General features: G+C 39.9%; 1 protein-coding gene and 1 non-coding gene across 3 annotated transcripts; one reads left to right on the top strand and one right to left on the bottom strand.

Moving 5' to 3' along the window:
* Positions 1-56211: 56211 nt before the first annotated feature.
* On the top strand, positions 56212-127500 carry LOC124619454 (palmitoyltransferase ZDHHC23-B). Of its 2 annotated transcripts, none has more exons than XM_047145850.1 (5): positions 56212-56695; positions 80534-80819; positions 101207-101418; positions 115057-115233; positions 126764-127500. In XM_047145850.1, the coding sequence occupies exons 1-5, from the start codon at positions 56583-56585 to the stop codon at positions 126915-126917; spliced, it is 942 nt and encodes a 313-aa protein (XP_047001806.1). In that variant the 5' UTR covers positions 56212-56582; the 3' UTR covers positions 126918-127500. The 2 variants fall into 2 exon arrangements, with proteins under 2 accessions (XP_047001806.1, XP_047001805.1); XM_047145849.1 differs by having other exon boundaries at positions 56214-56695; positions 101207-101463.
* On the bottom strand, positions 68612-68686 carry Trnas-cga. Its single transcript has one exon. It is a non-coding gene; the product is annotated as a tRNA-Ser (tRNA).
* Positions 127501-144179: the final 16679 nt, after the last annotated feature.

Raw genomic sequence — 144179 nt, 5'->3', positions numbered from 1 at the left:
CACAGAAGTATGTGTCATCGATGTTCAGCACATCTCTTGTCCACAAAGTGATAAGTTTGTCTGATGAATCACGTCCTGCAGATACATAGACTCATACAAACAATTATCCATCTCAAACCTTCACTGAGCCTACCAGATAACTGAATTTTTGTGGTATGTGAAGGACACTTTTAACTTCATGTTTCTTCAATAAACATGCTATTTCCAGAGAAAACGTGCCAGCGCCTGGCAAGATGACTGTTCTCTGTTCTTCACATCCTTCTAGCCCTAAACACTTTCTGAAACGTTTGGGTGTAAAGCACAGTGAAACTCTTGTTTGGAATACCCATTTTATAGGAATATGATGTTGAAATGATGTAACTCACTGGATATGCTGCCTGAATCAAATACGGATCATACACTGCATTTGTCTCTGACCATGATGTACAGTTAGTCCTAGATTACAAAAGTAATTAATGTCAAATGCAAGGAAAAGGAATCTGTTAGGATAAATGTAGAAGTTGACTGATTAGGTATTACAGGAAATACTTTGGTGTCTAATGGAAAGTGATAAAAATCCACTGTCAAGGCCTGAAATCAATAATTCAGGTAATAAAATTAGATCTGTGTGGGCAGTAGTTAAAAGAGAAATTGGAAAACCAATTGAGGAATGAAGTACTTTATTATTAAAGAAAAAAGTCAAATAATAAAGCATAGCAGTCAGACACACCCACTGCATTTGGTAGTCACTTCCTTCAAGTAACACAGAAGATTGGCATGGAGAGTGCAAGGGATAATGCAACAGAGTATATGCAAGAAGCAATGCCTCATACATATAACTAATTACAATTTCTGCATGCTTTGGCAAAAGAATTAAGAATATACTTAACTCCCTCAAAAACTATAATCTCTCACAAAGTTCACAATATCTTAAGAAAATTATTAAAATCCCGTTCTTTACAACTGTGAAAAGTGTTCAGTTACATATGCAAAACATCACTATTACAAGTGGTATTTTCAGACAGACTAAAATATTCCCACCACCAGACCTCTTTCCAAGAAAGTTACTAAGAAATATATTTATATTTACTGACCAGTGTCATTATATGCTTTGTTTTTGAAGATACTGGAAAAATTATGTAAGCAACATTCAAAGCATAATTTCTGAAAATAAGATACTTAGGCAGTCTCAACCTGAATTTAAAAAATGTTCTTCGCCAGAATATGCTATTTTTCAAATTAAAAACCAGTTTATACAAAATTAACCTGAAAATAATGCCAACTGATCGACTACATAAAATTTCTTCTATTTATTCGAAGGCAGAGTTTTTTTAATAGCACTTTCACTGCGAATTATTGGCAGCTGTTGACACTCGTTTTCAGGAATAACAACAAATTGCTCCAATTTTCTTAAAAATCTTTGTGTCATTATTTTCTAGTACAAATTTCTATACTTGCATCCTTCGCAAAGGCACTAAAATGGGGTGTTATTTTTTATTTGTTTATTCAGTCCTGTCTTGGAACTGAGCCGAAACACAGTGTAATTTATTTATTTATTCTGGCTTTACTCCATCTCCATAAATGTGCTTCTACTCTCTAGCGGACTTCTTATCCTTTGAAGTCTCTTCAGTGCTAGAGGCTAAAAGAAACCTGAAGTACTTCTCAATATTACCTATTGACCAACAATATTTTTTTTCTTTCAACACCAATCTATTTAATCTTCGGTATACACTGAGTTTATTGTATCACAAATGTTGGGATACAAATATGTTGTTCAGTGAGAATACTGTTCGACAAGCAGACGACCGAAAATGTAAGACAGAATGACAGTTTTAAAATTTACTTTGTTCTTCTATGATGTCACAACTGTTATTGTGAGTACTCTTATTGCATGTGTGCAACACACCTCTAAGCTGCAGCTTCTGAGAAAAAGAAGCCCATAGCAGGTGGACATGCTAAACGGATCTTTCTTGCAGATATGCTACACCCATGTACCTCTAATTACCTGCACATAATAATTAACAATTTCCCTGACAATATGCTTCCCAAAACTTAACTACCATTAAAAACATTCTTTAAATATCATGCTCATCTTTCATCATTTAGAATGACCAAGTGTGTAGCCCATCATTTCCCCTAAATCGTGTGTTACACCTCACTGGGGAACTACTATTCACCAGGTAGTGTATTTACTAAACAGCAATAACGCCTAGTCACTTCTTTACTCAAAATTTATCTAACCCCCTATTTCCCGGCTTAGTCTAAAAGATTTTAATTAATTCCAGCATTTGTTAATAATTAACTTAAGAAATTCAGTACCATAAAACACAACTGTTGAACGCTTAACAGTTAGCAATACCATTTTATTTAACACTGTGTATTTATAAAAATTACCTTCTGTGCAATGGTTCCATCTTTGTCAACTTGAAATTTTTTCTTGTATTTTTTGTTGGAAGTTTTGTGACTATAACCTTCATTTTAACAAAATTTTCATCAGTTAGCTGTACATTTTGACTCTGTATACTCTATGTAGCTTTCATCTAGCAGCACTTTATTTTTTGTATTGACAATTCCAATAGTTTTACATTCCTCTTCAACCAGGTACTTTGTTACTGTGTTCTCTCCGCATTATCAGCATTTCTATTCATGATCTCCCTGGGCACTTCTACATTCTTTACATCACAGCATTGCCAAATATGGGCATATGTTGACTTGGCATTCGATGTGCCCACTTCAACCATATGATCGCTGGGTCCCATTCCATCCTGAGCTACAGGCCACCATCTCTATGTAGGCTATTATTGGCGATTCTTATTTCAATGTTTTTTTTTAACACTGAGTGAGGTGGTGCAGTAGTTAGCACACTGGACTCGCATTCAGGAGGATGATGGTTCGAACCTGTGTCTAGCCATCCTGATTTAGATTTTCATTGATTTCCCTAAACTGCTTCAGGGAAATGTTGGGATGGTTCCTTTGAAAAGTCACTGCCGACTTCCTTCCCCAGCCTTTCCTAATCCAAGAGGACCAATGACTTTTCTGCTTGGTCCCTTCCCCCTCCTCCAAATCAACCTACCAACCATGCTTCTTTAATTAAACAATCCCAGAAGCTGTTTGGGTGAGCCACAATGGATGTTTCATCAAATTTTATCCAGTGTCCGTTTTCTAGGACATGGTCAGCTAAAGCATATTTCTCGGAGTAGCGTAGGTGATAAAAACTCTCATGCTGCTTCCGGCATTGTTCCTCAGTATGTACTGTTTTTGCGACTTCAGACTGTCTGCACTCACAAGGTATCTTGTAAACCTCAGGTGTTCCAAGACCTGCTGAATCTGTAACTTGTCTGAGGAATTGAAGGGTTTTCCATAGAGGCCTGAAGATTGATGTGATCTTATGTTGTTTCAGAAGGTGGCTTATCTTGCCTGACATGGAGCCAAAGAATGCCAAGAAAGCAACTGTCTTTCCTGGTCCTCGTCAGTGATCTTGTTTTGAGTCTTGCTTTAAACCACTTCATTTATTTGATGGACTTTATAGCTGTTGTTCCTGAAGACCTTGCGTAGGTGGCTCTGCTCATTGAGCAGGTTATCAGCATGTGATATCATTCTTGCATGATGCACCAATGTTTGTAAAACAGTGCACTTATGTGAGGGGTGATGGTGGCTGATGGCATACAAGTATAGATTGGTGTGGGTGGGTTTCCTACAGACGCTGGGGCCAAGGCATCCATTTCGTTTGTGGCGGAAGAGAACTCTGGAATTTACTTTTGTGCGAAAATTTACTTGCTACAGGTATTATAATTTTTAAGAATGTCAAAGTCAGTTCTCTAACAGGTCATTTATGTTTACTACACAGAAAACCACACAAAAGTATGCGCTTTTGACTGGCAAAAAGTAAAACACTGCAGGCCTCACTTAATACAATAAAATGAACAAGTAGTGTTTAAACAACACCTAAATTGTTGCAAAAATAAATGTTACATAACTTGAGTTAAAATTTTCAATTGGTTAGACCTTAAATTTGGTTTAAGCATACAGGTCTCAGAGACTGCACCTTGTAGCGTACATTACAGGAAAGTCACCTCATGAGTCAAGGGTACAATAAAATGTCTCTGAATGAGTTAGTTACATCATTGTCATCAGCAATCAGTGAACTCTGCTGTGAATAATACAGTTTTGTGAGACATTACATGAATAACAATTTAGTAATTTTGTGTTCTTCTGGTATATTCATTATATGTAGAATATAAAACAGAAAAATTGTTTCATCATCATCATTTAAGACTGATTATGCCTTTCAGCGTTCAGTCTGGAGCATAGTCCCCCTTATAAAATTCATCCATGATCCCCTATTCAGCGCAAACATTGGTGCCTCTTCTGATGTTAAGCCCATTATCTCAAAATCATCCTTAACTGAATCCAGGTACCTTCTCCTTGGTCTACCCCGACTCCTCCTACCCTCTACTGCTGAACCCATGAGTCTCTTGGGTAACCTTGCTTCTCCCATGCATGTAACACGACCCCACCATCTAAGCCTTTTCGCCCTGACTGCTACATCTATAGAGTTCATTCCCAGTTTTCTTTGATTTCCTCATTGTGGACACCCTCCTGCCATTGTTCCCATCTACTAGTACCTGCAATCATCCTAGCTACTTTCATATCCGTAACCTCAACCATATTGATAAGGTAACCTGAATCCACCCAGCTTTCACTCCCATACAACAAAGTTGGTCGAAACATTGAACGGTGCACAGATAACTTAGTCTTGGTACTGACTTCCTTCTTGCAGAAGAGAGTAGGTCGTAGCTGAGCGCTCACTGCATTAGCTTTGCTACACCTCGCTTCCAGTTCTTTCACTGTTGCCATCCTGTGAGAATATGCGTCATAAGTACTTGAAACTGTCCACCTGTTCTAACTTTGTTCCTCCTATTTGGCACTCAATCCGTTTATATCTCTTTTGTTTTGGAGATGCAAATCTTCATACCATGATCCTTACATTTATGATCTAGCTCTGAAATATTACTTTGCAAATTTTCAATCGAATCTGGCATCACAATTAAGTCATCTGCATATGCGAGACTGCTTATTTTGTGTTCACATATCTTAATCTCACCCAGACAGCCTATTGTTTTCAACATACGATCCATAAATAATATGAACAACAGTGGAGACAGATTGCAGCCTTGTCTTACCCCTGAAACTACTTTGAACTGTGAACTCAATTTACTGTCAACTCTAACTGCTGCCTGACTATCTATGTAAAGACCTTTATTTGCTTCCACAAGTTTGCCTCCTATTCCATAATCTCGTAGAACAGACAATAACTTCCTCCTAGGAACCCGGTCATATGCTTTTTCTAGATCTATAAAGCATAGATACAATTCCCTGTTCCACTTGTAACACTTCTCCATTATTTGCCATAAGCTAAAGATCTGGTCCTGACAACCTCTAAGAGGCCTAAACCCACACTGATTTTCAACCAATTTGTCGTCAACTAATGCTCACACTTTCCTTTCAACAATACCTGAGAAGATTTTACCCACAACGCTGATTAAAGAGATACCTATGTAGTTGTTACAATCTTTTCTGTTTCCATGTTTAAAGATTGGTATGATTACTGCTTTCGTCCAGTCTGATGGAAACTGTCCCGACTCCCACGCCATTTCAATTATCCTGTGTAGCTATTTAAGACCTGACATTCCACTGTATTTGATGAGTTCCGGCTTAATTTCATCCACCCAGCCGCTTTATTGCACTGCAATCTATTTTCCATTTTCTCCACTTCCTCAAATGTGATCCTATTTCCATCATAATTCCTATCCCATTGTACATCGAATCCTGAAACATTGAGCAACTCCTCAAAATATTCCCTCCATCTGCCCAAGGCATCAACAGGATTCACCAGCAGTTTTCCTGACCTGTCCAAAATACTTGTCATTTCCTTCTTACCTCCCTTTCGAAGACTGCTAATTACACTCCAGAATGGTTTTCCAGCAGCTTGGCCCAAAGTTTCCAACCTGTTTCCAAAGTCTTCCCAAGATTTCTTCTTGGATGCTGCAGTAATCTGTTTGGCTTTGTTTCTTTCTTCAACATAACTTTCTCTGTCTACCTGAGTTCTAGTATGTAGCCAGTTTTGATATGCCTTATTTTTCTTTTTACAGGCTGCCTTAACTGTGTCATTCCACCAAGCTGTTTGCTTCATCCTACCTTTACACATTTCTGTTCCAAGACATTCTTTAGCCACTTCTAGTACTGTGTCCCTGTACCTTGTCCATTCCTTTCCGAATTACTGTAATTGACTACATTCAACTAACTGGTACCTTTCTGAGATCGCTGTTATGTACTTGTGCCTGATTTCCTTATCCTGAAGTTTCTCCACTCTTATCCTCCTACATATGGACCTGACCTCCTGCACTTTCGGCCTCACAGTACCAATTTCACTGCAGATTAAATAGTGATCAGCGTCATCAAAGAATCCCCTGAATACACGTGTGTCCCTCACAGCCTTCCTGAATTCTTGATCTGTTATTATGTAGTCAATGACAGATCTGGTTCCCCTGCCATCCCAAGTATACCGGTGAATGTTCTTATGTTTAAAAAATGAGTTTGTGATTACTAAGCCCATACTGGCACAGAAATCCAAGAGTTGTTTCCCATTCCTGTTGGTCTCCATATCCTCTCCAAATTTACCCATAACCTTTTCATACCCTTCTGTTCGATTTCCAATCCTGGCATTAAAATCACCCATGAGCAGAACACTGTCCTTGTCCTTTACTCTAACAACTACATCACTGAGTGCATCATAAAAACTATCCATCTTATCTTGATCTGTCCCTTCACAATGCGAATCTACTGACACAAACCTAATTTTATTGCTAGACACTGTCAAATCTATCCACATCAGTCGTTCGTTTACATACCTTAATGCAACTACATTGGGTTCCATTTCTTTCCTGATGTAAAGCCCTACACCAATTTGTGCTATTCCTGCTTTGACTCCTGACAGGTAGACCTTGTATTCTCCCACTTCCTCTTCTTTCTCACCCCTTACCCAAATGTCACTAACAGCTAAAACGTCCAACCCCATCTTACTTGCAGCCTCTGCCATCTCTACCTTCTTCCCAGAGTAGCCCCCATTGATATTAATAGCTCCCCATCTCGTTACCATTTGTTTGCCGAGTCGTATCTTAGGAGTCCCTGGTTTGTCAATTAGAGGTGGGACTCTGTCACCTGCAAAGGTCTGAGGCATTTTGCTCTGATTGTTGCCAGCATCATATTTAAAGTACCAGGGAAGCAGGTTGCTAGCCTTACTTGCAATGGGTCCTATTGAGTTTTACCCCTAATGATTGAGGGACTAACCAGAGGATTTGGTAGTCTTTGCCATCTGAGCATAAAGGTGACCACTACTCAGAATATGTCCGAGAAGCCCAGTATTATTCCAAAGTAACTGGTATCCCGACTGTCAGGACCACTTACTTGGCCACTTATATGGTGCCTGTGGTTCATGAACTAGGACATGACAACAGGAACCCACACCATGAACCATGGTGTGATTAAGGAGTACAATTGTAGCAAGTGAGTCTGTTCTACAACGCTATGTTTCCAAGTGGAAGGGGTGATAGGAGACAAACAAAAGGTTCTATGACTGACTGAGTATTGAATGCTAGACGCTTTTGGATTTACAATGTAATACAGAATATTCTAAATTCTTAAGTGTTTATATTGACTAGAATCTCAACAGGAAATACACATTGCAGTTTTTCTTAAACATCTAACCTCTGCAACTTTTGAGATGTGGATAACAACAGATTTTGTTGATGCAAATGTCAGGAAGTTAACTGAAACTTCGTATTTTTATTCGGTGGTGTCTTACCTCATCACATTCTGGTGTAACTTGTCACTGAGACAGGAAGTGTTTCCTACACAGAAATATGAAGTAAGGATAACATTTAGCATACTCTAGAACCTGTTTCAGGGAGCTCTTTAAACAGTTTGGCATACTGATAACAGCCTCGCAGTACATTTTCTCCCTTAAGGTGTGTCCACATGAAGTCTTTTCTCTACTCAACTATGCATATTTGCTTACATTTCCAATGGTGCATTCAAGTATGCATATTTGTACATGTGTAAATTCTTCAAATTGGAGGGCATACATCATAGCATATTGCTCCCCAGGTTTGTTGGGTATTCTTGCACTGTTTAGTAATTTTCAGGCAGCTAGGCTCCATGGCTTTTTCTTTTTGAACTGTATTGAGGCTAGGTTTGAAGATCAATCATATGCAGTATTGTCTCTTGACTGCTTAGAAAGCATGCTGAAATTTATAGATGATAACAGACAAACAGAAGTCATATGGAATATCACTTCTAAAGATTACTCAATTAAAAAATTGAGTTGTGATGCCCTGAGTGTAAGATATTAGGTAAAAAGTCTCTAGTCATATTACTGGAAAGAATAAGTCCATAAAGAGGGAAACAGAGAAGAAGAAGCCTACAAATGTATGAAAAACGTATATGAAAATTTTGGATGTATATTCCTGTTTTGGCGATGTAATAGGACAGCAGAGGAGCATTACATCTGAACAAAAGAGAAGATGTAATAGGTGAGCCCTTCAACAAACTACTGGAAATTGGAGTGAAGGACACTAATGACAAAAAATCGAATTTGGCAGGACTGAGCATTTTAATCCATATACCAATCTTTTTTGAATGAAGTTGCATAAATAGCTTTTCATAAAATTATGTATTGAAAATCATTTAATTTTCTCATGACAACTAAGAACCTCCCTTAAGTAATTATCAGTTTCAGGAATAAATTGCTCAAACTGGCATATACATCACTACTTGCCAGTTAACGAAGTGTTATTGCCAGCTGTATCACTGCAGTTTCCCAAGCAAAAAATCTGAAATCATACTGTGACCTAATTTTGAAATCTGTAGACAACATGCCACTGCCATTTAACATGTCTCACACCTGTGTTATTTAGGTACTGTTTTATTCATAGTTGCCTTAGTAGTTTCTTTTTCTGTCACCATTCATTACAATAAGCACAGCACAAATTGCTGAGCAAATAAATGGATACATAGCAGATGGCTCACACAATGATACAAAGTGTGGACATCAAAACACAAGTGTGTATATACATTCCATATATAAGTGTGTATATACATTCTATATATATATATATATATATATATATATATATATATATATATATATATATATATATAATACAAGAAGAAGACACAACTTACATTATAATTCCCACACTCTTTCTGTGGTGCAGAAAAAATTGAGATATTCAGCCATAATAACCTCCAACCACCTGTCTAGCGATGTAGGGAACGTAATAGATAATAAAGGTAATTTCATACACAAACTGAACTCACATCTTCTTGATGACTCCTCCTAATCCATGAAAGAACTTCCGAATTCATAATAATAACTAAAATGTGAGTGTGAGGTGAGGAGGGGAGGTGAGGAAAGGGAGCTGTTTGAGAATGAGAGAGAGAGATGTTGAACATAGTTAATAATAAATCACTGTATGTAAAAAAAACTTAAGAAAATAATGTAATCATCGGTATGTTGCCATATTTTTCACTGTAAAAGAGTACTATAACAATAAAACTCACATGTTTCACATCATTACAAGAGATTTCAGCTACAATCAATTGAACATACAACCAAACTGGATTTTAATTGAACTGAACACCTGGCCACTAAGCCACAATAAGAGCCATGTCCAGTCACATTAGCATTAGTGTATCATTTCACGATAATACAGGATTTGTCAACTTAACACATGGAAAACCTAAATCATATACAGATATATGAATATAACCACGTTTTTAATAAGAAGGAAACAGGAAAAAATATTCTCTGCCTCAAATTTATATACATGACATGAATAAACATGTATAAATGTTCGATCCTTTTCACCTCTCATAATAAAGATTGACTAATATACAATGTTTTATGTCACCAACATTTATAGGTAGATTATGGCTTAATGTGTCATCAATGATGAGGTCATTAGCCACAACCACCTGTCCACAGGCAAAACAAAAATGTCTCATGTATCCTGATACTATTACACTCTGAGGCTGTGAAAGTTAGACATGTGGGATCTAATTTTCTATTGGTGCTTTATTCAAGATATTCTAAACTGAAAGATTTCTTGCAGGTGTAAATGTAATTATACAGATTTTAGCTCAAGAGTTCACAGAACATTATCAAAACGAAGACAGTCCCACAAACATTTGATATGAAAATGAGTGTCTCACTGAAATGATTAAGGAATGTCAGACACACTAACAAAAATTTTCTTCAAAGAGGATGAAGTTTTGTTCGAATTTTAAATGAATACCAGTAAGTAAAAATACATTTGAATTCCTTTTGAACTACATTTCTTGCTATGTAAGGAACTGAGATACACATACCTGTCATAATATCACAGCTTGCCTTAAGTTTTTGATAACATTGAGATACCTTGCATGTGGCAACCTTTTCATTATCATTGAATAATGCATGTAAATTGTAGAACCACTCGGCCTACTACCATCACACTACCATCACACAATATTTGAAATGTAAGTGTGAGAGAGCGTATTTACTGTGCATCACATATCTGTGTGTGCAGGCTTGAAGTTTATCGTGAGACGACTATAGACGTGGCTGTCAATTGGCGCTGACAAGTGTTTGCCGGTCGCGCCGTGGAAGCCATAGTGAAAGAACAAAGAATGTTATGTATTCAGTCCTGTTCTGCAACTTTGACGATTGTAGTGACAAAAGAATAATGGAGTCAGTAAAGACTTTTAATTAAGGTTCGTTTTGGACTTGGAAAGGATAAGACGTGTATCCGATTCATATTCAAAAAGGACATGGTTACTAAACCAGCTCTCTCATAAATGTTATTTAGTTTGTTTCTGGCAGTCATATATCTATGTTCTGCAGAAAATTCTGTTTGGTTTCGAGTCAAATACATCGTTAATCGACGAGTACGGTGACACTAAAGTCTGTATATGTGATCATCATATTACAAAGATAAGAAAATTAATTTTTTGCCTCACATGCCATTAGAACGTGGCGACCTGTGTGAAAGTACAGAAGAAAACAGGAATTTTGAGACGAAAACGAGATAAGCAGATATTATGTGTTGCCACAGCAACCGAGTCTAACAAGACAAAAGAACCAGTCCATGGAATTGGATTCTGCCTATAAATTCAAATGCTGAAAATTAGTAAATGCAAAAATAGGGAAGATGTAAGAAAGTAATAACGTTAAAAGAACAGAGAGAAGATCCCGACGTATTAGACTAAGAATTACTGTAGTTATTACACTCTGAGTTGAATTGTTTTTAATGATTACTATGTCTAAAGCTAGTAAGAATATGGGTAATTCGGGGCAAATGGAAAAAAAACCAAGAACCACCTATGGCAAGAACAATTCGACTAAGAAGATCTGGTGTGGGGATTACACAGCTCTCACACATCGTGGGTATGCAGATGCAGAAACCAACTTCTGATGCAACCAGCACCAGTTGCTGTTCATCAGCGCTGACCTATTTCCACGTTTGCTCACTGACGCCTACGCAGAAACCAATAACTGACGCCACCAGCACCAGCTGCTGTTCACCGGTGCTGGTTACACATCTGCTCGCCAATGCAGCCTACACTCTACATCGGGTGAGTGTAAAAGAGAACTTTATTGTTTAGTACAAACTAGTAAGAACTGTTAAGTGAACAATATTACTGTAGTTATTACACTCAGAGTTGAATTGTTTTTAATGATTACTAGGTCTAAAGCTAGTAAGAATATGGGTAATTCGGGGCAAATGGAAAAAAACCCAAGAACTACCTATGGCTATGAGAATCAGTAGAGAAATTCCAGACTGGGTGAGCTACTAAACCTAATCAAAGCTCAAAATACTAAATTAGATGCACAGAGTGCAGATTCAGAGGCTTTGAGAAAGGAACTAAATGATAAACTAGAAACTCAGAGTTTACAATTAAATGAACTTTCTAATGCTCAGAATGAAACTCTAAAGAAAGAACTAGGCTCAGTAAATTCTCAATAAAATTTGCTAAATGTCAAAATAGAATCGCAAAGCAAAGAATTTGGTAGTTTATGCGAAAGCATGGGGGCTTTTAAGACTGAATTTGATGATTTAAATAAGAAAGTAGAGGATTTGAAATTAGAATTAAAGAATGAAGTAACAAACTCTTTAAACTCTTGGGACATAGAATAACTTTGCCTAATGTGGTGTTATCTAGTTAGGTGGTGACTGTTTTGCAGTGGGGAGACTTTCAAATTAAATTTAACGAAAGGTACTGGTCTGCACTTGCTCAAGTTAGGTTAATGTCAGATCCATGGGATCTGGGCAGAGACATATATCCCCCAGAGATGTAAGCATGCTGAGTTAATGGGCAGAGTGACGACCGTCGGATCACGAGTTGTTTTCGGTGTTCCTTCCAAAATAGTTTTCCTGCACCGAATTCGCTTCAAATATTAAACTATTCTGTCATCTATTCATGAATTCTTGAACTGTCCTATAATCTGATTGCCTAGGAAAAGTGGACATGACGATAACCTAAGAACTGGCTTAAGAGAATCATGGATAAAAGACGATCTCTAGACGAAATAAACTGAATGGAATATTATATTTGTGGAAAACATGATATTAAGTGACTAATTTAAATAATTACTATCTATAGTGGATAGACTTTCTATTTTGCATAGAATGTTTCATACCTTTTATGAGATGTGATGTAGATGGGAGGTTTTGTATCAGTTTTGAAAGGGGTGGGTATTGTGGATAACAGCATGGTTTACAAGAACACATAAATTATGATTAACAGAAAACACACACCACACCTTTCAAACAAACCTTGCAGACAAGTGTGCCTGATTCTTCACCATTTGCTGTTTCCATAGGGTTGCTAAAATTTCCTTCGGGGACCTCAAGGGTGAAGGTGGGAATGTCTGTTCTGCAGGAGACGATTTAACACCTCCTCCGACTTCTCACTCAATTACCTGCGAGGTAGGGATCCTGGGGAAGAGGGGTGGGAAGGGTTTCTTGTCTTTGGGGCTATCTTCTTTCTCTTCTTCGATCTTAGCAACCATTCCTATTTATTTCCTTTCTTACTTCTCATTTGAGGACCTATCTATTTTTTCCCTTTTTCCATATTCATCTACTTCTATCACAGAAGTCCTTCCTAGTTTCTGTGGTTTCCTTGCATACACACAAAGATACACTTAAACACAAACATTATAATTACTAATTAGAAACCTGATGCAATGTGAGAACCGCCAAGTGTTGTAGGGGGAAAGATATGTGTACATCAGGAAATATGCACACATCGTTTTTTTTATTATGACAGTTCTACATCGCTTATTTATATAAAAACTGTAACATCCATATATACATATAAGAACTACAAATTATGATGATTCTACAATGAGTGTACATAAGAAGGCCACGTGAGTCATGAAAGAGGATATTGAAAGAGAACATAAGCCAAAGAATTGTAGTATAGTGGGACTCTATATATACATATATGAACTATGAACTATGATGATTCTACAATGAGTGTACAAAAGAAGGAGGCATGAGTAATGAAAGAGAATCGCTAAGCCAAAGAATTGTAGGATAGTGGGACTCATAAAATCTAAGTAAACATATCATCTACTGAATAGTACCTCAGTACATGGTATCTATTACAGGTATGGAAGTTGATGAGTAGGGGAGAACTCCAGGGAGTCGATGATGTATAAAGAAGTGAGTGCAAAGTGTAGAATACATTTGTAGCTTTACCAGAAAATATTTAATTATATTATACATAGGAATGTATACTGGAGGTAATGAACCATGAGGCCCACTCAGGAAGGATAAGGGGGGCGTACCCGGCATTTACTGAATATAAAGGGCAGGTGTACCAACGTGGAGATAGGACGACATGTGCCCTAAGGAATAGGGATGTTGTATAAATGGGCGTACCTGCCAGAACGGCATAAGGAAGTGCGCTCATATAGTCAACTCACAAGTTAGGTATAGGTACTGATTCTAGCAGGAGGGGACAGTATTGTGACAGAAGTCTCATGTTTTATAGGATTATTCTGGTAACTTTGAATTCTATGTAACACTAGCATTATCATGTTTTAAGTAAGTTTATGAGTGTCAAAATGGAACACTTTTATTTTGCCCAGAGTTCATCCAAACTACAGTCTATAAATAATGAGACTATTATGTACTAAAGAAGTAGTACAAAAATTAGAATAAGGAATAAAGTACTCAAGTACTATGAACACCTGAAGTTTGCAATAGGAGTTAATGGAAGAGTCCTCACAATTCCTAAGTAATAATAATGTGGACTGAAATCAAAAATAAATGCTTATGTTCTAAAAAACAAAGTAGACTAAGGAATCAGTAGAAAGACAACGATCGGAAGCTTGTTCTACAGAGTACAAAGATTTATGAGTATATATATATTGTAACCTCCCCACAAAATTTAAAATTGAAATTAAAAATAATTATTATGGATAGTGATTCTAATTTTTGTGTGACCTCAGAACAAAATTGGTTCCCATTTGTAATCTCTGTGCACAAATGCATTCACATTTAATGTACCCACAAAATTCTTTTCTCATTTAATGTAAGCACGAAACAGAAAAATTCCTAAGCCTCATAATAAAAAAATAAATTCAGTAACCTAGCAAAATTTGGACGACAGCAGTACTGCATCGTGGCCCTGTAAGATCATTTTGAATAAAAAGCAAAAATTCTTACCTCAATAAAAACGACGAATATATCTGCTCTTACTTAACATTTTTCCGGCACAGCTCTGTGCAATGCTGGCCTATACATTTGTGATTTGTGAAAGGAAGCAGCTGATTTTTTTCAAGTGAACACTTTTTTTAAAAAAATTGCTTTATATTACCAAAATTGTTATTAGGACATTTTTAAAACATTTGGATGACAGTTCAGATACGTTACTAGATATGCGCGACGCTGCTTCTTTACCTTATACAATTATACGCCATCTCCCGACCAGAGCAGACTGCAGACAAGTGCAGACAACCTCAGACAAGTGACTAGCAACAACTAACTGCTACAGTTACACAGTTCGTACTGCAGTCAACACTGCTCTCTGGTCAGCGATTCTCGTATCACAGACAGCGCATACCTCTTACATAACCCTCCACTGGGGGGGGGGGCAAAAATTTGGCAGTGATGGTGAGTCAATTGGACTTGCCATGAGCAACAAATTTTTCTTAATTAACTAAGTTTACAGTCACAGAATATATACATATATATAAGTGTATAACATGAAATAAAATATAGTGCACATCCACTGAGTACGGAACATATCAAGCAATGACAAAATGTATACGAAATGAGTACAAAACATATTAACAAATGACATAAAGTGAGCACTGTAGTACAGAACATATCAGGTAATGACAAAATGTATACGCAATGAGTACAAAACATATTAACAAATGACATAAAGTGCACACGCACTGTAGTATTTTTGTTTACCATTTTACAAGAACTAGGATAGGAAAGGGAAGGACTGCATCATGGTTGCAGCACAGTAGGTTGCACGTAGCTGCACTGAAAGTCCATATCTTTCTACAGAAGCACAACACCAAGTGAGACAATCTGAAGTTCTCTTCCCTGAAGAATTAATCAGTGTAGCCAAGTCACTGAAATGTCGTATTAATATACAATGTTATCATTTTGGTAGTACATTAGGTACACCAAACAGTGGGACCATAATAACATCTCCATCGCTCAAGGTGGTGGACAGCATGTCATATCAACACCACGTTCTTGTAAGGTACACCAATGAAGAATTAGTGCAAAAACCAAATATAGTGCTCCATGATCATGAGGATAGACAGGACAAACGGATATTGCAGTAATTCCTGGTAATTAGGTCAGAAGGTGAAGGACATTAAGTCTTATGCCAGTCATCATTGAGAATTAGACTAGTCTATCAACTGATTTGAGTAACTGGTGGCACTCATCGCCTAGTTACTGAAATTTCTGTACTATGTACGAAGTATTACAGAATAATGTTCATAAGTCATCTGATTATAGTGAACATTGGCACTCATTGCCCAGTTACAAACCATTTTATGCATTATTCAAAAGTGATCATTCAACAATAGTTAATTAATGGCATACTATTTACATAATTCATCTAGTTATAGTAATCATTGGCACTCATTGGCCAGTTACAAACCATCAGAAGTCATCCTTCAAAAGAGGAGTTAAAGAGTGTAGCATCAAGCTACTAGTATTCATATATATAGCATGTAAGTGACATAATACAAATATAAGAAACAGTGGCATTCATTGGCCAGTTACTAAACATATAGCAAGTATTGAATATTACAAAACATTTTTCATCATTCAAGTGACAGACGACATATTTAAAATAATTATTGGCACTCATTGGCCAGTTACAAAACATCGGAAGTCATCCTTCAAAACAGGAGTTAAAGAGTGTAGCATCAAGCTACTAGTATTCGTATATATAGCATGTAAGTGACATAATACAAATATAAGAAACAGTGGCATTCATTGGCCAGTTACTGAACATATAGCAAGTATTGAACATTACAAAACATTTTTCATCATTCAAGTGACATACGACATATTTAAAATAATTATTGGCATTCATTGGCCAGTTACAAAACATCAGAAGTCATCCTTCAAAACAGGAGTTAAAGAGTGTAGCATCAAGCTGCTAGTATTCATACATATAGCATGTAAGTGACATAATACCAATATAAGAAACAGTGGCATTCATTGGCCAGTTACTAAACACATAGCAAGTATTGAATATTACAAAACATTTTTCATCATTCAAGTGTCATACGACATATTTAAAATATAACACACTGCAACTATTACTCAAGGTCTGTGATTAGAAAAACATCATTCAGTAGTACTCAGAACTCTCTTAAACTGGTAGCATTACTTGGGACTGTTAATACATTTTTATTTATTTATTTATACTAGCAATGCATTGCCTTGGGATCGATAATTAATTGCTGGGGCATAACAATATTTACTCTTGACTTATTGCTGCAAATGAGGATAGGTAACGTCATTCGTCATGAGTCAGCTGTAGCAAGGTTATGAAACAAATAAAGTATATGTGATCACATTCATGAATGACACACACAAATGGGTAAAAAAAATGCAAGTACTAGAACAGGTTTAATGACCAACTGCTTATAGCACATTAATTTCATGAATAGCTTCTCCTGGAAGAAAATACAAATTGGACTATTAAACTGAAAGAAGAAACGCATATTATGCTGAAAAGTAGTGAATGTCAAATTAACTGGTAATGAAATGTGTATTAAATATATATGTTCTCTAGCTGTCCTTTCCAAAACCTACAATCATCATACCATGTGACATAAGACATACTGTCAAAACGAACTGCAACAAATACTTAAATAACTACATAGCATAAATACATAAACTTCATCATTATGCTCATCTGCAAAGAAAAACTTAAAAGTGGTACGTTTAGTGGCCATATAAAGTTTATCACTATCAACACCTGTAAACAAAATCTTCATTATTCATATCACCATAACTCCATTATTATCATCACCTGTAAAGAAAAACTTCATTATTCATATTACTATATTCTTCATCACTATTCATCATCATTCATTATCATCTGCAAAAAGACACTTCATCATACAACTATTCATAGTATAGAGTTCCTTATTTCTAGCATATTTCATTACTGAAACTAAGATGTGTAGTTCTGTCTGGCAGCCTGCATCAATCGCCTCGTATTCTGAAAGAAAAAATTAGTTAAGACCGCTATCATATGATGTGTATAGTATATTCTTGTTAATGCTTGTTAATTCTGATCCATTTACTCTTCGTGACGAGGTATTGCATCTTCTTTTGTTCATTGCTAAGGTAAAATTCCCATTTCATAGTAATCCACTGTGGTTTGTTTAATTTATTTCTTTTACATGTTATTGCTTTCTGAAAATGATGAACAATGATTAATGTCTTGCATTTAAATCATATAACCATTATATAAAAACTGGCTTCTAGTGATATAATTGAGCATACAGCATAGCATGACAGAAAACGTAATATGTCAAAAACATAGACAGTGTGCAGGTGCAAAAAATGTACACAGAGTATCACAATGTAGCAGCAAAAAAAATGTAAAATAGTCAAGATGTTGAGATATCATAAGGGAAAATGTCAAAGTCAACTGGTGTTTGTTATATCTTAAATATTTCATAGTGCATACAAACACAACAGGAAAATAATCATACATACATGAAGAATGGAAAATGTGCACGGTCTTATGTGTAATGACAAGAAATGCCTTTCTTTGTTCAGCTTGTATGTTGTGTAGTTGATAGAGGCGAGAGATGAAGACTTTAATGGAGAAAGAATTTGATAAAATTAATATGTCACTAGATAGAATTGCATAATTGGTCATAAAATATGTAAGCTTATCTGGAAAAATGTGCACGGTCTGATGTGTAACGACAAGAAAAGCGACCTGCTAACCTTACCTTGCCAGGCACTTGCCAAGAAAAAAATACGATAATCATGAGTAAGTAGTCACATAAATATAATTGCATCATTGGTCATACAAAAATCAGGAAATGGCATTACAGTGTGATAAATCATAAAGTATATTCATTTAATAAAGGGTTTAATATTGGAGACATGGTGATTGCCTTTACTTTTTCTGGTTCTCAAAGTTTCGACGTGTACTACATTGGGGTGAGGAATGCTGCGAATTCGATATGGACCTGCGTATAGAAGCTCAAATTTACTACACCTATTCTTTCCTCTGTTGGGTAAATAATGTGTGCGTACTAATATCTTCTGTCCAATGTGAAAGTCACGGCGTGTACAAACCTGTTTTTGCTGTCTTCTCTGGCGCTCTGCGGCACGTTTGATGTTGTTCAGCGCAATGCCAAGTATTTCATGGTGTTGTAGTCGACGAGATGTAGGAAAGGTTACTAATTCTTTAATTTTGTTAGGTGGTTCAACATTTTTCAGTATAACAGTCGGAGATAGATAGTAGATTCATTTGGTATGGAATTAATTACATCCTGGAATGAGAGTATGTGTTTGTCCCAATCAATATGTTTTTTATGGCAGTATATTCTACACAGTTTACCAATTTCTTTCATTAATCGTTCACAAGGGTTCGAAGAAGCATGGTATCTGGATATATAGATTGGAGAAATGTTTCTAGCTCGTAACATACGTGTCCATATAGCAGATCGAAACTGTGGTCCATTGTCGGAAATTACTTTCAATACATGCCCTACATGGAATAGGAAGTGTTTTACAAATGCTTTCGAAACAGTTTTAGCAGTAGCTTTGCGTAACGGAGTGAAGGTAACAAATTTTGAAGTGAGTTCAACAGCGACAAAGATGTAGCAAAAACCTCTATTACTTCTGGGAATCAGACCAAAAATATCTACAGCAGCCATGTGTCTCAATTTAACAGGTACAATGGGATGTAACGGAGGAATATGTGAAGTCGTATCTGACTTAGCTTTCTGGCAGATTTTACATGCCACTAAAACCCGTCGAATACGTTTCTCCATGTTGGTAATATAACAGTTCTGTCTCAGTATAAGAAAACATTTTCTGGCTCCGTAATGCGCGTAACTTAAATGAGTATACCAAATGAATTTGTTAACAAGCTCGTCAGGAATACATAATAACCAATTGTTGCTGTCAGGGTGAGAGCGGCGAAACAGAATATTATTCTGTACAATGTAATGGTTTCTAATGGTAACATTATTCCTATCTTGCCAAAGGTGTTTAATTTCTTTCCATACGTTGTCTTTACTCTGCTCTTGTGCTATGTCTTGTAATGACGACGAAATGAAATTTTCAAATGCAACTTGTTGAATGTAGATGACGCTGAAATTTGCTTTGCAGAAGTTGGTTGCGATGTCTTGCTGATTGATGCTGAGAGAATGGGATAGTGCGTCTGCTACAATATTTTTTGTGCCGGGAATGTGAACAATTGTAAAATTAAATTCCTGTAAATAAAGTTTCCATCTGCTTAATCTGTCGTGTGTAAATTTAGCGGAAAATGAAAACTGTATAGCTCTATGATCTGTGTAAACGGTAGTGTGTCTTCCATAAAGAAAATGCCGAAATCTCGTAAATGCCCAAACAACACATAGTGTTTCAAGTTCTGTAACAGAATAATTGCGTTCAGCGGGTGACAGAATGCGACTTGCAGAGGCGATGTTTTTAATTACTGTAGTGCCATCTTCTTCAATTTCCTGAAAAATGTGTACGCCTAAAGCGATGTTAGAACTGTCGCTGGCAATGGAAAAATTTCTAGTAAGATCTGATGTGATAAAAGTGGTGCATTCAACAAAGCTTCTTTCAGGTTCATAAATTCAGAATGTGCTTGCCTATTCCAGGACCAAATAGTGTTTTTACCCGTCAATTGACATAATCTAGGGGTATCTAAATCAGAGTAATGAATAAATTTGCAAAAAAAGTTAATTAAACCCAAAAAGCTGCGTAGTTGTTTCTTCGTCGTAGGAACAGTTATGTCACGTAAAGCTTGAAGTTTTTTCGGGACAGGCGCAATGCCTTCTGCTGAAATTACATGTCCAAGAAATTTTATAGAAGTTTTGCCAAAGTGCGATTTACTGAGATTAACTGTGAGTCCTTGTGCACGAAAAGTTTGCAACAGTTGTTCAAGAATCAGATTGTGTTCAGACCAGTTAGCTTCTGCAATAAGAATGTCGTCTACGTACGTTGTGATTCTGTCTTTAAGTTCTGTCGGAAGTATACTATTCAAACCGCGAATAAATGCTGCTGAAGAAATACTTAAACCGAATAGTAATTTACAAAATTGATAACAGTCACCAAAACAAAGAAAAGCCATGTACTTTCTGCAGTTCGGATGGAGTTGAATTTGCCAAAATCCCGATTTCAAATCTAATGTGGAATAAATAGCAGTACCATGAAATTTCTGTAGAAGGTCTTCTAGTGTTTGTGGGCGATCTGTTTCATTAATAATAATGTCGTTGATGTGACGCGAATCAAGTACGAGACGAAGTGAACCATCCTTTTTCTTAACAATATGGAGTGGATTTATGTACGGACTAACTGCCGGTTCAACAATACCTTGGTCAAGCATAGCTTGCAATTCTTTCTTAACTTGTTCTCTGTGAATTTACGGAATGGGATAATGTTTGGCTTTAAATGTGTCGTGCTGTTTAACCTGAAATTCATACATAAAACCGGACATAGTACCAGGAACGTTGTCGAAAACTGGAGCTTGCTGTAAAAGAATTTTGCGTAGTTGCGTGCGTTCGTCGTCTGTATTTGCACTGCTCTGTTTAACTTTATCTGAAATCATTTGCATAGCGTCATAGTCAGCTTCGTCTGGAGTATTATAGTTGTGTACGTACGTGTCTGTGAACAATGTGGAATGACAGTCTATGTCACGTGATCCGGAAATGACCTCTGTACGATTAATTGTTTGTTCTGCAGATAAAGAGTGCTGAAATTCTAAAGCCAGTTGTACATTTTCATCCTTTAACATTAAATAGGAGTTTTGAAAGTCAATAATTGCGTCGTGTTGTACCAGAAAATTCGTACCTAAAACAACGTCTGTTGTCAATAAGGGAACAATCCAAAAATTTGAGTGAAATGTATGACCTGCAATACAAAATGATAAATGTGTCTGTAATTTTACATCTACTCCTTTACCAGATACTGCTCCTTTTACTTTAGTTTTGTCTAATGGTAACGTAGGATAGGTATTCTCTTTGTTACATTCGTTGAAAGTTTCCTCATTTATAACTGACATAGGTGATCCAGAATCGATTACTGCTGAAAATTTCGATGATCCAATCTTTACTTCAATGACAGGGTGTGAAATGGTTTTTTGAATAACCGGTCTTTCCTGCAAAAGTGTGTCTCGGATGTCGTCAAAAGTAATAACATTTTCCTGAACAAGATTCCGTGTGTCAAAAGCATTGCTTGCGTTGCTGATGCAACCTGTACTGTATCTAGTCAAATTCAATCTGACATGCTATTATTTTCGGGAGGATGCTGTGGCATTTCCACTATTTGTACTGTTCTGTTATTTCTTCCTGACGTATTACGTTCGGGATGATATCTACTGTCTGGTTCATTCATGATAATTTGTTGTTGCGGAGGATTTTGCTGCTGGTAAGGCCGACTGTTATTAAACGTACGCTGAAAATTGTGCTCATTAGAGATGGGCAAGCTGAAACACTTAACTGTTCCGAAACAAATGAAACAGTACAATGTAATGTTTCGATACGCTGTTTCGAAACAGTGAAACAGTTTGTGTTTAGTAATCTAATAAACGTACACATTTAATCATCTTGAATGTCTACTGTATAGGTACGTCCATATAAACACAAATGAGGTGCGAGAGCGCTAATCATTTCGCAGAAAGTATGAAACTATCACCTGGGCGTCTTGGCAGTTTCGTGTTTCCTGCAGCAAATGCGCTGCTTTCGTGTTGTGTGACTTTCATACTTTTCAATTGGCTGAGGACAGCCATAGCTGAAGGCAGAAGAACCACCACGAACGGAACTGGAGGTAGGAGCAAACTGCAGAAACAACGGATATGCTACTGGGATTCCCACATTCCGTTAATATGGGTAATATACCCATCCTGCTAATTTCCATGCACACAAAGGGAATCATTGTGGATAATAGGCACAGTGACTAAAGACTCACAAATAACGCCAAATAATTCGAATAAATAACAAAATATAACAGAAAAAAATTTTGTCTTTCAAGGTGTTTCGAACCTTTACTATAAAGTCACCATGCTTCCCAGCCCTTCCCGTTCACCATTACACTATCAGTGATATGTCAAACAGATTGCTTGCAACTATACCTAGATCAAATTTATGTATATGTCTAATAACTGTCATTCTAAGCCTTTTTTTTTATTCAAAATGTTGTAGGCTTACTTGCGTTTCTTAATACGATTACTGTACATGAAAAGAGAAGCGTATGTTATAAAAAAAGTGTAATTTAATCGAATGATTTTCACATATTTATTATTTTGAATGGGAATAGTATGCATTGTTTCATTGTTTGGTTAGTGTTTATAAAGCAGATGTTACGCCATTTCGTAATAGGACAGTCAGCTAGAAACGAAGCTTTATTTTCGGATATCTTAAGCTTCATTCTATTGCTTGTCAAAAAGAATTCGACACTCTTGAAAGTGTTTCATGAAGTGTTATGTTGTGTTTCAGCGTCTGTGCCGAGCCCGAATCTCGTACGACACAGAGCGGAATGAAACATCACTGTTTCGATACAATTAGTCCGTTCCAAGCGCAGGTGGTCTGAAACAGCCTTATTTTGAAACAACGATACAGTTTCTGTGTCTGGCTCGAGATCGAATCTGGTGCGGTTATCCGAAACAGGGGCGGAATGAAACACCACTGCTTCGAAACAGTGAACCACAGCCGTTCCGAAACACTGAAACAGTTCCACGTATCGATACACTGTATCGAAACATAGAAACAGTGGCCAAGTCTAGTGCTCATTACTTTTACGTTTGTCATGATAGTCATTTCTATACGGTGCATTGCGATAGGAATTGAAGTGGTGTGTTTTCTGTACGTACTGATTCCTTTGTTGCTGAGCGTTACTATTTGTTGGAGCTGACGCTATACGTGTAGGCGGCGAAACATTAAAGCTTGGTTGTCCTTGCAGACTGCATTGTTGGTTAGGTATGCTAACCGGGCTGGCTTTCATGCTGTTGCGGTGAAAAACGTCTGTTGTTACTAAAATGTGCTTCCTGTTGCTGATAATTTTGTCGATACTGATAATTAAAATTTTGTCTGTTATTCAAATTCTGGTGGTTGTCGTTCCTGAAGCGTCTATTAGCTTTGCTATTGAAATAGCGTGACTGATCGTAATTTCTGTATGCCTGTTGACCTTGGTTATTACACGAACAATTTTTGTTTATGAAGGAATAATCTGATTGCTGAACTTCCAAAAGCTGTAACAGATCTCTAAATGCCGAAATATTTTCTTTCTGCTGACCCGTTAAAAGTGATACTCTTAATGATCGTGGCAATTTAGAAATACATAATTGAATAAGTGCAGATTCACTGTATGGTTCACTTAAGTACTGGTTTTGTTGCACCATGTGCAAAAAACTGCATGACAGTGGAAAAATTTGAGTTCTCATAATTCGGTAAACTAATTAACTGATCCTTGATTCCGCGCTGTGTCGTCTTCGACCAATACGCTGACAGAAAAGTATTCTGAAATTCTTCTACCGAATAGCACTGTCTCGCGATCGGTCTCATACGAGTTGCCGGTTCGCCTTCCAAAAAACTGCAAATAAATTCAAGTTTGTGTGTTATGGGCCAAGTCGGTGGAAAAGCTAAGCTAAATTGTATGCAGTCCAGTGGGTGAATCTGTGTTCTGTCATTTTTAAATACTTTGAATTCTCTCACAGATAGAAAATGCTTGTAATCAAAATTATCGTCTCTGTATGTCTGAACAGGTTCAGGATTGTATGAGAATCTATTTGTCTGTGACTGTTCGGAATGTAACTCATGTACTCTCTGTAAATTACCTAAATTATACTGGCGGTGTGAGTCTGATAAATGTTGGCAAAGTGGCGTATGCTGTGATGTGTTAAAGGCTGAAACATTTTTCATCTCTGTCACTTCTTGCTGTAAAGTTGACAATTTTCTACGTAATGTATTATTGGACAAACCTATCTCACTGATTGTCTGCTGTAAATTTTGGAATTCGGGTGTTTGATTAAACGAAAGCGGTGAAGTATCGTCCGATTTGGTGTCATTATTATTTTCGATGACATCAATACGACTGGCCAATTCATCATATTTTTCAGTCAGTATTTTTACCTGATCATCATTTTTGGACTCGCAAGCATTAATTTGTTCTTGTATTGTACGAGTGGTTTTGTTCAACTTTTTAATGTCTGCTTTGATGGCATCGGGATCCTGAATTAGTTCTAATTGTTCAAGTCTGTTGGTCACTGTCTGAAAGTCTATTGTGAGTGTGTCTGTTTTTGCTTTAAGATCGGAGATTTCATCATGCAATTCGGTGTTCAACTGTTTGATAGTATTAATTTCGTCTGATACTGTAGCAATATTGTTGTGCACGTATGTTTTTGCTTTCGTAAACAATTTACGTTTATCTTCCTGTCTCTGTGCAGTAATTGTTTCCATGACTTGTCGCTTTACTTTATTCTGTTCTTGTATAAATTTACGGTAACGCGTTTCACTGTTTTTTAGGTGGTGATTAAAACGTTCGTCAATTTGGCTGTTCTGTTGGTCAAATTTCGCGTCTACTTTTGCATCCAGTGTGCGCGAAAGTTCTGCTGACATTAATTTAAACTCGTCGCGTAACTGTGTTGCGTTTTCAGAGCATTGTTTAGCGACTGCACTAATTTCGTCTCTAAGTATTTTAGTTGTGGCTGCATGTGTATTACTTAATTCTTGAGCCACAGATCTAGTTTCTTCACTATTGTTCCTAGCACAAGCCTTAATTTCCTCACGTAATTGTTCTTTAGTATCACGACATTGAGCGGCAATGGCTGTAATCTGCTCACTAAGCTGTTTGGAATTGTTGTCTAGTTTTTCATTAATTTGTTGTTTGAGATTTTCACTAAGTTGTTTGTGATTGTTGTCTTGCTTATCATTCGACTGTTTAAGACTTTCATTAATTTGTTGGACATTTTCATTATTTAATTTATCTAGTAATAATGCCATAACTTGATCCAAGCCAAAATTAACGACTCTATTTTCTATGCTGTGTAATGGTGTATGTGCATTTGTCACCTTTTCTGTAACCATTTGGTCATTCTGTAATTCACAAAAAGGTTTGCCAATCGGATGTGCACTGTTGGTCACTATCTCGGAATCAAATAAATCTGATGTATTTTGACTACATTGTTCATCTTTGCGAAAAAAATTTATCTGGTCACTATTCAAATTTTGCAAACCGGGTGTGTCAAACTGCGCAGCGGCTATTGTATCGGAACATGCCGCGTCATCAATTGTTAAATTTATGGTGGACATAGTTGAATTTGTTTGTTCATCATTAGCATTAAAACCATTACTAGTGATCGGTACGCACTGATTATCTGTAAATGGAGGATTATCATTATTACACTGAGTGTCGCAAGTATTATCGGTCAAATTATTCGAGTCGGCTATATCACCCATTACACATCGCGATGTACTGTTAACAGTTTTTCGCGGCATTTTCCACAAATCAAAATTAAGCACAAAAATGAAACAAAGACAAAGCAAAAATGGAACAAACACAATTACAACAAAGAGCAATAAATTGCCGATGATCTGTGAAAGAAAAAGTGACAAATTAGTAAATGCGTTGCGCCAGATACAAACTACATTTAAGTAAATAAGAGCAGATATATGACTACTTCTCAGAGATTCACAAAGAAATACGATCCTGGCCAGATGTCGCCAAGTGTAACCTCCCCACAAAATTTAAAATTGAAATTAAAAATAATTATTATGGATAGCGATTCTAATTTTTGTGTGACCTCAGAACAAAATTGGTTCCCATTTATAATCTCCGTGCACAAATGCATTCACATTTAATGTACCCACAAAATTCTTTTCTCATTTAATGTAAGCACGAAACAGAAAAATTCCTAAGCCTCATAATAAAAAAATAAATTCAGTAACCTAGTAAAATTTGGACGACAGCAGTGCTGCATCGTGGCCCTGTAAGATCATTCTGAATAAAAAGCAAAAATTCTTACCTCAATAAAAACGACGAATATATCTGCTCTTACTTAACATTTTTCCGGCACAGCTCCGTGCAATGCTGGCCTGTACATTTGTGATTTGTGAAAGAAAGCAACTGATTTTTTTTAAATTAATGCTTTTTTTGAAAAAAATTACTTTATATTACCAAAATTATTATTAGGACACTTTTAAAACATTTGGATGACAGTTCAGATACATTACTAGATATGCGCGACGCTGCTTCTTTACCTTATACAATAATACTCCATCTCCAGATTCCCGACCAGAGCAGACTGCAGACAACCTCAGACAAGCGACTAGCAACAACTAACTGCTACAGTTACACAGTTCGTACTGCAGTCAATACTGCTCTCTGGTCAGCGATTCTCATATCGCAGACAGCGCATACCTCTTAATATGTATATTAGATGAATACTTTTAAAATGTGAATTGTTATTATGTATGACATTAATGTACATATTGATTATGTATAAAATTCGCGTGTTCGATCTGAGGAGGGGGATATGTAGTGTTTCGAGAATTTCCACGTAAATTCTAGAACCATTCGGCCAACTACCGACCCGAACACACGATATTTGAAATGTAAGTGCGAGAGAGCCTATTTACTGCACATCACCTGTCTGTGTGTGCAGGACTGAAGTTTATCGTGAGACGACTATAGACGTGGCAGTTGAACAGTCCGGCAAGTGTCTGCCGGTCGCGCCATGGAAGCCATAGTGAAAGAACAAGGAATGTTTATATATTCAGTGCTGTTCTGTAACTTTGACAATTGTAGTGACAAAAGAACAATGGAGTTGGAAAGGTTCGTTTTGGACTTGGAGAGGATAAGACGTGTGTTCAGATTCAGAATGAGAATGGACTTTGGTTTTAAGCCAACCTTTTCTTATGTGTAAATGAACTCTGTTTTTAACCTTTGGACGCCTGAAGAGACTTACTTGATACTGTTTGTTTATGTGGAGAATGAGTTTTGTGAAAGTTTGATGTTCAAATATACGTTGTGAAGTTAAGCAATAGAAACCGTGTACGTCTGCTTATTTTCATAGGTAGAAAGAGTCTTGAGAAATTCCTGTTCCTAGCAGATATACTTCGGAGAAGAAAAGAAAAGGAGGTGGCAGCAGCAAGCTAACCAGCAAGGACAGGACTGTCGGCTGACCATCTCAGGTGAGTCTATCGTCAAAGAAGTGGGATTTTGCATAGATTCTTCGCCACTTTAAGACGTCCAAAGCGTTAGATTATTCGAAAAGTAAGTAAAAATGCAATTGAATTCCTTGTGAACTGTATTTCTTGCTATGCAGAGAACTGAGATACACATAAATGTCATAATATCACAGCTTCCCTTAAGTTTTTGATAACACTGAGATACCTTGCATGTGGAGACCTTTTTATTATCATTGCAGTGTGCATACTGTACTTCCAAAGGCACAATTTCTAAATTTTTATGCGAAATTCTGGTTGTTATTTAAAATTCCCTAAATGTAAATTGGAAGTAAGGCTTTTATCTCAACAGTTCTATTTTGTTTTTATTTTCAGAGGTAGTTCTGATAGGGCACAGGTGCTATAAATATAACGTTCCATTCGTTTAACTTTGTATTACAGTATAGAATGTGTCATCACTCAGTGATTATGCCAGCAAGAACACTATTATATTTACAAGCTACTTCAGTTAACTCAAGAGTATCTTTGTATCTCTGGTGGTACTGTAGCCACCGTGTAGCTCCATTCTATTAATGATAGACTCGCTCGTATTCTTAATGTTCTACTTTATTTTGAAGCAATGAACCAGACATTAACATAGAACATCTAAGACAAAATAAACACAAAGCAAAGAGTAAATGATTATGTGCACACTAGAGTCTTTGCCGCTGCCCCTGTACTGTGCACACGCAACTATTCGTCTGCGTGCTCCCACACAGCCCCCTCCCTGAAGAGCGGAGCTCCAGGAATGTGCGGAAACTTGTACCGGACCCTTCGCCCGGCTCTTGTGCGAATTTCCGGCTGTACTTCCTCCATCGTCGTATCCTCTCGCGGCTTCATCTGGCTCGCTGTCCTACCATCCGTTGCACCCTGCAGGGGCCCCTCGTCTTGCTGCAGGCCCGCCTCCTCTTCTTGTCTTACATCTTCTAGCAGTAAGTGAGCCGGCTTCACCCAGTCTATTGACACAGTAACACTCTTACCGCGAACAAGGATAGTCATGGCCTGGTCCTTACGGTGTAGTACTTTATAAGGTCCCGTATATGGCGGCTGCAACGGAGTTCTGACTGCGTCGGTTCGCAACATTACATGCGAGCATTTGCTCAATTGTCGATCTACGAACGACGGCCTAACGCCATGCCGTGTCACTGGTTGTGGCCGAAGCTCGGCCAGTTGAGCCCTTACTCTCGTTAACAAGTACGTTAGGTCCGTCTTTCCTGTACTCTTTTGAAAAAACTCTCTGGGTAGGCGTAAGGTTTCCCCGCATACTAATTCCGCTGTAGATACTCCGAGGTCGGGTTTGAAAACAGTGCTTAAGCATAGTAACACTAGTGGCAATGCTGCTGACCAATTCTCGCAATGGCACATTAACGCGGCCTTAAGTGTTCGGTGCCACCGCTCTACCACGCCGTTGCTTTCCAGATGATAACTTGTGGTACGGTGACGGTGGAACTCGCACATGTTTGCCAGCTCCGGGAACAAGGAGGATTCGAACTGACGTCCTTGGTCCGTCGTGACATGTACCAGACATCCGAACCGTGCTATCCACGTCGTCAAGAACGCCCGACTGTCTCTGTCTGAAATGGGGATTGCTTCTGCCCATCTCGTAAATCTGTCAATTGCTGTCAATAGATACCGATAGCCTTCGGACATTGGCAACAGTCCAACAACATCCAGATGCACATATTCGAAACGACCAGTTGGCCCATCAACTTTACCCACTGGCTTCTTCACATGGCGTCCCACTTTAAATCGCTGACAATCCAGACACGTCTGCGCCCACTGCCGACAGTCTCTCTTAATTCCTGGCCGCACGAAACGCTCTGTCATTAATTTTACACTCGCTCAGGATCCCGGATGAGCCAAACCACGTAACCCTTCGAATACTTCCCGGTGAAAACACTGCGGCACAAAAGGTCTCGGCCGTCCCTGTGAGGTATCGCACCATAACTGTATTGTCTCACCCTCTAGATACAGTTTTTTTTACTTCAACCCTGTGGGCGTACTCTGCCGAAAACTTGCAGTTGTGCATCATCCTTCTGCTCTCTCGCCATTGTAGCATAGTTCACTGAATATTTTATTGCCGCAACTCGTGAGAAGTAATCTGCCACCATATTCTCTGCCCCGTTAATATGTCGTAAATCAGTAGTGATCTGGCTTATAAATTCCAGTTGCCTGAATTGTTTAGGTGACAAAGTATCCGTACGCTTGCAGAATGCGAAAGTGAGCGGTTTGTGATCTGTAAACAATGTAAATGGTCTGGCTTCCACGTAAGACCGGAAATAACTTATGGTTTCGTAAGCAGCCAGCAGCTCTCTATCATACGCACTCCAGTTCCGGTGTGGGTCTGTGAGTTTCTTGGAGAAGAATCCTAAAGGCTGCCAGTGACCAGCAGTCCACTGATGCAACGCTGCCCAATCGCCACCTGACTTGCGTCAACAACAATAGCTAGCTTCGCATCTTTCTTTGGGTGAGGTAGTAAAAACTTGCTTTAGGATTTCCTTGATCCGCTCGAACGCGCACTGCATGCTTGCTGTCCATTGTAGCTTCTGATTTTTCCCGGTGTTCGTGCCCGCCAAAGCCTCCGTGAGTGGTGCTTGTAAAGCCGCAGTTCCAGGCAGATGTCTGCGGGTAAAAATTTAAAACACCTAGGAACCTCCGCAACTGTTGCAAATCTAACCGGCGAAGCATCTGGTGTATAACCTCGACCTTCTCCTCCAAAGGACGGATGCCAGCTGCTGAGACTGTGTGATCCAGGTAAGCCACCCGATCTTTACGCAAACTGCTTTTGGTGTCATTTACCACTACACCATAAGTACGTAGCCTCTCGAAAACTGTCCGTAGGTGCTATTCATGGAGGGCTGCTGTCGCTGGGAACACCAGTATATCGTCTAAATAGGCGAAAGCGAAATCTAGCCCTCGCAGCACCTCATCGATGAAACGATGCCATGTCTGTGTAGCGTTTTTTAAACCAAATGGCGTGCGTAAAAACTCGAAAAGACCGAAAGGTGTAGTGACTGCTGTCTTCGGTATGTCACTGTCAGCCACCGGTATTTGGTGGTATGCTTTTTTACAGTCGACTACACTGAAACGTTCAACTCCAGACAATTTATTTGTAAAGTCGCGAATGTTGGGAACTGGATACCGATCAGTTATCGTACGGGCATTCAACAACCTATAATCACCACAAGGTCTCCAACTTCCTTCTTCCGCACTAAATGTAAAGGCGAGGCCCATGCACTATGAGATCTTCGTATCACTCCCATTTCCAACATCTCTCAGAACTCAGCTTTTGTGTCTGCAAATCTGTCTGGGGCCAACCTTCTCGGTCTGAGAGAGACTGGAGGCCCGGGCACGGTGTTTATGAGGTGAACTGTATGATGGGCCACTCTGGCTATCGGCTGCGCTGACGGTTCTCTAATTCGGCATACTTCTCTCACTCCAACCGAACCGTGTACCTTCTCTGTGATTAATCCTACATGACCATGCACCACCTCTTTGCCCCTTCTAAGCTGCGATAACCAAATGTCCACCGCAATACCTAATGCATATAGAAAATCTGCTCCGAATATGCACTCTGCCACATCTGCAATGACAAAAGTCCAGTGACAAATAATACTAGGTCCTAAATTCACTTCTTCGACACAACTGCCATACGTCATTATGGGCTGTTTATTTGCAGCCTTGAGGCAAAATGATGTCCTGTCACTGAGGGAAGTACATTTCCCCTTTGGCCACGTGCTGACATCAGACCCCGTGTCTATCAAATAATAACACGAAGCCGTCATATTCCGAACATAAAGTCGCCGAGATACCGTTAATAAAGAAACATCTGTACCGTGACTGGACGGAAGAATGCACTTTGAGGCTCGATTCCCGAATCTTTGATGATACCAACACAACTGCTCCTGCCGGGCATCCCCGCTGTTCTTATGTGTCGGCCGGACCTCCGAACCGGTAGCTCTAAATGCCTCTATCTGCCTCTGCCGCCCGTCTAGCTGCTCCTTGAGTTTTTGAAGTTGTGTACCAGTAATAGCGCGCCGCTGCTTATTAATCGCCGCCGCTTCGTATTCTTCCGTCGTCGCCTCCACCTTTGCTATCCTGAGAGGATGTGTTGGATCAACCGTCGCATGAACCCTGTCGGCGAGTTAGAGTAGTGCTTGTATATCGAATCCGTCATTCGCTGCCACAGCTGCTCTTACTGCAGACGGAAGCTGTGCTGCCCAAACGGAATGAAGTGTAGTGTTCGAAAATTCATTTTCCGTCACGATTCCACGCAAATGCCTCCAATATTCGGAGGGAGTTCTGTCACCTCTACGTTCACCTCGCAACACCTGGCAGATTCTTTGATCTAGCGGTTTAGTAAGCCAGCTTTTTAAAAATCCCTTCGATGTTATATATTGCTGAGTTTCCGGTGGCCGTCTAATTATCTCTTAAACCAATATCGCTGCCCTGGCACCCAGACTGATTGCCGCTATCATGAACTTTTCCCGGTCGTCAGTTACCTGATAATGCATGAATGCCAGTTCTGACATGGAGAATCAAATTTCCGGTTATCTGCCAGGAACTGCGGCGGGCGTACTTTCATGCGTAGTCCCAGCGATTCTCTCGTATATGTGTTCCGGCCGCGGATTTTGTCCTGGTAATATCAATGTCCCGCTCCGCTGAATCCATTCTGTGGTGTCGAACGTCGTTCCATAACTCCCGAACCTGACCGCGCAGTGAACCCTGCCGGTGTACTGATCGTGCTGTAGAGCTTCTGCCATTTGGTATATGTTGTAGTATACCTCCGTTGTCCTTCTCCTCTGCCTCTTGGCGTACGTGTTCTTTTGACTTTGGGGTCACCACTTTGAAGCCACTACGTAGCTCCATTCTATTAATGATAGACTCGTTCGTATTCTTAATGTTTAACTTTATTCTGAAGCAATGAGCCAGACATTAACATAGAACATCTAAGACAAAACAAACACAAAGCAAAGAGTAAATGATTATATGCACACTAGAGCCTTTGCCGCTGCCCCTGTACTGTGCAAACGCAACTATTCGTCTGCGTGCTCCCACAGTACAAATAAATTTGGATTTCCATCTCTTCATAATATTTTCACTCAATAAATTTTATCCCGAAATTAATATATCTTTACAATATTAACTGTTCTGGAGTAACAGGAAACTCAGAATGTTTGTATTTTCAGTTACAATACTTTTGGAATATGTTGGTTTACTTCAAATGACGCTGTGTCACTTTATTACAGACAAGTGACTATAAGGAATTCCTGAACACTTGTATGAGATTCTATCATTCTGTCATCATATTTAAGAAGAATGTGTCACTTTACGAAGCATTCATCTGCGTACTGAACTGAAAACAAAGCCCATTTTGTTGCCACACAAACGACCAAAGATGTGTGATGTCAAACAAATAAAAGCAGAATGATAGTGTTTGTTAACTTTGAAAATGACAAGTTACACCATGGTATGGAGTTCAAGTAAAATTCGGCAAATCATTTCTATTTGGTATGGGTCTCATATGCCTGTGAAACATTCAAAGACAGGACCCACAAGCGTTTCATAACAAGTCATCACTGTAGAGCTCCTCTTAAACAGTTCTTAAAGCACACTGCTTTACAGAGCTAGCATTAGTTTTCTTTCATTTTGGATCTCCCACAAGCGTTTCATAACAAGTCATCACTGTAGAGCTCCTCTTAAACAGTTCTTAAAGCACACTGCTTTACAGAGCTAGCATTAGTTTTCTTTCATTTTGGATCTTCCATTTTTCCGAAAATTGCACTTTCTAATCTCTTAGTCTCTGTTCCATACTAATCTCACATTAGCGTCAATGCTGTGCATCGTTTTTCTTATACAATTTGTATCGCCAAACTTTTGACACAGTTCAATTCTGTCACAGGTGTAAACCTCCTCAGAATCAAAGAAACATGACGATTAAAATTAAACTCGCCACAAAAATTTTGCCGCAAACGATGCTCTGATGGCAACAAGAAGTTTTGTAAATCCATTTCATATCCGATGTACACGTTTGAAAACTTCTACTACGAAATCCATGTTGAATATTACTGTTACAAAGTACCACAGCACAGTGCACAGACCACAGGGACATATATCATTTTGTGGTTTTCTTGTTGTATTTGTTTACTTGTGCGTTTATTTCACCTGTATATCCAGGACTTCCACACCTCACTTCCACTGTACATCTGTTTTCGTTCGGTATTTTTAAGATACGTAGTTTTGCCAGTTGTTACTCTGCGTTTTCGTGTGTGTTGTTGTATCTGTATCTAGTTATTTAGTAGTTATTTCGTCTGGTTATGTTCTAAAGCTCTGTTTGTTAGTTTTTAGTGGCTAAGATGGTCTGTGAGTTGTTACTTATAATGATTTTATCATTTATTTCTTTATTGTTCATTGTCAGTGATCTTTGTAAGTAAAAATTTTTCTGTAATATTAGGAGTTTTCTTTGATCATTCATCCTTCCCATTTTCACATCCTTTTCTGTGTTAAGTGGTTCATGTCTATGCTTACACCTAATAAGGTGTTCAGCAAAAGTAGAATGGCTGTTTTCATATTTTCACCTTCTTATGTGTTGTTTGTATCCAGTTTTGAAATTTTTGCCTGTCGCTCCCAGATACTGATTTCCAGTCTTTTCTTTCTTAATAGTATATACTAGATCCTTGGTATTTGTCTGGCTTTTCTATTGGTATATTGGTATCTGTAAATTTGAGTGGGGTATGTTTCTTGTACTGTATGCTAAGTGTAGTTCTTGTTCGTCTATCATATTCCCTATTCTGTGTGTTAATTTATATTTTTAGGTTAAAGTGTACCATTTCTTTTTGTTCATCATGTTGTGGTTCTTGTTATGTACTTTTGTGAGTATTGTGGTGTCAGTGCTGTTCGTGGAGTCCTCTGTTTATTTTAATTTTTCTTTACTTTGCTTTGATTTTGTGGTTGAGCTTTTGTATTGTGTCAGTGTTATGTCCATTGTTTTTGGGCATGCGCTATATTGTTTCTAATCCTTTTTCATAGTGTTAACTGCTGAACTGGATTTTATGTAGTCTGTGTATTATGTTGAACAGCTGCCAGTTTGTGGTTTAATGTGGTGTGCATTACTGTATCTGTTTCTGTTGGCTTTCTGAAAATGTCAAAGATATGTGTATTGTCATCTGTCTTTATTGTTACATCAATAAAGTCTATTTGTTTTTTAGTATCTTTTTTGTGGTGAACTTGACACTTTTATGTATATTGGTTGTGCCTGCATGGAGTTGATTTATTTTCTCTGTTAGTTAACCTGTCATGCATGTAACATCATTCACAAATATATACCAGTAAACAATTTTGTATCCTTTCTTTGTAATTATTGTATCGAAGATTGCATTTTCTGTGCAGTTGATGAATGTGTCTGCCAATATTTAGGGAATTGGGGATCCCACTGCAAGGCCATCTTTTTGTAAGTAATTTTCCTTTTGACGCTGAAAGTATATTTAAATGTGGTTACTTTTAGGGTTTTGATTTTTTCTCTGATGTCTATAGATATTTGTAGTCATTAGGTTCTTGTTAGTTAGTTTTATTGTATCTGCAGTTGTTACTGGTGTGTACATGATCTCTGTGTCAAAAGAAATGAGTCATGCTGTTCATGGAATGTGTAGTTTTCTTATTTGCTTTGTAAGTTCATTTATGGTTTCTGCTGTTCTACTGTTCTTCATTTCATAGTATTTTTATCATTTTGTTTGTGTATTTCACCATCTAGTACGATGGTGCATTTATGAAATTTATGACAGATCTTATAGGATTATTTAATTTGTGAATTTTGGGTTGGCATCTGAGAATTGATGCTGTAAGTCACTTTTAGATAATGTGTTGTTTCTCTTTGTCCCTGAATAAATGTTTGATGTTCTTGTAGAACTTTTATGTGTGTGTCTGAAAAGGTGCTGTTAGATCAGATTTCAGTTTTGCGATGTTATTTGATGAGCTGAATTCTTTGGTTAATTTCTGTGCATTGTTTTTTATTGATCAGTGCCATTGTGTTCACTTTATCAGCTTTGGTGTCTATGATGTTACTGGAGTGTACTTTTCTTTTAAATTTTTCTGGTGTTTTCTAATTGAGGTTTTCCATTATGCTGTTTACTTTCATACAGTGATTATGTTGTTCATATCATCCTTCACCAGTTCTCATGTTAGCCTTAGACATACTGTGCTGTTCTCTTGTTTCTCTTCCTCTATCATCTGCTCACAAAAACTGACAATGGCAAGGAGAGTGTTGTGCTGATCACATGTAATCCATGTGCACATTCAGTGACAACTATCGACTGAGGATGACACGGCAATCAGTTGCTAACAGTAAACCTTCCAAGACCTGTTTGAACAGAGTTTAGTTTAGTTTTTCCTCTAGCCTGTTGCTTTCTGTTTCTATAATTAGATTTAATATGAAGTGGATGTCTGTGTTGTTACTGATACTCATGTTGTATTTCAGCACTTTTTCTAATACTGTTCTTTGTTTTCTTTTATTTCTGTATCTTGAGGTTTACCATTACTGTAAGAAATACGTCGAAAAAGGATACACATAGAATTGCGGTTTGGAGGTCTTGGTGCTCAGTTCATATTTAAGCAAGGAAAACTGAGTGAAATGTTTTTGCTTCATCCCAGACCAGAAGCCATTTATATAGCCATTCAAACATCTGTCTTACTGTAGCTATGTTGCAGTTTATTAAGCAAGATTTGAAAGACAAACAGGGGCTGGTGTCCAGGCAAATGGTGCGAATCGATTAATTCCTTTTGCAGAAGATTTTACTTGGGCTGAAATTACTGCTCAGCTAATTGATTCGTATTTTTCACGCAAAAAAAAACAAGTTTTCCTATGCGGTTTTTGAAGCATGCTACTTCTATACTTTAAATCTGTACGAATAGGTTCAAACTTAGCATGAACGTAGATAAATGGATAAAGTAAAATTGATTTTTTTACCCAATAACCTTCACCCATTGCTGAAACACAATGGTATAAAATTGAGCTAAGTGTAACCATAAAATTCGCTCGTATGTGACTTAAATGTCCTGAAACAGTTCAAAGAAACAAATAAAAAATGGATTCATAAGATAACATTGAAAATACGCATTCGACAGTCTAGCTTCATACGGATTTTACGTGCAAAAAACACATTTTTTTTTAAGTTCGTTTATGTTCACCACTTCTACACATCTCTATCAGATTGATTTCTGTTTCTACAATTAGGTTTTATATGTAGTGTTTGTCTGACTTGATACTGATGTTGTGTTTGAGCACTTTTTCTAATATCTCTGTTCCTTTTTCTGTTATTTTTACATTTTGAGGTTTATTATTACAAGGCAGAAGAGCTTTAAGAAATGTGTGTTCGTTTCAAATTTTGTTAGGAGGGAGAGAACTAGATGAAATTAATGGTCATGCTGTTGTTTTGTGAAAACTTTATCTGTTGCCACGAGATAGCGGTCTAAAACTGCATGTAAAATGCACGTAAAATCTCCAAAACCTATTGTGGTACCTTGTAGAAACGTTCGTAAACTGGCTACAGGGACTCCATCACCTACAAGTATTTCTGCAACACCTGAATTCGCTGCACCAGGACGTCAAATTATTGATGGAGATGGAGTGCTCGTCGATCGACGACCAAATGACACGCTAGAGCACAGCGTCTACAGTAAACCAAATTATACAGATTCGTACCTGCAAGTCGCCAGCTGTCACGCCCGTCTCACAGCGAGAGGGTGTCCTAAGCACAGATAGTGCACTGAGTACACGAGCTCTCGGACTGCGACAGCACTTACAGTTCAAGTTCGTTACGAACGATTACAGCAACTACAAGATACAACATGTCCTGCAACCTAATAAGCCAACACCAAAGCCTGCTGAAGACGAAGAAAAAGCGGATACAACGGCGATTATTTCTTATGTCGGGAATACATCAGCAAAAATCTGGAGGATACTATGGAAAAACAGTGTCGTGTGGGTTCCCACTACCAGCCAAGATGAAAAGCTTATCAGGATCAGTCAAGGATGACCTACTGCTCTGGAAAGTGGGAGTCTACCATATCACTTGGCAGTGTGGAAAAATGTATGTAGGCCAGACTATCTGGACAGTACAGGTGAGGTGCACTGGACATAAATGCCACACAGACAACATTCAGCTGACAGAGTCCACTGTGGCAGGGTACTGCATCTCCCAAGGATGTACGATGAATTATTATGACACCAAGTTGTTGCCTTGAGCATGATCGGAGCACAGCAGCAGTCTATGAAGAGGTCTGCTCACGACATCTGAAGAGGACGAAGAAGCATTGTCACTATGCCAGCAGAGATTAGCATACAGCGCCTGCTGCAGTGCTACTGAATACCTGGATAGACGCACTGAGCAATGGTTCCCTCACCATCGCACTAGATCTGTGGGTGGAGGCACCAACTGGAGGCGGTGGTGGATTCAGGGGGTGAGGATATAAAGGCAGCACCCAGCAAATATCACCCATCATCAGGAACACCTGAAGATGGTAAGAAGTCGGTTTGCCGAGATATCTTAAACTTTAATGACACACTGTGCCATACTGCACAAAATGACAAATGCCTGTTGGAAGACGTGCTGGCATGTGTCATGTTATACGAAATGACGTCATGTGTCATGTTACTTTACTTGACGTGATGAATTATATTACATGCAATGGGTGCTAATACTAAGAAAGCACAAATACAGAGTTTCAAAAGGAATATACATATTACAAAGTATTATTTTGTCCAAACAATCGATCGCTGTGCCTCGGCTCGGCTATTGCAGAACAAATACATAGTCTAGTTTATATTAATAGCCGCTAGAGGTCACTTGTCTTCTGTTTTGCTTGCTAGCCATCATATGTTTAAAATGGCTACTCTGCAGCAGAAATCATTTTTTGCTCTCGAGTTTGCGAAGTGTAATTTCGTGATTACAGTGCAAAGACGTTTCAGGTTGAGGTACCAAATTGATCCTCCAAATGTGTGGAACATTCGCAGATGGTATCGACAGTTTCTAGATACAGGATGTGTATGTACAGGAAAGAGCCCTGGCCGCCCTTGTGTTCCTGAAGCAAATGTTGCACGAATTCAAACTGCTTTCCAAAGTAGTCCTTCAAAATCAACTCATCGTGCCAGTTGGGTGTTACAATTTCCTACAACAATTTGGCGTGTTGTGAGACCCCGGTTGGTTATGAAGCCATTAAGATACAGCTGTTACAAGCTCTGCATCCTGATGACGAACGCAAAAGTGTGGCATTTTGTAACGAGATTCTTGATGTTATTAACAATGATAACGCTTTTGCACAACACATTGTGTTCAGTGATGAAGCGACTTTCCATGTTAGTGGTCAGGTAAACAAACATAATGTTCCAATTTGGAGCCTACAGAACCCACATGCAGCCATTGAACATGTACGAAATTCGCCCAAAATCAACGTGTTTTGTGCGATATCCCGATCATCTGTTTACAGCCCATTCTTCTTTGATGGAAACACGGTTAACGGTCAGCATTATCTCGCTATGTTACAAAACTGGTTGTTTCCGAGGCTGCACGAAGACAACTTCATTTTCAACCCCCTCACTGGAGTGGCCAAGTGCATGAATATCTGAATGAAACTCTACCAAACTGATGCATTGGTCGTCAAGGAGCTGGCGACCTCACATGTCTCAGCTGGGCTCCACAGTCATCAGATTTGACACTCTCTGACTTCTTCCTGTGGGTTTCGTTAAAGACAACGTTTATGTACCACCACTCCCACAGAACCTGGAAGAGTTGAACAGCCACACAGCCATAACATCAGTGATAAAGAACATGCTTGGGAGGAATTTGAGTATTGATGTGATATGCTTCATGTTGCTGATGGAGGACATATTGAACATCTGTAATCTGAACTTGAAAGGTTTATAAATATGTCTGTAAAGCTTCATATTCGTATGTCTTAAAGTTTAATGAATATATGCATTAGAAATATGTAGATTCTTTTTGAAACACCCTGTATATCAAGATGTTTTGATTTAAATGTCTTCAGAGTTGCCAGATAAGTCGAAAAGCTATTTCCCTTCTTTTACATCCTTACCTCTTCCCAGGACATAATCGCCTTTTTTGTGCTATGATTGGAACATTTTCCATCCTGATTGGTTTTGGGTGGTGTTGTATTTCGTAATTTTAATATTGCAGGTTGTGTTTACGAATTCATCAATTAGAAAATGTCCCACTGTGATACAGCTGTGCAACATATTCATAAAGCTGAAACATAATCACTCTCTCCTGCAGATGTTGATGAATCTTTGGAAGATACATAGAAGACTGCCAAAGTTTTAGGTGAGACTTTGGCAGATTAAGGTTCTTTTGCTACTGCTTGGAAACCCTGTGTTGAAAGTAGAAAGACTTCCGATAACTTTACAGTGAGATTACGAAAAGAAGAGCATTTGTCAGAGTTGGAAGAAATGACAACTGCATTTGCTGCTGTTAGGACTACTCACAGAAAGTCTGACAGTTAGTGTTCACTTAATTTACGTAAAAATTCTGTGAACTAGAACAATGTGAAGTATTATTAATGTCAAAAGAAAGGTCACTGTAAGAAAGAGAGCAAAAAAGACTAAATTGTCATGGGGAGACAAAGAAAAAACCAATAGGCCACATCAGAACACAAGCTCATACAGAAATGTTTTTCTGCATTTAATCTACTAGGAAAGTTCAAAGTTCAGCTAGAAGATATTTCAGTTGTCAATACTGAAGGTATAAGCAAGGCCTGAGACACAACCTTCAGTATGATCAGGGCACAATTGGTTAGGGACCTGTTATCCAACCATCTCACAGGCAAAATATGTTGCTCAGTCTGCAATTCAGCATACAATGCTGCAGCTGCAGTAATCATGACAACTAGTGCACTAGTAAATCCTGTACAGGAACCCCAAACATTGAAGAACGCATTATATGTACCTGCTTTGAAGAAATGTCTTTTTTTTCAATAGTAGCAACAATCAGTAAAGATTTAAAAATAATATTCAAGACTACGAAATTGAAGAACATTGAGAGAGGACAGTGGCAATTGTTATAAAGGCTGTTATAAAGCTTGTTTCACATAGCTCAGTTACGGCACAAGAGGTTGGGACATATAAATTTCGAGAGTTTGAAGCATTCTGACTGTGGCTTGAGTCCAAATTTAAAATCAACTGTTTTAAACAATTTTTTTGTAAACCATGTTGATACGATAAACTACATAAGAAGGAATCTTGATCAAATTTGCCAACTCATACCTGTAATCCAGGACTATTTATTCATGTTGATGTGTGGAAAGATGCCACTCACAACATTAGGTGGACACAACTATCTTGTTGTTCTTAAAGATGCAGTTTAATAGGCTTTGGACAGTACAGATGAAATTGTGCAAGACCAAGGACCTTGTGCTGCTGATAAGGTTATTCATCTTGGAATGAATGAATTTTGCCCTTTAGTTCGTTTCCAAAACAATACTGAGGGTACAGAAGTCATGGGACTATCCTAATATCGTTCTGGACCTCCTTTGTCCGGTGCAGTGCAGCAACACGATGTGACATAGGCTCAACGAGTTGTTGGAAGTTCAATGCGGAAATACTGAGCCGCTGCCTCTGTAGCCATCCATAATTACGAAAATGTTCTGGTGCAGGATTTTTTGCAAAAACACGGTCCACACCATTATGGAGCCACCTCCAGTTTGCACAGTGCCTTTTTGAGTGTGGGTATATGGCTTCATGGGGTCTGCGCCACACTCGAATCCTGCAGTCAGTTCTTGCCAATTGAAACTGGGGCTCATATAACCAGCCAAGGTTTTCCAGTTGTCTGTAGCCCAACAGATATGGCCACGAGACCAGGAGAGCCACTGCAGGTGACATCGTGCTGTTACGTCAGTCATCTGCTGCCATAGCCCATTAATGCAAAATTTCATAACAATGTCCTAACAGATACGTTCGTTGTACGCCTCCCCCCCCCCTCCACATCAAACTGATTTCTGCGGTTATCTAGTGTTGCTTGTCTGTTAGCACTGATAATTCAAGAAAAATTCCATTGCCCTTGTTCATTACGTGAAGGTCGTTGGCTACTGTGTCGTCTGTGGTGAGATGTAAGGCGTGAAATGTGGTATTCTAGCCACACTCTTGACACTGTGGATCTCAGAATATTGAATTCCCTAAAGGTTTCCAAAATGAAATGTCCCATGTGTCTTCCTCCAACTACTATTTTGCTCTCAGAGCCTGTTACTTCCTGTCATGTTGGAAACCTTTTCACATGAATCACCTGAGTACAAATAACACCTCCTTCAGTGCGTAGTCCTTTTATACCTTGTGCACACAATACTACTTCCATCTGTAATGTGCACATATATATCCCATGACTTGTGTTACCTCAGCGTGTGTGACTTGCGCAGCAGTCATTGATAAACCACAAACTTTCAAGGGGTGATGGCACCCAGAGGCGCAGAGCGTTGGTGCAAAGTAATGAAAGATGAAATAACCTCATTGGCAATAAATAATTCCTGGGAGTTAGTAGATCTGCCTACATATGGATTTAGAAATATAAATGTTAACCAGACGGTAATATAAAGAGGTATAGAGCTAAATTATGTGCAATAGGATATTCCCACAAATTTGAACTTTATTATGGAGAAACTTTTATCGCCTATTCTAAGGTATGAACCAATTCATATTCTTTTAGGTTTGGCTGGAGCATGTGATTGGACCCAATTGCCTTTCACTGTTGCTATTTTCAGGACATTTTCATGTAACACCCTTACTGTTATGACAATGCAACCACAGAGGAAACCCTTTGTGGAGTGAAGCAGTCGCCTTGATGCTGGCTTCCAAATTTTTTTCAGTTTACAAAGCTTTTTTTATTTCAAACAGCTTTATTCAAACAATTGTCTGTTTTGTGCCCAAGTTGATTGCCAAGAAGTGTTTGTAATTAGTTTGTTGGAGGTGTTGATACTCACCAACCATCACAATTGGTTAGGGACCTGTTATCCAAACATCTCACAGGCAAAATATGTTGCTCAGCCTGCATTTCAGCATACAATGCTGCAGCTGCAGTAATGTAGCTGCACACATTCTTATAGGTGCTCGGTGTCAACATGGAACAACCATCTCTACTCTGAGAACAGCTAGAGTGCACTGCAATTGTTAAAAAAACAATGAACATTAGAAAAGAACTATACACATAGATATAAAGTTTAAATACTCCATGGAGAGTAAATGATGGTTCTATTTTAATATGTTAAGTCAGAACAATGGTTGGCAGACATGTTTACAATAGCTCTCACAAAAGAAAAGTTTTGAACTAATTGTAGATCATTATTAATTGTGTCTTTAAAACAAGACAACAAGATATTGTGATGTCTGTAGATGGTTGGAGAATATCTCATTAGTGCACCTGACTTTTTTTGTATCTTCCCACTTCCCACTGAAAGGTGATCTTTTATTCCTTTGAGACCTTTTTGACTTACTACCATTGTTAATGCAATCTGTTTTGTCTCTTGCATTTTAAGTGGATTCCTCTTTATTCAAGTAATAACACTAATTCATCTCAGACCGGAATAACTTGATCACAATTTGGTATAGATATATTAAATGTTACACAATTCTTACTTCTGTAGAGGAAATATGGAGAAAGGAGGAGTTGGCACATGTTCAGAGCAGCACTTTGAAGCTTGTGCAACAGAAGTAGTATTTCATAATAAGTCCTTTATAATAATAAGTATTTACAAAGAACCGTCAGGAAACTTTAACCTCTTCATAAAAAAATCTGGAAGCGCTTTTGCCCCATCTCACATTAAAAAGTAAGGTCATAGTTGTTGCTGGTAATTTTAATATGCATTTATTGAAAAACCCTGTCAGTGAACAATTATTGCAATCAGTAACACCGGCATTCAATTTGACTCCTGCTGTGAACTTTGCAACTAGACTTTGTAAATGCTCTGAGACTGCTATTGATAGTATCTTTGTAGATGAATCCAGGGAAAAAAGTCATATCACAAAACCAGTAGTAAATGGACTATCTGATCATGATATGAAGCATCTTCTGTTAAATGTTGTAACTTGTCAGGACAAAAAATATGTTAAATCTGAGTACAGAAGGGTAATAAATCAGTCAAAAATTGAGAATTATATGAGATTCCTCACAGACATGAATTAGATAGACGTTTACAATACTTCTGACTCAAATGGAAAATACAAAGCATTCATTAATAAAGTTACATCCTCTTTTGAATATTGCTCTCCCCTCAGGTAACTCAAATCAAACAGAAGTCTAAAAATAAACCATGGATTACACAAAGAATAAAGATATCATGTGGGACAAAAAGGAGACTGTATCTTCTATGTAGGAACTGCTCTGACGTTAGCATTGTAATGCATTACAAAGAATACCGCAAAATATTGAAGCAAGTAATCCAGAAATCTAAGCAACTTTATTATAAAAAAGATAATTACATCAGGGAACAAAAGAAACTATATGGGATATATCGAAGACATAGATGGGGCCAAAAAGGAAGAGGAACAGATAGCTCTAAAAATAAAGGAGACATTGGTAACAAGTGCCAAGTGCAAGTAGCGTTGCAAACCTCTTAAACAAGTACTTTGTTTCTGTTACTGACAGCTTAGGTTTATCAGGTTCAGTGAACAGTGCAGTGGAGTATCTGAGAGCAGTCCTAACAAATAACTTCAGTAAAATGGAAATGACACTCACGTCTCCTACAAAGTAGCATCCATCATAAAATCGTTAAAATCAAAGTATTGTTGTGGATACGGCAACATATCGATGAAGTTAATCAAAGCATGCTCATGTGAGTTGGGTTCTCTCTTAAGTTACTTGTGTAATCAATCTCTTATCAGTGGAACATTTCCATATTGGCTAAAATATGCTAAAGTTAAGCCTCTTTACAAGAGGAGGAATAAAGAGATACCATCAAACTGTATACCAATTAGACTTTTGCCAGCTTTTTCAAAAATATTTTAAAAGGTTGTGTTCAAGCATCTCCTTAAGCATCTGGCTACAAGTAACGTATTAATGAAGCCACAGTTTGGGTTCCTTAAGCGTTCTGATATAGAGAAGGCTTTTTACACGTACAGTGAGAATGTACATAATTCATTAGATAAGAAATCGAAGGTTACTGGCGTTTTCTGTGACCTGCCAAAAGCTTTTAACTGTGTCGATCACAGCATTCTCTTAAGTAAATTAGACTATAATGGTGTCACTGGCAGTGCCGCAAAATGATTCGACTCTTACCTAACAGGAAACAAAGGGTGTTGTTGCAAAATATCTGAGAGTAGGCAATCAATCTTCATCTGATTGGAAATTAATTACATGTGGTGTTCCTGAAGCTTCCATCTTGGCTTCATTAATGACCTCACATCTGTTACACTGCCAGATGCTAAGATTGTTTTGTTTGCAAATGATATAAACACTGCAATATGTAGTAAGTCAAGTACCACTTTAGAAATGGCTGCTAATCAAATTTTCACTAACATTAACAAATGGTTTAAGGCTAATGCATTGTCATTAAACTTTGGAAAGACCCACTACATACAGTTCAGAATATGCAAAAGATTTCCTTCCAGCATGTGTATGACATATGAAGACATGCAAATCGAAGATGTTGACAATGTTAAATGTTGGATAACAATTTGATAATAAATTCTGTTGGGAAGAGTATACCAACAATTGTGCCTAAACAAGTCTGTGTGTGCACTGAGAATGATGTCAGATACAGGAGATATAAATAAAAAAAACTTGCATACTTTGCTTGCTTTAAAACTATTATGTCAGATGGAATCATATTCTGTGATAAGTGGTCAAAGTGAGCAAACGTTTTTAGCATGCAAAAGCATGTAATAAGACTCATTTCTGGTGTAAATTCAAGAACATCATGTAGAAACCTCTTCAAGGAACTTTGTATTCTAACCACTGCTTCTCATTATATTTATTCCTCAATGAAATTTGTTATAAGTAATACACCTTTACTTCCAACCAATAGCTCAATACATAGGATCAGTATTAGGAATAAGAACAATCTACATAAAGACCTAAAATCAGTTACTTTGGGCTAAAAAGGGGTCCAATATTAAGGAACACACATTTTCAATAAATTGCCAGCAACCATTAAAAATTTGGTTTCAGGTGAAGCACAATTTGGACAGAGTTTGAAAGACTTTTTAATAGGCAATTCCTTCTACTCTATAGATGAATACCTTAACAGGGACTGTTAGATCATCTTAAGTAAAAATGTCTGTTGAAATTCAATTTTGACAGCACTTGGTCACAATAGTCAAGATTAGGTATTTTGTGTATGATAAATTTGTTAAAAGTGCATAACTATGTTTCACTCTGTGTTCCACACTGCAAACATTAGCAGTTGAAGTTTACTGCAATGAATTCACAATTCTGACAATCCCCTCACAAATGATAAGGGGAGTGAGTATTATATTCAAATACTCTATGTTTTTATGTTATACTTTCTGACTTGTTCCACACCCATGAGAATCATCTCATTTTGCGTCTATGGGACGACAACTAACTCTTATCTAATCCAATATTACTGTCTGTTCAACAATTGCTGCACATCATAAGTCCAAATAGATATTTTGTAGGTTTTTTTCACTTTGGCATATTGGAAAGCTATTTCAGAGAGCTGCTGCAGAATAATTTACCAAAACAGAGATGTACCAATATGATAAAGTGTATTGTAGAACTTAAGTATGGTGGTTGTTACTTATTGTTTCCTTACAACAAAAAACAGCAGCATAAGAGCAGAAAGCCCTTGTGCTTATCTCTTAAAATCTGTAATCCAAGTCCAGTACAGATAGCGAATGCAAGTTATTAAGATGCTTATGGAGGGCATGTAAAAATACAGGATACTTTTCAGTGGGATAAGTTTATATTAGGGATTTATTTCCATTCAAGGTCTGTTAGGTGCTTATGGGCAAACATTATTCCTCAGCAAAATCATGTAACTGTTGGAGTTGTCGTTTGTTGGGGACAATAAATCTGTTCTGTGTATCTGGATGCTCTCTCTATAGATGTTGTACTGTATGGAATGAAATACAGATTGTCTTTTCCAGAGGGTCCACCATTGCTATGAGCGATAAGACTGAGTGCAGTACAACTGATGTTATGCTGAAATCGACTGATTAAAAGCCAATTCACACTATCCATCATGGTACCACCACAGTCTAACATAACAGTCGCGACACTCACTGATGTAAAAGTTGTTGCCGTTTGACAGATGGAGCGACACTAGCGCTCCAAGCGGCAGGTAAGGTGAACGTCAGACGCGTCGTAAGCATAATGTTTGTTTGCATCCATTTCCTACGTAATTTCCGAATTATTCGAGTTATTTTCTTGCATCCAAGAGTTTGTGTAGCATCAGAAGGCATATATGGTTCTAAAAATGATTCTAAAATAAGCGCAAGTATGGACAAAAACCATGAAAAGAGTGGCAAGCTACAACACATTCGTGAAGAAACACTTGTGACATTGGACAGAATTGCAGCTTACCACGTTGATATCGAAAGAATATCAATACGCAGATTCATATGTAAGAAGCACAGACATGTACCTCTACATGCAAAAGCGATCGACAGCTCGTTTATCGTTCTGTAGGCCTACTGTGTGTGTGTGTCATTGTCGCCTGTTGCCACAAGTACGCCCTTCATCTTAATATTATTCTAAGTGGGACAAGCAAGTGCCAAATAGTGGGAGAAATATGCTAAAAACATTATAATGAGCTGATTACATTTGGTGAAAAACCAAATATTTGAATAATTTTCAAACAATCTGTCTGTAGGCACTTTCCTTGTCCCATAATAGTTTCGTTCGATCTGCACATTCTGACACTTCACACGCTTTGTAAGACACGAGCAGCTGCACTTAAGCTAACCACTTCATCGCCAAAGCAGGTCTGTGTTGATAATTCACACGAATCTGGCACTGATACATGGAGAGTTGAACTGGCTGCTTCTGTGTCATAGGACTGTTTTACAACTTTAGATTGACTGTCGAATCCTTGTGGCAGTTTCCTCTTCATCGTCAGTTGAGGTGGCTTATTTGGAATGTCAAACAGTGTGGGTACTGCATTCCACACGAGTTTGTTATTGTCTGTGTTCATGACCTGATTTTGTTCGAAATGTAGCGGACAAAACCTTATATTATTATACAGGTAAACTGGGTCTTTCTCCATAAGGTCTTCTCGTCTGCTATTAACTAGCCATTTTCTGCTCTTAAAACGAAACATTCATCATTTATACACATACAGTTTGCAAGTGAATCCTGACGCTACAGTTTAGTAACATGATGGTATATACCTCTTAGGATCCTTAGGAAGCCTAAAAGAGACAGCTGTGGTGTCTTCTTCCTGTTGTTGCTGCAATTTATTGCGCTACAAACGCCCCCGATAGTAAAAACCATTGTATAAATCAAAATAAACAATCACTATTCGCTTTCACGATCTTGCCGAACTCACAGTTCAACCTACCGTCCGCTTGGGGCGCTGCTGGCGCTGTAGGCAACAAAATCGAGGCGAAGTGTCGCGACTGTTATATTAGACTGTGGTACCACCATGTCACAGCACCATCACATCAAGGTGTATTCAAACTGTCCATCACATCATGGTATGTCAACTCAGTTCAAGTCATGTGATCTCAACTCACACGACTGTCCTCAACTGCTTTTTCACAGAAACTGCGATATTTGCAAGATGATTTTCAACTATTTTTACATATGAAATGCACATACACAGTGTGATAGCTTATATATGTGGATATTTGAGTCCACATTTGTACAAAAATGACGTTTATTGCATTCAAATGGTTTGCAGCTTGCAGGGACAGTTTGTATATTAGAGAAAGAAGACAGAAATGCAAAACAACACGAAAAAGAGTGTGGGTCAGAAAAACATGGTAATGTGGTACAGAAAGAGTATTTCATACATTATACTAGGAGCTCGAGGGAGACGGATCTTCATATTATATTTTAGAAACTCAAATCATCAGTTTTTTACATGTTATATCAAACGGCATCCAGAATTACTGAAATAAACAAAGTGTTACGCTCTGCCATTGAATCCAGTGAAAAATTGGTTTGTTTAAGGTTAAGTTTCGTTGTTAGTTCAGTGGAAATTGTTGCGCAATAGTCATACGTCTCTCAATCCTTTCCCCTCAAGATTGATAGGTTTTCTTTACTTCTGGTATTTGGCTTTTAATACTTCAAGTGCCTTATTTCTACTAGATTTAGCTAGTATACCCACAGGTGCCTGCAAAGCTGTTTCACACAGAATCCAGAGAGCTACGTAACAATAACAAGCCTGCTACAAACACATGTTTAAAGTATTTCATTGTAAAGTATGAAATACCATACCGGTACGAACAAAAATCCATTTTATAAATGTAGTAGAGGGCAAGTAATTTAGTACGCTCACGTCATACAATTCAGACTGCTGTCTCACTGCATCAATTAATGTTTCGTCATTCATTATACACTCCTGGAAATTGAAATAAGAACACCGTGAATTCATTGTCCCAGGAAGGGGAAACTTTATTGACACATTCCTGGGGTCAGATACATCACATGATCACACTGACAGAACCACAGGCACATAGACACAGGCAACAGAGCATGCACAATGTCGGCACTAGTACAGTGTATATCCACCTTTCGCAGCAATGCAGGCTGCTATTCTCCCATGGAGACGATCGTAGAGATGCTGGATGTAGTCCTGTGGAACGGCTTGCCATGCCATTTCCACCTGGCGCCTCAGTTGGACCAGCGTTCGTGCTGGACGTGCAGACCGCGTGAGACGACGCTTCATCCAGTCCCAAACATGCTCAATGGGGGACAGATCCGGAGATCTTGCTGGCCAGGGTAGTTGACTTACACCTTCTAGAGCACGTTGGGTGGCACGGGATACATGCGGACGTGCATTGTCCTGTTGGAACAGCAAGTTCCCTTGCCGGTCTAGGAATGGTAGAACGATGGGTTCGATGACGGTTTGGATGTACTGTGCACTATTCAGTGTCCCCTCGACGATCACCAGTGGTGTACGGCCAGTGTAGGAGATCGCTCCCCACACCATGATGCCGGGTGTTGGCCCTGTGTGCCTCGGTCGTATGCAGTCCTGATTGTGGCGCTCACCTGCACGGCGCCAAACACGCATACGACCATCATTGGCACCAAGGCAGAAGCGACTCTCATCGCTGAAGACGACACGTCTCCATTCGTCCCTCCATTCACGCCTGTCGCGACACCACTGGAGGCGGGCTGCACGATGTTGGGGCGTGAGCGGAAGACGGCCTAACGGTGTGCGCGACCGTAGCCCAGCTTCATGGAGACGGTTGCGAATGGTCCTCGCCGATACCCCAGGAGCAACAGTGTCCCTAATTTGCTGGGAAGTGGCGGTGCGGTCCCCTACGGCACTGCGTAGGATCCTACGGTCTTGGCGTGCATCCGTGCGTCGCTGCGGTCCGGTCCCAGGTCGACGGGCACGTGCACCTTCCGCCGACCACTGGCGACAACATCGATGTACTGTGGAGACCTCACGCCCCACGTGTTGAGCAATTCGGCGGTACGTCCACCAGGCCTCCCGCATGCCCACTATATGCCCTCGCTCAAAGTCCGTCAACTGCACATACAGTTCACGTCCACACTGTCGCGGCATGCTACCAGTGTTAAAGACTGCGATGGAGCTCCGTATGCCACGGCAAACTGGCTGACACTGACGGCGGCGGTGCACAAATGCTGCGCAGCTAGCGCCATTCGACGGCCAACACCGCGGTTCCTGGTGTGTCCGCTGTGCCGTGCGTGCTTGTACAGCCCTCTCGCAGTGTCCGGAGCTAGTATGGTGGGTCTGACACACCGGTGTCAATGTGTTCTTTTTTCCATTTCCAGGAGTGTATATTTTAACGAAAGAAAAAACGAAACGAAACAGTTTTTTAACAAATAATGAACAAAAAACAACTGATATTAACAGCTAAAACCACAACTAAACGAATTATGGGTATCTGAACATGGCTGTATATAGGGTGAAAATGAGCTTGGGGGTCATGTGATCAACAATGGATGGATGATCTCAGCTGTAAAAATTTTCTTGCCAAGAAATCTTGATGGTACCGTGTCATGACGTGATGGAACGGCCAGTGTGGGTGCCGCCATTTGAAATACATTGCAGTATGTTTTGAGGGGATGGGATGTGATGTGATGGGGCAACCAGTGTGAATCGACCTTAGATATAGCACAAACGTAAATATTAGTCTACGCTACAGGTTAATCTGTTATCACAATCTTCATTTGGCATTCACATTCATTGGGTTTGCCAACTCACAACTAGGCTATTACCTTTCAACCTAATCTAGACACTGGGCTGTGCTACAGATCTAGATCAATTCATACTGTCCATCATGGCATCGTCACGTCATGACACTGTAACGTCAAGGTTTATTCATACAGACCTTCAGATCATAGCACATCAAGTCAATTCAAGTTACATGGTCTCAATTCGCATTGCTGTTATTTCTATGTGTGAAGTGTACATACACAACGCAATAGCTTATATATGTGGGTGCTGGTGTCTAAAATTTGTACAAAAATGACATTTCCTAGACTCAAATAGTTTGCACATTGCAGGGATAGCTTTTATATTAGAGAAGGGAGACAGAAGTGCAAAACAACCAAAGAAAGTGCGTAGGGTGAAAAAATGTCATTACGTACTACAAATTTGGAATGTAATACATTATACAAGGAGCTTGAGAAAGAGGAATGTGCATTTTATGTTTTGGAAAGGGGATGCGTCAGTTTTTTCATTTGTTACGTCAAATTGCACCCAGAATTACTATAAGAGACACACTGTCAGAAGTGGCCATCAAGTCTTGTGAGAAATTGGTTTAAGGTTAAGTTTAGTTCCAGTCCAGTACAAAATTTTGCATGTGTGTAACATATGAAGACATGCAGATCGAAGAGGTTGACAGTATTAAATTTCTTGGATTACAACTTGATAATAAATTCAGTTGGGAAGGGCATACCACAGAACTGCTAAAGCACTTAAACAAGTCTGTATTTGCAGTAAGAATGATGTCAGATATATGAGATATAAATATAAAAAACTTGCATACTTTGCTTACTTTTATTCTATTGTGTCATATGGGATCATATTCATCAAACTGAGCAAAAGTTTTTAGGATGCAAAAGAATCATTTGTGGTGTTAATTGTAGATCCTTTTCAAGGATCTTTGTATTCTAATCACTTCTTCTCAGTATATTCATTCCCTAATGCAATTTGTTGCAAGTAATACATCACTATTTCCAACCAATAGCTCAATACATAGTATCTATACTAGGAATAAAAAACCTACATAAAGACCTTTTTGATAGGCAACTCCTTCTACTCTATAGATGAATATCTTAACAGAGACTGTTAAGCCAGCTTAAGTGAAAATATCTGTTAGATTTCAGTTTTGACAGCACTTGGTCACAATAGTCAAGATTAGGCATTTTGTGTATGATAAATTTATTAATAGTGCATAACAATGTTTCATTCTGACAGCATGTTAATTCTGTAAATATTAGCTGCTCCAGTTTACCGCATTTGTATTCACCGATTTCGACAGTCTTCTGACAAATGATCAGTGTTGTAAGTATTATATTCAAATGTTTTATGTTATACTTTCTGACATGTTCCACACCAAAGAGAATCATCTAATTTTTTGGGTTTGTGGAACGAAAACTGAATCTAATCTAATCTGCACATAGTCATATCTCCCTCAATATCTTTCCCTTCAAGATAGCTATATATTTTTCCTTGTATGTTGTATTTACCTTTTAGTCGTTCAAGTGTCTTATTTGTACTGGGTTTAGCAAGTGAAACCACATAAATATTAAACACTGATTCTTGCAAAACAGTTTCACACACAATTTAGAGAACTGCTTAACAATAAATAGACCTACTACAAATATGTGTTTAAATAAACAAGTTGCAGTGTCTGAATGTTGCAGTGCATTTCTTTACCTAACACTAAAAATGCCTCACACAAATAAATTCCACCCACTAATCAAACTGGTTCTACCCAGAGTAATTTTTTCACTTCTAGTTGCAGCCATGTTGCACTCCATTTCGCTGCAAAATATTAAATACGGTACTGGTATCTCAAAATTCAGTGCTCATGTCGCTGAGTCCGCACAGGATAAGGTGGCCCTTGTGCAGACATGAGTTTCTGACCGTAGTTCTGGGTGAGTCCATTTTGTCATGCAGGAGGGGAGACCGTCTCATTGTACTTCCACCTGTCAGCTAGTGCACGTCGAGTGAGCTCAGCGGTATACACGGCATGGCATCACATCTGCAATCACTATAGGGACAGGAAGAGTCCTGCATAGCCAGGCAAGAGAGATTATTTGCAATGTAATTACATTTATGCCAGATGAGGCAAAAGAGAGGAGACAAATCCCAGTAAAAAGCGTTCTAGAAAGAGTGCAGGCTGCTGCTGGTGTGTCACTTCAAACAATACGTAGAATAACGAAAGAGGGAGAAAAAGTAGTTGCCAGCAGTTCCAAGGGTTTCTCTGCTCCCGGAAAAAAGAGGAATAAAGAGAAAAAGATTTTACATTTAGATGATTTTGATGAACAAGTTGTGTGGAGACTGATACATAATTTCCACGTGACAAACAAACAGCGTCCCAAAAAAAAGGCACTTTATCCTGTAGTGAGAGAAAATACGTCTTTTACAGAGAGTATTTCTTCATTACGGCACCTACTTCAAACTTTAGGCTCCGGGTACGTTGGTTTTTTTAATGTCAATGTATTATTTATATGCGTCCATTTTTGTGTAATTAACCTGCTTAATATCTATCAGGTGGCGCAAAACAACAGATAACAGGAAGGTGCTTGTGGAACGTTTAGAAATACACACTAAACGTGTTGAATATTTAAAGAAAATAAAAAAGTACCGTGAAAAGGGTGAACCTATCACATATGTCGATGAAACCTATATTCACAGTTCGCATACAAGGCCCAAAGAATGGACAGATGGTGGCTCAAGTAAGGAAGTAAAGGCGCCACTTTCAAAAGGACAACGTCCGATTATAGTACACACAGGTAACAAAAATATCAGATAAGGACAAGTAGTTCTGTAGACTGTAACATATTAATGTGTCTAAACGTTAAAGGAAACATTCGCATTCTTCTGATCTACAATACTGTGGATCAGGAGATAGTGAGCATTCCTTTGCCCGCATCTCGTGGTCGTGCGGTAGCGTTCTCGCTTCCCACGCCCGGGTTCCTGGGTTCGATTCCCGGCAGGGTCAGGGATTTTCTCTGCCTCGTGATGGCTGGGTGTTGTGTGATGTCCTTAGGTTAGTTAGGTTTAAGTAGTTCTAAGTTCTAGGGGACTGATGACCGTAGATGTTAAGTCCCATAGTGCTCAGAGCCATTTGAACCATTTTTAGCATTCCTTTGAAATTTCAACATGTTCTTCAAAACAGCGACAGAAATAACGTCAGTGTTATTAACGCGTTTATGTCGTTTTTCTGATCACAGGAGGCAAATCAGGTTTTGTGCCAAATACACTTTTAATTTTCAAATTCGGCACTAAAACAGGAGATTATCATGCAGAAATGAATGCTGAAAGTTTTTCAAGGTATTTGTTTTATCTTTTACTATCTGATTGTGGTACACATGTAAAGTAGTGTCATAATTAGACTGAATGACTATATTTGTTATCATGTGGCTGGAAAACAAGCTAATACCGAATGTGACGCAAAACTCCATTGTTGTGCTTGACAATGATAGTTATCACAATGTTCTGCATGAAAAACCACCAACAATGCTTGGCAGGAGAGCTGACAATGCATATTGGCTAAATTCCCGAAACATTCAATTCGACCATGGAAGCACAAAGATCGAACTGCTTGCCTTAATGGGAAGCAACAAAACCACAAAGATTTACCCTGTGGTTAAACTTCTGGCACATTATGGTCATTCTGTTCTCCGTTTACCTCCTTACCATCCTGAACTAAATCCTATAGAAATTGTATGGGCTACGGTAAAGAACTGGGTGGGTACAAAGAATGTTATGTTCAAGCTGGAGGATGTGTGGAAGCTAGCAGAAGAAAAAATTTTCTACATTACTGTACACGAATGGGAGGCAGTTTGCAGGCATGTGGAAGAAACATAGGCAAATCGGGAAAAACTGACAGACGAACTGGAAGAAATGGTTATTGAGATATGTGCCAGCGATACTGATGACACTAGCGATGATTATGATGACGATGATGATGACTTCCAACCTTTCCAGTCTGAGGACGGTGAACAAATAAAAGATCAGTAGACAAACAACAGACGTTGTGCATTCTCTTTGTTTTACAGTCTGAACATGGTAGTCAGGGACGTCGCCCACTGCATGTATTATCAGATTAACTGTGAAGCATGTGAATTGTGACATGTGCTTCGTGATTTAGCATTGTCCTCTCTGATTGTTTAAGCACTATCCAGACGAATGCAGTAGAGTGACCACTAATGAAAACTCTTTCTATTTGCAGGTTCAACAGAAACGCCATACTTCCCGCATGCTCCACAAATCAGTCCATAACCTATATCGCAAACATTACATAACTAATGTTTAACTAACATGTATTTCGTAGCAAGATTTATAATGTTAATAATATAATAATAGAAATAATAAAATAATGTTCATAAAATTGGCTGTAGTACTCAAAAAAGCTTATTATTTTTATTATCTGGTGTGCAGTTCCTCCGCATTAGGCCAGATGGTCAAGTATAGGCTTCGCTGTAGGGCGGCACTTCCCCTGTAGCGCTAAGTACTTCCCCTCGAGTGCTCGCTCACTGCCCATCTGCTACCCCCAGCACTACCGCTCCCACCACGCTTACCCAGCCGTTTGAGCATCTACTGGCCAATTTATCCTGCCTGCACTCTACACTTGAGACTGCAGTCTCACTGCTTCGATTAATGTGTCGTCATTTATTATAAATTTTAACAAAATAACAAAACTAAACAATTTATAGCAGATAACGACCAACAAACAACTGATATCAACCACGATGAAACGAAATGTGGAGTTCCGCCCATGACCTTGTCTGGGAAGAAATGAGCTTGTGGATCACATGATCAGTAACGGACGGATGACGTCAGCAGCCAAAACTTTCATCCAGAGAAACCTTGACCGTGCCGTAACGTGACGTGACGTGACGTAACGGGACGGGACGGCACTGCCAGTGTGGATGCCAACGTTGGAAATGTATTGCAGATTGTTTTGTAGAGACGGGACTTCATATGACGGCCAGTGTGAATTGGCCTTCAGTCTGTCATCACAACTAAATCGAACGGTTTCAGACGAACGCCTATTCAAGGGCACTCATTTTAGCGACTCATCCACATGTTTCATGTAGATGACAAACGCCTTGGGTGTGCGAGAAACGAAGTGCATATGGTGAGCATAGCGAAGTGCCAACTACTCGAAGTTCTTTGGCAAGTGCGCCGGTGGCATGTTATTGTCGTATGTAAATTGTTTACATGAGGAAAAGTGGACAGTTTTTGATGGGTGACATAAGGAGAAATGGATGGCAGAGATAGCTTATGTTGTTGCGAGTATATTAATCGCAACCAAGAAAGATACCACATGTTAGAGTGTTGTTGCAATTGTGAAGAACTTGATATCTGCGTTGACAGGTGAGATTGATGATAGTTCTGGAAAAAAGAAACTATATATGATGAACTTCAAACGTGCGAGATCCTAACATAAATCTAATGTAATTGATTTAAAAATCTTTGTTTTGCCTATAAGATGCCATTGAAGCTGAATTTAAATAGACAATGACATATATCTGTCGCAAAACGTAACGAGCATGATGCTACTGGTAACACAAAAGTTTTTACGTGTTATCTGGAGTTTCTGATTACTTACAATTCTCTTAACTTATATTCAGTACAGTTATTGGTACCCAAGAATACCAGAAAGTGTCATTCAGTCATCATCACATCGTTATGTATGGCATACCATCACGAAGAACGTGTGGGAAATTTAAACACTTACAGGAACAAAGTGCTTACAGATTATAATTTACAAATAATTTTCCAGTAATATTGAATACTTACGAAGTAATCATATGCGAGGTAACGTATGACGCACTGACGTCGCATTGGTACAACGAATCGCATCTAAAACGATGTGTTATGCTGCACCTATGGACTGCGTTTATTTCTTCTTACACCTTGTTTCCCCTGCGGTACTGGTGTGTAACATTACATTTGCCATATATGATGGATGGTAACGAATGCAGAAAACAGTCAAAGATGTAAATTTAATTCAAGTGTGGTACAGTGAAATGACATTACAATAATATATTACAGTGAAAATTACAAATTAACTTAAAATATGAAATCTAAGAGTTGCCATGTTGATACAGTTTAGTGGAATAATAGTCATTTAACACAAAATTCTTTAATTGAACTTACGGCCCACTGCACCATCTACATGACATTTAATATGCTGAGGTTGTTTTGATTGTTGAAGACATATGTACCCATGCATATGACTTTTCTTTTATACAAATTTTAACCCGTTTAAGTCTTTGTTGAAGTTGTTTTTGGACTTAGTTGTATATGTGGTTTACATACACACCACAGTTCTTTCCTAAGCATGGTACTATTACAGGTACTGCGCGTTGTCTTCCTCTGACTTGTCAGTTACAGGCAGACCCACAGTTTAGCATCGATTCTGAACACCAGTGCAGTTAGGCATCTTTTTACATTAACCAACAGTTCCAGAGGTGCAAAATGTAAACCGGTGAAACTTTTAGGAATTACTGGGAATCAAAGTCAAGATCTCTGTGAAGTAGTTTTCAGTTTATCCAGTTTCATTAGTTCTAGGCAGTGTGTTTTTCAAACTATGGATGTGATATATCTGTAGTCTCAAAAGCTGATACTTTCTGGTTTTTGTATTTCATTGTATGAGAAACCCATTTTATATAGTTCTTGAGAAATACTTAAATTTAGGCCTAAGTGCGGGATCTTGACAAAAGGCAGTGATAATGTATTTGCTTAGAACTGTGGATAAAGTTTAAAGGAATTATTGATCATGTGCTGCAGAGATACATAATCAGTGGAACAGTTCATGATGGGAGGGATCCTCTATGATATATGGTTGCTGTAAAGAAATTTCTAAAGAAACAGATTATTGCATATGTTTAAACAAGCATAGAGCTGTGGCTAGAGAGATGCTAAATGAAATGTGTTTGGCAGTTAGGAGAGCAATGCGTTAAGCCTTTAATGACGACTGTTGCAGAATATTGTCAAATGATCTTTCACAAAACCCAAAGAAATTCTGATCTTATGTAAAGGCTGTTAGTGGCACCAAAGTTAGTATCCAGTCTCTCATGGAAAACAGCAGCTGAAATTGAGGGTAGCAAAGCAAAAACAGAAATGCTTTACCCCATTTTCAAATATTACTTTACACAGGAATACTCAGTAGAGTTGCCCAGATTAATCCTTGTACCACTGAAAAGATGAGTGAAATTAGTGTTATTGGCAGTGACATTGAGAAACGGTTGAAATCATTTAAACTGCTCAAGGGTCAGATAAAACTGCTGTCAGATTCTGTACTGAATTTGCAGATGCGTCAGCTGCTCAGTGACCTATAATCTGTTACAGATCTCTCAAACGGAAAACTGTGCCCAGTAGATAGGAGAAATCATAAGTCATATCCATTTACAAGAAGGGTAATAGAGAAGATCTTCAAAAGTACTGCTCAGTATCTTTGACGTCAATCTGGTGTAGAATCTTAGAACATACTCTTAGCTCAAATATAAGGAGGTATCTTGAACACCACCTCCACACCAACCAGCACAGATTTTGGAAACATGGAACATGTGAAACCCAACTCCAACTTTTCAGGCATGATGTACTGAAAGCTTTGGATGTAGGCAATCGAGCAGATGCAGTAGCCTATTTATTATTCATGAAAAGCGTTTGACTCATTGTCACATGTGTTACATCTGTGTTGCAGAAGTCTCAGAGTCCACCCGTCTGCATTGACCCATGACATCATCATTGTGGTGGAAATGGCTATTCTAAGTGTCTGCAATATGGCGCCTATGATGTCAACACACAAATGCAGCAGCAAACACGAAAATACATAAAAATAAGACGATAACATCTCCCTCCAAAAATACGATCAATCTAATGGGGCTACCATGGGAAATTGGGGTTTTAGGGTGGGGACAAGCTAAATATAACAGTAAAAAACACACCACAATCCCAAAACACACAAAATGGCAAACAAAAGAAAAAAATTACAATATTGTGCTACACCAACAAAATCTACAGGAATTGGACACTTTCCCTGACCTATAAAGGTCAACCACAGCTAAAACTATGAAAATTGAAGTCGGTCATTTCCCTTGTCTTATATAGATCAACCACAACTATTGATACCAAAAAACCAACACGTACAACCATGAAAAATAAAACCAAAACCACAACACCTAAAAAAATCTAAAAATCCAACATCCCTACATAAATTAAAACACATTCACTAGACCATTAATACCAAAACATCACAACCCGAGAAGAATAGCCCCCCCCCCCCTCCCAAAAAAAAAAAAAAAAAAAAAAAAAAAAAAATTTAACTTAGCAGCAACATATGCCGGAGCTGTAAACTAGGTTGGTCACCCCAGTCTCTAGTCTGAGATGACTACACTTCACAATCCCAGCAATCAGTCCATATAACTGGAGGAATGTAATAACAGACATGTCCTCCCCCATCTCCGACCGCAACAGAGTTATGTTATATTTCATCATCATACCCACACCTAACAACAGAAGCCACGCAGTAAACTAAACGCGTTACTGCACCACAAACAGCAAACCAATAACACCTCATGAAAACACCAAACATGTAAACTAAAAAAAATATTAATTCATGACTCACTGAAAAAACTTCCAAACCTTACTACAAGCACTTCCAATGACATCACATATCCAACACCAAGGCTCAAATGAAGCTAATACAACACATTGCACTCAGTATATGCACACACACCACCAGAGGGCACCATCAAACACAACAAGACGACATTTAGAAACACAACCAACACACAAACTCTGTGCTGTAATGACATCACACACCACAACACCCTTACGTTGTTGGTCAAAGCAGACGAGTGGAATCTGATGCTTCATTGACCTTATCAACAGTATGACCATATACGTATCAAGCAACATTTGTGAATGATTTTTTGCTAGGGAGGATGCAGCAAATTGTATTGGATGGAGGGTCATAAGCATATGTAGAAGTATCTTTGGGTGTGCCCCAGTAAAGTGTGTTGGTGCCCTTGTTCTTCATGTTGTATATTAATGAAATTGCAGACATTATTAATAGCAATCTCAGACTTTTTGCAGCAGCTATGTGTCTGAAAGAAGCTGTATAACTATTCAGTGATTTCAGAGGTTGGTAACTTCCTTTAAATGTTCAGAAACCTAAAGTTGAGCACATCACAAAATGAGAAAACATTGTATCCTATTACTACAATATCAGTGAGTCACTGTTGGAATCACTAAACTTGTACAAATAACACTTTGTGGGGATATGAAATGGAATGAACAGCAGCTCAGTTGTGGGTAAAGCAGGAGGCAGACTTAACTTTATTTTTACAATACTGAGGAAATGCCTTCGGTCTACAAAGGGGATTACTTAAAAACAACCTCCATGACTCATACTAGAACATTGCTCTAGTTTGTGGGAAATGTATCATACAGGACCAACAGGGGCCATTGGGCATATGCAGAGAAGGGCAGCAAGAATGGTCACAGTTTGTTTGATTTGTGGGAGAGTGTCACAGAGGTGCTGAAGAAAATGAACTGTCAGACTCTTGAGCATAAATATGAACTGTCCCAAGAAAACTTACTTAAAAAAACTTTCAAGAACTGACTGTAAATAGCTCTAAGAATATACTACAGCCCCTTACATATCACTCTCATAGGGACTGTGAGAACAAAGTTAGACAAATTACAGCATACACACACAGGCATTCAGCAAGCATTCTTCCTTCACTCCATACGTGAATGTAACATAAAAAATCCAAATAACTGGTACAATGGGATGTACCCTCTGCCATACACTTCACAGTGGTTTGCAGAGTATAGACATAGATGTATCACAATATAAATATTTCAATAGCTATCTTTTCAGTAAGAGGACTTCTGGGTGATTTCATCTCAAATTATACAGGTCATGTCAACTCGTGGTCATGAATTTCTCTGGAAAAAAAAAGTATATTAGGCCTCTATATCATAAATGTTAAGAAATAAAGAATTTTCGCTTTATCTTAATTTTTGTGAATCATACAGCCCTTTGAAAAATATATATTTTGTAAATAACTCTTTAAAAATCTAATAAACTAAAAGTACTGGAAACATGGCAGGTGTTTTGCATTAAAGCTCCCTCTTATTGTGTTGAAATTTAGTTGACACCCACACACTTATGGGCTTCCTGTAACTGACAAATTTAAGACAAAAAATAACAAAATTTAAGTTAATTTTTCCACTTAAATATTTTTTTTTTAGATAATTTGGAAATTCCTTGAATGATATCTTTTCTGTATTACCGGATACAAAACGGTACCTTCTATGCTCCAGCTGTCTGTAATATGTAATTATTTTTTACTAAAAATGTAAAAAATTGCATTATTATGAGTTTTTATGAATTATCTACTGGAAAACCTCCATCCAAAACTTTTGAAAGTTACATAAAATATTGTTTGGATAATACGTTTGTAGTCAGAGCAAACGCAGTGGGCAATATTTTTCCGCATAAAGCGTTAAAAATTTTTCATCGTTCTGCGCACTTCGCATTACTGAATTTCTAGTATAAAATATGGATGTTGGCAACAATGTTTCCAGTCTCTTCTGTTAATGATAAACGAGTGAGAGCTTGCACATAAACCATTCTTCATCAAGTTTTGTGTTTGGTTTGAACCTTTTGGTAGATACAGTAGGAAATACAGTAGTGAAAGAGTGAGGAATGTGGACTATGAAAAAAGACACAATAAGGTGGTGTTTAAGAAAAGTAAAAAATGCTTCACAGTTGTTGGAAATCTGTCAGAGGTATTGCATAAATATCTTGGTCCTCACATCACAGTATTACCATCACATCCATTCTGCAGGAATTGCTACAATTACTATAGAAGAAATTTAGTGACAATCCGCCTGAATGATCACCATCGCACAAATGTGAACTGCAGAAGACAGTGCAGATATTTATATTGCTGGACATGAAGTTGTTGACGTGTTGAATGTTAGCATTTTTGCTGTAGCCCCTACTACATCCCCCCCTTAAACATCCGGGAAAAGTAAGAAGCACAAGAAGAAAACAGTATGTTAAAAAAAAGGTGGAAGAAATTGAAACAAGTTTTACACAAGCATCTGCAAAACTTTGTGAAGTGTATAACATAGATGCACTTAGTGGTACCTGAAGAATGTGCACAAAATGTGTTGTGTGGTTTCTAAACGAAATACTGATACCTCAGCAGCCACCTACACTGAGAAGGTGCAGTTACTGACACTGATACCATGTAGCTACTCTAAGCGGCAGATACAGAACTACATACCCACTCCATCACATTATCTGATTTCAAAAGCTAGTAAAATAAAGAATGAGCTTTTTGGCATGCCTAGATTCTTACTATGGGCATCTGTTGCAAGATGAAATGCGTACTGTTGCTCAGGAATATTACCTGAGTGTTGACAAAGTTTGCAGCAGGCAAAGTCATAACCAGGTGATGTTATCTCTGTTAGTGAAAATGGTGAAATAGGTAAAAAGATATATGACAAGACCAATAAGAGAAGCATATCTCCTAATGAAAAAGGAGAACCCAAATTTAAAAATAGGTCTCAAAAAATTCTACTCCTTATGACCAGAAAGGGTAAATGCCAGCCAGTGAAGGAAGTATGCACATGTATTTACTGCACTAATTTGAAACTTACTTGTTTCACCGTGAGCAGTGCCACAGGAAAGAAGTACACAGAGATGGACCAGATGCTTTTGTGTGTATGTAACAAGCTGCAAAATAAATGTTGATTGCAGGAGTGTGCAATGTGTCCTGGTGCTGAAGTGATGACTGTTGGAGCATTACACCTTGAGGATAGTGACAATAACATAACCTATGTGTTGTGGGAGGAAGGAGAGTTGGCGGAGAAGACAGTAGAGCCAGAAAAAATTGTTACAGAGGTTAGGCATTGGGTCGTGAAAGGAATAGCTCACCATCATAACCAGAGGATTCAGAGGCAAGCCATAGCAGAAGTAAAATCAGCCACATCCCAGAATACTGACACATTAGTTCATTGCCACTTTGCTGAGAACTGTCTGTTGCTTTGCAGGACGAAATTCAAAATTACCACTTCCACCCATCACAAGTATCAATTTTCACTTGTGTTGCCCACTTCCTTGGAACATCACACTGTTTTGCTATTGTCAGCAATCTCATTCATGACAGTGCACATGCGTGCTAAGCTGTCAGCATGATAATTGATGACATAGCATCTAGAGGCTATGCATTTCCTAAACATGTGTATGTTATTGATGGTGCAGCATCTCGTTTTAAAAACTGCTTTCAGATTTATGAGCTTGGTCAACACTGTAGTACAGAAATTAAGACAAAGAAAAGATATTTTCAGCAACAGGCCATGGAAAAAGTGCATGTGCTGGGGTAGAAGCTCTCTGTAAATACCTTGCAACAAGATGCTGGTGGATTTGCACACACCATATCAACATAAGTAACAAATATGAAACTCATAATTCTAAATGAAAGTACATTAAGAGAACTCCGTTTAAAAAGTATGGTCTGCTATGAAGCCTGTGATAGGAATTCAATCAAGTCACCACTGGGTTGCATTCCAGAGTAGCACATACATTGCAAGAACGGTTCTCCACAAAATGCAGCCTGTTACTGCGTGTGAAATGCAGAGACCACAGTATACGTTAGCATACTTTGAAGTAAGCCACTTCATTTCTTGTGTGTATGACAGTCAGTGGTTGGTGGGACAGATAATAATGCGTCTCATGAACTGCAAGATATAACTGTCTCCTCTATGTTACCTCATGGTCCTGCTAATGCTTTCAAATGACTATCGTCAAAAAATCATTTTGCACTTGTTGCATCATCCTTGTCTGTGTGCAAATTCAGCTCAGCTATGCAAGTTCAAGCAGATGAAAAACAAACAAACAAATGAAGTCTTTTCAACAATGCAATGTTAATTGTTACATTGTAGGCAATTTTAATTCATGGAAAATCATGAAGTAGAATCATGACAGAAGACAATAATAATTTGTGAATAATATCATAAAAAGAAAAGTGGATATTAATATTCTATATTCTTATAAAATGCTTTCGAACAAAATTATGAATTCTTTTCCCACTCACTTATAATGTTGTAAGGTAATTATTTTGAGTCAGAAATACCAGTTTTGCATGAAATTTCCTTAAAATCAGCAACTGGTTTAAATATTGAAGTGTCCATGATTTTTTGACTACCTAAAAAAAAATTTTCACATTTTATACAGACAAGTATTGCCCACTCTGATTGTGCATTCCATAAGTGACCAGCTAACATATCATGAAATTTTTGTAACGTGTAGGATGGGGATTTTGGAAAGTAATTTCTAAATAACAAAAAAATTTCAGATTATTTTATCTTTATGTACAAATATTTTGAGTTCAAGAATTTCATGCATTAATGTCATAGCTGACAGTTGCCAGTCCTGCTTTATCATTGCTCAAGACAGTTAACACCCTGTGACTATTCATATTTTCAAAACATAGTTTTGAAATTTGCAAAATGTTACTAATGTTCATCGTTTGCCTCACCAAAAAAAAAAATCTCACTTTTGGTTTTTTCATTAAAATTTTTCAATTTTCCCATTCATTAAGACATTTTCACAAATACTTTCATTTAGAGAGGTCAGCAGCGTTTTAACAAATCATCATAAAATCAAAATATTGTAGTTTTGGAGAGGTGTGGAACTTTAACGTATATTTTTCTCAGCAAACTTTGAAATAGTGAAGTCACACATTCACTCTTAACCAGTATAGTTTTGAAATGAAATCGCCCTTATTGTAATTTTTTATTTTTTTTTTAAATTTTATTCCTATGCCTGTATCGTTTGCAAGAGAGAGAGAGAGAGAGAGAGAGAGAGAGAGAGAGATGAAAAGAAAATCTTCTGAAGCTTAAAATGGAAAATAATTTTGGTATATCAGAAACAACAGCAGACCTAATATTGAGTGTTATGGTGCACCATCTCTAATTGCTTCAAATTTTGAGTGCCCGTCATTATGCAGTTGTGGCAGGTATGAAGGACAGAAGGTTATTATCTGAGTCTGAACTTCAAATGTATGTGACCACTATAGATTGAAGGCATTTGTTTCACATCCACTAGATCAAGCCAACACACATTAGTTGTACTGAAGATTGTACACATTCAAATAGACTCTTGACTTTTGCTTTCAATCCACCATCTGTTATTTTTAATTTTCATAAATATAGGTTCTCCTCCAACAATCACTTCTCTACATGCAGCTTTTATTCCAAGTGTCCTTGAAATCACAGCAAAATAAAAGCCACCAAGGAAATAAATCTATCACTACCCTTTAGTTGGTACCAATAAAAAATCCATAGTGCCATAAAACATATGCTTGCACTCTAAATTTTCTGTTTTGCCAGTCAGTAGATAATCATACCGGCTTACAAAATATCCCATCTCATCTTTGAAACTCAGTAAGTTACTTCCTGAAAAGACTGTTGGTTTGAGTGCTACATACTGTCACATCCCTCTCCAATTACCACCTCAGAAACAAAGTCATAGAAATAAAAAGCTGCTGACCTATCGGTGTGTCATAGTTAAGGAATGAGTAAAGTCAATTCAGGATTTTGTGAAACATTACATTTTTTTTCATATACCAGTATGATGTTAAACTGAATTGAAGTAACATAATATTGTTGCCTTTGCCCTTGGCATAAATGTGCCCTAATTTCTAACTGAAATCAACTGTAGACATGTACAGTTTTCAAAATTCATATAATTATCAAGAGTCAGTATGGTACTGAAGACACTTTTCGAACATGGAAGTGTCAAAAACTTATAAATTTTAATTTAATTTACTTTCAGTTGAAAGTCTTCCATCTCCAGAATGAGACTAAAATTGATGTCCTCTAGTATATATACAAGGACCTGCTTCATTAATTTTTGTTGTTTGTGTGATCTAGTTAATATATAAGGTGAAAAAAGTTACATACGTGCACTCACTGTGCCATATTGAAGTGTGGATAAGTTTTGGTTTGTCCCGCTCTTTGTTTCCTCCGTTGTTGAAATATATATAATCAGGTGATTTGCAGTAGTAGTGGCTAATAAGGTACATTTCTAATTAAATTTTCAATCTGAAGGGGGTCTGCAACATCTAGCGAATCAGGTGGGTGGTCAACAGAGACCATTGCATCCGAATATATGACTTCACTTGGAACCATAGACAAGCAGGCAAAGGCTCCATGGAAATAGTTTTCTTGTGTTGTGCTTAGTAATGAAAACAATGTATTATTACCAACAAATACCAGTAAGGAATAAGTATACTGAAGAATGAGTGTTAGGTCTCAAACATAACTTCAGTATTACATCCTCTCTTAGCTTATGTATGGGGAGTGTGATATAGTTGGTTGAAAAGCTGTGGATAGAAAGTGGCTGCTTTCCATATGATACAACAGAAATTACTGTAAATGTATTTATGTTGTAACTGCATCTTTGATTTCAAACTATGCTTCAGATTAAATACATATTTTTGCTACTGCATTTAACTGTAATTGCCATTTCCTGCCTTTATTCAAATAAGCCAAGTACGCATCACAATGCTAAATTGTTTTGCCAGATCCAGATCTTATTTGCCAAGAAATCAATCATTCTCTGGCTGTGCAGTTACCTTTTTTTCTCTGCAAGCATCCATAGAGTGGTTTTCTTCTTAACTGGAATCCAGTAATCTTTCATAAGATAATTTCTTGTATAGCATTTTTTTGTACCTACTATATATGCTCCACTTTCAAAAACCCCTCCCACCATGCTACAGAACCCAGAGCCTAAAGAGACCCGCAATATAGTTATTAACCTATCCACTAAAAGCCTCAGTCAGTCCTTTCCAAATGTGACACCTTTTGCCACACTCCCAAATTCAATCATGCTGGGCTTTTTAAAGACCTTTCCTTCTCATGGTCATTGCAGTTGAAACACCTTTTCACCACTAACCCTGCACCATTCATTTTACTCTTGCATCTTACCATGAATCATCCCCCGATAATTCTCCAGAATTTCCTAAGCTCAAATCTTGCTTCACAATGTTTCCCCAAATCTCTCAACATGTAAACCAACCTCACATCTACCGAAATAACCATGATAAGAACTGATTCCATCTTTATAATCCCACCTTCTGACAAGGCTCCACAACTGTTGTTGTGAAATGCAGAGGCTACCTAGCTGAGGCCTCCACCAACAGTCAGACATGTCCACCAAAGCCTTGCCACAGGGACCCTGTTCCAGAAGTCCAACATGATCACTCCCTATGGGTTCGGGGGTTAGAATAGGCCGGAGGTATTCCTGCCTGTCGTAAGAGGCACACTTTTCGGCTATATGAGTTCAGGTCCCATTCTATGACCAGCCACTTTCAAAATTCTACAGAAGTGCGGGCCATATGGTGAAGAACGGCTTATGTGGTGCATGAGTGCACTTAGATTCGATCTCCTGAATATCTTGTTCTGGCTTTGCTTCTCCACCTGCGATTTCAACTATTTGGGCGAGGACACTTTCCGGGGTATGTCATCTGCTTCTGTTGTTTCCTGTCCTCATCCCCCCCCCCCCCCCCCCCCCCCTGCGCCACAGGTAGCCCCCTGACAACACAGGCATCGCACTGCTGATGCCTGAGCTGTAAACTCCCCATGTATGCCAAGGAGTAGATGCCTGTCTTCCTAGTCATCAGGACTCCCGGCAACGGCCATCATGCTAGTTGGCCTATGCTGTGGGTGGGTGGTGCCCATGGGGAGAGCCCCTGATCAGAGTTGGTGGCATCAGGGCAATTGACCTGCAATGAAGCGGACTAAGTCATCTCTTGCTGGTGACCGTATGGCACCAGTGTCTCTAAGAAGGGCAAGATAGAATACAATGTCGACAGGTATTGACACTAAATCGTTTCCCTCCCTCACTACACCATGAGAGGAACGTAGAGCTACAGAACGGAGACAGCCATATTTGCCTTGGTTTCTAGTCTGTAGCAGAACTGATGGGGACTCTTTTCTACTGACGAAGCCTCAGTTTTTCGTTGAACACCTTGAGGATAAGTTTGGAGAACGGACAGTGCTGTCCAAGATGCGAAACGGCACAATCTTGATTTAGGCAGAATCCCCAGCCCAATCTCGAGCATTACTCACCTGTGACAAGCTGGGTGATATTTCTGTTTCCGTCACTCCCCATAAAAGCCTCAACATGGTCCAGGGTGAGATTTTCACTCTGCAGAGGAGTGTGCGCTGATATAAAACTTCCTGGCAGATTAAAACTGTGTGCCGGACCGAGACTCGAACTCGGGACCTTTGCCTTTCGGGGGCAAGTGCTCTACCAACTGAGCTACCCAAGCACAACTCATGCCCCATCCTCACAGCTTTACTTCTGCCAGTACCTCATCTCCTACCTTCCAAACTTTACAGAAGCTCTTCTGCGAACCTAGCAGAACTAGCACTCCTGGAAGAAAGGATATTGTGGAGACATGGCTAGCCACAGCCTGGGGTATGTTTCCAGAATGAGATTTTCACTCTGCAGCAGAGTGTGCGCTGGTATGCTTCCTGGCAGATTAAAACTTGCCTGCGAAAGGCAAAGGTCCCAAGTTAGAGTCTCCATCCGGCACACAATCTGCCAGAGGGTTTCATGGTCCAGGGGATTATTTTCCATCATGCAGTCTGATTATGAGCTCCGCACCAATTTACAACGGTGGAGTGTTAATTTCATCCGGAGCGTTTACAGGGGACCCAAAGATAGCAGGGTTGCTACCAGTGCCTTCATTTTGCCTGAAAAGGTCAAGGTGATGGTTTACCCCTGTGACGTTAAACCATATGTCCCTCCCCCTATGTGGTGCTTTAAGTGCTGGGAGATTGGTCACATGTCGTCCTGCTGCACTTCCAGAGCCACATGTTGAGACTACGGACGTCCACTGCACCCAGATACTCCATGTGCGCCACCTCTCAATTGCATCAACTGTGGAGAGCACAACTCCTCCTGCTAGCCAGACTGTCTAGTACTCCAAAAGTAGCAGAAAATTATGGAATACAAGAGCCTGGACCGATTGACTTACACAGAGCCTAAACTTAAATTCGAAATGTTACATCCCATTCAGTTGATGTTGACATATGTTGCAGCTACATCACCATCTCCGTCCCAAGTGCCAGTGTTTTCTCATTATGTGCCATGAACAGTGGGCCCTTCGAGCCACCAGAATACATCTGCCCCTTGGTGGTAGGGGTCAAATCTTCCTCTGTTGCTCCCAAAGCACCTACTTTGGGAGCAAGCCCCCCCCCCCCCCCCCAAATGCAGGGGACATCGGTCCCTTCTCCTCAGCCGAAGAAGCAACAGCCTCTCGTGTGGAAGGGGTCCCTTGGGGCCCTCTCTTCCAAGGTCTCCACTAGTGCCATGGCAGACACTCACCAGTGGATCAAGGAGCCAAAAGCTGCTGGACGAAGAGGTTGGCAGTCTTCCTCCATGTCTGAAGCTGCTTCGGAGAAATCTTCCAAGCAAGCCCCTAAAGCGAAGTGAGAGAGCAAGCAAACTAAGAAGAAGTCTGCTAAGAAGCAGGACCCTCTGGTCATCCACCATAGAAAAAAAATGGCTACAAAAACTCAGTCGGAGGCAGCAGGTGACCCTGAGGCATAACCTGCCTCCTTGCAAACTTCATGCCTTCCCAGCCTCACGATAACGTCACCCACCAGTGGAATTGTGGCGGTTTTTTCCACCACCTGGCTGAGCTACAGCAACTGTTAAGCTTTACACCTGCTTTCTGCATTGCCTTCCAGGAAGGCTGGTTCCCGGCAATGTGGACCCCTACCCTCCGTGGCTATAAGGGATATTACAGGAACCGTAGCAACAATAATAGAGTGTCAGGTGGAGTTTGTGTCTGTGTCCTGAACTCAGTATGCAGTGAACCTGTGCCCCTTCAAACCCCTCTTGAAGCTGTAGCTGTCAGGATAAGGACGACACAGGAAATAAATGTCTGCAATGTATATCTTCCTCCAGATGATGCAGTATGTCTGAATGCATTGGTTGCACTGATTGATCAACTCCCTAAACCTTTCATACTTTTGGGAGATATTAACGCTCATAACCCATTGTGGGGTGGCACAGTTCTTACTGTCGAAAATTTGCTGTCACAACTCGATCTCTGCCTCTTAAATACTTGGGCCACCACACATTTCAGTGTGGCACAGGGCATATATTCGGCCATTGATCTCTTGGTTTGCAGTCCTGGCCTTTTCCCATCTATCCACTGGAGAGCACATGACAACCTGTGTGGTAGTGACCATTGCCCCATCTTCCTGTCACTGCCCCGGCATCAGGACCATGGACACCTGCCCGTATGGGTTTTAAACAATGCGCTCTGGGAAACTTTCACCGTTGAATCTCCCCCACACGGTAACATTGATGTGGTGGTTGAGCAGGTAACTATAATGATCGTTTCTGTGGTGGAAAATGTGATCCCTCATTCTTTAGGGTGCCCCCGGTGAAAGTTAGTCTCTTGGTGGTCACCGGAAGTTGCTGAGGCAATTAAGGAGCGTCGGTGAGCTCTACTGTGGCATAAGCGGCACCCTCCCCTGGAGCACCTCATAGCCTATAAATGGCTCCGTGCCTGCGTTTGCCAGCTTACCATGAGGCAGAAACAGGAGTGTTGGGAGAGGTAAGTGTCGATCTTTGGGTGCCATACTTTACCTTCCCAAGTCTGGGCAAAGATCAGAGTTTTTAGTTACTAGACCCCAACAGGTGTTCTTGGTGTTAACATAAATAGTGTGTTATCTACCGACGCAAATGTGATTGCCGAGCACTTTGCTCAACTCTATACTCGCGCCTCTGGGTCGGAGAATTGGCCCCCAGCCTTTCGCACTCTCAAATGGCAGATGGAAGCGAGAGTCCTCTCATTTACTACACACCACAGTGAACCCTGTAATGCCCCATTTACAGAATGGGAACTCTCAGTGCCCTTGCACATTGCCCCAACGCAGCTTCTGGGCCCAATCTGATCCACAGTCAGATGATTAAACATCTCTCGTCTGACTACAAGCGAAAATTTCTCATGATCTTCAACCGGATCTGGTGTGATGGTGTCTTTCCATTGCACTGGCGGGAGAGCACCATCATACCACTGCTCAAACCTGGCAAAAACCTGCTTGATGTGGATAGCTATCGGCCTGTCAGCCTCACCAACTTTCTTTGTAAGCTGCTGGAACATATGGTGTGTTGGCATTTGATTTGGGTCCTGGAGTCTCGTGGTCTACTGGCTCTGTGCCAGGGCGGCTTCCACCTGGGTCCCTCTACCACTGATAATCTTGTGTCCTTCGAGTCTGCCATCCGAACAGCCTTTTCCAGATGCCAACACCTTGTTGCCGTCTTTGTTGATCTATGAAAAGTGTATGACACCACCTGGCGGCATCATTTCCTTGGCACATTATATGAGTGGTGTATTCGAGGCCTGCTCCGATTTTTATCCAGAATTTCCTGTCGCTCCTTACTTTCTGTGTCCAAGTTGGTGTCTCCCATAGTTCCCCCCCATATCCCGGAGAATGGGGTCCCAGAGGTCTCTGTATTGAGTGTATCTCTATTTTTAGTGGCCTTCAACAGTCTTGCAGAAGCTGTAGGGCCGTCCGCCTCACCCTCTCTGTATGCAGACGCCTTTGCATTTTGTATTGCTCCACCAACACTGGTGTTGCTGAGCAGCGCCTACAGGGAGCCATCCAAAGGCGCAGTCATGGGCTCTAGCCCATGGCTTTCAGTTTTCATCCGCGAAGTTGCGTGTGTCGTACCATTCGTCTGGAACCAGATCTTTACCTTACTGATGATCCCCTCACTGTAGTGGAGGCGTATTGATTTTTAGGATTGGTTTTTGACACCTGATTGACTTGTCTTCCTCACCTTCGTCAGCTTAAGTGAAGTGCTGGCAGCACCTCAATGCCGTCCTCTGCCTGAGCAACACCAACTGGGGTGCAGATTGCCCTACGTTGCTGTAGCTCTACAGAGCCCTTGTTCAATCCTGCCTTGACTATGGGAGTCTGGTTTATGGTTCAGCGGCATCCTCAGCATTGCGCTTACTCGACCCAGTGCACCACTGTGGCGTTCGACTAGCAACAGGAGCTTTTAGAATGAGTCCGGTGACCAGCATCCTTGTGGAGGCTGGAGTTCCTCCATTGCAGGTCAGGCGTGCAAAACTGCTCGCCAGTTACGTTGCACACGTTCGTAGTTCTCCTGGGCATTCGGATTACCATCTCCTTTTCCCACCCACGACGGTTCATCTCGCGCATCGCGTCTAATCCCTTCTATCTGAACTGGAGTCGTTGCTTTTACCACCTATACTTGAAGTCCAATCGCGTACACTTCCCTGGTGTACACCTAGGCCACGGCTTTGCCTGGACCTTTCACATGGCCCAAAGGACTCAGTTTACCCCGCAGCTTTCCGCTGTCACTTCATTCTGATTCTTGACATGTACCAATGCCGTGAAGTGGTTTACACTGACGGCTCGATGGCCGATGGCACGTCAGCTTTGCATATGTCCATGGAGGACATAGTGAACAACATTCTTTGCCTGATGGCTGCAGTGTTTTCACTGCAGAGTTGGTTCATGCTCTGGGGAATAATTTCTTCTGTGTACTGACTCCTTGAGCAGCCTACAAGCTATTGACCAGTGCTACCCTCATCATTCCTTGGCAGCAACCATCCAGGAGTCCATCTATGCCCTGGAGTGGTCCGGTCTTTCAGTGGTGTTTGTGTGGACCCCAGGACACATCGGAATCCCAGGCAACGAACTTGCTGACAGCATTCGTTTTTACGTCATAAGGTTTTTCGGCTTTGGGAGATGGAATGGCATAGTCTCAGTACACACAACAAACTGTGTACCATTAAGGAGACTATGAATGTGTGTCAGTCCTTCACGTGTGCCTGTCGCAGGGACTCTGTGGTTCTCTGGTGGCTCTGCATTGGCCATGCTTGGGCATTCCACAGCTACCTCCTGACCCATGAAGGACCTGCCTCAGTGTCGATGCGGCGCTCGGTTGACAGTGGGCCATATTCTGGTGCACTGTCCCGCTTCGATTGCTCTGTGACAAAATCTTCGCTTACCAGACTTGTTGCCGCTAATTTTATCTGACAACGTCTCATTGGTCGATTTAGTTTTACGTTTTATTCATGAGGGTGGGTTTTATCATTTGATCTAAGTTTTAGTGCATGTCTTTTGTCCCTCTGCGTCCTCCACCCTAGTGCTTTTAGGGTGGAGGTTTTAATGTGTTGCAGAGTGGCTGGCTTCTCCTTTTTATTCTCATGGTCAGCCAGCCACGGTAATCTGTTTTGTTGTTTTAATCTCTTCTACCTGTTTCTTGTGTTTCTGTGGTTTTCTTCTCCTGTGGTTTTCCCTTTAAGTGTTTGTTGCCCTTCCATAGTCCTTGTGGTTTTTCCTTTCTCTCCATTTTGTGTTGTCAGTCTTGCTTGTTTTGCTCTCACCCTTGTGGATTGTTTTATTCAGAACAAGAGATCGATGACCTAGCTGTTTGGTCCCTTCCCCCCTCTTTTAAACCAACCAGCCAGATCTCAAGTCCCTCCTCAAATCTCAAGGCTCACCCCAAAATCTCTTCTGAGTGTGTGTCCCTCACCTTCATCACTTCCCAGACTCATACCTCATATCGGGATTCCCCAATGTGGATGGCTACTAAGCCCCCACAGTAAGACTGTGCCATTATTGATCAATACCTTCAGCCTGTTACCCAAAACCTTCCTCCTATATAAAAGACAAACAGTTTCTTTTACCTGCTCTACACAGTTCCTGTCCCTTTACCACCTGATGTCCTGCTTGTCACTGTCAATGCTGGCTCTCTCTGAACCAACATCCTCGATGCCTGACTGACTCCAAACAGAGAACCACTTTCCTGGGCATCATGACCAGCTGTATTATCACGCATAATTACATCTGCTGTGAAGACATCGCTGACAAACAATTCTGCAGTACAGCCAGAGGCACTTGCATGGCACTATCAGTGCCAACCTGTTCATGGGTAATCTAGAAGAATCCTGTGTGAATATAGGCTTTCCCAGTGTAAGCTGCTGATGAAATCTTCTCGATCTTCCGTTCAGGTAGCTGCGTTGAAAATCTACGATGTTTTCTATGATGTTCCTCATCATCTTCACCAGAGGATGATGAGAATGACGCTCATTGAAACGTCATGGATTTTCGATGTAGCTACCCGGGTGGAAGCCCGAGAAGATTTCATTAGAAGAATCTTTCCTGGCTACCCAGAATTCCAAGCCCCTTACCTAGTTGAAATTCACTGATGACAAATTCATGATTTGGACTGAGGGTAAGGACACTACCTACATTTCTCCAGGACCTCAACACCTTCTCCCATTCCTTTCACTTCGCTCTCTTCAGTCCAACAAGCAACTTTCCCCAAACTCGACCACTACCTCACAGGTGGCTTCATAACTACCTTTGTTGAAACATACCTAAAGCCATTAACAATACCTCCATTTCAACAGCTGCCACCCACTCCACATAAAGAAGTCACTTCCATACTATCTAGCTAGTCATGCTCATCACATGAGCTATAGTGCACTTACAGCATGCCAGTACTTCCACTTGTCCTTTTGTTGGCTGTTGATTGTAGTCAGTTATTTGATAGTATACAGTAACCAATGAGCATTACTGAATTTAATGATTTCTTTTAGTGGAATATACAAATTGATTTGTTGTCGATGTGGAGAACGGGAAGAAAACTAGATGTACAGACTTGAGGCATAACCATAGACCTAGGTTTGGCTGGAAGGTGACACTTTGGTCATGAGTAGGTGAAGCCAGTGAATGTGAACAAATGAAAACTGGATTTGCTGACAGACTGACCCGTAGCAAAGCTCAAGCCGTAGGTTTTGCTGGGATATGACAATTTGCTACGAGTTTGTGAAGCCAATGAATCTCAATACAAAAATATGATTGGCGTAATAGATTGATGTGTAGTGTAATCTGAGATACATATCCCTAATGGCAATAACCTACTTGTGTGAATAAAATGTTCTCAATTTTCGATTTGAATTGACACGTGAAAACCAAGAACGTTTTATTCACGTATGCTGTCGCGAAAGACTCCGAGGAAACCTACTTGTACGTCTCGTTTCCATTTTTGCCAAACATTGAGATGATGTCTTTAAATTCTAAGCTAACAGAACAGACTATCAGCTAGATTTATTTATGAACCATAGAACTTACAGAATGAAATTTTCACTTTGCAGCGGAGTGTGTGCTGATATGAAACTTCCTGGCAGATTAAAACTGTCTGCAGGACAGAGACTTGAAATCAGGACCTTTGTCTTTTGCGGGCAAGTGCTCTACCAACTGAGCTACCCAAGCACAACTCACGACCCGTCCTCACAGTTTTATTTCCGCCTGTACTTCATCTCCTACTTTCCAAATTTCACAGAAGTTCTCCTGCGAAACATGCAGGACTAGCACTACTGGGAGAAAGGATATTGTGTCTCCATGTCTCCACAGTATCCTTTCTTCCAGTAGTGATACCCCTGCAAGTTTCTCAGGAAGACTTGTGTGAAGTCTGGAAGGTAGGAGACGAGGTACTGGTGGAAGTAAAATTGTGAGGACAGGTCGTGAGTCTTGCATGGGTAACTGAAAAGGTAGAGCACTTGTCTGCGAAAGGCAAAGGTCCCGAGTTTGAGTCTCAGTACAGCAAACAGTTTTAATGTGCCAGGAAGTTTCAGCTGAGTCACAGTCTGTCATGTTCACTTCACATCATTCATCTTGCTTACAGTTATCAACTGCAGCATACAATGGAATGGCCAGGTAAACTGTAAATGCACTTAAACCATCTCATCTGCAGTGACAAGCAGTACCTCTACAAAGACGTCAAGTGTCTAGCAGAGGCATTTGCAGTCCAAAATTACCCTCCTCACCTCGTCCAGTTATAAGAAAAAGATCTCCTTTGCCTCGTCTCCCCAGTCATCTATTGTTCTCCATCCATTGTGACTCATTAGCATCCAGACTGTAACACCAGAATCACTTTCTCTACCACGAATTAGACTACCTCTTGTTGTGCCCTGAAGTGAGAAATATCCTCCCCGTCCCTCACACAGTGATATTCCAGAGTTCACCCAACCTATGCAATGTCTCCATCCATCCCTATTCCACCCCTCCAGCCTACTTGTTGCCACATGGCTTATACCCCTGCGAGACTCAGATACAAGTCATGTCCTGTACATCCTCTCACTATAGTCTGTTCACGAAGAGAGGAACAAATTCTGATGTGACTGCAGAGAGCAGCAAGAGAAGCAAGCTCTGCCCACCAATTCCCAGCACATAGTCCGTCGAGGGGTGAGGGACAGTATGGGAGGCACAAGCCACTCTTGTGTCACACATGCTGGCACTAGAATATTGCTCACATGTCGACATATGCTCCAAACAACATTGACAGTACAATCTAGTGCCACAGTACCAGCTGTCAATGGTCAAATATTGTGCATCTGCAAAAGTAAAAACTGAGACAGGCATAACAAAAGCTTACAGTAGTCATGAAATTGAAATTGATAGTTTCTTGTTGAATGACAGTGCTTGTTGCTACTGGTTCTGTATCAGTTCTCATAGAAAATTTGAAATTAAAAACAGCCAGTAATAGAAATTACTAAAAGGACTCATAATTTTGAAGATTTATTAAATCACTCACTGTCACAATCAGTCTCATTATCTTCCTGATTACACTACTGTGCAATTCAGATGTATCAATAATGATTTTGTCTATTGCAAGTGTGATTGGACTGCCAAGCCTCCATTAATTTGTTGTCAGTTATTGGACATTCCTGCAGTACCATCACCAGTTACCAGCTGTTACTAATGGAAAGGATTCACTGGCAGATTAAAAACAGATTGTCATTGGACATATTTGTTGATGACACACAAACGAGGGCCCACAAGGATAAATGATTGCAGGATGTGATGTAATACCTACACAACCACATAAGTGATTTCTGAAATTCACTCTCACTCCTTGGGACCTCTCCTTGTAAAAGAAATAGTACAAACAGTTCCTACAGTAAATAATGGTGCTTTTACGCACACTAACAAACTGTCCATTTTAAAGTAATTCAGACAAAGGGGAAAGCAGTTTCAAAGCGCGAACAAAAAAGTGGAACCTCTTTTTCCTCAGTATTTAAATTGATTTCTCAGGATTATCTTGGGAAGAATCCAAGTTCTCTTCACAGAGCTGAAGCTTACTCCCGCGAATGTCACTGTTCACCTCATCGGTTGGGACAGAGGTTGGAGCAGCTCTTCATTTTGGCTCTCCTGCTTGCAACATTCAAAAGTGTTATTAATTATTTTTCCAGCTCCACTCCATAAAGTACTACCATTGGTCTTCTCTGAGAATTGAAAGAGTACCTAGCACTGCTCTTGATGGGCAGGGAATTCCTTCATCACTCACCGAGAGATGTATTAATTTGTGACACAACATAGCACAACAATCACCTTGCAATGGCAGTATACACAAGGTTCTGGATGGGCTGAAGTTGGCCAACTAGTGTGATGCAGAACTGGAAAGCTCTTCTTCATCTCTCTGTGAACAGGCTATACCACCTACTCCAGTCCTTTCACAGACACTTCCAACCCTATCACAGGCGGGACCACCAGGGTAAAGAGCCACTGTGACTCATTCTACATGGACACGACTACTAACAACCTGACTATTCGCATTAATGGCCACAGTCAAACTCTGATCTAGGGACAGTTCACCACTTAATGCTGAGTATGTTGTGCAACACAATATGCTTGACCTCAGTGGCTGCTTCACAGCTCGTACCATCTGGATCCTTCCCAACAACACCAGCTTTTTTTGAATTATGCAGATGGGGACTCAGTCTGCAACATTTCCTGTGACCCCCATGCCTGAATCTTCACTAGTACCTGTCCTCCTCATCCTCTGTTTCTACTCCAGGTTCGCACACGCTTTCTATCACTCCAACTCACCTGCATAGACCTTTTCTATTTCTCTTCTTCTCTCACTTTTTCCCTCCCATGGCATCATCTTCCCCCACCCATACCTTGCAAACCTCCCACTCCCCTGACACTTTCGTACCTGCACTAACTGATCAAGCCAAGATCATTACTTATGCCAGTGGAGCACAGCACCTAGAGAACTGTGTGTGTGTGTGTGTGTGTGTGTGTGTGTGTGTGTGTGTGTGTGTGATTCTTCATGTAATGAATGAATGCTGAAAAGATATCCCACAATCTACTTTTAAATGTGCCTGTTTGCTGTTCACAAGGTGTGCAGAAGTCTAGCCTAACTTACTTACTTTGTGCTTCTTCTTCTTCTTGTTCTTCTTCTTCTTCTTCTTTACAGGTAGTCAAGCAATGTATGCATAACATAGATGCCAAAACCTTCTAGAACATATTTATATCTGTCTGTTAAAATAGTATTTTCTGGAACAGCACAGAAAACGTTATTTTAAGTTGTTAATATATTTGCAAAAATGAACAGTAGTAATGTTGTGGTTGAGTTCTTACATAATCACATGGCGTTCATTAGCAGTGATAAAGTCATTCAGATGAACCCTGTGTGTGGTTGTACAAACCACATAACAAGATTTAAAATAATTTACGATAAAGAATGAAACTGTTTATGCTGATTCTAGTGTTTTACAACTTGCCTAAGAACATACACTATGTGATCAGAAGTATCCGAACACCTGGCTGAAAATGACTTTAAAGTTTGTGGTGCCCTCCATTGGTAATGCTGGAATTCAATATGGTGTTGGCCCACCCTTAGCCTTGATTACAGCTTCCACTCTCACAGGCATACATTCAATCAGATGCTGGAAGGTTTCTTGGGGAATGGCAGCTCATTCTTCACGGAGTGCTGCACTGAGGAGAGGTATCGATGTCGGTTGGTGAGACCTGGCACAAAGTTGGCATTCCAAAACATCCTAAAAGTGTTCTATAGGATTCAGGTCAGGACTCTGTACAGGCCAGTCCATTAAATGGATGTTATTGTCGTGTAACCACTCCGCCACAGGCCGTGCATTATGAACAGGTGCTCGATCATGTTGAAAGATGCAGTTTCCATTCCCGAACTGCTCTTCAACAATGGGAAGCAAGAAGGTGCTTAAAACATCAATGTAGACCTTTGCTGTGATAGTGACATGCATAACAAAATGGGGTGCAAGCCCCTCCATGAAAAACATGACCACACTATAACACCACCGCCACCGAATTTTCCTGTTGGCATTACACACGCTGGCAGATGACATTCACTGGGCATTCGTCTTCGGATTGCCACATTGTGTACTGTGATTTGTCACTCCAGACTAAATTTTTCCAATGTTGAATCATCCAGTGTTTATTCTCCTTACACCAAGCGAGGCATTGTTTGGCATTTAATGGCGCAATGTGTGGCTTACGTGCAGCCACTCGACCATAAAATCCAAGTTTTCTCATCTCCCGCCGAAATGTTACAGGACTTTCAGTGGATTCTGATGCAGTTTGGAATTCCTGTGTGATGGTCTGGATAGATATCTGTCTATTACACATTACAACCCTCTTCAACTGTCAGTGAACAGATGAGGTCGGCCTGTACGCTTTTGTGCTGTACATGTCGCTTCATGTTTCCACTTCACCGTCAGAAACAGTGGACATAGGGATGTTTAGGAGTGTGAAAATCTCTCATACAGACATATGACACAAGTGACACCCAATCACTTGACCATGTTCAAAATCTGTGAGTTCTGCGGAGCGCCCCATTCTGCTCTCTCACGGTGTCAAAAATGACTACTGAGGTGGCTGATATGGAGTACCTGGCAGTAGGTAGCAGCATAATGCACCTAATATGAAAAACGTATGTTTTTGGGGGTGTCAGGATACTTTTGATCACATAGTGTATGACAGGGCAGGAAGTTGGGACAGTCACAAAATGATAATGATAATAATAATAATAATAATAATTGAAATTGTACAAAATTTCGTCAGCATCTGGATTATCAGATTAAAACTGTTACTTTTGTACCTATTCAGCATCATTGCAGATGAACACATGTAATTATGTCTCATTTGTCATTATTTGTTTCAGTTTCTTAGTTTAATAGCTGTTCAGGGTATAAAAAGCCCTTTGGAACAAAGGGCTTTGTATTAATAACTATGTGATTAATGTTTAATCTGTGTAATATAACCAACAAATTTTAAAAAATAATCCTTTTTCAGGCTGTTCCGGTGCCGGAAAGTGCCTGTATCTCTTTTCCATGCGGTCATGGTAACTATATGTGACCGAATGCGAATTCCTTGGCTACGTGGTGCACGACCTCTTGCACCAGAAATGTTCCTGCCCCCACTGTTACTGGCATTAATTGGTGTGATGGCAGCCCAAGGACCGTGGTGGACAGTTTTGACATTAGGTTCTGTGCCATTGGCTGCTCGGTTAATGCTACATTGTGTACCACCACGATATTTTGTTGCATGGATGGTTTCTTCTGTAGTATTGCCAGTACTGGTGAGTGGTGAAGTTGTTTACTTCTTGTGACAAATGATGACATGTCTCAAGCTGTTAGTTTACTGAATAAAGAATAACATTTGGCTTACAATGTTTGGCTGAGCTTAAATATGGACCCTCCATTTTTTGTCCTTGTAAGAGGTGGGGGAGGGGGATGGGTGCAATGAAGATAGTAGCAGTGAGAGGATTAGATGGGGTAGCTGACAATAATCTGTTAACCAGATGATGTCTGTGTGCCGTAAAATATGAATAACTTACATCGTAAAGGCAAGTTTCTTGTGTTGTGTGGAGAACTTTTTCTTCATCTTCTGTTGACATTTTCATTATCGATGCATATAGTAGTTATGAATTTGCACTTTACTTATTTACTAATGATTGTATCAAACAGGTACTACAGAAGCCTTTTAAAAACCTATTGCAGCATCTTGAGTATGGATCTGTGGTCTTTGTTCTAGCAGCATCATCACATTTCAATCATGTTTTATCCTCATCATCACTGTGTCTTTCAAAAGCAATGTGTAGCTGTTTGATTAATCATCCCGAGTATCATCTGGTTGAAGTAGACATAGTGTGCCAGTTGATTTCATTATTAAGACTCTTTGAATAGGAAGGAGGAGTATTGTAGTCTCTCCCTTTTCTTTGTTGCACAGTTTCTTATTCAGTTGCTGTCTTGAGTGTCATACTGAGAAGGATATCAATCATAATATTAATAAAATATTGAGCGACAGATTATCTGTGAATGATAGGCAGTCCCCGTTCTGCGGGCTACTGGTTCTGAAGTTAATTCTGGCACCAATTATTGTTGAAACTGTTTTTGTCCATCAGAGATGATAATTACTTTGGGAACTTCCCAGAACAGTCAGTCCCAGTATTATGAAATCTGGCAAATGCAGATTGTATTGTTTCTATGTATGCAGTGAGTAAATTGTGTGTTTTGTTGCCAGACTTCCATGCAGTGGCTTGCAAAAAATTTGATGGTGTGCTAGAGACTTCGACAGTGAAAGCTGCATATAAATTTGGTGGAATTTTGCTAAAATACTTTTAGCTGGGTGACTGTAAATGAGCTGAGATGCGAAGCAACGATTTCTTTCCGGTTTTTGTGCACTGGTGAGTCAAAACAGTATGACAATCTCCTTAACCTTAGAGAAGGTGCTTCTGACTGCAAAGTCACCAACCACAAATACCGTGTCTTGCGCCATTCATTTGTTGTTTTACAATTGTGAGCTCATAGCTATTCCTTCATTATTGCTTCAGCTAACACAATGACAAATTGTGTTGCATTACATCCAAGTCAGTAGTAGTAATATAAAATAAGCAATGGGCTAGGTGACAGAAAATTTATCATACTTTGCAAGAAAATTACCCAGATTATGAGCCTGCAGTACAATCCCACTATGAGACAGTTGTCTACAAGATTATAAGTAATTGAACTGATGCAACCACACTATTAGATGCTTCAAGTGGGTCATTTCTGTAGTGTCACCCTCGCCCATGGCAACAGAGTGATATAATGAAAGTTTATTTTATTATTGGTTAATTAAACAGTGCTTTTGTTTCTATGTAAGTTCGTTTAAGTGTTGTTTATAAAATAAAAGTGCTTCTAAACATATATTTATCTGTTTCATTAGGTCATACCCTCATAAATCTACATGTATTTGGAAATAACAATGAAATGTATCTGACAATGAAAATTTTGCCATTTCTTCTTGTTTAAACTTTCCTATTAAAATACAACTAATTGAAACCTCAGAAATCTCGACATATTTGAAAGTAACAGCTGGATATATCTGACAACCAACAAATTTGATACGATGAATCGTGAGTGAAAATGCGCTTATGGTGTCGGGGCATAAGATGCTGATTAATTACATTGATTTTTGAAAAGGACAATGCAAAATTAACTTAGCTGGTTTCATTGTTAAGAATTTTAAGATTAGTTACTCACTTCCATATTTTTTGTAGCATCGTCCATATATCAGAAAAGTCATGAGTTTTGGTGATATTGTTTCTTGTTTCATATGCCTATGGAAGCATGAGTTTTGGTGATGTTGTTTCTTGTTTCTTGTTTTTGCCTATGGAAGCAAAAGAGTGGTTTGTGGGGAGTAGACTGAAGATGGAAGTCATTTTAAGAATGCCTTTCCTGTGGGTGAAGAAGTGTACTAATGCTTTTATTTGTGAAGAGATGTGGACTGGTGCAGTTCATGTCACGAAGTTTATGTATGATGTTCTGTTAGAAATAGTAGTGTATTGGGGGGGAGGGGTGAAGAAAGAATTACAGAAATCGACAAATCAGAGTTCAGAAAATGAATAGCAAGAAGTGTTTTTTCAAAGTTGTTCCCGAAAGAAAAACTGTGTTCTACCGAATGTGGTGAAGAAGTATGTGCTTCCAGGAACAGTTATAATTTCTGATTACTTCTGATGTTGTGACTGTTTGTTGGATGAGGGGTTCATACATTTGTTGTTGAAACATAGAGTGCATTGTAATGTTGGTGAAACATAGAATGCATTGTAAAGTTGGTGAAATGCAGAATGCATTTTAAAGATCGAACAACAAGTGCATATGTGAGTAGTATAGAGGGCACATGGTCTGCAGTCAAGCATTCTGTTAATGGACCCAATAAATGCAAGAACATTTTTATATGCATATTCTTTGAGTATATGTGGAGGAGGTGGAGCAATGAGAAAGACTTACTACATTCATGGAGGCAGTTAAAAGAATTTATAATCAATAATAAAGTTTTATTTTGTTTCATTTCATTTTTCAATTACTTGTTGAATGAGAGTAATACTTTTTATGTCGATTTGTTTTATTAATAATAATGTTTTCTTTGCAAGTGGAATTATTTCCATTACAGTGATTACCTTGTGACTTAATAGCACAGCTTAATGTCATGATTATCGACTAATGTAGGTTGGAATTTGACAGTTCAGGTGTAGGTTGGTGAAGGGAAAAAACGAGTTGAAGCACGCTACAAATACTGACAGACTGACCTCGAGTGTAGCCCGAGACCTAGGTTAGTTTGGAATGTGACAATGTGGTAGTGATTTGGCGAAGCCAGGAAAGAAACTAAATGTAGTGCCAGGCTGACCTATAGCAGAGCCCGAGACCAAGCTCAGGTTTGAATGTGACAGATTAATTTTGAGTTCATGAAGCGAACAAATATGTCCAGAAAAAAACTAGATGTGGTGGCAGACTGACCTATAGCATAGCCAGTTGCCTAGGTTAAGTTTGAATGCACCAGTTTTGTTGAGAGTCAGCAAAGTAAACTAATCTCAACACGAAAATACAATTGCCATAATACATGTAGGGTAAGACGTCGTTATCAGGAGAAAGAAAACTGGCGTTCTACGGATCGGAGCGTGGACTGTCAAATCCCTTAATCGGGCAGGTAGGTTAGAAAATTTAAAAAGGGAAATGGACAGGTTAAAGTTAGATATAGTGGGAATTAGTGAAGTTTGGTGGCAGGAGGAACAAGACTTTTGGTCAGGTGAATACAGGGTTATAAATACAAAATCAAATAAGGGTGCTGCAGGAGTAGGTTTAATAATGAATAAAAAAATAGGAGTGCGGGTAAGCTACTACAAACAGCATAGTGAACGTATTATTGTGGCCAAGATAGACACGAAGCCCACGCCTACTACAGTAGGACAAGTTTATATGCCAACTAACTCCGCAGATGACGAAGAAATTGATGAAATATATGATGAGATGAAAGAAATTACTCAGGTAGTGAAGTGAGACGAAAATTTAATAGTCATGGATGACTGGAATTCGAGAGTAGGAAAAGGGAGAGAAGGAAACATAGTTGGTGAATATGGATTGGGGCTAAGAAATAAAACAGGAAGCCGCGTGGTAGAATTTTGTGCAGAGCATAACTTAATCATAGCTAACACTTGGTTCAAGAATCATGAAAGAAGGTTGTATACATGGAAGAACCCTGGAGATACTGAAAGGTATCAGATAGATTATATATGGTAAGACAGAGATTTAGGAACCAGGTTTTAAATTGCAAGACATTTCCAGGGGTGGATGTGGACTCTGACCACAATCTATTGGTTAGAACTGTAGATTAAAACTGAAGAAACTGCAAATAGGTGGGAATTTAAGGAGATGGGACCTGGATAAACTGACTAAACCAGAGGTTGTACAGAGTTTCAGGGTGAGCATAAGGGAACAATTGACAAGAATGGGGGAAAGAAATACAGTAGAAGAAGAATGGGTAGCTCTGAGGGATGAAGTAGTGAAGGCAGCAGAGGACCTAGTAGGTAAAAAGACGAGGGCTAGTAGAAATCCTTGGGTGACAGAAGAAATATTGAATTTAATTGATGAAAGGAGAAAATATAAAAATGCAGTAAATGAAGCAGGCAAAAAGGAATACAAACGTCTCAAAAATGAGATTGACAGGAAGTGCAAAATGGCTAAGCAGGGATGGCTAGAGGACAAATGCAAGGATTTAGAGGCTTATCTCACTAGGGGTAAGATAGATACTGCCTACAGGAAAATTAAAGAGACATTTGGACAGAAGAGAACCACTTGTATGAATATCAAGAGCGCAGATGGAAACCCAGTTCTAAGCAAAGAAGGGAAAGCAGAAAGGTGGAAGGAGTATATAGAGGGTCTATACAAGGGCGATGTACTTGAGGACAATATTATGGAAATGGAAGAGGATGTAGATGAAGATGAAATGGGAGATACGATACTGCGTGAAGAGTTTGACAGAGCACTGAAAGACCTGAGTCGAAACAAGGCCGCGGGAGTAGACAACATTCCATTAGAACTACTGACAGCCTTGGGAGAGCCAGTCCTGACAAAACGCAAGCATCTGGCGAGCAGGATGTATGAGACAGGTGAAATACCCTCAGACTTCAAGAAGAATATAATAATTCCAATCCCAAAGAAAGCAGGTGTTGACAAATGTGAAAATTACCGAACTATCAGCTTAATAAGTCACAGTTGCAAAATACTAACACGAATTCCTTACAGACGAATGGAAAAACTGGTAGAAGCTGACCTCGGGGAAGATCAGTTTGGATTCCGTAGAAATATTGGAACACGTGAGGCAACACTGACCTTATGACTTATCTTAGAAGAAAGATTAAGGAAAGGCAAACCTACATTTCTAGCATTTGTAGACTTAGAGAAAGCTTTTGACAATGTTGATTGGAATACTTTGTTTCAAATTCTGAAGGTGGCAGGGGTAAAATACAGGGAGCGAAAGGCTATTTACAATTTGTACAGAAAGCAGATGGCAGTTATAAGAGTCGAAGGGTATGAAAGGGAAGCAGTGGTTGGGAAGGGAGTGAGACAGGGTTGTAGCCTATCCCCGATGTTATTCAATCTGTATATTGAGCAAGCAATAAAGGAAACAAAAGAAAAGTTCGTAGTAGGTATTAAAATCCATGGAGAAGAAATAAACACTTTGAGGTTCCCCGATGACATTGTAATTCTGTCAGAGACAGCAAAGGACTTGGAAGAGCAGTTGAACAGAATGGACAGTGTCTTGAAAGGAGGATATAAGATGAACATCAACAAAAGCAAAACGAGGATAATGGAATGTAGTCGAATTAAGTCAGGTGATGCTGAGGGAATTAGATTAGGAAATGAGACACTTAAAGTAGTAAAGGAGTTTTGCTATTTGGGGAGCAAAATAAACTGATGATGGTCGAAGTAGAGTGGATATAAAATGTAGACTGTCAATGGCAAGGAAAGCATTTCTGAAGAAGAAAAATTTGTTAACATCGAGTATAGATTTAAATGTCAGGAAGTCGTTTCTGAAAGTATTTGTATGGAGTATAGCCATGTATGGAAGTGAAACGTGGACGATAAATAGTTTGGACAAGAAGAGAATAGAAGCTTTCGAAATGCGGTGCTACAGAAAAATGCTGAAGATTAGATGGGTAGATCACATAACTAAAGAGGAGGTATTGAAAAGGATTGGGGAGAAGAGGAGCTTGTGGCACAACTTGACTACAAGAAGGGACCGGTTGGTAGGACATGTTCTGAGACATCGAGGGATCACCAATTTAGTATTGGAGGGCAGCGTGGAGGGTAAAAATCATAGAGGGAGACCAAGAGATGAATACACTAAGCAGATTCAGAAGGATGTAGGCTGCAGTAGGTACTGGGAGATGAAGAAGCTTGCACAGGATAGAGTAGCATGGAGAGCTGCATCAAACCAGTCTCAGGACTGGAGACCACAACAACAACAACATATAGGAGACCCAGAAGACCATCACCAGGAGAGAGAGAAATTTTTAGAAATTTTTGGTAACCAAGTCCCGGAATGCCTTGATCAAGGAATAATAGAACCAAGTTCATCTGAATATGCTATCCAGGTTGTAGTCGTATGAAAGAAAAATGGAGACTTGTGTCTTTATAGACTACAGAACATTAAACAAGATCACAGTGAAAGGTTGTTACCCGGTGCCTTTCATATAAGATCTTGTAGATAAACTGCAAGATGCATGTATGTCTTCCACACTAGACTGCATGAATGGTTTTTTCCACATTGATGTTGAAGAAGAAAGCCAAAAATATACCTTATTTGTGACATATTTGGGTGGGTTCAGTTCAGGATAGTTTATTCTGCCTTATCAAATTCGCCTGCAGTGTTCCAGAATTTTATGACCACAGTTTTTTGGGCATTGGCTCAAGAGAACATCTAGTTACATAGACAGTATCATAATCCCAACAAAGGGTGGTGATGAGGCACTTCAGTGGCTTTGTTTAGTGTTAGAAATTGCAGCAGAATATGGCTGGGAAATTAATTTTGCAAAATGCCAGTTCTTGAAGAGAACTATTCAATTTTTGGGTGTGTTGTTCAAAACTTCACAGAAATCTGTTGCAGCAACACTAAGTTTTGTAGGTGTAACAGGATATTTCAGCGAGGTTATCTCAAATTACTCTGCAATTGCCAAACCCCTGAGCAATTTGCTGAGGAATGTCGAGAATATAGGTTTTAGAAAGAACGGAGGCAAGCATTCAAGAGACTGAAAGATATTCTTTCATCTGAACCAGTTTCAAAAATCTACAGCCCAAAATGTGAAACTGAACTACACGTGGACACAAGCTAAGAAGGTTTTGGAGCTGTTTGAATACAAAAGGTGATGACAAGTTCCATCCAGTCACGTATATGAGTAAAAAAATAAAGAGCTTCAAGTTTTAGCTGTTGTTAATGCCGTAAGGAAATTCTGGGTATATTTGCTAGGAATATGTTTTAAAATTGCAATGGAGTCTGCTGCATTTCAAAAGACTATGGATAAGAAGGACTTGTAATCAAGATTATGAAGATGAGCTTCCTACACCGTTCTGTTTTGGAATGAAACATGTAGAAACTGTAAATTTTTGTTGTGAATGTGCCACTTGATTTTGCAGATGGTTTAATAGCAAGAAATGGAGAGCTCAAGAGGAGGATGATAATTTAGCAGCAATCAAATCCATTCACAGATAGTGGCATTATGAACACTTTTGTGTGATAAATGGAATTCTTTTCAAGTTCTGTGACTGAAAAGAGACGTTGATCATTCCATGCACTGTGCAACATGAAATCATCAAGATTGTGCGAGAGAAAGGCCATTATGCAGTTAAGCAAACTCAAGAGGAAGTAAAACAAGATTATTACATATCAGATTCTGCCGTTGCCAGAATTAACCTGCTGCTCCAGCTCCCTGCGGGTGGGGTGGGAGGCAACTTTAAAATTTCAATTGGAAACCCCCATTTTTTATTGCAGAATCAGATTCTACATAAAAACTACATGCATTTTGTCTTAAACATTTGTTTTGTTTCTTGGTAGTTGCCGCTGTAATTCAAGAAAATCCATGTTCTCATTTTTGCATGGAAAATGGTTACGGATAAATAAAAAACACTTATTTACTTCTTTGCTAAACTAAAACTCTCCCTTGGGGTGGGGTTTGAGAGAGAGGAATCAGAGTTTTACAGATGTCGACAGAAATAGTAATTTTTTCTGCAGATTCGGATAAGTTTTGTTTGTTTTATGATCATGAGGCCACACAACTTTTAATTATCAAACAAATCATCTGACTAGCTAACTAACTAACCAAATATCATACTTACTAATGAGTGAACTCATTAACTAACAGAGTAAACAAAGTAAAAGACTAACTGAGGAAAAGACTAATTCCTCGCTAACTAAAGATGAACGTATTCCCATTTAAGATTTGGTGGTCCTGAAAAGGAACTATTGGTTTTGTTTTATTGTTGATGATTTGCAAATACTTACAAGTAAATGAATTTCGGGGTGCTTGTGGAAAAACATAGAAAATGACATTCATAATTTTATTGACTTAAATCACATTGTTCACACCATTATTTTACTTCGGAAAATCCCGGCTGTTATGTCGCTTACATTTTTAAAATTATATACAGTAATCGATGTCTCACTCAGCCCTGATCGATAATCAATGCTCTTATCCAGCCCTTGCTGATGAGGTCCCGGAAGGAAATCCTAGCAACCCTATGGAAACAGCAAATGAAGAAGAATCAGGCACACTTGTTTGTGAGAGTTGTTTGAAAGGTGTGATGTGTGTTTTGTGTTAGTCATGATTTATCTGTTCTTGTAAATCAAGCTTTTAGCTACACTGCCCACCCCTTCAAAATTTAGACAAACCCTCCCATCTATATCACATCTCATGAAAGGTATAAAATACTCAATACAAAATAGAAAAGCTATACACTTCGGTATAACGATTGTTCAGTTTGTCACATCATATTATATTTTCCACAAACATAATACTCTATTCAATTTATTTTGCCTGGACATCACTTTTTCTCTTTTTTGTGGTTCTCTCAGGTTTTCTCTATTTTATGGTGATATTCAGTTTTTTTCTCTCCTTTTTGTTGTTTTTATTTAAAGCAATAAGATTATAGGATAGTTTTAGATTTTAGAGGAATTCACTGCAGGAAAACTATTTTGGAAGAAACACTGAAAACAACTCAAGTCATCACTCCGCCCATTAACTCAGTGTGTTAACGTTCCTGGGGGATATACAATTTTACATCCTTTACATCGTATTTCCCCTTTTCTAATCCAGTTGTGGGATCTACTAAAAATAATGTCTTAGGATGGACCACCGTTTGTACCCTGTATGGTCCGTCATATTTTTGAAAAAACTTATGAGTGTCTTTCTTCAGAGTCGAGCTGGGAAGATGTTGTTTTATAAGAACCCGGTCATCGACTTGGTACTGAGGTTCCACAGCCTTTTCATTATGCTTGCTTACTCTTCGTTGCACCTTTTCAATCAAATTTTTAGAAATTATTTCCTGATTTACTTCGTAGTTGACACTATGTTGTTGAGGCCAATTAAAATACCTAATTAAAGGTTCTCCTACAAAAGGTTTGCCTATAACATCTAAAGCTGTCAACCCAGTCGATAAATGGGGTAATTCATTTAGGATAAATTCAACAAAGTCCTTAATTTTTGTTGCCCACAAAGTATGTTTTTCATGGCAGTATGTATGACATAATTTCCCAATTTCCTTCGTTACCCATTCACACAGATTTGATGATGGGTTATAATTGGACATTAACACTTGTTGAATACTTTCGCAAGCTAGAAATTCTCTAAATTTGTTGCTCACAAATTGTGTTCTGTTATCTGTAAGAAACCGTTTTGATTTACCTACTTCTATAAAGTATTGTTGTAAACAGTTTATAACTGTCTGCATATTTGCTCTCGTAATAGGATATAGTTTAACATATTTTGAACAGCATTCTCTGATAACCAAAAATATGATACTCCTCCCTTTCCTTGTTCTATTGGTCCAAAGAAATCTGCTGCTCTAAGGTCGTGTAATGACTTAGGGATAATAGGATACGTTCTGTATTTCACGTATCACTCTCTTTTACTTTCTGGCGAGTTTCACAGGTTCTAATCAAAGTTGCTATTTTGTGCCCCAGTTTCTTGAAATTATAAAATTTATTCGTATGAGAGATGCATTTTTTTGATTGCAAACTGTCCATACCCTGTGTGAACGTACTATACAAATTCATCTTCCATTACCTTCGTAATACATAAACACCAAAGCTGTGATGTTACACTGCCTCTCTAAAACAAGTTATGATCTACAATTTTCCATTTTCCCAATTGATTAGGAGGTAACGAGTTCTGAATGCACATAGAAAATATTTCTGTGAAACAAGGATCTTATTCTTTGATCCATCTCTTTTATCCTGATGTTAAGATATTCTGCTGACATAAAGTTAATGGCAGAAATAACGCTGGGCTCTTCCGTACGGTACAAGTCTTCCATTCCTATGGGTAGCCTCGATAATGCATCAGGTACTATATTTTAGGAATTTTTTACGTATATCTTGATATCGTATTCCTGTAGGAAAAGCATCCAGCATATCAACCTATTGTGCAGTAATTTACTACTCATAAGAAAGGATAAAGCTTGATGATCGGTATAAATATGGATTTCTGATCCCCATACTAGCGTTTGAAATTTTTGAATACTCCATACAATCGGCACTAGTTCTTTTTTGGTAGCTGTGTAATTTAGTTCGTGCTTATTTAGGCTACGACCAACAAAAGCTATGGTTCTTTGTTCTACATTACTTGGATTCCATTCTCCTTGGAAAAGTTCAGCAGCAATACTGTAATCAGATGCATCTGTCAAAATTTTAAACACTTCGCCCATAAATGGGATGGTGTAATATGGGTGCCTCAACAAGTGCTGTTTGTACGTTTTCAAATGCGTCATTTACACCCTGAGCCCAAGTCCACGGTACTCCCTTTTTTAATAAACGTAAAATTCATGGGTCATTTAACTCCTGCCCTCGTACGTACTGTTTATAGTATCTGGCCATACCTATAAATATTATGAATTGTCTTACATTTCTGGGATGTGGACATTCTTTGATAGCTTTTATGCGTTCAGGGTCTGGTCTAATTCCCTCTACCCCTACAATATGCTCTAAGAACTTAAGTTCTTGGCGCACAAAAAACGATTTTGACAGCTTCACCATAATACCTTTCTCTTTAGTCAGTGACACAATAAGCACAAAGTTGCATATAGATTCCATGGTTCTTCCATACACTCTCACTAACATATCTGTGGATTGCCCGACAGGTACTTATCGGTGCCGTTCGACTGCCGCATCTACTTTCTTCCTGCAACTGATTTTAAACCTACACACACAAACATGTGACACGCAGTAGATACGATTTCACCATCCCACGCCCGTATCTAGAATATCGTGTGTTCGAGACGGTAGAAGGCTGAGTGGTTCTAGAATTTACACAAAAATTCTCGAATCACTACAGTAGTTGCAGGGGTCACTTCTGCTACTCTTGTAGATTGTGGTGTGTGTTGTGCATCCCTCCAAACACTGGCCCAAGTTTCTTATTCAAGGGATCCATGTTGTGGTTTAAGATGCTATATCAGACACAAATTCTATGTAGACAATTATGGATTCTTTTGGCTCTGGGACTTCATTTAGTTTAGCTATTTCAGCTGCTGCTCAACACCACACACCAATATCAATGTCAACGATGCAGGAGAAGACAGATTGCTACTTACTGTAAAGAAGACACATCAAATTTCAGACAGGCGCAATTAAGACACACTTACATAAAGCTTTCGGCCACATCCTTCAAACACACACACACACACACACACACACACACACACACACACACACACACACACACACAAAAAGCATGCATATTTCAAGCACAGACCTCTTTACAGTAAGTAGTAATCTGTCTCTTCCTACATTGTTGATATTCCTACCTGGAGTTTCTATTGTTTAATATCTATGTCACTCATTTTTTTTCATAGCTGTAATTAAACTTGGTCATTACTCATGGATATTTCTATTGTATAGGAACACATCAAAACGTAGTTACGCATTTGTGCTTTTCCTTTGCTAACCTTCAATTTCAGGTCGTGTCATCTGTGGGTGTCTGGACACTTAGGTTTAGTGCCACTAACCAGCCTTAACATACACTATGTGATCAAAAGTATCCGGACACCTGACTGAAAATGATTTACAAGTTCGTGGCGCCCTCCATTGGTAATGCAGGAATTCAATATGGTGTTGGCCCACCCTTAGTCTTGATGACAGCTTCCACTTTCTCAGGCATACGTTCAATCAGATGCCGGGAGGTTCCTTGGGGAATGGCAGCCCATTCTTCCCAGAGTGCTGCACTGAGGAGAGGTATTGATGTCGGTTGGTAAGGCCTGGCATGAAGTCGGCATTTCTAAACCTCCCAAAGTGGTTCTATAGGATTTAGGTCGGGACTCTGTGCAGGCCAATCCATTACAGGGATGTTAAGGTCATGTAATCACTCCGCAACAGGCCATGCCTTATGACAGGTGCTCAATCGTGTCGAAAGATGCAATCGCCGTCCCCAAATTGCTCCTCAACAGTGGGAAGCAAGAAGGTGCTTCAAACATCAATGTAGACCTTTGGTGTGATAATGCCATGCAAAACAAGGGGTGCAAGCCCCCTCCATGAAAAACATGACCACACCATAAAACACACCTCTGAATTTTACTGTTGGCACTGCACACGCTGGCAGTAGACGTTCACTGGGCATTCGCCATACCTACATCCTGGTGTCATACTGCCACATTGTGTACCGTGATTCATCACTCCACACAACGTTTTTCCAGTGGTCAATTGTCCAATGTTTACACTCCTTACACCAAACAAGGCATCGTTTGGCATTTACCGGTGTGATGTGTGGCTTATGAGCTGCCGCTCGACCATGAAATCCAAGTTTTCTCACCTCCCGCCTAACTGTCATAGTATTTGCAGTGGATCCTGATGCAGTTTGGAATTCCTTTGTCATGGTCTGAATAGATGTCTGCCTATTACACATTACTACTCTCTTTAACTGTTGGCCATCACAGTCAGCCAGTAGATGAGGTCAGCCTGTACGATTTTGTGCTGTACGTGCCCCTTCATGTTTTCACTTCACTATCACATCGGAAACTGTGGACCTAGGAATGCTTAGGAGTGTGGTAATCTCAGGTAGAGACGTATGACACAAGTGAAATCCAATCACCTGACCACATTCGAAATCCATAAGTTCCGCAGAGTGCCTCATTCTGCTCTCTCACGATCTCTAATGACTACTGAGGTTGCTGATATGGTTTACCTGGCAGTAGGTGGCGGCACAATGCACCTAATATGAAAAAAAGTATGTTTTGTGGATGTCCAGATACTTGGGATCACGTGTTGTTGTTGTTGTGGTCTTCAGTCCTGAGACTGGTTTGATGCAGCTCTCCATGCTACTCTATCCTGTGCAAGCTTTTTCATCTCCCAGTACCTACTGCAACCTACATCCTTCTGAATCTGGTCAGTGTATTCATCTCTTGGTCTCCCTCTACGATTTTTACCCTCCACGCTGCCCTCCAATACTAAATTGGTGATCCCTTGATGCCTCAGAACATGTCCTACCAACCGATCCCTTCTTCTGGTCAAGTTGTGCCACAAACTTCTCTCCTCCCCAATCCTATTCAATACCTCCTCATTAGTTATGTGATCTACCCATCTAATCTTCAGCATTCTTCTGTAGCACCGCATTTTGAAAGCTTCTATTCTCTTCTTGTCCAAACTATTTATCGTCCATGTTTCACTTCCATACATGGCTACACTCCATACGAATACTTTCATAAATGACTTCCTGACACTTAAATCAATACTGGATGTTAACAAATTTCTCTTCTTCAGAAACGCTTTCCTTGCCATTGCCAGCCTACATTTTATATCCTCTCTACTTTGACCATCATCAGTTATTTTGCTCCCCAAATAGCAAAACTCCTTTACTACTTGAAGTGCCTCATTTCCTAATCTAATTCCCTCAGCATCACCTGACTTAATTAGACTACATTCCATTATCCTTGTTTTGCTTTTGTTGATGTTCATCTTATATCCTCCTTTCAAGACACTGTCCATTCCATTCAACTGCTCTTCCAAGTCCTTTGCTGTCTCTGACAGAATTACAATGTCATCGGCGAACCTCAAAGTTTTTATTTCTTCTCCATGAATTTTAATACCTACCCCGAATTTTTCTTTTGTTTCCTTTACTGCTTGCTCAATATACAATTGAACAACATCGGGGAGAGGCTACAATCCTGTCTTACTCCCTTCCCAACCACTGCTTCCCTTTCATGTCCCTCGACTCTTATAACTGCCATCTGGTTTCTGTACAAATTGTAAATAGCCTTTCGCTCCCTGTATTTTACCCCTGCCACCTTTAGAATTTGAAAGAGAGTATTCCAGTCAACATTGTCAAAAGCTTTCTCTAAGTCTACAAATGCTAGAAACGTAGGTTTGCCTTTCCTTAATCTTTCTTCTAAGATAAGTCGTAAGGTCAGTATTGGCTCACGTGTTCCAGTGTTTCTACGGAATCCAAACTGATCTTCCCCGAGGTTGGCTCCTACTAGTTTTTCCATTCGTCTGTAAAGAATTCGTGTTAGTATTTTGCAGCTGTGACTTATTAAGCTGATAGTTCGGTAATTTTCACATCTGTCAACACCTGCTTTCTTTGGGATTGGAATTATTATATTCTTCTTGAAGTCTGAGGGTATTTCGTCTGTTTCATACATCTTGCTCACCAGATGGTAGAGTTTTGTCAGGACTGGCTCTCCCACGGCCGTCAGTAGTTCCAATGGAATATTGTCTACTCCGGGGGCCTTGTTTCGACTCAGGTCTTTCAGTGCTCTGTCAAACTCTTCACGCAGTATCGTATCTCCCATTTCATCTTCATCTACATCCTCTTCCATTTCCATAATATTGTCCTCAAGTACATCGCCCTTGTATAGACCCTTTATATACTCCTTCCACCTTTCTGCTTTCCCTTCTTTGCTTAGAACTGGGTTTCCATCTGAGCTCCTGATATTCATAAAAGTGGTTCTCTTATCTCCAAAGGTCTCTTTAATTTTCCTGTAGGCAGTATCTATCTTACCCCTAGTGAGATAGGCCTCTACATCCTTACATTTGTCCTCTAGCCATCCCTGCTTAGCCATTTTGCACTTCCTGTCGATCTCATTTTTGAGACGTTTGTATTCCTTTTTGCCTGTTTCACTTACTGCATTTTTATATTTTCTCCTTTCATCAATTAAATTCAATATTTCTTCTGTTAACCAAGGATTTCTACTAGCCCTCGTCTTTTTACCTACTTGATCCTCTGCTGCCTTCACTACTTCATCCCTCAAAGCTACCCATTCTTCTTCTACTGTATTTATTTCCCCCATTCGTGTCAATTGTTCCCTTATGCTCTCCCTGAATCTCTGTACAACCTCTGGTTCTTTTAGTTTATCCAGGTCCCATCTCCTTAAATTCCCACCTTTTTACAGTTTCTTCAGTTTTAATCTACAGGTCATAACCAATAGATTGTGGTCAGAGTCCACATCTGCCCCTGGAAATGTCTTACAATTTAAAACCTGGTTCCTAAATCTCTGTCTTACCATTATATAATCTATCTGATACCTTTTAGTATCTCCAGGGTTCTTCCATGTATACAACCTTCTTTCATGATTCTTAAACCAAGTGTTAGTTATGATTATGTTGTGCTCTGTGCAAAATTCTACCAGGCGGCTTCCTCTTTCATTTCTGTCCCCCAATCCATATTCACCTACTATGTTTCCTTCTCTCCCTTTTCCTACACTTGAATTCCAGTCGCCCATGACTATTAAATTTTCGTCTCCCTTCACAATCTGAATAATTTCTTTTATTTCATCATACATTTCTTCAATTTCTTCGTCATCTGCAGAGCTAGTTGGCATATAAACTTGTACTACTGTAGTAGGTGTGGGCTTCGTGTCTACACTCCTGGAAATTGAAATAAGAACACCGTGAATTCATTGTCCCAGGAAGGGGAACTTTATTGACACATTCCTGGGGTCAGATACATCACATGATCACACTGACAGAACCACAGGCACATAGACACAGGCAACAGAGCATGCACAATGTCGGCACTAGTACAGTGTATATCCACCTTTCGCAGCAATGCAGGCTGCTATTCTCCCATGGAGACGATTGTAGAGATGCTGGATGTAGTCCTGTGGAACAGCTTGCCATGCCATTTCCACCTGGCGCCTCAGTTGGACCAGCGTTCGTGCTGGACGTGCAGACCGCGTGAGACGACGCTTCATCCAGTCCCAAACATGCTCAATGGGGGACAGATCCGGAGATCTTGCTGGCCTGGGTAGTTGACTTACACCTTCTAGAGCACGTTGGGTGGCACGGGATACATGCGGACGTGCATTGTCCTGTTGGAACAGAAAGTTCCCTTGCCGGTCTAGGAATGGTAGAACGATGAGTTCGATGACGGTTTGGATGTACCGTGCACTATTCAGTGTCCCCTCGACGATCACCAGTGGTGTACGGCCAGTGTAGGAGATCGCTCCCCACACCATGATGCCGGGTGTTGGCCCTGTGTGCCTCGGTCGTATGCAGTCCTGATTGTGGCGCTCACCTGCACGGCGCCAAACACGCATACGACCATCATTGGCACCAAGGCAGAAGCGACTCTCATCGCTGAAGACGACACGTCTCCATTCGTCCCTCCATTCACGCCTGTCGCGACACCACTGGAGGCGGGCTCCACGATGTTGGGGCGTGAGCGGAAGACGGCCTAACGGTGTGCGGGACCGTAGCCCAGCTTCATGGAGACGGTTGTGAATGGTCCTCGCCGATATCCCAGGAGCAACAGTGTCCCTAATTTGCTGGGAAGTGGCGGTGCAGTCCCCTACGGCACTGCGTAGGATCCTACGGTCTTGGCGTGCATCCGTGCGTTGCTGCGGTCCTGTCTCAGGTCGACGGGCACGTGCACCTTCCGCCGACCACTGGCGACATCGATGTACTGTGGAGACCTCACGCCCCACGTGTTGAGCAATTCGGCGGTACGTCCACCCGGCCTCCCGCATGCCCACTATACGCCCTCGCTCAAAGTCCGTCAACTGCACATACGGTTCACGTCCACGCTGTCGCGGCATGCTACCAGTGTTAAAGACTGCGATGGAGCTCCGTATGCCACGGCAAACTGGCTGACACTGACGGCGGCGGTGCACAAATGCTGCGCAGCTAGCGCCATTCGACGGCCAACACCGCGGTTCCTGGTGTGTCCGCTGTGCCGTGCGTGTGATCATTGCTTGTACAGCCCTCTCGCAGTGTCCGGAGCAAGTATGGTGGGTCTGACACACTGGTGTCAATGTGTTCTTTTTTCCATTTCCAGGAGTGTATCTTGGCCACAATAATGCGTTCACTATGCTGTTTGTAGTAGCTTACCCGCATTCCTATTTTCCTATTCATTATTAAACCTACTCCTGCATTACCCCTATTTGATTTTGTGTTTATAACCCTGTAGTCACCTGACCAGAAGTCTTGTTCCTCCTGCCACCGAACTTCACTAATTCCCACTATATCTAACTTCAACCTATCCATTTCCCTTTTTAAATTTTCTAACCTACCTGCCCGATTAAGGGATCTGACATTCCACACTCCGATCCGTAGAACGCCAGTTTTCTTTCTCCTGATAACGACGTCCTCTTGAGTAGTCCCCGCCCGGAGATCCGAATGGGGGACTATTTTACCTCCGGAATATTTTACCCAAGAGGACGCCATCATCATTTAATCATACAGTAAAGCTGCACGCCCTCGGGAAAAATTACGGCTGTAGTTTCCCCTTGCCTTCAGCCGTTCGCAGTACCAGCACAGCAAGGCCGTTTTGGTACCAGAATTTCTTTGGGTTTTGTGAGATTATTTCGACAAAATTTTACTCAGTTAGTCATTGAAGGCTTTACTTTATCCATTCGACAGCCAAAGACGAAGACGTTTCTTTCTACATATCTCCCTATCTATATCCCTATGCTTTCTTTTGCACCTCTAGTACAGTAGTCATTTCTTTAGAAGTATCTTTACATAGACTGTATCCAATAAATGGTCTCTCCTGTCAAAAGCTATTCTTGTAGGTTCGTATGTGATTGGTCAGTTATTTTTCTAAACTTGAGTCATAGTTCTTCTACAGTCTGCTGCCCAGAGTTACATATTTCAATTTACTGATGAAATGACATACTGCCTCTTTGTCAAGTTCAGTGAACATTTAAATCTTTGTGCTTGTTTTAGTTGTTTTTTGTACTTTGGTAATCATTGTTGCTACAACCTCCTCTTTTTTATATCAGTTTCAGCAATGAAATTTCTGAATAAGTCAGCTCTGTTTGGAGTCATTAGGTCTGTTTCCTTCGTGAACAGGCTTCTGTATTACCTGTTGTAGATAGTTCTCAGAGAAGGTATTTACATTGTTTTACAGGATGTCTTGACATACCAACCACTAACAGAACTATAATTGTCCCAGTCAAGTGCTGGGTTATTAAAGCCTCCTGCAATAATAAGAATATGATCAGGGAACAGATGTACTAGTGAGGTTAATTTTTCTCAAAAGTTTTTGGTTACAAATCAGTTATAAATTTATGCACACTTTTGATACTGAGACTGTGCCCACACGATTTCACATGTAGTATCAGTTGTTTCATCAAAGCCTGCACAAACAGGAACTACCCTGTAAGCCTAGTCTGCAAACATTTCTGTCACACCATACCGATCATGCCCCTAATCATAAAACCACCCCAATGAACCAGCTGCAAAAGCACACCCCTTCCTCCCACTCTTTACCCTATAGCACCCAGGACTGGAACACCTAAACCACACCCTTCCTAAAAAAATTATAAATATCCTACTCACAAACCTTTGCATTTCTCTAAAAGCAGTATTCCACCACCTGACCAACCTATGAAATATCCTGATCCACCCTTATGCCTGTCCTGTACACCCATCTAGCTCATTATACGCCAGTCACGTCACAGGCATATCTTACCCTTTCAGATGTAGGGCTACGTGTAAAAGCAGCCATGTTGTATACCAGCTCAGCTCTGATTGTTGCACAATCTTATATGTGAGTCATCTTGGGCCCACCTGAATACATACCTGCCATCAGCATCAAACTGTGGTCAAGGAAGGCCAAAAGCAGTTTTAACCATTCAGTGGCAGGACTTGGGTCTGAGCACCACATACTTAATTACAATGTTTGTTTTGCAACAAGTGCCATGTAATCCTCCCTCCCCTCCCCACTCCGTCCATGTATACCAGCTTGTTATGTAAATATGAAACAATGGAAGCTTCAGGTTGCAATATCAACAATATTAAAAAAGGATGGATTGCTACCCACTGCAAAGATGACAGGTTGAATTTCAGACAGGCACAATGAAAAGACTTACACATTTAGTTCTTTGCCAAAGCCTTCTTCAGAAAAGCACACACACACACATTCACACAAGCAAGCACACCATCTCTAGCAGCTCGGACCAGAGATGGTGTACACATGTGCTTGAAGCTGGCTTGCTTGCTTGCTTTCTGTCTTGCTTGCATGTGCGCGCGCACGCGCGGTGTGTGTGTGTGTGTGTGTGTGTGTGTGTGTGTGTGTGTGTGTTTGTTTGTTTTCATTTCTGAAGAAGACTTTGGCAAAAGCTAAATCTGTAACAGTCTTTCCTCTGTACCTGTCTGCAGTTCAATGTGTCATCATTACAGTGAGTAGAATCTCCCCTCATATCGGAACATCCTTCAATCTCAAGTGTTCCTGGCCGCAGTCTCTGCTAACCTGTGACATGCCCATCTCCAACAGTGTTTCCATGCCCTTGTATTTCACTCTCATCTGCACTGCGGCTTTCTTCCTCTGTTCTGTCTGTCCCCCCTCTGTTCTGTCTGTCCCCCTCCCTCTGTTCTGTCTGTCCCCCTCCCTCTGTTCTGTCTGTCCCCCCTCCCTCCTCCTCTGTTCTGTCTGTCCCCCCTCCCTCCTCCTCTGTTCTGTCTGTCCCCCCTCCCTCCTCCTCTGTTCTGTCTGTCCCCCCTCCCTCCTCCTCTGTTCTGTCTGTCCCCCCTCCCTCCTCCTCTGTTCTGTCTGCCCCCCCCCTCCTACATGCTGTCTGCCCCCCTTCCTACATTCTGTCTACCCCCCACCCCTCCTATGTTCCATCTGCCCCCCCCCCTCCATTCTGTGTGTGTCTCTCTCTCTCTCTCCATCCCCTGCCCTCTCTGTTTTGTTTCCGCCCTCCATCCTGTCTCCCTCCCTCTCCACACACACACACACACACACACACACACACACTGTGTCTTTCTTTCTTTCTCTTTGTAAGTGTGGGTGTAGGTGTGTGTTTTTACTCATTTGCGATGCATAAATTAGCTAAAACAATGCATTTGTTGTCTGATGTATACCTATTATGAATGAGAATATATAGGTTAGTAAATTTTATGAGTTCAAATTGAGAGCAGTAGGAGGCTTTTAGTCTACTGTATTAAAATACTGGGTGTTCTTTGTATGTAACCGGTATAGAACATGTATTCTTACACTTTCAGGTATTTGAAGCAAGTGTCGTGCCAATGTTGGAGATTCTACCAGATGAGAACCTGATCCTTGTTGTCCTTACTTTGGCAACATTTATACTGTTGCATTTTGCGTGGAGACGCTCTAGGTCAAGCTTAGCAATACCTCTTGCACCAGTCGATGGCACTGGTGTGGCATGTGCCGCTTGCCGTCGAAGGGTTCCTTTGGGTGCCAGACATTGCAGGTACTGCCGTGTTTGTTCTGTCGGAAGGATTCACCACTGCATATGGTCAGTAATATTAGAATGTGAAGCAAAGTTTAAATTATAGTATTTCAAAAGAAAAGTTTCTTTAAGCATATTGGTTCAGAATGGATCTTGTTTATTATTCAGTAGCTAAAGAGCATAGATTTTTGTATTTATGTGTCTGGCAGCTCATAGTTCCTATAGTATAAAGTAACAATTTTGAATCTAAATCTGAATTTTGTAGCTTATTAATTTTTCTATTAATGTGAATGTTAATACATTTCTTGTTGGATTATTGCTACACATCAAACACTTCTATAACAGCTTTGAACCAACTGAGTGCTTTCATCAAGTTTAATAACCTTCTGCTTATTATATTTAAATGTTATAACATGAAATAAAGCTGATGTTTCAACCAATTTGATCAAGGCTTCTTGTGGATGAGTAATGGTGTGGGGTCTTGCCCACTTGTCTCGTATAGGGTGCCTAAAGGATACCGCATTCTCGGAATGCTATACAACAGTTCAAACAAATATCATTAATAGTTTTTATTACAAATAAGAAGATTGATAATACTGAACTTGGGATATACAGTGGCGCCGCAAGTGATGGGGAGCATCCAAACAGTAATGTTCTTCACTATAGGCAATGTTCATGCAAGTTTGACACACAGTTTGTGGATCACTAATAACGGCTATCATAGTGTTCTCTGCTATGCCTGTCCATATACTGCCCTGATACTGAGCAGCCGAGGCTGGCAGGAGCAGCGCTTATATTCGCCTCTTGTAGAGGCCACTCCTGTCGTGGTGCGGTCTTAATCAGCACACCATTGGCCAACATCATTTCACCACCTTCTCTTCTCTTGCATTCATCATCTTCATTCTGGCACTTGTGGTTATGCCAGAACAAAGGGTATCTGAGGCCCTTAGGTATTGTGGACTTCAGATCTTACATTGCTGTGTAGTGAAATGGTTAACTTATTAAAATTGTATTTCAGGCTGAAAGGAAAGCTGTACCTCCAGCCCCATAATTGTCCAATAGATTTTATATGGGCACATTGGGCCTGTAACTGCTCGTGTGCATTAAACAGAATTTACTGGGGTTTGTTTTTCACATATGTGCAGTCACAATCAGACTGCACTGATAGCTTTTTCATTTTTTTATAATTGAGGACAGCCTGTACACAAAGTGGGGAAGTTTGATTTATAAAACTTAAGTAACTTTTAAATGTCGGTAATGTGTTGACATACTGATCATCTGATAAATGTGGCATACATTATTAGAGGTATTAACTGTGTTCACATTTCATATTTAAAAAATAGTGTGGCTTTGGTAGTTAATTTGTTGCTTCATCAGGGTTGCAACAGGTTCTGGAAATCAGGGAATATCAGGGAATTTCAAACATGTCAAGGAAATATCGGGGACCTTTGAAGAAAACATTGGAAAAAGCTTGTTTTGCCTCAGTAGATGAAATGGTTTGTTTACTGAGGTATTATACATCGTTGCTGACTGGGTGCAGCTGAGCATGTGCGTGACTTGCCTACTCCCTCATTACTACTGCTTTTCCCCTTCCTACCACTCCCCTCAGCTTACAATCAGTGCTGCTGTCACTTCTTACTGCTAGCCTAGCAGCTGCTGATGAGAGGCTGGGAGGTGTTTGGAATGGTTTGTTTGGGTTTGATTCCCAGAGACTGTAGATACAGTGGCTGGAGATGGCAGTCATGTGTGCACAAGTTTTGTGTGTGTGTGTGTGTGTGTGTGTGTGTGTGTGTGTGTGTGTATGTGTGTGTGGGCGCGCGTGTGTCCGCGCACCCGCGTGCGTGCATGCTTGTGCGCTCTCATTTTCTAACAAAGGCTATGGCTATGGAAATTTAGTTGTGAGAGTGTGATTGTCTTTTCTACATGCCTGTCTGTGGCTCAGCGACAATCTTTATGGTGAGTTGCTGCCTATTCTCATCATTATTGATTCTCAGAGAATTCACCCAAGTTATCTGTTGCATGGATTGATCACCATGGCCTCATTTCATCAATGTGCTGTCTGTGACTCGTGAATAGCTGACCACACAAGTGGATTTTCACAATGAGCCAAAACTACAGGCCATTTCTGCAGGTATCTCTAATGCATCTGGCCTGCCAATCTGAAGCCCTTCTGTTCCCACTAATGTGCAGGCCTTGCCCATTGGATCTAGTCTCACCGATCTGCCCGCAGGCCAGCTCTGTTTGTGCATGGTGTAATGGAGCGGATTTTCATGGTTTATCCATGGACCCAGGACTGTGGTCCTCCTCAGCAGGCCAGAGGCCATGGGTGATGGATTTCATGAATTGTGACAGTCTCACCGCAAGTACATTGCACAGTGTGGCATTTTATAGAAATTTTATTTGTTCTAGTATATTTTCGCACTTCAAAAGTAGTTTACTTGTTAGACTGTGTGGACAGTAAGAAGACGAAAATTGTCAGTCGTTGTCAGCTTCTGTGCTATGTACTCATACATTTCTGGAAAGAAAAATCGTACAATACTCACTTCTGGTATCTAATAATTCTTTCTCGTTGATGGATTATTGGGTGCTCATTTGTGTACTTCATCCACTTTCATCTTCTTCTGATAGTCCTTCTGTAAAACTCTCAAGAATCTTTCCAGTTTGTTGCCCTAGGTTGCTGCCTTCATTATTCCATTCTTTGCTACTGTGACTAATCTTGGGAGCTAAATTGAGTCAGATTTCTCCTGTGCCTGGATTTATTTCTTCCTTGAATTATGGCACTTTTCATTATGCAGCACTACATTTTTGGCCACAGTATTTTTTACTTTCAGCTACCATAACCTTAACCATTTTGGTACAGCTTGGTACAATTGTCTGAGCACAATTTATCTCAGTGTCTCTGTCAGTGCATTGTTGTATGGCACATTTACATTACAAGGCTTCCTTCAACTCATCGTGGACACCAGTTGAACTATCACCATTAAGTGTGTTGGAGTCTCCAGACATTTCTTTGACCTTCAGTCACTCCTCCTGACAGTTGTTCCTATGAACCAACATCTCATATTGTTCCAATCACACATTTAGTCCAATCAAGTGCCACTTCAGATCTTTCCCTTCTCTCAGGGGTATCCTTATTCCTATGAGTAACAAATCCTTCTGTTACAAGGATGGTTTGATAAGTCTGGTAAAGCTCCGAGAAAGAATGGAACATTTTTGGTACACCTTCATGGTTGGTAAGCTTGGTTATTCGAAAGATCATGTAAAGAATTTCACATTGTACAGCGTACAGTTTATTGTTGACGGCCATCTGATTTGGTCTGTAATTGAAAAGGGAAAAACAGTTTTTTGTACTGTTATCAAACATTTTCATTTGGAGGGTTGGATTACCACACAGATTAAAGCAGAATTAGATGAAGTTCATGTGGGCTTTGCACCATAATTGAGAACAATTTGTGTTTGGGTTAATGAATTTAAATGTGGTTGGACAAGCACTGTAGATGAAGCATGCTCTGGCCATCCAGTTGAGGTCATGAAAAAGGAAAGCACAGGCAAAATGCATGATATGGTAATGCAAGAATGCCGAATAAAAAAATTGAGGTTGCGGAGACTGAAGGTATCTCAACACACTGAGTGCATAATATCCATCACGGAGAAGTGACTGTAAAGAAGCTGTGTGTGAGATGGGTGTCGTGATTGCTTGCAGTCGACCTAAAGCACATCCAGCAAAACATTTCAACACAATGTCTGTGATGTTTAGTTGCAATCTACAAGACTTTTTGCATTGATTTGTGACTGTTGATGAAACTTGTGTCTATCATCAAACAACATTGTCAAAATGACAGTCAGAACAACAGACAAAGCCGAGTTAAAGTGCACCGAAGAAGGCAAAGACAGTTTTGTCAGCCAGTAAAATGATGACCACAATTCTTTGGGATACCCAATGAGTAATCCTCATGGATTACTTGGAAAAAGGCAGAATCATAATGGGACACTATTATGCTTTGTTGTTGGACTGTTGAAACTTTCACCAAGATAATGGGCCATCCTACACATCAGTGAAAACAATGCCAAAAGTGCATGGATTGGTGTTTGAATTGGTTCCTCATCCACCCTATTCAACAGACGTAGCCCCCCAAGTCACTTCTTCCTGTTCCCTAACTTGGAATTTTGGCTTACTGGGAAGACATTTTCATAAATTGAGGAAGTGATACCGTATTTACTCAAATCTAAGCCACACTTGAAAAATGAGACTCGAAATGAAGGAAAAAAAATTTTCCCAAATCTAAGCCGCACCTGAAATTTGAGACTCTAAATTCAAGGTGAGAGAAAAGTTTTAGGCCGCACCTCCAAATTGAAACAAAGTTGGTCCATTGTAATATGAGACAATTTAGGTCAAATGAATGACGATACAGCTACAGTAGTTTGGTTCGAGTTGTAAGCTTAGCAATTAAGCTTTACCAGGTAGCCATTGCTATGCGTCAGGCACTCCCTCCATATTTATACGGGTACCCTTCCTTTTTCACATACTTCCTCTGGTTTGAGTTGATTGCTTATTTTCCTTTGATCTGATAAGTGCCGTTCTCTTTGTTATACCGGTAGGTGTTTACGTCACTGTAAGCTGAAAATGCATTACTATACTGTGTCATGCATTGTTAGTCGCATTCTGATAATGAGTGTTTACGGCCTGTCGCCACTGGTGGCATGGCTTGCTTTTGTGCGCACTACCACCGCTTACAATTAAAACAAAAACAAAAAAAAGAGAGGAATCTTCTCATTAGTGAAACAATGGCAAGAGACTGCTATTTGTTCTTACTTACACTGCTGCTTTCTTTGATAATGATCAACAAGAACCAAATAATAGACTGCGTATGATAGAAAATGTTCTGAACGAGAGTTTAGCGAAAATTTTTCTCGGTTTGAAAATCTTTGCAGACGCCTCTTTAGTACATTTCATTCTGCAGAGAAATTAGTCATCTTAGATTTAAACATCTAGTCAATTGCCGTGCTTCATTTGTGACTCTATCACTATTAGGCATAAGAATAACACAAATATAAACATGACATGATACGTATATTCTTCTGCATTTGCTGTTGTCTCACTCTAGTTTCGTAATTTATTTGGCAGACAGGATTTAAATGAGATAGCAGCAGACACGAAAGAATACATGGCAAAATGTTTATATTCGTATTATTCTTATGATGAATAGAATACTGCATGTGATTCACAATTCATAAAAGTTCTTATTATAGCAACCATCTTTTCTCACAGGTAGGAAAAAATACAGAATGTAGAGTTGGCCACATTGACCAACATCCCAAACAGTCTTGCCAGTCGGATTTTCGTAGTACACTGAAATGCTGCTACATTCGAAGATGAACAATACGGAATTTGTATTTACTTCATTGGATAATGTATGAAAATGCAGTCGTCAAAACTCGGGGCGGAGAAAAAAAAGCTCGTCTTCCACCTTTTTTTAAAATTTACTTACTGACGCAGAGGTTTTGGCACCAGTATTTATCTTTGTGCCTGCAAAGCATGCCTGTGTAGCGCTACATATATTCGACAGCAGAAGTTAGTTGTGGCAGCACCTACCAACATTTTTCCGAACTTCCGCTTACTTTGCACTCAATTCTAAGCCCCAGGCGGTGTTTTGGATTACAAAAACTGGAAAAAAGTGCGGCTTAGATTCGAGTAAATACGGTAGTTGCAGTCAATGAGTATTTTGCAGAGTTTGACAGAACCTATTTTTACTATACGGAATGGACAGTGTCTTGAAAGGAGGATATAAGATGAACATCAACAAAACCAAAACGAGGATAATGGAATGTAGTCGAATTAAGTCTGGTGATGCTGAGGGTATTAGATTAGGAAATGAGACACTTAAAGTAGTAAAGGAGTTTTGCTATTTAGGGAGCAAAATAACTGATGATGGTCGAATTAGAGAGGATATAAAATGTAGACTGGCAATGGCAAGGAAATCGTTTCTGAAGAAGAGAAATTTGTTAACTTCGAGTATAGATTTAAGTGTCAGGAAGTCATTTATGAAAGTATTTGTATGGAGCGTAGCCATGTATGGAAGTGAAACATGGACGATAAATAGTTTGGACAAGAAGAGAATAGAAGCTTTCGAAATGCGGTGCTACAGAAGAATGCTGAAGATTAGATGGGTAGATCACATAACTAATGAGGAGGTATTGAATAGAATTGGGGAGAAGAGGAGTTTGTGGCACAACTTGACAAGAAGAAGGGACCGGTTGGTAGGACATGTTCTGAGGCATCAAGGGATCACAAATTTAGCATTGGAGGGCACCGTGGAGGGTAAAAATTGTAGAGGGAGACCAAGAGATGAATACACTAACCAGATTCAGAAGGATGTAGGTTGCAGTAAGTTCTGGGAGATGAAGAAGCTTGCACAGGATAGAGTAGCATGGAGAGCTGCATCAAACCAGTCTCAGGACTGAGGACAACAACAACAATGTTTTTTCTATGGGATGAGAAGGCTGGAGGATTGCTGGACAAAGTGTATATCCCTCACTTAGTCACTACATCAAGGAGTAAGGTGAGTTGTTGACGAAACTTATCAAACCATCTTCTTACTACATGAGCATCATCTTATTTTCTTGTTCACAGTGACCAGCATTGTGCCCGTAATCAGCCTCACCTACTTTCCATGAAAATTATTCAACCTGTTTGCTCTTATTAGCTAACTTTTCTTTGTTCAGTGCAGTTTCTCTACAAAGACTTAAGATACTTCATCACCATCTGGTAGATAGTCTAGATACGTAAAGCCCTCGGTTATGTCCTATTTCAGGTTACTGGTGGCATGTTGACTATATTTAGCATCATTCCTAATATTTCGTCTAAAGTCATTTAATTGTAATCAGTACTGCTTATGTATTGATTCTTCAATTCTTACAGTTTTCCACACTTTCTTGAAACATTCAGTACCCACTCTGTTACTTCACCTGCTAAAAATGCATCAGCTTTTGCAATATTTTCTGAATTTGCCCTGAAAAAATTGTCATACATGTAGTCTTTCAGTGGAATGACATAGTTGTAGTTTTCCTTTGCAATCATATTGCAGCCTACTAAAGTCTGGATCCTTAATGTTCGATATGAGGGCAGAAAGCTAGTACTTCCTTTCTGAGCAGGTTAGGGTCTTATCGCTCCCATCTGTGCCACAGGTTTAGAGAGAGAGAGAGAGAGAGAGAGAGAGAGAGAGAGAGAGAGAGAGAGAGAGAGAGAGAAGGAGGTTGAATGCAAAGTTCACTTAGATGTGATGGCAGAAAGGAGGAACGCCTTTCATGTTGACAAGCCTTACAAAGTGCTGCTGCAGGCAACAATGATTAAAATTTCTTCACTGCTGAAGTATGACCACATCATAGGTTGGAGGAGAGCTTTTATTGCGGACTAGTGCTGTTCACTGTAAGGCATCCCAAGGAAATTAAATCTCAGTGGCTACTGGGGATTAGTAGAGGAGCATGCTCAGAATAGTTCAAAACAGGGCTGCCTTCTGATGTGACATACACTTCAGTGTAAATGGATTGTGATGTCAGTAGCCAATGAGCTATATTTGTGGAAATTGTTGCAGTTGTGCTGTCAAAATTTAGTTGCTGTGTGTGACAGAGGAAGGTCAGGCAGATGTCGCTGGAATAGGACACTGCTGCGAGGAAGACACACTGACAAAATATTGAAGAAGAGTGACCCGCAGTAAAACAATTAGCTATCAGCTTATTGTGCATGACATATTAAGTAAAAAGTGGCGTATTGTAGACTGAACTCATTATAGTTAGTAGCTGTTGCCAAGGTTTGACTAAGTCACAGCTACAAGTGTAGTATTCAATGCATGCAATATACCTTATCATAACATCTACTGATCAATAGTCTCCCATTGGCTAACAACTGGGTATTTATAGTTTTTTGATAAGTTTTGCTATAAGCGGCTAGTAACTTATGAAGTGCGACATTAGCTTGATGCCAGTCATGGATGAAAAGTCTGAGTCTACACCCACACATTGTGATACACAATAAGGAGGGGGAAAAAAACACTGCAAAGGAACTATCTGAATGGGATGGAAATTGGTAGATGTTTGCATGTACACATAAACAAATGATAAAGTTTCAGAAATATTGGATGATTTATTCAAGAAAAGAGCTTTACAAATTGAGCAAGTCAGTAATGTGTTGGTCCATGTTTGGCCCTTGTGTGAGCAGTTTTTCAGCTTGGCATTGATTGATAGTGTTATCAAGTGTTCTCCAGAGGGATATCTTGCCAAATTCTGTCCAATTGACAAGTTAGATGGTCAAGAGAGATACAGAGATCTTGCTGGCCAAGGTAGATTTTGGCAAGCATGAAGATAAGCAGTAGGAACTCCCACAATGTGCAGGTGGGCATTATCTTGCTGAAATGTAAGCCAGGGATGGCTTGCCATGAGAGGCAACAATGTGAGGCATAGAACATAGTTGACATCCTGAGCTGTAAGGGTGTCGTGGATGGCAACCAAAGGGGTCGTATTATGAAAAGAAGTGGCACCCAAGACTGTCACTCCTGTTGCTGGACCGTATTGCAGGTGACAGATTGGTATCCCACTGCTGTCTGTGGTGTCTCCAGACATGTCTTTGCTTATCATCAGGACTCAGTTCAAAGTGAGGCTCATAACTGAAAACAGTTCTACTGCAGTCAATGAGATTCAAGGCTGAAGATGTGTCTGGAAAAGCCCCAGACAGCAGTGGGATACCATCGTGACTGTTGGCCACCATACAGCCTGACATCCAGGAGTGATGGTCTGGGGTGCAATTTCTTTTCATAGCAGGACTCCTTTGGTTGTCATTTGCAGCTTCTTCACTGCACAGTGGTACATGAACAATATTCTACACCCTTTTTTGTTGCTCTTCATGGCAAGCCTTCTAGGTCTCACGCTTCAGCAAGATATTGCTCACACGCACAAGGCAAGAATTTCTACTGCGTAGCTTTGTGCTTGCCTAACCCAACAGTGGTCAGCAAGTTCAGCAGCAGGCCTCTCCAACCATCTTGGGATTTTGATGATGTAATGTGCCAGTTGGATAGAATCCGCCACAGTATCCCTTGGGAGCACATCCAACAACTCTGTTACTCAGTGCCAGGCTGAATAACTGCTTGCACAAGGGCCAGAAGTGGACCAACACATTATTGACTTGCTCAATTTGTGAAGCTTTTTCCCTCGAGTAAATTGTCCAAATTTTTTGAAATTGTAATCATTTGTTTGTCTGTACATGTGCATCACATCTGCTGATTTCCGTCCTGTTCAGATTATTCCTTCGTAGTCTGTTTCTTCACCCCCTGTAAAGTCGCGAGTCAATACACAATAGCATTTATTGCACTACTTTGCAGTACGGCTCGTAGCTTTGGAGCCATTGGTGGTGACAGATACAGCCGCTTGTATCTTAGCGTGACTCATTTGCACCTGTCGCTAGCCTAGCCGTGGGAAGCGGTACCTGTGTCAATTAGAGCGACAGAATATTCAAGCCCCTGAGAATCTAAATAAACTGTATTAAATATTATTTAATTTAGTTAAAAGTCAATATACTGTCCTTTGCTATTGAAAAGAAGACTGTGAAAAAATCTCAGCTTTCTATCTGACATACTTTCAGAGTTAGAGAAAATTACCTAAAACACCCCAAACCGACACTCATAAGATTAAAGTCAGTTAGGATTCTTAGCAGTTTGTCTTTTAGTATCATTTGGAATTATTATTGAAGCTCACTAAATGGCAGAACAATTTTTTTAGATTTTTTTTTGTAATTAAGAATGTTCACTGTTTTTCATTTTTGTAACATAGAATTCAGAAAGGATTAATATTTATTTAATGACTATTTGTTTTGTTGTGAGAATAAATGAGTGAATGAGAGTGTGTATGTTGAGAGTGTGTATGTGGGACATACAAAAAAACTTCAATATTATCTCATGTTAAACGTTACATAACTATGTCATGGGCAAGTGTTAAGCAAGCAAGTTGCAATGAAAAATGTAATTTCCCCACTGTGCTGATAACGTATGTCCAAGGGTACTTGCTTTTGTAAGAAGGCAACCAGAATAGCCATTTACAGAGTAACATTTTTCTAAAGTTATTTCAAGATTAATTTTCGTTTCTTTTCTTCTTTTGGCTATATTTAAGCTTTTCAACAAATTTTGTATGATACAAATAGAACTGCCTAGGCAATTGACATAGAACAATAACTCCATTTGCATGTTAGGGGAAGAATTTCGGCATGGTCGAAATACATGGACAGGTTTTGTTTTCCTGTCACTGTAGGTAGCATGCAAACTGCAAGTGCTATACTCCAGTGAATAGCCTTGCAACTCTCTTAAAGGAGTAAATGGTTATATTTAAACCAGCGTGCTGGTGTGAAAATGACTGAATTTAGAGTTTCAGGCTCTAGGAAGGGCACCGAGCGAGGTGGCGCAGTGGTTAGCACACTGGACTTGCATTCTGGGGGATGACGGTTCAATCCCGCGTCCGGCCATCGTGATTTAGGTTTTCCGTGATTTCCCTAAATCACTCCAGGCAAATGCTGGGATGGTTCCTGTGAAAGGGCACGGCCGGCTTCCTTCCCCGTCCTTCCTTAGTCCGATGAGACCGATGTCCTCGCTGTCTGGTCTCCTTCCACAAACAACCATCCAATCTAGGAAGGGCAGTTGTAATTGTTCTGTCATTGATTGTAGCTTGACATGCAGTAATTCTCCTCCAGAAACAAAGTTGTTTTCCTTTCCAAGTAAAAAAACAACACACAACTAGACAGAAAGCTTGGACCACAGCACTGAATAAGAGAATACATCTGGTGGTAATCACTAGTCCCTTGCTAAACTTTTCCACATTTTTAGTCATCTTTTAATCAGTGGTGTGCTCACAAGAGAACCCGACAGCTGAGGCTTTGTATCAGTATTGCTCGTGACACCAAAATTATCTTGGATGGAGGTTGCAACAGATGATACTATTGCAAGGTGCAAATGAAGAAAAGGGAGGAACAGCAGGAAAGAAAAACCTTCAGGGAACTACAATGTTGTATTGATTTATGAATCTAAAACATCCCAAGCAAGTACCTTGACAATGTGTGGTAATATAACTACTTTTAATGATGTAAACATAAGCTTTTGTAGTTTAAAAGATAACTGGGAGGCAGAAGCTCAGACATTTTGATGCTATTTCGCAGAAGTGAATCAGTACCTTCTACATTCTGTGAGCACTATAGTAGCATCCACCTAATTAAAAACATTATTCCATTTTACCCTTTTACAAAATACTTCAGTTACTTATAAACATCTGAATATTTGTGGACTTAAATAAAAATCAAATTTGAACTATGTCAAAAGGATTGATTGGTTCGAGTTGCAGACAGGCACAATAAAAAGACAGCTAAAAACTTAAGCTTTTGGACGCAAAGGTTCTCCTTCCAAGCTGGCATGAGCACACACACACACACACACACACACACACACACACACACACACACACACACACTCCAATGCCCCTACATGCTGCCGGCTGGATGCACAGTGCTGCATTTCAGCAGGTGGACTAGGGTGTGGTGTGGCTTATGTTTAGTAGGATGGGTAGAGGGGTGGGGGGAGGGGGAGGTGGGAACCAGGGAGAGGGATTGGGAGTTAGTGGCTAGCGGCTTGATGGGGTGCAACCGGTTTGCAGCTAGGAACAAGGGAGGGAGGTAGGGGCAGCAGGAGCATGGGCTAGGCATGTGATGTATGGGTGTTGGAGCTGGTGGTGAGTGGTGCGCACTGAACATGGGATGTAAGTTTGGGAGGGGGTGACAGGACAGAGGAAGGGGAAATTGTAAGGTGGGAGGGGGCATTGTTGGGTCTGGAGACTGAGGCCAAGAGAATTACAGGAGCGAAATATGTGTTGCAAGGATTGTTCTCATTTGTGTAGTTCAGAGAAGCTGGTGGTGGAGGGAAGGATCCAGACGACCCAGGTTCTGAAGCATTGCACATGTTGTGCTCAGCTGCATATTGTGCCAATGTGTGGTCAGTTTTGCGACTGATGACCACAGCTGTTAAGTCCCATAGTGCTCAGAGCCATTTGAACCATTTGAACCATCAGTTTTGCGGTGGCCAATCATCATGCTGGGCGGCTGATTGGTAATCATATCAACATAAAAATCTGTGCAGTGTTTTCAGCAGAGTTGATATGACATGGCTGCTTTCACAGATGGCCCGGCCTCTGATGGAGTAGGATAAGCCTGTGACAGAACTGAAGTAGGAAGTGCTGGTTTCGTGGATTGGACAAGTTTTGCACCTTGGTCTTCGACAGGGGTTTTACCCATGTTGTAAGGGATGGTGTAGGGGTGGACTAGGATGTTGTGTAGGCTGGATGGGTGATGGAACACCACATTAGGAGGGATCAGAAGGACCTTGACTAGAACATACTCAGGGGTAGTGCGTGTCTGTGAAGGCTTTGGTTTTCACGTTGTTATTCCATTCTTTACTTTCATTGTATTCATTTGAATTGTGTTATTTTGTAGGTATGTTTAGCACTGTAACAATAAAAGCAATCTGCGAAGATAAAAAGTTGCTTCTGCGTACAAATCTTACTGGATCTTGCAGTTGCTTAGGTCACAAACTTGTGGAACACCACTATATTAAGAGAAGTACTCGACAGAAAGAAAACATACTTAACAATGAGTACAAATCAGGTTACTGGAGTAAACAAGAAATGCGTGTATGTTAATTTTAAGAATCCAATAAATTCATCCACTTAGCATCACATAAATTGCTATGTTCCTCAGTATAGTACACCACTCTGATACACATATATTATGCTTATAATATGTACTTAACGTGAGCCATCAGAATTGTGTCCTGTTCATACTCCTACTGATACTGGAAAGACTGATGACAGAAAACTAAAAACTCGGACATTTAGACAAATTATGCACGAAATTCAATCTGTGATGTAATATAAAAAGGTTCTAGCAGTTTTTGTGCTGAAAAAAATTAATTACCAATTAAAATGTAGTAATATTCAATAAAAATAGTAAATTATGATTTAGATATTACACTGTATTACAGCCTTCTTAGCCTGGGATATAATTCCTCTTCTTCAATTTGTCTTCTCGGACTGTATTATTTGACACTTTAGCATATCATTTACATATTAGGTTCCAGGTGTAACTGCAGCACTGTAATATGATGCCTGTATTTGTCTCGCACTTCATCCTCCTATTTCACATATTGCATGTAATTTTTCGAAATAGTCCTGTGGTTCCCTACACCATATACGACAGTCAGCTTTTCTGTCTTATAACCTGTAGATAACATTTATTATTATTATTATTATTATTATTATTATTATTATTATTAAGGTTAAAGTGATAAGCTTAGCTCTTTTTAAAAACAGTAAGGGTGGACACAAACTGGACTGAAAGATATGAGATTTGTATAGACCAGTACTGTAAGTTACCTCATGGAATATTCAATATTGTGCTTTCATTTTGAAGAACTGATGCAGAGATCCTCACCTACCCATCCATATTTATGGTACCTGCAATTGCCTAAGACAAAGCTGAGCTGCTCCCTTTGAAAAGTATACAATCAGTTTCCTTCTACATGCTTGGAATTGTTGACAAGACATTACAAACCTAACCTTTCTTCTTCTCCTCCTTTTCAGGTTAGACTGCTGTATTGGAGAATACAACAGGCATGCCTTTATAACAGCACTGGTATTAGGTACTGGAGCTCTCATTTATGGCTCTATCCTCATTCTCACATCAGTATGCCGACCTTTCTTCTGGTTGGACTTTATATTGCTGCCATATGACTGCAGTGATGTTTATCATGACCTTGAGTAAGTAAAAGCTGTATCCAAACTGTGATATTTTTGATTGCGTAGAAATGGTTAGTTTCAGCGTGTGTGTGTGTGTGTGTGTGTGTGTGTGTGTGTGTGTGTGTCTTATTAATTAAATAGTTGTGCTGATGATACATACTTCGGTCAACTGTGTAGTATGCATCCTGAGTTTCTAAGCACCGCTTTTCATCATTGCCCTTATGGAAGCTTTGAGAACTGTAGTGGTCTGAAGGAAGTCTATGTGCCTCTCAATACACCCTCATCAGTCAAAGAAAACCTTTAGGCATTATTATAGCACAAACATTGAAGTACAGTGTGTTGGAATAACAACAGTTATGAGCAGCACACGGATTATTTTTTCTGGTGGAATGCAACAATCACTGGTTTGACGTATCAGTTTGAAAATAGTCACATTGTGAAGAAACAGCTCTAGGTTCAAACAGTTGTGCACTAATACAGTATACAGATTATTTCTCATTAACACAAACAATCCCATTTTTGTTCGAACAGATTTTGGGATTGCAGCTGGTCGTCATAAATTTCACTCCACGATATTTCGACGGGACACCTGTCAGTCATCTTCAGGTGAGCCATCGAAGACTGACAAATACATTCTCTGCTCCACCTTTTATAGCATGCTGATAGTGTTACTGCACATGCGTCATAGTCAGTGACAGAAAAACCACACTGTCTGGCAGCAGCACCCTCTCTGAAGGTGCTGCAAGGATCAGCTGTCTTTGGCATTGCCGCTTGCTGCAGTCATCGGAGTAGTCTGGCGTCATCGTCTGGAGCAAATCTCGGAGATGACTGGATTCTTTGCATTATCCAGTTGGTAGCCACTGTCACGCTTCATCAGATTTTCCGTGATGTGTATTTCAATGGATCTTTTATAGTGGAGTCCCAAAAAGGTGTTGCTGTGGCCAAAATTAATGTTTTGTCACACTCCTGTGAATGTCTATTGGAGATACAGTATTATACAACTACAGACTTGCTGGGTTGCAGAAGGCTGGTGCAACATTTATGTTCTGTGCGATGTTCTTCCACTGTGCATGTTGTTTGTCCTGTATAGGCCATGCCACACAGACGAGGTACTTGGTAAATTCCTGCCTTACGTGACAACAAATTATCCTTCACTGATCGCAGCAAGTCTAAAATCTTTCATGGCAAGCAGAAAATCACTTTCACTTGAAACTTGCCAAGGATTCTTGATATTTTGAAGGAAATATTTCCAACGAAGGGAAGAAAAGCTATCGGCTTTGCTGGTGCATTCTCCTCTTTATCCACTTCCTGGTTCTTGGTTTTAGCTGAGAATGCCCTGTTAATTTGCCGTTTCGGGTATCCATTGTCTCTGAACGCTGTCCTCAAGTGTGCAAGCTCTTCAGGTAAACTACCTGCATCCAACACTGTATTGACCCTGTGTACAAGGGTTTTAAGCCTGCTCGTGGTTTGGAATGGTTGATGGCAACTTGAAGAGTGCAAGTACAAATCAGTGTGAGTGAGCTTATGCATAAACAGGATCTCCCAGACAGCCTTCACTCTTCCGTCTAACCAAAACATCCAGGAATGGAAGACAACCATCTTTCTCTAATTCTGTAGTAAATGTAATGTTCTCATGAATGGAGTTAAGATGATGTAAAAACTCCATTAACTTACATTCTCTGTGGGACCACACTATGAAAGTTTCATCCACATACCTCCAAACAACAGTTGGCTTAAGAACTGCTGATCCAAATGATCATTTCTGAAAATACTCCACAAAAAAGTTAGCCACCAGGGGAGGCAAGGAGATGCCCATGCCGATGTCGTCAGTCTGTTCGAAATATTCTTAGTTAAACATGAAATAGGCCGAGGAAAGAGCGTGTTGAAACAAAGCAGTGATGTCTGACTGAAACTTTTTACCAATTAGTGCCAAGGAATCAGCAAGAGGAACCTTTGTAAAAAGAGATACTACATCAAAACTCACTATAAGATCCAAACTACTTAGGTGGAGAGCCCCCAGCTGTTGATAAAATTGGCAGAGTTCCATGTATGATGTGGACATTTACCAATGAATAGTCATAGCAAGAAATCAAGATGTTCTGGCTAAACCATATATGAGAGCATCAATATTTCTCACTACAGGCCGTAAAGGAAGACCTTCGTGCACTTTAGGAAGACGATAAAGTCTTTGTGGTAAGCTGCCATATGGTCTTAACTGCCAGATGGTGTCTGGAGGTAACAAGGAAGCATTCAGGAGTGTACCGTATTTACTCAAATCTAAGCCACACCTGAAAAATGAGACTCGAAATCAAGAAAAAAAAAATTTCCCGAATCTAAGCCGCACCTGAAATTTGAGACTCGAAATTCAAGGTGAGAGAAAAGTTTTAGGCCGCACCTCCAAATTGAAACAAAGTTGATCTATTGTAATATGAGACACAATTTAGGTGGAATGAATGACGATACAGCTACAGTAGTTTGGTTCGAGTTGTAAGCTTAGCAGTTAAGCTTTACCAGGTAGCCATTGCTATGCGTCAGGCGCTCCGTCCGTATTTATTCGGGTACTTTTCCTTTTTCACATGCTTCGTCTAGTTTGAATCGATTGCTTATTTTACTTTGATCTGATAAGTGCCGTTCTCTTTGTTGTAGGTGTTTACGTCACTCTAAGATGAAGATGCATTACTGTACTGTGTCGTGCATTGTTTGTCGCGTTCTGATAATGACTGTTAACGACATGTCGCCTCTCACGGCATGGCTTGCTTTTGTGCACGCTACCGCCGCTTTCAATTAAAAAGGAAAAAAGAGAGAGGGAACGTCTCATTAGCGAAACAATGGCAAGAGAGTGTTATTTGTTGTTACTTACACTGCTGCTTTCTTTGATAATGATCAACAAGAACCAAATAATAGACTGTGTATGATAGAAGATGTTCTGAACGAGAGTTTAGCGAAAATTTTTCTCCATTTGAAAATCTTTGTAGATGCCTCTGTAGTACATTACATTCTGCACAGAAATAAGTCATCTTAGATTTAAAAATCTAATCAACTGCCGTGCTTCAATTCTGACTATCACTATTAGGCATAAGAATAATATGAATATGAACATGACACGATACGTATATTCTTCCACATTTGCTGTTGTCTCACTCTAGTTTCGTAGTTTATTAGGCAGACAGGATTTAAATGCGATAGCAGTAAACATGAAAGAATACATGGCAAAATGTTTATATTCCTATTATTCTTATGGTGAAGAGAATACTGCAAGTGATTCACAGTTCATAAGAGTTCCTATTAGCAACCATCTCTTCTCACAGGTAGGAAAAAATTCAGATTGTAGAGTTGGCCATATTGACAAACATCCCAAACAGTCTTGTCAGTCGGATTTTCATAGTACATTGAAATGCTGCTACATTCGAAAATGAACAATACGGAATTTGTGTTTACTTCGTTGGATAATGTATGATCAGTCTTCCTGTACATAATATCACTAAGTAGGCCATAAATCTCCAAATACAAACTATGAGGTAACAGCACCACTATTATCCGGATCCTCTCAGAGATTTCATAGTGCACCCCTTTCTTCAGAGGTTATATTACTGCACTGACGAGGAGCTTTCAAAAGAGCACAGCAAGTTTCTCTTCTTGTTTCTTCAGCAGCATCCATAGGAAGACATCATACAGCTTCTTCAATGTCACTCATGAAACTTATCAGAGGTAGTGAACTAGGTGTAGATGCAAAATTGAGTCCTTTGGACAAAGCAGACATTGTCCAAATTCTTCTCCGTGAAATTAATAACAGAACGCCGTGCAGTTATTCCCTAGAAAGAAGTGCTGCAGTCGTCAGATTATGTTGAACAGTTCTTCTGAAATGCCGTCCAACCTCTATCTCATAACAGATTCTCTCCTTAACAGTAGTATGACTGGTCTTCTCTGTTATCTTCCATTCAGAGGCAGTCTTAATAAAATGTGTCACTCTGGCAAATTTTGGTATTATGTCATGGTTCTGACAATTCATTATAAAAACTTAAAAGTTTTGCTCTCTTACCACTCAGCTTGTCGAAACTTCTCACAAGTGAGGCCACCTCCTCCCCATAAAGGCGTTTGATGTGAAATTTAAAATTTTCCCTGTAATTTGTATGTTCAAAGAGATTTTGGGATTGCAGCCGATCATTGTAAACTTCACTCCACATAAGTAGTTTGGATCTTTTAGCGAGTTTTGATGTAGTATCTCTTTTTGCAAAGGTATCTCATGCTTATTCCTTGGCACTAATTGGAAAACAGCTTGTCGGACATCACTGCTTTCTTTCGGCATGCTCGTTTGTCAACCTATTTTATGTTGAACCAAGAATATTTGGAACAGGCGGACAGCATCACCATGGGCAGCCCCTTGTCTCCCTTGGTGGCTAACCTGTTTATGGGCAATTTTGAGGAAAGAGCACTTGTTTTTTTGGAGGTACATGGGTGATATTTTCTTAGTGTGACCCCATGGAGAAGATAAGTTAATGGAGTTTTTTCATCATCTTAACTCCATTCAGGAGAACATTCAATTTACTATTGAATTAGAGAAAGATGGTTGTCTCCCATTCCTGGGTGTTTTGGTGAGACAGAGGACTGACAGCTGTCTGGGACATTCTGTTTACTGTAAGCCCATTCATACAGATTTGTACTTGCACTCTTTAAGTTGCCATCACCCATTCCAAACTATGAGCATACTTAAATCCTTGTACACAGGGGCCATACAGTGCCAGATGCAATTAGTTTACCTAAAGAGCTTGCACATTTAAGGACAGTGTTCAAAAACAATGGATACTCGACATGGCAAATTAACAGGGCTTTATCAGCTAAAACCAATAACTGGGAATTGGATAAAGATTATAATGTGCTAGAAAAATCTGTAGCTGAATCCATTAAAATACACATCGCGGAAAATCCAATGAACCATGACACCAGCTACCAACTGGATAATGCATGTAATCCTGTCATCTCCAAGATATGCTCCAGACAAAGATGCCAGAATACTCTGATGACTTCGGCAAGCGGTAATGCCAAAGGCAGTTGATCATTGCAGTTCCACCAGTGAGAGCACTGCCGCCAGACAGTGTGGTTCTTCTGTCACTGTGCCTCAGACATACGTGCAGCAATACTACCAGCGTGTTATACATGTTATACAAGGCGGAGCAGAGAACATCTTTGTCAGTCTTCAATGGCTCATCTGAAGATGACTGGCAGGTGTCCAGTTGAAATATCGTATAGTGAAGTTTACAATGACCAACTGCAATCCCAAAATCTCTTTGAACATTTAATTCACTGGGAACATTTTAAATTTCACCATCCTGTTTCATTTGTGTCAGATAATTATTTCTTTAATGCATTGAAATGCATCTTGACATTCTGAAACATGTAAGGAACATTGTTCTGTCTCTAACACTGTTTACCTATTATATTGACATAATATTTGATCAGGTGTTGCTTTTGGTTTCTTATGCCTCTTTCTTGTGGTTAAGTGGTATTTCATAGCTTTTGAACATTTGTATTAAGTAAAACTATTGTGCCCGACTGAGAATCTTAACTTGGATGCTGTACTTCGCAGGCAGTATGCTAAGGATTGCATTACATGTACACTCTTAAAATGATGACTCAGCACTTCAACTAAACATTTGTTTCTCTCCTCCATACCTTTTTAACATAAGTTATTGTTTTGTAGCTGATCCCCCAACAAACCTCTGCACTTACCTTGTACATTATCAAGAATCCTTCATCAATTATATGTCAGTGCACAGTTTCTGTTCTTAGAGACATGCCTGAAATCACGTTCGAACTCCAGTGGGAACCTTGAAGTAGTGAGTATGAAGGACATGGATGGCGATTGCTGATAGATGGCGTTAGGTGGGAATGCGGTTAGCCGGGAGGATAGTCCATGCAATTTCGAAAAACACTGTATCTGCATAGCGCAGTGGTTAACACAACTGCCTAGTAAGTAGGATATCCCAGGTTTGAAACCTGGCACTGCGCACGTTTTCACTCATCATCGCTAATTCTGCATAAAGTCCAGAAACAACTGACATCAACAGTTCCTTCTCCCTTTCCTTTCTCCTTCCTCCATCATCTATTTATATAATCCTCCGTCAGTTTTACAGCAGACAATATGAAACAGATTTCCAGTACTCTCAATTTTGTTCAGACTAATTACAGTCCTCTTGTGGGTCCGGGGTTTAGGATAAGCCCAAGGTATTCCTGCCTGTCATAAGAGGCAACTAAAAGGAGTCTCCCACTTTTCGGCCCTATAAGTTCAGATCCCATTTTATGGTTTGACCTCCCACTTTCCAAATTCTACAGAAGTGCGGACCATTTGGGGGTGGATGCCTCATGTGGTGCGCCATATATCCAGTGTGCAGTTAGGCCTTTTGCACCTCATATTGTCCTGGATCTGCATCTCCACCTGCAATCCAGTTATCTGGGCAAGGAACGCATTACAGGGTACACCATCTACTTCCATAGTTCTCTGCCCTCTTTTGCCTAAGACAATATTGGATTTCTCTGCACCCACCATCCAGCATGGTAACCAGTCTGTTGTGGTGGGGCTGTCATGTATCCATTTGGTGGTAACCCCCTGACAACATAGGGATCACGCTCGTGGCAACCACCATCGTGCCAGGTGGCCTTCGCTGTGGCTGGGTGGCACCTGTGAGGAGAGCACTTGATTGGAGTGGGTGGCATCAGGGTGGATGACCCACAACGAAGCAGACCAAGTCATCTTTTACTGTGGACCGAATAGCCCCAGCAGTCTGTAATAAAGAGGAGGTTGATTATAATGCTGATAGGTATGACCCTAAATTGTTCCCCTCCCTAGCAACATCAAGGGAGAAATGTAGGGCTACAGAACAATGGGATCCATATTTACCTTGTTACTTACTGTACAACAGAGCTGATGAGAACTCCTTTTTGGATACGAAGCCTCTACTTTTTGTTGAGCACCTGGAGGGATAAATTTGGGGAAGTGACAGTGCTGTCCAAAATGCGCAATGGGGGGTTTTGATTCAGACAGCATCCCCAACCCAGTCCTGGGTGTTACTCACCTGTGACAAGCTGGGTGATATTCCTGTTTCAGTCACTCCCCATAAAAGCCTCAACATGGTCCAGGGGATTAATTTTCATCGCGACCTCCTGTTGCAGTTCGATGATGAGCTGTGCTCCAATTTAGAATGACAGGTGCTCCTTTCATCTGGTGCATTTACAGGAGACCCAAAGACAATAGGGTTGCTACTGGTGTCTTCATCTTGGGCTTTGAGAGTGATTTGTTACCTGAAAAGTTCAAGGTGATGGTATACCGATGTGATGTCAAACCTTACATCCCTCTCCCTGTGCAGTGCTGTAAGTGCTGGAAATTCGGGCACATGTCCTTCCGGTGCAAGTCGAGCACCACAAGTAGAGACTGGACGTTTGCTGCATCCGAGTACTCCATGTGTGCCACCTCCCACCTGTGTGAACTGTGTAGAGCACCACTCCTGCTCGCCAGACTGCCTGGTACTCCAAAAGGAGCAGAAAACCATGGAGTACAAGACCCTGGACAGGCTGTCATACCGTGAGGCTAAACTCAAATATGAATGGTAAACCCTATTTGAATGCTATCTTCTTATGCTGCTGCCGTGACGGTGTTGCCATCGATGACACCATTATGCCTATCATCTAAGCCTGCCCCAGTGGGCCCTCAGGGCTGCCCATCTTCCTCACTCCTCCAGCTGGCTGGGGGCATGTCTTCTTCTGTTGCTCCCAAAGCTTCTACTTTGGGAAACCAGCCAGTGGCTGAAAGTGCCACTGGCTGCTGGTTGAAGGACTTCAAGGTCTTCCTCTGTGCCTGAAGCTACTTCCAAGAAGCCCTCCCAGCAAGCCCTGTAGGAGTGGAGAGAGGGCAAACTATCAAAGAAGAAGTCCGCTAAGAAACGGGAACCTACAATGGTCCCCACACCAGCACTCCTCCACAGCTCTTTGTTACTGGATGCCAACACTCAACCAGTGGCGACAGGTGATGCTGAGGCCTAATTTGCCTCCTTGGTCACTTCATGCCATCCTAGCTGACAGGAAGCGTCATTCTCCAGTGGAACTGTCGCGGTTTTTTCTCTCACCTGGCTGAGTTATGTCAACTCTTAAACAGTACACCTACTTTTTGTATTGTCCTTCAGGAAAACTGGTTTCCCGCAATGCAGACTCCCACCCTTTGTGGCTATCAGGGGTACCAAAAAAAACCGTCCTGCATGTGACAGATCGTCAGGTGGAGTATGCATCTGTGTCCTTACCTCTGTCTAAAACAAACCTGTGCTCCTTCAAACACCTTTAGAAGCTGTGGCTGTCAGGGTGAGGACAACGCAGGAACATCTACCTCCCTCCAGATGGTGACACACCGCCCCATGTCTTGTCTGCACTCATTTCGCAACTCCCGCAACCTTTTCTTCTTCTGGATGATTTTAATCCCCTAACCCTTTGTGGAGTGGAACCCAGGTTACTGGCTGTGTTAAAGACGTTGAGGACCAACTAACTCACCTTTACTTTTGTCTCCTAAATACAGGTGTCCCCACACATTTCAATGTGGCACATGGCACTTACTCAGCCATTGATCTCTCGGTTGGAAGTCCTGGCCTTCTTCCATCTATCCACTGGAGAGCACATGACGATTAGTGACCAGTTTCCACTCTTCCTGTCCCTACCCCTGTGTCCCTCATCTCGACACTTGCCATTTGGGCTCTTTCCAAGGCTGACTGGGATGCTTTCACGTCCGCTACAGCCATTGAATTCCGATTGCATGCAACCATCAATGAGGTGATTCACACCATCACTAATGCCATTACTGCCACAGCTGAATTGGCAGTTCCTTGTTCCTCCAGCTGCACCTGGAGGAAGTCAGTGCCTTGGTGATCACCGGAAATCACTGTGGCCATTAGAAACCATAGGTGGGCCCTCCAACATCATAAGCGCCACCCCTCCCTGGAGAACCTTATTGCCTTCCAATGGCTCCATGCCCAGGTTTGCCTCCTCATCAAACGAAGGAAGCAGGAGTGTTGGGAATGCTATGTCTCCACCATTGGAATATGAACCTCCTCTCCCATGTTTGGACCAAGCTCTGCCAATTTTACTGCCATCAGACGCCTGCAGTTGTACCTGGAATTTCCACAATTGGAACTGTATCTGCCAATCCAGATGTAATCATAGAGCATTTTGCTGAGCGCTATGCTCACACCTCTGGGTCTGAGAATTACCACCCCACCTTCTGTCTCCTCAAACACAGGATGGAATGACAACACCCCTCTTTTTCTCCGTGCAACCTTGAGCCATACAGTGCTCCCTTCAGTGTATGGGAATTTCTCAGTGCTCTTGCTGACTGTCCTGACACATCCCCTAGCTCAGCCCACATCCATTCACAAGCGCTGAAGCATCTGTGAACAGATTCCCAGCACTGCCTCCTTGCTGTCTTCAACTGCATCTGGAGCAATGGCAAATTGCAGTGGTGGGAGACTGTCATCATCCCAGTTGTAGTGCCTTATAAGAACCCACTAGATGTGGATAGCTACTGTCCCATCAGCCTCACTTACGTTCTGTGCAAGCTAATTGAACATATGGTAAGCTGGTTCCGTCGCAGGGCAGTTTTCACCAAGGACGCTCCACCATCGACAACTTGCTTCACCTGGAGTCTGCCATTAGTTTGGACTTTTCCTGGCACCAGCACCTGATTGCCGTCTTTTATAGGCCTGATGGAGGCCTATGATATGACTTGGCGACACCACATCCTCACTACCCTGCATGAGTGGGGTCTGTGGGGCCTGCTCCCAATTTTTATACAGAACTTTTTGTCACTCCACAAAGTTTTTGCGACCTGGGATACAGAATGGCACACCCTCAGTACACCAAATAAATGATGTGTTGTTAGGGAGACGACAGATGTGTTGTGGTCACCTATGCGAGCCAATCGCAGGAAATCTGTTGTCCTGTGCTGGCTCCGCGTCAGCCATACGTGACTCTCACATTGTCATCTCTGTTGCGAGGACCCACGTCGGTGTCGCTGTGGCTCACCTATGACTGTTGTCCACATCTTGTTGGACTGCCCAATTTTAGCCACTCTGCAGCAGACTTTTAACCTTCCCAGCACACTACCGACAGTGTTGGTTGACAGTGCCTCAACAGCAGATTTAGTTTTATGTTTTATACAGGAGGGGGGTTATTATCGTACCATCTAAGGGTGGGTATCTGGCCTTCTCTCCAAGGCCTTCACCCTCCCTCCATTTTAATTAACTCTCTGTCACCCTTTCTTTGCATTTTGTTTGTTTTGGTGTTCATCTTTTTTCTACAAGTGCTCATCTCACACCCCCCCCCCCCTCTGGACATTTTAGTGTGTTGCAGAGTGGCTGGCTCATCCTCTTTTATTCTTGTGATCAGCCAACCCAGACTATCTGCTCTTCTGCTCTATGGTTTTAATACCTTCCTCTACTTTTCCATATGGTGTATGTTTTCCCCCTTTCTTGTTTGTTTCTTTCATTTTCTCTTTTGTTGTGGTTGCCCATTCCTTTTAGCCCCTTTTACTTTCCCAAACTAATTTTGGGTGTTGTCTTACCTTGACCTTTGTTTGCATCTGGAAAAAGGGACTGATGACCCTGTAGTTTGGTCCCTTTATACCACAAACCAACCAACTAATTACAGAACAGCATGACAGTAAGATGATAAGACTTAAATAGATGAAGCATCAGTGAAATAAAAATTACAGATTTTTTTTTTTTTCAGGGCAAAGAATTGGAAAGTATAGTGCCTGTGACGACTGTTCTGAACAAATATTGAGAAACAGCTTTAGCCGGAATATACGAGACAGAATCAGCTTATCAGTAATACTGCAGAGTTATGCCTATGCAATTTTTAAGTCATCATGACTTCTAACTTAAGTTTCTCCATTCAAATTACAGTACCAAATCCTGTAAAGTGAAGTCAGGTGTTGACACTGTTGATTTCTTAGTCCAGCAGCATCATCGATTCATGATGCTGCCTGTCACCCACGTCTCAATGGGTTATTGTTGTTCTTATTATTATTATTATTATTATTATTATTGTATGAGGGGGTAATGCAACATGGGTATAAGAATCAAACTGTTTTGTTAAAAATTATTTTACTGCATTTTGCTCTATGCTAACTAGTGGAACGTGTGTGTGTGTGTGTGTGTGTGTGTGTGTGTGTGTGTGTGTGTGTGTCTCTGTCTGTCAGTCAGTCATTTCATGCCCTATTGCTTATCACTGTGACAAATATGGCATCCGAGTAAAGCAGTGTAGAAATTGGATATTGTTTTAGTTTATTCATGACTGATTACTTCTGAGTAGGCAACATATTTGTGGAATTCTATGGATTCTTAGAATAAGAAATGAGAAGAGTTTTTTGTTTCTTATTTCTAGTAGAAATTATTAATTCTTGTTAAGATGGTCTCAGATTCCTAGTTAAGTCAAAAAAGTATTCTAAAATATTAATGTATAATTCTTAACCAGGAAATGTTAATCGTGTCCTGTTTATTGCTCCTATTTGTTGCAGGATTGCACTGTGCTTTGTTTGTGCTTTATATGCACTGATTATGGCAGCATTCTTATTACCAATTCTTCTGCGGCATGGCTGGATGTTGACAAGAGACTCTTGGTCCCGAAAGCGATTGACATCCTCGCACGATTACCAGTTGCCTGTCGCATGAGATTGTTTCCAATAAGACTGTGATGGATGGCTATCTACTGGAGTTGCCTTTGGCTACACTCCTTAGCCAGTATGGCAGATAAGACAATAGCAGGAGTTCCAAGAGGACAGTAAACTTAAAATATAAAGTATTGCAAGAAAATTATTTCTGTTAACTGCAGAGTATTTTCATCCTTTTACCGTCTAATATATGATTACATGGAAAAATAATTCAGGAAGTAAGCTGAAAATGAATACATTTTTCAAAGGAGAACCAATGGAGGTGTTGAATTTCCGCTTTTAGATCCGAATACCTCTCATTGGGACATAATGAGGAGAAAAGAGAATGTGTGCAAATTTCTGTAAAGGAGATGTTATGTCCAGAGACATGCTGATAAAATGGAGAAGAAACTAAGTGAACTTATTTGTATAGTTCTTATATTTTTATACATATGCATCCCACTTTTCAACCAGTATTAATTGTAGGTTTTATTTATACACTCATCACAACATTCTAATTCTCTTTCATTTCATATTTGTATGTTTTTCTTTGTACTTATTGAATGCTTGAGTTGAACCTTTAAAATACAGTACTTTACATTTTTTGTTCCTAAGGTTATCATTTAACTGTCTACAATGTGTGTCTTTATTCATCTACTACTATCAACATAGTTTCATTAGGCTCTTTTTTGTCTATTTTTACCAGATAAATGACTAGCATAGAAAATAAAAACTGAATGAGGTAAATATCACTGCACTAAGTACAGATTAACTATCACCACAAACCTGAGATTAAAGGGAATGGTGAACATTGTACATAATTTTTCTGTTGTTGATACTCCTTTTGGAGGAGCTATTGGCATAACCGTGATTCTCAAGTGAACCATTCTGTGATTTGTGATACGCAGAGAGAGAGAGAGAGAGAGAGAGAGAGAGAGAGAGGGAGAGAGGGGGGGGGGGGAGAGAGAGAGAGAGAGAGAGAGAGAGAGAGAGAGAGAGAGAGAGAGTACTAGGGACTGATAGAGCTTTGCTAGATGTTAATGAAATGTTGAAATAAATACTTCAAGAATACATGGAACAACTAAAGTTAGTTTCATCGTCTGTATTACAAGTGCCAGATCATAATTATGAAATTAATTTCCACATTTAAATAGGATACTTGGCCTAGGTCAGCAAATAAACATCTAATAACTGACTTTTTTAATATTCCATTATTTTGCTGACTGTAACTTTCAGCATAATACTGGCAGATATTAAGATACTAAAATGTTAATAATGGTTCAATATATTTGAATGCATAATGACCTGGGTGAGAAGTCCATATTCATCACATTAATACAACTCAGTTAAAATCTTATCATAATTTTGTTGGTACACTTCAAGCTACATTAATGATTATATGTAGTAGAAGACCAGTATTTGGCATGGTTTACCTTCATGGGTGTCAAATACGGAGTACAGAAAAACAGAAACTTTATTCAGTTAGTAAACTACACTGAAGAACCAAAGAAACTGGTACACCTGCCTAATATCATGTAGCACGTAGAAGTGCCACAGCATGATGTGGCATGGACTTGACTAATGTCTGAAGTAGTGCTGGAGGAAATTGACACCATGAATCCTGTAGGTCTGTCCATAAATCTGTAAGAGTATGTGGGGGTGGAGATCTCTTCTGAACAGTACATTGCAAGGCATCTCAGATATGCTCAATAGTGTTCATGTGTGTGGAGTTTGGTGGTGAGCAGAAGTTTTCAAACTCAGAAGTGTGTTCCTGAAGCCACTCTTTAGCAATTCTCAACATGGTGGGTGTCACAATATCCTGCTGGAATTGCCGAAGTCCATTGGAATGCAAAATGGACATGAATGAATGCAGGTGAGCAGACAGGATGATTACGTACATGTCACCTGTCAGTCATATCTAGATGTATCAGGGGTCCCATATCACTCCAAGTGCACACACCCCACACCATTACAGAGCCTCCACCAGCTTGAGAAGTCCCCTGCTGACATACAGGGCCCATGGAGTCATGAAGTTGTCTCCATACCTGTGCACGTCCATCCGTCTGACACAATTTGTAATGAGACTCTCCCGACCAGGCAACATGTTTCCAGTCATCAACGGTCCAATGTTGGTGTTGACGGGGCCCAGGTGAGACATAAAGCTTTGTGTTGTGCAATCATCAAGGATACATGAATGAGCCTTCTTCTCTGAAAGCAAAAATCAATGATGTTTCATTGAATGATTCACATGCTGACACTTGTTGATGGCCCAGAATTGAAATCTGGTGCAGTTTGTGGAAGGGTAGCATTTCTGTCATGTCGAACGGGTCTCTTCAGTCACCGTTGGTCTCACTCTTGCAGGATCTTTTTCCGGCCAAGGTGATGGAGATTTGATGCTTTACCGGATTCCTGATATTCACGGTACGCTCGTGAAAAGGTAGTATGGGAAAATCCCCACTTCATCACTACCTCGGAGATGCTGTGTCCCATCACTCGTGCGCTGACTATAACACCATGTTTAAACTCACTTAAATCTTGAGAGCTGCCATTGTAGCAGCAATAACCGATCTAACAACTGTGTCAGACACTTGTCTTATATAATCGTTGCCAACCACAGTGCCGTATTCCACCTGTTTCCATATCTCTTTATTTGAATACGCATACCTATACCAGTTTCTTTGGCTATTCAGTGTATATCACTACACCAAAAATTTCCGTGCTTTACAGCTACAAAGGCACAACTACCAGTTGCTGTGGAACAACCAACAATTGCTACGACCCATAATAGTAAAGGAAATGTAGAGGGCAGGACATGTTAACTGCAGCAAAGCTTGTGTGCAAATGTTTTGTATGCATTTGACATTTCATGCAGTATGGTGTTTGATAAAAGTTGTTGTGGAACTGATTAGTGTGACATTCCATATTGTATGGCAACATGTCTGCAAAACATCATTTGAGTACTTAAGATTATGGATGGGCAGATGGATAGCTCAAAGCCACTCAGTGTCACTACTGTGGTCACAGTAATAGTTGTGTCCAGAAGTGCCATTTTGCAATTAGAAAGGGCCATTGAAGGTGGAAATCGTATGCAAACGTATGCTAGTAGTCATAGACGGACCACCACACAGCAAGAGGATCGATATGTAATTCTAGTGACGAAGAGGAACAGACATCTCATTACTAGGCAGATCGCTACAGACCTTGCAGTCACTACCAGAACCATTTCATGGCGATTAAATCAGGCTGGTTTGTATGCTCAGAAGCGTGTTAAATGCATCTCATTCAACCATGTCAATGTCGAGAAAGAGGTTGCTGGGGTAGGGAGCATGTTAGTTGGGGGCGACAGCAGTGATCCAGAGTGGTGTTCTTGAAGGAATCTCACTTCACTGCAGCAATTGATTCTGGCCACCAGGTACTATGGAGAGAGACAGGAACACATTGTACATCACAGAATATTCATGAACATTATTGGAATGGCCTAGATGTTATGGTGCGGGCAGGCATTATGCTGACTTTCTGTTTATGGATGACAGTGCCTATCCACACAGGACAGCTGAGGTATCAGAAACACTTGAAAATGAATATATTAAACATATTAAATGGCCTGCATAGTCCTCAGACCTAAACCCTTTAGAGCATGCCTGGAATCCCCTTGGCAAATGTGTTTCTCAATGAACACCTGTTCCCCAAACCATGCAATAACCAGAAGACCTCCTTGAAAGAGGAGGGGGGCGATGTACACTAAGGACTCCTCAATAGTTTGATAGCCAGCATGAGTAACATAAGCAAAATGTGCATTAGTGTGTGAGGTGGGCATATTCCTTACTGAGAGTCCAATATCAACATTTATGTTGGGAGTCAGACCTGTGTCAAACATGAATGTTATTTATATCGTGTTATCCTGCTTTCCCATGTGGTGAAACCTGTATTATTTTTCATTACAATTATATCACTCAACTTACGTTACGTATGTACTGTGTTTCATTGTTACGTATGTACTGTGTTTCATGTCATCCACCATTGGCAGTGATTACTCTTGTCCAACAGTGTGTCTGTCCATTAGCAATTGTCAAGCAGTTTACTAATTGACATAGTACAAAGGGAATAACCTACATAAATATGAACATCTGCATTACTTCTGGAAAACATTCATTATAGTATGGACCAAAAGCATAACCCAATGCAAGCTTGTAAGAGTACAGTGATTAGACAAAAAACCAAATCCAGATGACCTCAGTGAAGCCAAAAACATCTGGCAGAACAGCTGATAATGCCAGTCAGCATACAATTTATAATAACTGTATTCCCAAGTAAAGTAACATCATATGTCATGGCTGTGCTTCCAAGTTACATTAGCCCATTTAAGATACAATTCAAGAAAATTTGGAACTGCTGACCAAGATTTCACAGTACTCTCTCCTGCAGTATTCAACAAAATTGGTATGATTGATCTGACATGCAACATCCAATGTGCTATAGAATACCCACAAATATAACTGTACTGGATGATCAAAACCTGAAGATCTTATTACCATGTAGGTCACAGGCAAGAACAAAATGAAATAGTAGAAAATATTGACTATCACTTATTGATACATTATGAAAGATGGAATAGTCTGGTCCTTTCATATAACTAAAATATGTGAAACTTAGCCACTAGGTGATACCCCAAAATAATGTATACACTCTTTGAAGCTGAACATATCTTTAATGAAAGGGGTTAGAAATAAAATTTTAGTGGTGTTCGGTGCCTCATGGTCCGACTTAAGGTGGTAAATGTTCAAACTGATGTCTGTCCATCACAATACACCGTCGACAATGACTGACAACTGAATTGTCGACAATGACTGACGACTGAGCGACCTGCCAACTTTGTTTCCAATGGAATAGCATCACAGGCTTGCTCAGTTCACTCTCTATGATCATCCAATGTAAACCGTGTTCTTGAGAGTACCCCACAGAAAGAAGTGTAGAGGAGTTAAAACTGGAGATCGAGCGGGATACTCCACACTCCCTCTTCATCCTGTCCATCTGACAGGGAATGTACGATTGAGAAATGTCCTCACATCCAGGTGAAAGTTAGGTGGTGCCCCATCCTGTTGAAAGTAACAATTTTCATTTCCAGACACAATGCTAAGACCAGGAGTTATAATTTCCAAGTAAGAGTCACCCTTGACAACGTTGTAAAAGAAATACGACCCGATTAACCCTCAAGAAGACAGACCACACCAGACTGTTAATCCAGGTAGATTAACATGCCATTGCTTGGTTACATATGGATTCTCCCTGGCCCACACAATTATGGAGGTTAATTGTTCCATCAAGTTTAAACATTGGTTCATCTGACCAAAGAATTCGATCTTGGAAATGTTGCTCTTTTTCACAACTGTTAATGAACCACTCAACAAAATTCGCTTTACTCATCAGGATCATCCTCATTAAGAGCTGGAGAAGTCTTGGAATGTAAGGCTTAAAGTTCCAAGACCACAAAATTCTATGAACACTGCTTCTGCAGATCCCAGTCTCACGAGAGCATTGCCTCACAGATTTCTTTGGGGATCGTGTGTATGCCTGCATCAAAACTCTCATTGTCTGTTGAACTTCTCTTTTGTCCGCTATGTCCCTTCTTCATATCCTTTGACTTCAAACTTATCTCTGATTCTTGTAATTGTTACTCCTGTCGGTGGTCAACTCTCTGATGTCAGTGTACCAGACTCACATTCTCTGTTTTCCAGTAACACTTTAGCACCCATTTCCATTGTTCAAACGATAATGCCATGTTTGCTGACAATCCTGAAATAAAAGAAAGCATTGTTATGTTTTTCACCGCCTTCTAAATTATTACCCATAAAAATTGTATTTCTGTCTCCTTTAATTAAAGAGATATTCTGTTACAAAGAGTGTGTACATTATTTTGGGTAAAGTTTAATAGTTAATGCAGTTTAAAGTGTACCAACAAGATGTCTGTCACACAGTATATTCAAGCTGCAGAGCAACCAACACACAAGATTTCAGTTAAAATAACTGAAACAAATACACTGTTGACATATTGGTTGTTGGATTCTGTCTCAGGATCAATTATGTAAACAATTTTCCTGATACTTTGCCAGCCTGATATTTTGTCTAGCATTGTCAAACATTCACCCTCCATTGCTGGTTACAGACTGTAATCAAACCCATGGCCAATGATCATATGTGCCTGTCATGCCAACGTAAGGGGTTTTCCCTGACCATTACTGTTGTGGTTCTCACTTTGCTTCCTGCAACAGTCATACAGTCATTTGCTGCAGCACAGGAATCTAGGATCTGTTTACCTGGAGGCTTTCTGCCTTATTGTTGAAACTATTGTCAAGTTTGTGGATTTCTGTGGCTTCTGTGAGCAGGCCAGTGTGTTAGCTCTTCTGTATAGGGAGACCTTACATCTTGATGAACTTTATTATTATGTGGTAGCCCACACACAGTGCATGCACCATCATAGCCCATTTCTCGACGTCTCCCAACCTGCAATACTACGAGGTGGAATCCAAAATTTTTGGGACTGGTGCTGCCATCTCGAAAGTAGGAGTAGTAGATCTTCGCGCCGTTTGGTGGCGAGAGCTGCATATCTGATGAGTCAGTGTGCGGAGTGGCATTCAGCTGGGAGGATGTGTTGCGTGTCCACATTGATTTCCATATTACTCTGTGCTTTGTGTGTGGCGATTTTACGATGGATCTGCGAACAGAACAGTGTGTGTGTATCAAATTCTGTGTGAATTTGGGGAAAAGTGCTATGGAGTCCCTTGCAATGATTCAACAAGTGTTTAGGGGACAGTGCATGAGCCTTACACGTGTGTTTGAGTGGCATGCTCGGTTCAGGGCCGGCCATACTTACATCTAAGATGATGCTCACACTGGAAGGCCCGTTACTCTCACAGTGCCAGACATTGTAGCCAAACTTCAACAATTGGTTCATGCAGATCGACGTCGAACCATTTGAGATCTTGCGGATGAAGTGGGTATTGGTTATGGGACATATCAATGAATGTTGACTGATGAATTGGGCATGCATCGTGTAGCTGCAAAATTTGTGGCAAGGATCTTGACTGCCGATCAGAAGGCATAGCGTGTTGAAGTGTGCACGGACCTTCGTCAGACCACATCTGATGATCCAACCTTTGTGTCACGGGTTATCACCAGTGTTGAGAGCTGGGTTTATGGTTATGACACAGAGACAAACCAACAATCGTCTCAGTGGAAGAGCTGGGGCTCTCCCAAGACCCAAAAAAGTGAGACAGGTGAAGAGCATGATCATCATTTTCTTTGATACCAAGGGAATTGTGCACAGAGAATTCATCCCACCCAGCCAAACAATGAATTCCATGTACTACTTTGATGTTTTGTGACTGCTTCATGAAAATATGCGGCAACAATGGCTTGAACTTTGGCATCAAGGGAACTGGCTGCTGCATCACAACAACAGGCCCTGTCACACGTTCTTGCTCACCAGGACCTTTTTGGCAAAAAACAACACGAGGGTTGTACCCACTGCACTCGCTGGATTTGGCACCTTGAGACTTCATGCTATTCCCAAAACTGAAACTCAAGTTGAAAGGCCGTTGGTTCGACACCCTAGAGAGGATTCAAGAAGCATCACTGGCAGTGATAAACACCCTCAAAGGACAGGACTTCCATGAAACGTTTGACCAGTGGCAGTAGCACTGGGACCGGTGTGTATGTGCAGATGGGAACTACTTCGAGGGTGATGGTGACCATTAGTCCAAAGGTAAGGTTTTTCAACAGATGGCAACACCAGTCCCAAAAATTTTGGATAGCACCTCATATTTGTGTGCTGATTCTGGTATTGATGGATCACCCAGTCATTCCAATATAGACTTTCCACAAGCCGTACATTTCTGACGTTGTGAGTGGGTCCCGTTTGTTCTTGGCTGATTTGCAACACTCTTAGTCTTCTCGTTCAGCTTATAAATACTCTTGACTCCATGGTTGTGCAAAATATAGCTGATTCTGTCCACCACCCTGGGGATGTGAGGCAGAATGACTGTACCTAATATTTCTTCTTCCAGTATATCAGTCTTTCATGACACTTCCATTGCTTCTCAGAATGGATGTTGCATATGGGGTGCTGTGGTTCACATATTCAGCTTGCACGCATTACGAACTTGTTAATTGTTTCTCTTTTCTGGCTCTAGTGATGATTTGACAGTTTGTACAAGTGTTCGTCCATGTGTGCCAGTTTTTGATACAGGCTGTCGGCCAAGTTCTCACTATTCCTTCTAACCAGCATATTTAGAAAGCATAAATATTGATCCTTTTCTACGTACATAGTAAATGTAATGTTGGTCTAGGGTCATTCCATGATGGCTAATGTAACATTTTTAGTGACAACAGACATGTTAACCCATAGGTAACAATAATTACTTTTTGACAACCATTGTGCTACACATGGGAAGCTGACATATTCTTTTACGATGTATCAATGCAATATCCTATTTATAGATAAAACTTAAAAATGCATAACAAAAGTAAAATTCATGTAAAACTACAAAAATCAACTGAAGTTGCAAAGACTTTCGTCAGATGCCAGTATTATTCAGTGTTACCTTAATATATGATTTTGACCTTTGTACTGTACTTCACTTCTTACCTGTTTCTGATTGCTGTGTGGCAAATTGTTAAGAGAAGACAGTAAGATTATCAATATGGTGGTGTGACAAATATAATGCGACAAATGTAGCACAATGTTCATAGCTGCGTACTTTATTTCAAAATAAGCTACAGTCATATGATTGAAACACAAGTGCAAGTATAGAACATTCAGCATTAAATAACTCTCATATATCCTTATTGATATTGAAATGACGATGACGATTCAGTGTGGTTGGTGGTGATTGCAATTTCTTCAATGTGGCACACTTACAATAAATAATCAGATTGTTTTTGTCTGGCCACTTGTATGTTGATGTGCCAACAGGAAGCATGACAGGCAGTTGAACAGAATTAGGATTCTCAGGGTCTTCTCCAGTAGCTTCACCAGGATAGTTCCATAGAATCTAACAAATCTTGATTCTCACCAAAAGAGAAGACATTATCAAAGTTTTCATTACTGTTTTGGGGAGTACCACTATAGGAATCATTAATGCCATTATTAACACTGATATTGTTAAATCTTATGATGTCAGAAATGACAACCACATCATCTATGTTTACATATGACAGAACCTGCAGATTTCCTTTTCGTTTCACACAATGTGCCCTTTTCGTGCTTTGGATGAGAGTAAAAGTTTGAAAAATTTACTGAGTTCATGTTTTTGTTCTTGCATTTCACCCTCAATGACAAACAGCACTTGATATTCCAAAGACCAGCAACAAGAACATCATAGAACTCTCTAACATCAGCAGTATGCTCATCATTTTGGAGGACATGCCTCCAGACATATCTTTTTTGCAGCAGCGCCCACACCATTATTTGCACCCGTACCATGATAGGATTCAGAAAAGTTTAAAGCACAGTATTTTGGGCTCACTGACACGGTTGCCATGGAATACTTAATTTTTATATAATTGTCTGTGCCATCATTCTAGACTAATTTGTTCAAGAGTTTCTAAATGCTCTTCAAAATGTGTGGTGATTTTTGTTGTTGAAAATCTGTACTTTTGTGGATGTGTGACTAGTGTAATCTGAAATTTCAGCATAACATTGATGGTTGACGGTCTCAGTATAATCAAGATGGGGACATATGACTGCATTATATATTGTCTTGTTGTTCCAGCGTGTGGCCATTACCTCACTCTTATTTTAGACAGTAGTTTTCAGCAAAGTCTGTTTGCAGTATCACACTTTCTGGCCGGAGATTGTCTTTCTGTTTCTGCAATTCCGAGGCTTGTTGATATATGTTATGTAGGTGTAATTTGGGATATTACTTCATCTCTTGCTTCAAGAAGATTCAACTCTTTCTTCAAAATTGTTCCTTTCCTGCCCCACTGAGTGATATGGATCTTGCAATTTTCAAGGTCTTCAGTTGATTGTTGCACTTGAAACTCCAAGGCGTGTACTAATTGTTCGATAGGTAAGCACAAGTTACATATTGCTGTCATACAGTTTTTGTTGCACATGTTTCACACAACTGAGCATACAAACCCAGTTGTGGATGTTTCTACTGTTGTGTATAAGTGGATTTGATAGAGAACGAATTTGAAGGTTTGACTGTATAAGCAACAACACACTTCTTGTCTCAAAGAGCCAAACAAGTCAACATGTGGGGGAGGCGGTTTGCAAAAGCTGAAAACCATGTTTTCACATCAGGATACTTCTCTGTAAACAAAAAGTGGACCTTCTTCAAACTTTAACATAAGCTTCTTTTGCACACTTGTCTTTGTCTTTGTGTGTTTATCTCGGACAACTTTTACATCTTTCCTGCCAGGCAGCTGGCATGAAATTGTAGCTATCACTGCAGAAGGACTCTTGCACAAGTTGTTTTGTTTCTTCAGTGATTGTGGTTGACCACCTGCGTCTTGGCAGTGTCACAGAAAAAGGGCTGCTAGATAAATTTTTTGAAAACAATTGTGTTATAATGTTCCTTCGTTTTCTAGGGACAGCTCTTTGCAATGCCCGAGGACTTTTATATGGTGATATTTCATAAGAACTTGTTGGAATTACGGGGCATTCTCTCATCTCCCTCATATGGTTCTTTGGTGCTTCCCTTTGCTTTTGTTTCATTTTTTTTGCAACTTTTCCTACTTTTTCAGAGTTTCTTCATATTTTCATGTGTTTTCTGTCTTTCCATCACTTTCTTCTGTGTATCTTGCTTAGATTGCCTATTACTTTTCAGTTCTGCTGGTGTCATGGTAGCCATAGTCCTCGAAGATACGTGTTTCAACTACTTCCTACCCAAAAAAGTAATCTATTAATTATACACATTGTGTAATTATTTGTGGTGATATCAAGTGAGGAGGTAACAAACTATCAGTACAGACTGTGATTAAGGTAATAATTCATGGAGGTTACATGTGTCACAAAATACCTATTACATTTGTCATGCCATCTATTAAAGTGTGTAGAAGCATATAATGCATCCCCTTTCTCAGTCTATGTCTATCCTGATGTTTATAGACACAATAACCAAAAACACAATGTAGTTTGGAAAAAACAGCATGTTTGGTGACTTACGTACCATTGACATCGAAGCTATTGTGATTATTATCTGTCCTCACTAGAATAATCCATATGCCGCAAAAACCTACATTAAATGACAGAAGAGATCATCATTTAGCATGCCATGTAGAATATGTTTAATATAGAAGTAGGTACTTAAGTTTTAATTCATTTAAAACTGCCAATAATGGGTGTTGTATAGGACACTGTTATTGCTTACAATTTATGTTTATTATGCATAGCTCTTACTAGGTTTATTGTTGTAGTGTTGGCAAATTCAAAAACTACTCATTCTGTGCTTCAACGTGATATGCTGCATGACAAAGTGCCACAAAATCTGAAATTATGACAATAATGTCACATTTCCATGGAATTCCTGTATAGAGACTGTCAAATGTCTTAATAAATCACTGAGCTGCTTCTCACTATGAGTCTACATGATGGTGTCATTGGCATACTTGTACCAAAACTTAAAGTTTACAAGGTGCCAAATCCAGCACCTGTCTTTTTAAGTACTCCATGAAAAAATTGGCAACCACTGGTCTGTGTGGTGATATTTTCCAGCTGTTTATAGAAATCACTATTCCACATAAAATAGCTTGTTGTAAGACATGGGTGCAAGTGCTTGATGATGTCCTCCAGGAAAATGGAACTGATATACTGTAGGGGGGCACTGAGTGGCATTTTGGGAAACAAAGAAACAATCTTAGAACTGATCAGGATGTTGTTTAGTCCAAGTTTCTGGTTCTTCAGCTTCTCACTTAAATGTACTAAGTGCTTTTTGTATGTGCTGGTATTTCCCAAGTGTGACTGAAGCCAAGAGGCAAAATGTTTTTTTCAGTTTATGAGTTGCTGAGCCAGGAATGCTTACGGTCTATCTTACAGGCTCATCATCTTTAGGGATTTTTGGTGAACCATACAGCTGAGGTGGTACAGCTTCTGTGTTGCACAGGTTTCTCTGTATGTCTGACAAGAGGGAGACAATGTTTGATTAACCAATGTGTATTTGATGGAATCTACTGTGTTAGATCTGGCCTTATCCTTTGCTGTGTCATTGGATCTAGTAGATCACATATATTTTGCTCTCATAATCTTTGGTCTTCATTACAACAGTCACATTTCCCTTGTCTGCAGATGGTACTAATTGTTCTTTGTCATTAAGTCTGTTGATAATTTGTAACTCTTCTCTTTCGAGGTGCAAGCTGGTGATTTTGCTCAGTACAGTATTTGGTGGTTTGAATGCATATATCCTCAGCTACCTGAGACATCTGAACAGTCTCCATTCCAACATAAAATTTACTTATATGTGACATAAAATGCCAGGAATCTATTTTGAGGAGCATTGGGCACTTGATCAGTTGCATAAGAAGCGTCACAAAACCTAACACTTGAGAAAATGACACATTAGAAGAAAAAATGTTGGTCACAGCCATTCCTCCATGCATCCACAGGTTGATGGACAGAATCAGCCATATATTACACAAACATGGTGTAAAGACTACCAAGAAGGTCAAAGAGAGTCTTAAGAACAGCAAAAGACAAAAGGAACCTACTGGCAATGTCAGGAATATACCGCATATTGTGTACATGAGAAAAGTCTATGTTGAAATGATTGAATGATTCATCATTATCACCAAACATAACTGATTTTGCAGGTTGGAATAGGTCACGAAATCGGCTGAGGCAGAGCACATATGGTATGTGGACAGCCACACAGTAAAATTTGCTGATAAAGAGGATCTTGCTATGAAGAAGAGCAACCCCTCCAGTATGTTAATGGAAATCATATAAATTTCGAACATGAGAAGGAAGAAGAAAAGAAGAGAAGGAAGAAAGCCTCAAAGTGAACAGATCCTGGATTCTTGTGCTGTAGTGAATGACAGTTGAAAATAGCAGGGAGAGAACTACTGTCGTAATGGTCAGGGAAAAGCACCCAGACATTGGTGCAACAGGTACATATAATCTCTGGCCTCAGGCTTCAATTCAGTTCACTAACATCAATGTGAATGAATCATAGTCAGTGTCTCACATTCATGCTGATTAAATATAAGGAAAATCATTAAACACTTGTTGGCTGAAGATCTATGACAGAATTGAACAAGGTACACATCGGTAAGTACGTTGCGTTTCATCTATACTTCAAGGAAAGAAATGCCACTGCTCACATGACATCAAAAATTGAAACAAAGTGATATACAATATGTGAATATACCTTCTTCACATGTGTTTTATTCACTATCAGCACCTTCATCTGTGGATGGGAAATGAGAGTCATGTGTAAAGACTCTTGAGAACATCTCATTATCTGTTTTGTACAGGATTTCTCAAGACATGTCTCAGGAATGTAAGCACACTTCTGATATGATTTGCTGGCAGTCTGAGAGTTTGAGGGCAATGGTGGCTCAACTCTTACAGTATAGGCCTGTAGGATGGATTGTAAATGTATTTATGGTCTTCATTTCAAAGTGAATAATGGAAGTGCAGTCTGGTAGACCTGCAACACCAAACAAAACACAAGGAAAATTTGCATCATTTAATTTGAACTGTGTCATTTGATGTGAGTAGCACTCAACCGTACTTTTAGTGCATAGCTGTGACAATGAAGAGGAAATCATGTTCACATATAGAGGTGGTTAAAATTTTTGAAATTGACATTTGTTTAACAAAATTTGGCATAGAAAACTTAAGAAAAACACACATACTGTCTATTGTATCATACTAAATGCCATCGTAAATAGACACCACATTTCTTTTACTTTAATGCCTCTTGGCAAGCTATTATTAATTCTATCAGTTTCAATGTTTTCACTACTGATATTTTACTCAAGGCTTCTTGGAAACAGCATCATGGTACAGCTTTTGTTTGTAATATAACTGCTTTTGGTTCAGGATTCTAACATATTCCATAAATTTGTAGCATATGAAAATCAGGAGTGTGGAGTTTCTATATCTGCTTTAGAATGTTGTATAGCAATCATATTGTAGCATTTGTGGCAGTTTGATTAACACCACTCTTGTGTTTAGGACTGAAAAGGCTTTCATTTACCTTTATGCACTAGCCATCATATGGTTTGTGGTGAAGAGTACTTCATCTACCATCCAATCCACACTTCTTTTGTTCACACTTGCTCGCATTTCACTTCATTATATCAGTATGTTATATTGTTCACTATACCGTCAATGGAATGTAGGTTTCTGGTGTCAGTCCAACTTTTATGTGCTTCCCAACAAGTATTGGCTCACGTCTATACTTTATGGTTGGAATTACTGCGCCTGTTTGAACTGCATAGTATGTATGCCTGGTATAAAGTTAAAAATATGAGAGAGATCATTTCGACTAATGTCTTCTTCAAATCATTAGTTAAAATTAAAGGAGCATAAGAACTAGAGACATCTATTATACATTATAAACCAAGAAGTCACCAAAACTTAAAACGTGTAAAACAGTATCAGTAAAACTTATGCCCAATCAAGGTACCAGCAGTCAACTTGGCTCAGTGTTCTAGCTGAGAGGTGGCGCTAGTGACGGAGACATTGCCTTCAGTCCTAAACCCCCCTCCCCCCCTCCCCCTTACACACACACACACACACAAACACACACACACACACACACACACACACACAAAACACCCCTACCTACCTCTCCATCCCCCTTTCAAACTTATAAAATGACAGACAGTTTTTAAATTACAAACATCCAAAGTTATGTGGCAATAATTAATCCATGTGAAGTTCATCAAAATTTGACAGCAAGTATTGATCAAATCTTTTTTACAACAGTAATCATACAACAACTGCATGAACTTTAGTAATGAGTACTTTTTGCTTTGACATGATGATGTGATTATAAGTGTTGCATTTGCTTATATAATTATGTGTGTCTAATAAATAAAAGCTGTACCCTATGAACTAAACTTAGCCAGACAATATACTAAAATATGAAGACTTGTAAATCATATTAAAAGAAAAAAAACACTCCAATTATTAGATTAAAATGTTTTGGAAGGCAGTTACATCGTGGGGAAGAACTAGTAACTTGTTCTTCAAGGTATGTTAGTTTCATTGCAACCAGTGGGAGCTCCACCGCCCCAGCAGTTGCGAAGCAAGGTGTGGCCCAGCAGAAAGGTGGAGAGCACATCAGTTAGCACACATCCCACTAGCAATTCTCGAGAAACTTCAAAAAGCACAGGGTTAAATTCACACTGCTCATTCAAAAGTGTTTGTGGAGCTCTGTCTTTGTGAGTGAAATTTCTTTTATTAATAAGATTATGCCAGGTCAGCTGAGTGTAAGTTAATCTGTTTTTTAAGACTGAAAGGAATGTGATGTGAAGTGTTTTGAACAAGAAATTCAACAATAGATGTTTGGATTGTGGGGTTACTTCCAATTACGCTGTAGTTAAAATTAAAAGCAATTCAGCTTCTGCAAGACTTGTAGAAAAGAGAGAGATGAGGTGATCTGGATATGAGAAGAGATCAGGGAAGATAATAAACTTAAATTCCCATTCAATCAGAAAATGTCTAGACTATAGTTGCAATAAAATAATTTGATGACATCTTTACAATTTTTATTGATTTCCTGGAAATGTAGGTTACATCCAAAACATTTTAATGTAATAATTAGTTTGTTTTATACTTTGAAATATGGTTTACAAATCTTCATATTTTAGTACTTTGTTTGGCTAAGCTTTAGTTCTTAGTACAGTTTTTATTTATGACATGCATGTAATTATAAGAACAAATACAAAGTTTAGAATCATATCATGGTGTGAAGGCTCTAGGTACTCAATACTACAGTTTATGTGGCTGTCATATAGATATTATTTTAAATCATATTCAGTGAATACTTGTCACATTTCGACAAATTTCACAGGGACTAATTACTGCCATCTGAAAAACTAATTTCATGAATATGCAACAATACTCATTTAAATCATGTTTTTATAACTTGACTTTGAATATTTGTAATGTAAACATTATCTGTCATTTCATAATCTGAAGAACGGGGTAAAAAAAAAAATGGCAATGTCTCCCACAGTAGCACCACATCTCAGCTAGCATTTAGAGCGAAGTGGGCAACTGATGCCTCAGTTTGGTGTATGTTTTATTGATATTGACTTTGAACCTTTTTTACAAATTCAAAGATTTGGTGAGTGAACTTTCTAAACTTTTTTGTAACCTGATAAAGTATATCTGTCTGATCAAACAATGGAAAGGCCAGGTCAGAACATCAACAAGTATGAAAAGAATAGATCATTACTCACCGTAAAGATGACAGGTTGAGTTGTAGACAGGCACAATGAAAAGACTGTTACACACTCAGCTTTTGGCCAAAGCCTTATTCAGAAAAGAAAAATGCACACATTTATGCAAGCAGGCACACTTCATGCACATGTGACCAATACCTCCAATTCTTTAGCCAGACTGCAACTGTTTTGTTGAATGAAAGCAGCAAAGGGGGACAGGACAGAGAAGGGGAAGGAATAGCAAGGTAAGAGTATTGGGAGAGAGAAGCACTGTCTGGTGGAGCGAGCAGGGACCAGAAGGTGGCAGGACAAGGCTGCCTGGTGCAACATCGGAAAGCTGTGGGGGAGGGAGGAAGGAAAATGGGGACCCGAAAAGAAAAGGAACAGAGAAGGGAAAAGACAGGTGGGCGCGTTGACAGAGCGGTACACAGTATGGGTGAGGGGATGCAAATTGGGAGGAGAAGAAAAGACAGAGCGGGTGGAAGCTGTTGAGTGGAGGCTATGGGGACATTAAGTTACCATAGGTTGAGCCCGGGATAGTTTCAGGAGGGGAGAAGGTGTAAGAATAACTCCTGTCTGTGCAGTTCAGAAAAGTTGGCAGTGGATGGGAAGATCCTGATGGCTCAGGTTGTGAAGCAGACATTGAAATCAAGCAAGTTATGTTGGGCTGCTTTTTATGCCACAGTATGGTCCACATTGCTTTTGGCCACAGTTTGGTGTGACCACTCATTCTGGTAGGTAGGTGATTGGCACAGTGTGGTCCACATTTCTTTTGGCCACAGTTTGGTGGTGACTACTCATTCTGGTAGGTAGGTGATTGGCAGTCATACCAATATAAAAAAACTTTCAGTGATGACAGCAGAACTAATATGTGACAGCTGGTTTCACA

The sequence above is a fragment of the Schistocerca americana genome, chromosome 6 (assembly GCF_021461395.2).
Source record: "Schistocerca americana isolate TAMUIC-IGC-003095 chromosome 6, iqSchAmer2.1, whole genome shotgun sequence".
NCBI lineage: Eukaryota > Metazoa > Arthropoda > Insecta > Orthoptera > Acrididae > Schistocerca > Schistocerca americana.
Note: the sequence above shows the minus strand (reverse complement) of the source record. Positions and strands in the feature narration are given on the sequence as shown.

Coding starts and splice junctions, on each gene's coding strand:
- LOC124619454 (XM_047145849.1), top strand. CDS start 56,583: ATGGATGGCAGAGATAGCTTATGTTGTTGCGAGTATATTAATCGCAAC. Junction 56,696..80,533: donor CTTGATATCTGCGTTGACAG/GTGAGATTGATG, acceptor ATCCTTTTTCAG/GCTGTTCCGGTGCCGGAAAG. Junction 115,234..126,763: donor GATGTTTATCATGACCTTGA/GTAAGTAAAAGC, acceptor TATTTGTTGCAG/GATTGCACTGTGCTTTGTTT.